The sequence below is a fragment of the Ursus americanus genome, chromosome 30 (assembly GCF_024610735.1).
Source record: "Ursus americanus isolate L20-20 chromosome 30, mUrsAme1.1.p, whole genome shotgun sequence".
In the NCBI taxonomy this organism is placed as follows: domain Eukaryota; kingdom Metazoa; phylum Chordata; class Mammalia; order Carnivora; family Ursidae; genus Ursus; species Ursus americanus.
The window spans coordinates 24,478,002-24,617,705 of record NC_142156.1 but is presented as its reverse complement, the minus strand read 5'-3'; the positions used below and the strand labels follow the sequence as shown (position 1 = coordinate 24,617,705).

Here is a 139,704-nt window from a genome sequence, read left to right as displayed (position 1 = left end):
TGGTTGCGCTGTAGCAGAGCCAGTAGCAGCTGTCTCAGCGGGGCCGACGTCTCCCTGGGGATGCTGGGTGGGGCCAGGAGACAACATGACACGCCGCCCACCCAGGGTCTGCGGGGGGCTGGGGGCAGGCAGGACCCAGGCACTTACGTGGGTACCAGCGTCTTGTTCCTCTCGTAGAAGAGGCGAAGGTCCTGGGGGCTGCTGGCCTGGTAGGGGACGGCAGCATGAGTGCCCCTTACAGCCTCCGAGCCCCGTGCAAGGTCCCCTAGCCACACCAGCAGGCCAGAGCTCATGGCCCTGGACCAAGCACCGCAGGCCCTCCATGCTCCCAGAGATGGCCTCCTTCGCCCCCCATACCCCCACCGCCTGGTCCAGGCTGTAGGCCAAGCAGACCACACAAGAGCAGCCAGCAGGCCAGAAGCCAGGCAGCCAGGCCTCCCTCCCACCCAGGGTAGACTGTCAGGGTGTCTGCTGTGAGTGGATGTTTGCTTCTTGAAATGCAACAGTCCATGCACCCCACCCCAACAGAGGACATCCCAGCATAAGCTTTCCCCTCCCAGCGGGCACCATACTCCCTGGGGAGGACCTGGAGGGCACGTGTGTGGTCAGCCATCTGTGGTCACTGGACACTGCCAGGCACCGTTCCCGGAGCCAGTGAGCGCCCTACCTTCCCGGGGTTGACAGTGAGGGACAGCCCTCCACACGCTCATGCAGGGAGGAAACAGGAGACGGGGAGGGGTGCAGGGAACTAGGGGGCCTCCTGAGGTCACCGGGCAGCCAAAGAAGGCTGCGGGGCCAGCCGGCAACAGCTGAGAGCTGCGTGATCAAGCCAGGAAGTCACGACGGGATGCGCAGCCCAGCACAGGAGGCTCAGAGCCCCCAGCCCTCTGGAATCCCACTGCTGAGCATGCCACTGCTTTTCACCTGTGGTGCCCCCGGGTGCCTGACACCAACTCAATGCCTCCCGCCGGCAGGGCATGGACAGGAGGGTGGGCACGAGGCCAGGATCAGACATACACATGGGCATACGCACAGGCAGTCTGGAGCTTGCGGACTCCGGCTTGACCCGGAGCAGGACCGGGCCCCACGTGACTACGTGGTGGAGAGCCAGGAGACCACCTGACTCGTGAGCGAAGGCTGCGGGACCCGGAGCCAAGCGTCAGGTGCAGGGTGCCAAGCGGCGGCCAGCCCACGCCTGACCCGGGGCTCGCTCACCTGGAAGGGCGCCTTCCCCGTCAGGCACTGGTACACGATGGTGCCGATGCTCCACAGGTCTGCCTTCCCGTCGTAATGCTGGGACATGATGACCTCGGGCGCCTGCGGGGCAGTAAGCATGCAAGTCGGCGCCGAGGCTGGAACGGACGCGGGGCACGGTGACCCAAGGCTGGCGCCAGCACCAGCCAATGACAACAGACATGAGCCAGCTGTGACCCAACTGCCGTAGGTGTGGTCGGATACACGGCCCAGCCACGCAGGCTGCCAGCCGGCGCGCAGCTGGGCGTGAGGAGGAGGGGAGCCCGCGACCCACACCCCACCCACGGGCCGCCGGGCTGGGCCCACCTACCATGTACATGGGGGAGCCGCAGAGCGTGGCCGCCATCATGTTGCTCTGCAGGTACCGAGCGAAACCGAAGTCGGCTGCAGGCGGGGAGAGGCACGTGAGGAGGGCAGCCCCGCGTCCGGGCCGCCCCACGCATCCTCCCGCCGCCAGCCCCGGCCTCACCGATCTTGACGCGGATGTTGTTGGGGTTGGCGCGGCGCCCGCCGGGGTTGGACAGCAGGATGTTCTGGGGCTTCAGGTCGCGGTGGATGATGCCCTTGCTGTGCAGCAGGCGCATGGCGCCCGCGATCTGCTGCAGGAAGAGCCGGATGGTGTCCTCGCTCAGCGTCCGCATGGCTGCAGGGAGAGTGGACGTGGCTCACCGGCACGCAGGTCGAGGCCGCGAGCCCTGCTGGGGCTCCACGCAGCACCGCTCCCAGACTGAGCCCTCCGCGCTCCCGTCCCCGCTGCCCACACCACAGGCCCGTCTGCTGCGGCTGCCCAGCTCCTCGGTCCCCGTGCCCCTGTCCTCCTGCCGCCACACGCAGCCGCCATCCTGACACACCCTCTCTCGCTGCCCATTACTTCTCCGACCCCCTCCGCCCACCAGTCCAGGTGATCCCCAGAGCCCGCCTCTGAGCGAGGGGATGAACGCACGATGCTGGGGCTGCGACCGGGCGGGGTCCTGGGGAGGTCCGCCCCTCCGAGGTTAGCCTGGCCTTGCTGGGAGCCCAGAGTGCTCAGGACAGCCCAGCACCCTGCAGAGCAGCCAACCAGGAGGTCTGGGAGCCCTGTAGGGCCAGGCGGCCGTCAGAAGGCACCGCACACCCACAAACCACTTAGGGCCCTGCTCACAAGGGGCCTTCCAGACCCATCCATCCTGCGAGGCTGTCCCTGATGGCGCCACTGCCCTTTCCACCTTCCGCAGCAAGGGAAAGGGGGGACGGGAGAATGCTCCGCCTCCGTCAGGCTGCCTTGCAGACTGGGTCAGGGTGAGACTAGGCATGCAGCCCCCTGGCCAAGGGGTGTTCACTCACTGTGCAGGTAGTCAGCCAGGTCCCCGCCGTTACAGTACTGCAACAGACCATTGGCACAACCTGGTCAGCGGCCATTCCTGGATCGCCCCGCCACCCTACTCCTGCTCCCTTGCTCCCCGCCTCCTTCCTGGGGCAGGTGTCCCTTGCAATCCACACTTGAAGAGGTCAGTGGGGGATCTGATCACCCCTCAGGCACCTGCCATGGCCACTGGGGCTCCTGATGGGGTGGCCCTATGCCCACAGACATGCAACCAACTTCTAACCCCCAGATACCAAGGAACCAGGAGCCAGGAGAGTCCGGCCTCCCTGTCCGCCCTGCCGGGGCCGCAGGAACTCACCTCCATGACCAGATAAACAGAATTGGCCATCTCCTGCAGGACACAGAAGCAGCAATGAGAAGCAGAGAGGACCACTCCCTGACCTACCCCCAGCAGTGCTCCAGGAAACTCCTCTCAGCCTCAGTGTGACCCACACACTCGGCACCCACGCCCTCAACACACCCCCTGGGCTGTGAGCAAGCGAGGCCAGGGAGCGTGGACACCGGCTGGCTGGGTGGGCCCGGGGCCTGCTGTACCAGCGCTTAGCCCGCTGGGTAGTGGCCAGAAGACGAGGACCTCACGGCCAAGACAAGGACCTGGGCTGTGGTGGTTTGTTTTTGAGGTCATCTGCATGGGGGCCTGACTGACAAGAGCAGCAGCCAATCAGAGCACTCTTATCTGCCAAGTCTGGGGAAGAGGCTGAGGTTCCCGGAGCGGTCTCTGGGGTGGATGTGGACCCTGCCTCCAAGGGGCAACCTGCAACTGCCCGGGTGCTGTGAAGATCACGGTCAGCCCAGCCCTGAAGTTTCAACAGGGCTCAGCTTCACACTCCACCCGCCCAGTGGGGAACCCAAGTCCCCAGGAAGGACACAGCCAAAGTATGAGAACCTTGACCCACAAAACTGAGAAACCACTCCTGACCCCAGAATCAAAGCTGCTGACAGAACTACAGAAGGCACCACCAGCCCACTGCAGACCAGCAGTGCCAGCCGCACCAGCTTCCGGCGCAGCTCCCAGACACCCATGGCCTCAGGGTGCAGGGGGCATCCCTGGCTGGGCCCACCACCATGAGACTGAGGAGCTCGAGGCCCAGGCCAGTGCACAGACAGCCCCCAACTGCCAGCATCCACATGGGCCTGCAATCCGCAGGCTTCATCTGCTGGCGGGAGTACCACTGAGACCCCCAAGAGCTACACAAGCCGTCTGAGGCCCCAGAAGCCAAGTCAGCCAGGCAGGGGGTTCTGTGAACCCCCCTGTTGTCCTCAGTCACCCCAGCTCCTGCCCACGCAGTGGCTCTGCCGGCCACAAAGCCCCCAGACCTTCAGTACCAACACAGCACCAGCCCCTGGGAGCCCTAGCACGAGCCCTTTCTCTGCTCCACACAAAACCCCAACTTCTCACTCCCCACTGTGCAAGGAGGCAAGTCTGTGAACCGGCCCCAAAGCTCTGGAAGCATGGTGGGGGCAGACCTGAGGGAATCCTAGAGAGGGAGCAGGGAAGTGACCCCAAGAGGGACATCTCTCAACGGCCTTTGGGGGAAGTCTCCTGAGGCTGATCCACAAAGGCCCGACCTTCAGCAGCAGACTCAGGTCCCAGGGATGCCCAACCCTCACCTGGCAGGACAAAGGTCCCCTGGCTCAGCCCCCCTGTTACCAGATCGGGGCCTGGGCACAGACTCACATTCAATGCGAGTTGAGCAGGGACACCAGCCGCTGCGTGGGGGGGCACCCCATGTTTAAATGTCAGCACCCTCCTGATGAGAAGCTTCCCCCCCAGAGCTCCACCAACAGAGGGCCGTGTGTCCCCAGGCCTTGTCCCCAGGACAAGGACAACCTGGGCAGCAGGTGTTGTGGGGCGTGCTCTCAGGGTGTGAGGCTGGACTCTGAAGCCCCCGAGAGCTCCCTGGTCCGGGGCAGGCAGGCCTGCTCCAGCACACCCCCACCCTGCGTTCCCAGGCCCGTCACTGGTCCTTCCCAGCCAGCTGCAGAGGAGAGATAACACAGGGGCAACTCCAGGAGAGTCCCCAGTCACACGCCAGGCCAGAGGAGTGGGGCGCACGGAGAGCACTGCAGGAGGGAGGCAGGCAGGGGCCGACAGCCAGGAGGGGGGCAGGAGGCTGGCAGGCGGAGGCCCCGCGCAGAGAGCAGAGAGAGGGGAGGGAGATAAGCACCGATGAGTAACCCAGGAGAGGCAGCGCCTGGGCATCCCCCCCCCCCCCAGTTACTCCTCACCAGCGAGCTCCGGGGAGCACTACGAGTATTCTGGTCTCAAGTGGCCCAGAGAAGCTAAGCCCCTGCCCTGAGCCACACAGCAGAGGAGCACAGCTGGGACTCAGGCCCAGGCACCTCCAGGAGGGCTCCAAACTCACCCCACCAAGCCAGGACAGGCAGGGACAAAGTGACAGACAATACAGAGACAGAGCATCCCCAGGGAGGGACCCACCAGGACTGGCAGGCATGCAAGGGCTGTATGGGAGCAGTGAGTGCAGACCCCTCACCTGCCTCCCTCTCCCCCAAATCTGGGAGTGCCCCAGACTCCACAACAACCTCCCCTGGAAAGAAGGCCCCTACAGCAGACGTGACAACAGAGTCCCCTTTGTACTCGAGTTCGTCGAGTCCGAGGACCCTCAAACGGGGCCTGGGCCCAGTCCCACCCCGTCCCCACACTTGAGCCACAGCAGGCTTCCAAACGTGACGGCAGACGCCCTCCCTCCAAAGACCCCGCCCCACGGGCCCTTAGGGGCCCTGGCCCCTGCCCATCCCCCATCCCCACTGGCCCACTGTTCCTAGCACTCCCCAGGGCCTCGCTCCTCCCCACAGGAGGTCACAGTTTATCACCTCCCCAAAGACCTCCTGTCCTGAGACCACCCTGACGCCTCCCAAGGCTTGCAGATCCTCAGTGGACAGTCCGTGAGCAGCAGGCCACAGGACCATGGGGCTATGGGGACGTAGACTCCTCCCCCCCACTCTGATCTCTGTGCTCCGCTGTGGCCTAGGATCAGCCTCACTCCCAGCAGGCCCTTCCAGGCGTGGAACACAGAGGGCCAGTAGGGACAGAGCACGGCAGGGCTGGGGCCAAGGGTCGGGAGCGGAAGCAACCTCACCATGGATCATTCACGCTTAGGGTGACCCAGGAAAGCCAGACAAGGGTCTCCCACGACCCCGGGCCACAGGACAGCTTCAGACCAGCCTCTTCCTGCTGGCCTCTGTCTCCCCGCCTTGACACCCTAACTCCGTTGGCTGGCACAAGCTGGGCCACCTCCAAGGTGAGGTCAGGAAGCATGCCCAGGCCTGGGAAGCAGAAGCCAGCTCCAGTGTGTCCTCAGCCTACCCCTGTGCCAACAGCAAGCCAGGTCCCAGGAGAGCCAGCCCGGCGGCACTGTTGCCAGCCCTGACAGGGACCAGAAGAAGGTGCGGGCAGCACGTCTCCCCGCCCCTGGGTGGGGCACTTTTCCAGACAGGCTCCGGGCCCACACCCCTCCCCAGGGCCTGGCTGCCCCAACCACCCGATGCCAGCCATCTGTCCCTCACTGCTGGGTGTCCCCCACCCCTCCCACGGAAGCCAGCTCTTTGGGCCCCCCAGAGGGGAAGGACTGGTCAGCACTACCTCCGTGGCCACAGCTGACCTGCCCCTGCCCAGCTTACTGCCCACCCACAACCCAAATGGGCCTCAGGTTCCACTTCTGCTAGCCTGGGAGTGAGCGGAGACCACAGAGGCTCCAGGCACCAAGCCCCCTCCTTGGGGTCAGTCTACACACTTGAAATGACCAGACCACTTCTCTCCTGGGGGAGGCAGGTGGGAACTGGTGGCCTATTCTCATCCTCAGGTGGCAGGTTCTCAGCTCATCGTAACTTTAAGACAGAAACGTAAACGTGGCCAAGGCATGGGCCCGCCAGACCCCACGACCTATGGGGAACGCACCAGGGCCGCCCTCACAGCCCCGCTGCCCTGCTGGCCTAGGGCATGGCGAGTCCCATCCAGGTCACAGCCCCCAAGGGGAGGAAAGAGGACACAGTATACAGCTGGCAAGGGAGCAGCAGAGCTGGGTGGGGAACCCTCAGTCCCAACACCCCACCAGGCAGCCCCCAAGAAACAGGGTGACAAAGCCTGACCTGAGCACCTGACGTGGGCAACAAGGCAAAGCCTTTACAGAGAGATGACACGGAGCCCTCTCCATCCCCTGGCGGGGTGCCCACAGGCCCTGGGGACAGGGCTGGCCCGAGCGTCACAGCCAGGTGTGCTGGGCAGCCTGGTACGGGCATCCAGGCACGTAGGAGGCCGCCCCGCCATGGGGCGCTAAGGTGCTTTGCTTAATAGGATCCCACTCCCTGGCTGGGCTGGGCCTGGTAGGTGGGCAGGCACTGACCTAGTTAACTCCTCGGACGCCGGCCCTCTTGGCTCAGGAAGGTGGCGAAAGCTCTAGTGGGAGCCCGAACACAGCCGCCCACAGGAGCAGGGCCGCTTCCGCCCCAGGCTGGGCTCTTCCAGCCAGCTCCCAGGAGGGAAGGGTGCCCGGCCCCACCCTCCTTCCTCGGGGAGCCTTGTGCAGCTGCCGGCAGGCTGGCCTGCCCTCCGCGGTGCCCTCCTTCCCGCACACGGGGCCTGCCTGACTCGGGAAACGCAGAGGAGGCTCTCAGGGCAGGGGAGGCATGAGCTGGTACGACCCCTCAGAACACAGAGATCGCATGCTCCTCCCAGAGATCCGCCAAGCCCCGGTCGCCACACACCACGGCGACATCGCAGACGTGACCCGCACAGATGCCCACAGCAGCTCCGTTCTAGAGCACTGACCAAGACGGCCGACCGCAGGACAGCACAGCCAGAGCCCTGCAGCCCCAGGGGACTGCTGAGAGCACACGGACAGGCCACCAAGCTGGGGGGTCCAGGGCTCAGAGGCAAAGCGGCAGAGACATCTTCACAGAAGGCAGCGCGACAGGCCCCACCTGCACAGAGAAACTTGGGGGCTGAGCTCCTGGGGCCAGCCGCGTTCTAGTTCTTTCCTCAGCTAAGTGCTTAACAAAGCATTTCATGATTCCCACTGCCCCGTATATATTATGCTTCAAAATTCAATCTTTAAAAGAATTTTTAAGTTAAGAAAAACAGATAGAACAATAATAATGCAACTTTGCAGGCGTTTCCAGAACCATCGAGACCCTCAGGCCTACTTACCGGCCCCCAGCTTGGAACCTGGTACCAAGGGGCTGCCACCCCGCCCCCATCCTGCCCCCACCCAAAGCCCGAGGCCCCTCTCCCGAGGAAAGGCAAGGCGAAGGACCAGCACTGCCCCGAAAGGCCCTAGACTAAGTCAGCAGGAGGTGGGCTGGCTCTGTCTGCGGCCGGCCTGGCCATGAGTGAGTCATGTCCAGCTGTGGGAACCAGCCAGCCTTGGGAGGGGGAGGGGTCACTGTCAGCAAGGCCTGTGAGCATCAGCCCTCCTCCCGGGGCCATGCCAGGCACAGTCCTAATCCCGATTCCTGCAACGGCCACCGTCCCTGGGCAAGAGCACGTCCAGGTACCATCTACCACCCGGGTGTAGCCTCAACAGAAGGCCACAGGCTCTAGCTGCCTCTCCATGGGTCGGGGGGCCTCGGAACAGAGTACGATCCCCCCTCCCAAGGACCCACATCACCTGACAAATGTCCCGATTCCAAGGGCCACAAACTACAACAGTAAAGAAATCATCTCAGAGGAAGTATTCGCAACCTATCACAAAAAGGCTTTCCTCAATATATAAAAAGCTCCTACAAGCCAACACCATTGACATGGCACCTGTTACGCAGCACGCACAGAGCTTGACGTAAAGTGACTCAAGTTCTCGGCACAACCGCCCTATCACACAGGTGTCCTGTTCTACTGTCTCCCACTTCACAGGTGACAGCGAGGAGCCTGCACACAAGTGAGTGAATGCAGGAGAAAGACAGCACGGTTCAAGGCCCATGCCACCAACCACGGTGCCATCCAGCCCCAGTAAAAAGAGACCAACAGGAATCATGCCAAGGGTAGGTGGCATTCCTAATACCCACACATTGAGATGCCGGGCCTCACTCACATTAAGTGGAAAACACTGAGATGTCATTTTCTACCAAGATCAAAGTCTGATAAGCGACCTCCTGGAAAGGATGTGGGGAGACCGGCCCTTCCGTACGCAGTCCTGCTGCATGTCCAGTCCAGCCTCTGGGGAGCACAATTTGGCAAGTGTCCCAAACCAGAAGCACGCATCCCTCTTATCCGGGGATTTCTGTCTAGGAGACTACGCTGCAGATACACACCAGGCCAAGACTGACTGCACAGACAGTCGCTACCAGACTGCTGCCGTATCAAAACCCCGGAAAAACCCACATCCCATCAGTGGGGGACCGGCGAGGTCAGCTATGGAATGCGGGGCGATGGAACCCAATACAACCGCAAGTAACACCCACAGCCAAATTAACAACAGCTAATAAGCACACAGGGCTCACCACGGCCAGGTGGAAGTCAACAACGGCCGGGTCTCTGCCACAGGAGGAGATGGCGGCACAGACACGTTAAGATACTTGTCCAACAACACACAGCTGGTTTAAGTTTAGGGCTAGTTTAGAGCCAGGACTGGAACTAGGTCACCCAGCTTCGGAGTCTGGGCTCTGAAGCACTGTGCTCAGGGGTGGTAGCCTTCCCAGGAGAAAGGTATGATGTCTCGCATATAGACAGAGACAGCTGTGTGAAGTGACAGAGATCCTTCCCCAGATACAGGCTCAAGTGGAAAACGCACTGACGTGCACAAGCGGATGGCGTGGTGGCAAAGCCACCTGCAAGAACATGTTCCTGGCCCTGGAGAGTTCCAGAAACCGCCAATGTCGGTGTGGGGGCCTCTGGGGTAAGACGGGGACCAAGAGGGGGAGAGAGCGGTTACCTTTTCCCAGGTCCCCTTTCAAAATCAATTTTTTGGGGCCAAATTATTTATTATCTAGTTTTAAAAGCCATTTTTTCTGGGTACCTTGCATCTCAGAGGAGCGTAAGGACTCAGGGACGGCCCCACGCCTCGTTGGGTGAGGGCACAGAGCTCCGGCAGAAGCCTCAGAGGGGAGAGGCCACACTGGCCTCTATGCACTTCCTCCAAGCGGGGGAAGCCGAGTGACAGCCAGCACGAGAGGAAGTAGCGCTGCCCACAACCAGGTGTGTGGCCCAGCCAGGATGGCGCGGGAGGGAGAGCTAGGGTTCCAAGAGGGGGAAGACAGGGAAGGGGGGGCCCATTCTCCTGGCCCCGGGACACCGTGTCTCGGTAGCCCAGTGCCCGGCTTCCAGGTACTCACTGTCACACTGGGCCCGTGTCCTCCCATGTCACCTCACGTCATGCCACAGCCCCCAAGGCCACAGCCCGGCTCTCAAGGGGGAGGGAGGAGGCCACCAAAATACATACAGCCGGGCTGGGAACTTCCCCTCAGCCAGGGGCTGGTCCCGTGGCCTCAGTAAACAGGTTTCAAAACCATTAGTCAGCACTTTGGCCTGCAGATCTGCCACCTCAGGTTCCCAGTCCCCAAACTGGCTCTCCGGGGTCCTGGACCCTCACCGAATCCAGGCCCCACCCGGGGCCCCAGGGGCGGTGAGGGGACCCAGCGAGGGCCTCCCGAGCCGGCTGGGCCTGAGGTGGACCGCCTCCCTGCTGCCGGCTGCCTCGGCCTGGGCTGTCTGGCCCTGACTGCCAGCCAGAAGGAATCTGCCAGCCAGAAGGAATCTCCGTGGGCCCCTCCCCTCCCCCCGCCTGACGCAGGGAGGGACTGGCCAATGCCAGGCCGCTGGAGCAATGTCAACAAACAACCCGCTGGCCAGACAGGTGGGCCAGGCCGGCAGCACCACCCCGCCCTGCCCCGGGCCTGCGCTGGGGACAGGACCCATGGCCAGGGCCACACCACAGCTAGCTAGACCTCAGCTAGCCAGACCTCCGTCAGTCCAAGGAACGTGACCCGTGGTGCCTGTTGGTGCCTGCGGCAGTCAGGCTGTCAGCCAGCTAGGGCCGGCGGGACTCTCCCCACATGCCCAGAGAACGCGGGCCCCGAACTGGGCAGAGAAAGAAGTCTCCAGGGTTCTGCTCAGGCTTCCCAGTTGGGCAGGCCAGACAGCAATTTATACCCAGAGGTGCCCAGCTCCTTCTCCCAACAGGAGACCCTGCCTAGAACCTTCCACTACTGACCAGAGTCCTCAGCACCTGGCAAGCCCAGGACCCAAGCTCGTGGGGCCTGAGGCTGTGCACAGGCCAGCCTGGGAGGGTAACGCACCCCCAGCCCACCGCCAATGCTGCCCCGAGCCTTACCTGGAAGTCATACAAAGCCACGATGTTTTCATGTTTCAATTCCTAGGATAGAAACCCAAGTTTCTCAGGATCAAGGCTGGCTCACCCACCACCCTCACCCCCCACGACTTCCAATATCCGCTCACCTTGAGGATCTTGATTTCCTTCCCCAGCAGCGTCTGGGACTTGGCGAGGTTCTTCTTGTTAATGCACTTGACCGCGACCTCCAGGTCGTGCTTCTGAAAACCAAGCATGGATATTCCTCAGGGGCCCGAAACCAGGAATCCATAGAGGGTCACCCCCAGGCCAGTTAAGCACCTGGTGGGGGGGATTCCGGTGCCAGTGGCAAGGCTCCAGGTGTGGGGTGGGAATGACGGGTGTCTGGGGATGTAAGGGTGAGGGAGCCCGGGATCTGGAGATGGGGATGAAGGGTCCATGGGGTGGAGTGGGCTTGAAAACCCCCGAGGTGTGTGGTAGGGATGGGGGGACCCGCGTGCGGGGAAGGGATGGGGGTGGCCAGTGTGGGGCCGGGATGGGGGGCCCGGGGTTCCCCGGGTGTGGGGCGGGAATGGGAGGATGGGGGTCCCGGGTGTGAGGCAGGGATACGGGGGTCCCCAGGTGTGGGTCGGGAATGGGGGTCCCGGGTGTGAGCCGGGGATGGGGGGATGGGGGCGCCCCGGGCGTGCGGCGGGGAGGAGGGGCACCCCCTCGCCGGGGCCTGGTCTGGGCCCGCCGCCGCCCCTCACCTCCCGGTGGCGCCCCTTGAAGACCACGGCGAAGGCGCCGTGCCCAATCAGGTCCTTGCGCGAGAACTCGAACTTGCCCACGGCCTCCAGGCCGCCGCGGCCGGGCTCCATGGCGCGGGCTGGCGGCTCAGGCGGCGGCTCGGGCCGGGGGTGGCGGGCGGGGGGCGCGCCCCATCGGGCAGGCCGGGCCCGCCTCCAGCCCCGCGGGCCACTCGGGGCGCGCTGGCAGCCCGGGGTGCTGATCCGGATTCCTCCCCGGCTGCGACTCCGACTGAGATTCGGGCTCCGGCTCGGACTCCGACAGGGAAACAAAAGAGCCGCGGCCGCCGGGCCCCAGGGCCTGAGACGCCGGCGCAGGCGCAGTGCGCGCCGAGGGGGGGGCGGGGCTGGGGGCGGGACCTGGAGCGGCGGCCGCTCTCAGTGGGCGGCCGAGCAGGCGGCGGGGCGGGGCCGTTCGGGGGCGGGGCCATGCCGGGGTGGGGCGGGGCCAGCGCTCGACTCGCCCCCCTGGAGTGGGGCGGGGGGAGGGGAGGCCCACGCTGCGACTGTGCCTCACGTCCCTTGGCTGCCGCCTCGTCTGCACACAGCCGCGTTAATACCTGGACGTGGCCTGTGTACCCCAGGGCTAGGGACCGCAGAGAATAAACCGGGCTGCTTCAGGGCTGTTGCATTTTATTTTTATTATTTCTTTTTTAGTAGGCTCCACACACCAGGGCCTGGCCGACTACGGTGCTTGAGCTCACGACCCTGAGATCAAGACCCGAACGGAAATCAAGAGTCGGAGGCTTAACCCACTGAGCCACGCAGGCACCCGAGGTGATGAGGTTTAAATTGTGTTCAACGGTAACAAATTGTCTGCCGCCTTGAACCAAAACATAGGAAATCAGAGGGAAGGTTCCGTAAATCCTTTCGCTGGGATGATACATAGCAGATTCCTAGACACAGACGTGTGCTCAGGTGTAAAGTGCTCCAAAGTTTAGAATCAAGAGGCAATACAGTGAACTGGGTCACTAGTTGTCGTTTTAGGAAGTCACTGGAGGGGGCGTGTTACAGCCGGACACACGTAGGTACACGTGTGTAACATGCAGCGCTGGGCTATGTGTGTATACACGTACATAACATACGGTAGAGCTGCTACCCCGTGGCTTACCGTATGCCGTCTGTCCATACAGTAACTCAGTTAGTCCTCCCAGTGACTCCATGAGGTACTTGCTATTCTATCACCGTTGGACAGATGAGAAAACGGAGGCCCAGAGGAATGTACCCTAAGTCACACGGCAAGCAAGGCAAAGAGCCAGATTCTCACGCAAGAACCTGTTAACAACGGCTGCTTCGGGAAGTCGGTGCTTCTCACTGTCTATCTTGAGTACTGATGTGTACTATTCTTACCACGTTCGAGCGATGATTCTGTAAATGCTGAGTATGAACAATTCTCTGCTCTGCCCCCAGCCTGCAGTAATCGCCCCGGGTCGTTGCACCTGCCTGCCCATTGCACCAGCCTGCCCGCGGGTCCAATGGGCAGGCTCTGGGGTCGGGCCCTCCCTGCTGCCTTCACAGAGCCGCCTGGCGGCTAATCTTCCCGCTGCTCTGGGAGGCACCCCACTCAGTATCTCCTCGAAGCCCCTTCACCTGCACCCAGGCCCTTCTCCAGGCCCCAGGACGTGCAGGCTCCTGACCCTGGACTGAGGCTAGAGGCCATCAGAGCTGGGAGGGACAAGCACCTTGCTTTTCAGGGGAGAGGTCCCCCAGTTTGAGGTCAGCCACAGCACCCCTAAGGTCACTTTCCATTCCCTTGGTTGTCCAACACCGCCTCCGTTCGCCCAGATCCCTGGAGCTGCCGCAGCACAGAGGAGTACCTGCCTTCAGGAGTGGTTGGGGGTGGGGAGACAAGAGGGGCAGTAATTGCACAAAAGGTCATGAAGTTGCAACTGAGGGAATTGTAAAGAGCCAGTGGGAAGGGGGGGGCAGGGAGGTTGCTAGAGGGAGCTAGTGCCTGGGGGCAGGAGCCCAGCCCACCCTGGGAAGGAAATCTTCAACCTCAACTCAAGGAAGGAAGGAAGGTGAAGTGAGGAGTGGGTGGGCCAAGGTGGGATTTGCATTTGGAAGAGATCACGGAGCCCCCAGGGGAGCAGAGCCTCCGCTAGGGAGACTGGGTGCCCTGTGGGCTCTGTGGGTCACCGCCAGGCTCCTGCCGTCCTCCGTCTCATGGTCAATGCTTGTATCCACATTATTCACATCTGCACACCTGTGTACTCACTAACTTGTAACCTCCCGGTCCCTAGGTGCATATTCCCAGCAGAGGGCAGGTGGGCAGGCGGGCGGGCAGCCCTCTGTTACAGCTTACTACCCCGACCTTCTGGGCCATTTAGTGCCACACGGTTTACATTTTTGTGCTTTTTGGTGGTGATTTCGCTGTTGAAAACAGTCCCCTAAGGGTCGTGGTGAAGTGCTGTCCCGCGTTCCTGAGCGCAAGGAGGCTGCCATGCACCTTTTGGACAACGCGCGTCGGAGGAGCTCCGTCGGCTTGAAGTTGGATGTTACTGAATCAACAACATGTATTAAATAAGGTGTCTTTAAACAGAAACACACATAAAACAGATTATGTATTGAACAGGTGACGAAGACGTTGCGAGCCCTGCCTCTCCCCCGGAGTGCGGTGTCCCGCTAACTCCCTGTTCCTCATTGGCAGGCTGAACAGGGTACAAACACGGCGACCGAGAACGGGCTGTGTGGGCTGTGTGTCTTTACAGTGGCCACTCTCGGATTTAAGCCGGGCAGCCGGTTCCCCTGGACCCACGTGCTCCTCGTCCTCCGGGTCCCCCAAGGCGACGACTGAGTGCTGTTGTCTCTGACCACCAGTGTTCAGCCCGAGGCCCCGCAAGCAGTAAGGAAACTTTGAAAGGAGGTTGAATGAACTTTAAGACCCACCCCAAGAAAGACCCACCTCACTCAACGTGCAAACCCCATACTGTGGACATGCTGCCCACCAGCCAGGGCTCCAAGGCCACTGTCACCTTCCACAACAGCAATGGCAAATTGGTGTCGTTTCAAAGGGCCTGGTGCTGGCCCCCCAGAGCCTTAAGGCGGGAGCCAGGAGGGGTCTGTGATCACTTAGTATTGTCTGTCACAGACGCTGGGGTGTGGGGTGGTTTGCGTGCCTCCAAACAGATGCAAGTACACATTTCTTTAAATTTGTTCATTTTTTTAATAAAGATTTTTATTTATTCCTTTGAGAGAGAGAGCGTGAGCACAAGCTTGGGGAGGGGCAGAGGGAGAGGGAGAGGCAGACTCCCCACTGAGCAGGCAGCCCGACACGGGGCTCGATCCCAGGACCCCGGGACCATGACCTGAGCCGAAGGCAGCTGCTTCACGGACTGAGCCACCCAGGCGCCCGGAAGGCCACATTCTTGTGTCACCGTGACTTCAAAGGTCTCAAACTTCCAAAAAGTTAAAAACCTTCTTACAAATATGGAAAAAGCAGGGGCTGGACATTTATTTACTTCATTAATAAGGAACCAGTAGGATCGTGGAGATGGTTGCGGGGCGGGGGCACACACACACACACACACACACACACACACCCCGCTCAGTCGGTGGTGCGCATGACTCTCGATTTCAAGGTTGTGAGTTCGAGCTCCACGTTGGGTGCAAAGTCTAGTTAAAATAAAAACAAAAAACTATACAAACAAGAAAGATGATTGCTGGGCGGAATTTGAGGAATTGGTTATTTACAGAGATCTGAAGACTGTTGGAGTAGATTGGTTGGTCCCGGGCAAACATTTAACCTGCGATTATCTTTCCCACGGCGGGGTTGTCCTTTGTCCGCTTGACAGAACCCTACAAGTTTACATGGAGATAATATCACAGACCCAGAGCCTTCAATCAACGGTCAACAGAAACGCAGACACACACCAGAACCCCTCCGTCCAGGATTGGCCAACTTACATCTAAGAGGCCAAAGCCAGCCCTCCTCTTCAGTTTTTTTTCCTTTTTTTTTTTTGAGGTAAAATAAACAAAACTTGAAAATTGGCATCCTAACCATTTTTAAGTGGACAGTTCAGGGGCATTAAGCTCCTTCACACCGTCATCAGCCGCCACCAACGTCCACTTCCAGAACTTTCTCATCTTCTCAAACTGACGTTGTGTCCCCACTAAACACGGGCCCCGCCCCAGCCCCTGGCGCCCACCGCCTGTTCCGTCTCCAGGACCCCGCCGGCTCTGGGCCCTCGGGTGAGTGGGACCACGCCGTGTCTGACCGTGACTGGCTCATTTCCCTCAGCCTCGGGTCCTCTAGGTTCGTCCACGTTGTGGCAGGCGTCAGGCTGAGCGATAGTCTGTTATAGGAATGCCCCACATTTTTTTTTTAAGATTTTATTTATTTATTTGACAGAGATAGAGACAGCCAGCGAGAGAGGGAACACAGGCAGGGGGAGTGGGAGAGAAAGAAGCAGACTCATAGCAGAGGAGCCCGATGTGGGGCTCGATCCCGGAACGCCGGGATCACGCCCTGAGCCGAAGGCAGACGCTCAACCGCTGTGCCACCCAGGCACCCCAAGGATGCCCCACATTTTGATTGTTCGTTCATGCATTGACGGCCGCTGGGGCTGCTCCCGCATTTTAGCTTCCGTGAGCAGCGCTGCTACAAACACAGGTGTGCGAACATCTCCTCAGGGTCCCGCTGTCAGCTCTTCGGGCACACACAGATGTGGAATTGTTGCATCATATGGTTGCTCTGTTTTTAATCGTTTGAGGAACCTCCGTACCGTGTTCCAGAGCGGCTGCCCCAGTGTGCACTCCCACCAACCGCGCAAGAGGGTTCCAGGCTCTCCACGTCCTCGCCAGCACTTATGATTTTCTGATCTTTTAAAAATAGACGTCCGAGTGGGCGTGAAGTGGTTTCTCTCCGTGGTGTCGATTTGCATCTCCCTGGTGACTGGTGATGTGGAACACCTTCTCGTGTGCGCCGGGCGTCTGTTCATCTTCTCCGGAGACATGTCTGCTCAAGCCTTGGACCAGTTTTTAACTGGGCTGCTGGAGTGGAGTTCTTTACACATTCTAGACAAAACCCAGCCACGTCCACGTGCCTATTTCTTACGGTGGCTGCTTTGGAGTTTTACCTGCAGGGCCGAGGAGCTGCGTGGCCTGTGTGGCCCACAAAGCCGTATTTCCACCTGGCTTTACGGAACCCATTTGCCCACCTCGCCTTGAATCCCTAAGCAATCCTCGGACGGGCCCATCAAGGACCCCGCGGTATATGACCATGGAAGGGCACACCACCGTCCTTCCTTACCAGCGTGGGCCATTTTCCCCATCAGCGTTAGGGGGCCCAAGCAGAGCCCCAGGAGCTCCACTCAATACCTGCCCCTGTCACCGTGGCCACAACCCCTGGGGTGGATCTGCTCCTCAGATGCGGCTGAAGCCTGTGGGCGGGGAAGTGGGCCTGAGGACACCGTCCCCTCCTCCGGCCCTGACCCCTCCCCCCCCCCACCATGCCTGGCACCTCAGTTACGTCCCTGGAAAACGGGAGAGGTCCCAAGAAGAATTAAGTAGAACGACGGAGATGAGCCGACTTCTTCTGGAGGGTCCTCCAAAGGGACAGGGTGCCTCCCGGCCCCTGGCGCCCAGGCCAACTCTAGCCCTTGAGCCGGCCCCACAATCCTTCTGGAAAGGTCCTTGTCTTCCTCCAGGGGAATTCAGGGAAAGCTTCTGAGAGCACAGGCAGGCTCTCAGGCCTTCAGACTTCGCCTGAGCAAAGGAAGCCCTCGCCCCACTCTGCCCTGGAGCCAGTATTGGCTCCAAGCGCTGGGAGGGGGTGGGATGGGGAGTTTGCCTCTCGGCTCCCTGAAGGTGGGGAGGGTGACAGCTTGAGGGCCCCCAAGGAGGCTCTGGGCGGTTTCAATCCAAGCCCAGAGGGAAGGGCTACACCCGTGTCCCTCTAAGCAGAGAAAATCGGTGGTTTTGTAACCCAAAATATAAACTCCCCCTGCAAAGTAGCAATCGCACCCCTGAGGTGCTCACACAAAGTCCGGAACGGGAAATGTTCGTGACAGCTGACAGCCCAGAGCTGGAAACAAATGTCTATTAACCGGCAACGAAGAAACAAATTGTAGGAATACTTCTCAGCAAGAGAAGGACTGGACAGAGGTCTGGTCCAGCCAACACTCCACGCAGAGGCGAGCAGCCAGGCACAAAGGCCCCCGCGGAGGTCAGCGTCGGCCGGCTGGCGAGGCTCAGTCGTCCCTGGTGCGGGCGTCAGAAGCCGGACTGCTGCTTGGGGGCGGGAGGATCTGTGGGAAAGGAGGGGGTGGTGGGCGTATCCTGGGCTGACCGGGTGGTGCTGGACACTTGGCTTCATACAGTTGTCAAAATGCACGGAACTGGGGCGCCGGGGATGGCTCAGTCAGTGAAGCGTCTGACTTCAGCTCCGGTCAGGATCCCAGAGTCCTAGGATCGAGTCCCGCATGAGGTCCCAGCTCTGCGGGGAGTCTGCTTCTCCCTCTGCCGCTGCTACTCCCCCTACTTGTGCACTTGCTCTCTCTCTGCCAAATAAATGAAAATAAAATCTAAAAAAACCAAAAAAACGCAGTGAACTGTGTGCGTTTCATCATGAATGAATTACAGCCCGTGCAGCTCACTTTGAAGGGGAGTACTGACACACAGTGCGTGTGGATGGACGTGGAAGGCATTCTGGGAAGTAGGAGAAGCCGGATCCCAAGGGCCACACCTTGGAGGATTCCATTTACGGGCAGTGTCCCAACCCCAGGCAAATCCAGAGACAGAAAGCAGGGTGGTGGGTGGCCAGGGCTGGAGCAGGGAATGGCGAGGGGCTGCTTGCAGTGGGGTCCCCCCCCCCAGTGCGTGGGCACTGCCGTGCTGGGGGCTGGTGGGTGGGACCCTCAGGGGCACGTCTGGTGCCCACGTCCGGGCACCACTGGGGCCTGGAGGGGAGAGGAGTGAGCTGCTGCTGGGTCCAGGGACCCCAAGCTTTATCTGGCATCTTCCAGCCACAGACGGTTCGCGTCTGTGTCCTTCAGCAGCTCCGGAAGGAGGCCCAGACTGGCTCCTGTACAAGGCCTTAACAGAGCTCCTCGGGGCGTTTGCACCCTGCCCGTGGGTGACTCAGCCTGACTCGGACAATAGCCACCCCGCTGATGGAGGATAGAGAGTCACGAGTGTTACAGGACATCCTCAAGGCACGCAGAAACCCTGGTGGCCTGAGTCACCGCCTGGCTTGGACAGGGACAGGCCAGGGGCCGGGGCTTCCTCAGAGCTCGCTCCGCCCAAGCCCTGGGCTCCAGCTCCAGAATTCTCCCTCTGGTCCTCCTGCCTCGAGAGCCAGCCAGGTGTGTCTCTGGGATGACGACATCGCTCCCTCCTGCCTCCCCCCAGCCAGATGCTGGTGCACAGGGCCCTCTGTCCCGGACAGGGGACAGGTGGACAGGTGGACGGGGGACGGGGACAGTGAGGAGGAGGGGCGCATAGAGCAGCTGGGAGATACTGTCAACACTGTGGCTCTTGAATGGGTTGCTGAATTCACAGATTCTCAAAGTATCAATGACATGGGTCCAGGCTGATGATGACAACGTACCTAAAACCACGATGCATCCAGCCAGTTACACGTTGGGTTAGAATTTTCTACAGAGGACAACTTCTGCACCCGTGCGCAGACGCGTGTTTACTCTCTCCTGCGCGGGCAGCCTCCAGTGCCAGGGAGTCAACGGTCGCCCGCTGCAAGGTCCATTTCTGCAGCGTATCCCGGAGAGGTAAACGGCAGAGACGGGCAGGCTGCTGGTTGCCAGGGCCCGGAGGACGAGGAGGCGGCCAGTGCGGAGCCACCGCTAATGGGCCCACGGCTTTATTTTGGGGTGATGAGCGTGTCCTGGAACCAGACAGAGGTGGCAGGTTCAGTGAGTGGGTGGTCTTGTGCCCTGTGAACCACCCCTCCAAAAACCCTGGGGAAGTCCTGAGCGAGGGTCTGGCCCCCGGGGGGGGAAGGGGCTCCAAGGGGCTAGGGGAGGGGGCTCTGCAGGCTCTGCTCTGAGTGGGGGTCCTGCGACCCTCCCCATTTGCCAGGTGAGAAAGCCAAGGCTGGACTGGCCCAGGGTCTCCTACGAGTGCGTGCGGAGCTTGCATGTGAGCCCCGCGTGGGCCCCGGGGCCTGGTGCCTCCCCTCACCTCCGTCGGGGGCCCCCAGACGCCTCTGACCCACCCTGTCCAGAGGCAGGCAGGTGAAGCCGTGCTCCATTTTCTTTCAATTAAAAAAAATTACATGGTAACTCATATACCATCAAATTCACAATTAAAGCACCCATTTCAGTGGTTTTTGGTGTATTCAGAGAGCCATCACCACTGCTCATTCCAGAACGTTCTCGTCGCAATAGGAGAACCCCCTCCCCATGGAGGGCACCCCACAAAGCTTCCTTCTGTCTGCGGAGTTGCCCGTTCCGCGGCGCTACTCGGCCTTTCGCAGCTGGCTTATCTCAGGCAGCGGGACGTTCACGGGGTTTGTCTACACGGGCCTCACCCCTCGTTACTGCTGAATAGTGTTCCACTTTGTGGATAGAACCCTTGCTTTTAACCGTCAGCTGATGGGTATTTGGGTGTTTTCTACCTTGGGCCATATGGAAATTGCTAGTGACCGGATATTTTTTTTCCTTCAGTGCCTGTGGTTCTTGGTGGCTTTGCTTCGAAGAATGAGTGGTGGGCAGCAAAGCCAGGTTTGGGAGCCGTAGGGAAGCGATAGTACGAGACGCCGGGGAGGGAGGGGGCCGGAGAGGGTTGCCATCGGTGTTTCTAAATCTAGGGGTTTTTATGGGCTTGTTGGCGGGCTGCTTTAATCTGATCAGCCCTCCCTCCCTGTCATCCAATCAGGTTCTTATCATCTCTCTATCACGTGGGAAAGGGTGGAGGGCTCCTTCCAGGGTGGTGTAAAATCCTTTCAACAGTAGTTTCCTCTTGGGTGGGGCTGGGGGCCTTGTCCCTGCCGGCCTTTCTTCCAACTGTCCTTCATCACTACTTTGGGCCATCACTCTGGTTTTCGGGGTGACGAAAGGGGAGGCAGAGCCCAAGTGTGGGTGTGCATGGGAGCTGGTGGCAAACTGACCCAGGCAGGGGGGCCGGCCAGTGCAAGGGCTGGGGGCTCCTGTTTGAGGAGGAGGAGAAGGCCCAGGAGGCATCTGAGGGGAGCCCCAGTTTCTCCCTGGCCCTTGTGCTCCCCACCAGCTCCAGGCCTGGCCCTCTTTGGTTAGGTTGGGTCCTGGCCTGTTGGGAGATGGTTCCGCCCACTGAGGGGCCTCTGGTGGGGCGGCCCTGTCTGGGGCGTCTTGGGGTTCCCCGCTGGTCACTCAGGGCCAGCAGTCTAGACTGGGTCCCAGTTCCCGGAATTCCCCACCTCTGGGGTGCCACCCGTATCCCTTGTGCTGCCCAGCTGGAAGAAGCAGGCATCCTTGAGCCCTCCTTGCTAGCAGCCCTGGAGACCCTGTCGGCTCTGTCTTCCAAACAGTCCAGAATCCGGCCATCCTCGCCGCCACGTGAGTTTCCCGGGGCCGCCCTAGCAAGTTACCGCAAACTGGGAGGCTTCGGACATACGTAGTCTCTCACGGCTCTGGAAGCCAGAAGTCCGAAATCAAGGTGTGGCAGGGCCGTGCTCCCTCTGGAGGCTTGAGGGCAGGGTCCTTCCTGCCTCTTCCAGCTTCCGGGGGTCCCTTTCCCGTGACTGCATCCCCCCATCCGTGCCTCTGTCTTCACGTAGGCCCGTGTCTCTCCTCTTGTGACAAGACCAGCAGCCCCTGGACTTAGAACCACCCTGAGTGAGCACGACTCTTCTCAACTAGCTTATCTGCAACACCTTTCTTCTAAACACGACCACATTCTGAGGTTCCAGATTGACACGAATTTGGGGGGACCCTATTCAGCACAGCACAATACCTAACACAGGTGGGAGACAGGCATACGGTTCTTTAAACAAACCCAACAACTCTCATGTCACTCCAAGCAGGAGACGGGTCCCTGTGGTCCCATGAACACCATGTGATTCCTTCCTCTGGCCTCAGTGCTCTTCCCGATTGCATGGAGCATTTCTCCTGCCCCAGGACCTTTGCACTAGCTGTTTACTCTGCCAGGAGGGACCTGTCCTCCCCCAGATCTTCCCTGGGGCCCCCCTCCCCCAGGGCATTTTACCCCATCTAACAGAGCTTATGCTTTACTTCTTACGGTGTTTATGGTCTGTCTCTGTCACTGGAATGAGAACTCTAAGACATAAGGGTCTCTCCAGAACCTGAGTTGGTACCTGGCCCTCAGGAAGCCCTCAGAGGATGCTTGTGTGAATGGTCATATGCATTGTATAAGCTCCCGGACCCGATGAAGTAGCCATTACTAGTCCCTGCATCAGTCAGCTTCCTGGTGCAAAGGGCTTCCTGGGACATTAAGGAAGAGACCACATGCAGGGACCTGGGGCCTTGTAAGGTCTACAGGGTGGGGCTGGAGCTGGGGGGGCGGGGGGAGGGCCCGGCCAGGAGCTCTGGGTGTAGAACTCAGTGCTGGGAGCCAGCAGAAGTGGGGACAGGGTCTCCCCCAGCCCGGGTCTCTGCTTGGCCAAACCCAGGAGAAGGTACCAGCCTCCAGGAACCTGAGCTTGGCCTGTCATTACAGGTCTGGGTGTCGGGGCACAGAGCTAGCACAGGACATCTGTCTCAGGGGACAAAACGGAGTCTGGGGTGGGAGTGAAAGGACCCCCCAGGCCCGGGGCAGAGCTGGGGCTCAGAGAGAGGCCTTGAAGCCCTGTTCCAGGCCCCACATCACCAGTGGCATGGCTCCCCCAGGGACTCGGGAACCTCCAGGCTGGGGACCAAGTGTCCAGAGGCAGATTCCAGCCTTCTGACACAGAAGGGCAAAGCTCTTGTGCCAGTGTCCTGGGTGGGAGCTGGGGCCCTGGACGGCCACACCCACCACACCCACCCTCCTCCTCAGGCCTGGGACCAACCCTCCCTGCTTCCCAAGAACCAGGTGTGACACTTTGGGCAACCTGCTTTTATCCTCTTTAAATTGGTTTCTCCTGTGTAAAATGGGGCCATAATCTACTAGAGAGCTTCTAACTCCCCAGCTCCTGGGTCCCGGTGGTCATGGGCCTCCGGCCTTCTGGGGCAAGAGCCCCATAATCAGTCCGGGCTGCCCAGTTGTCAGTGGGAGCAGTGTTTTTGCCTCTGGGACGGACCTCTGAGGGCTCCTCCCGAGCCCTTCACTCTGCACGGCGGCATCTGAGACAGCCAAACACTCACCAGGGACCTGGATGCTGGGGAGCCCCCCCCCCCGAACCCCACAGGGAGCGCGTAGTGGGAGCGAGCAAGAAGTAAACCTGCCCGGATTGGAGTGGCTGAGGTCTGGGAGCTGTTTGTTACTGTGGGTGACCTGGCCCGTCCTGACAGACAGGCAGGGCGTCAGAGGCTGTCTGCGGATCCAGGAGCTGAGCCTACAGCGCCCAGCACACGCACATACCCGACAGATGATTCATGGAGTCAGGCGGCCGTCCAGCCCCAACGTCCGCGCCTGATGCGTTCACTCAGCTCCCTGGTGACCCAGGCCCTGCGCCCGCCCCGCCTTCACCTGCTGCCCGACAGCTCCAGGCCCCGCCCGCGCGGCCCCGGCTCCTCCTGCTGGCTCGCTCTGCCGGGCAGCTCGCCTGGCTGCCTCCTCCCTCCCGAGCCACTAGGTCTCTGCCCCCTGACGGCGGCCTCCTCCACCTGCAGGACCCCGCTCAGGAGGGTGGGTCCCAGCGGGTCATCCTGGTCATCATCGTAACGGTGGGAAAAACACGGGCCCTCATCGATTAAAAGACAAACACATCCCGTGGTCCTGGACAGGGTCCTTGGTTGAACAAATCCACCGTAAAGACGTTTGGAGGCACAAAGGGGGGCAGATCTGACTGGACGGGAATGCAATGACGTTAGGGCACTAGGGTTAAGCTCATGAAATGTGACGGTCAGGTTGTCGTCTGGCAGGAAAATGTCCTTACTCTTCACGAGATATTCAAAGTACCGAGAAGTAACATGTCGTGATGACTGTGTTTTACTCTAAAACTGCTTTGGCAAAGACAGAAATAAGTGAAGCAATGTGGCAAAACGGTGCCAGTCGTTGAACCTTCGCGCTGTGCACGGGGCTGCGGGTGACACGTCTCCAGAGCCTGTAGATTTTCACGACTAAGGGAAAAACACCGCATGAGAGGAATTGAAAAACACCTGTTATTGTACGCTCCTGTGTGTTTACTCTAAAGATGTTTTCATTATGGTTCCATACGTATGGAACAATGAATGCAGCACATATAAAAGGCGTAACGGGGTAACACACAGCCTTGAAGCCGCGGCGGGGGCGGGGGGCGCATCCCGCAGTCTCAGCCCCTGAGTCGGACGCGGCCGGGGCCCTCACCGGGCAGGCGTCACGGACATGCGGGGTAGCACACTCATCTAAGGGTAATTTTTACAAATGTGTCGGGCTGGGTAACCACTGTCCGTGCAAGATGCGGGGTTTTCCAGCCCCGGAGGCGCCCGGCGCCCCCGCACTCCCCGGCCGGAGAAGCGGTATCCTGGCCCGCGTCTCTGCAGAGCAGTGCTCCGGGACTGGACCCTGGCACAGGCGGGTCGTACGGAGCTCCGTGTGTCCGCCCTCTCAGAACGCATCCTCTCCGCCCGAGGCACCCACGGTATCGCCCGTCCCCTGGCTTTCGCAGAGCGATGCCGGCACACGGGGGACGCGTACCTCTGTGTATTTGCCCAGCTGCGTGTCTGGATGTGCTTTCCAGTCTTGCTCGCTTTCGAGCTTTATAAAACCGGCGTCACCGTGCAGAAAAAGACCGAAGTGTGAACCCGTCGGTGGGGGTGAATCTATGGACAAACAGGTAATGCTTATCACTGCAACGGCGGGGGCGGGGGGCCGCTTCGAGTTCCCGCACAAACGCTCTCCACAGACGTATTAAGAATAACTATGACTAATAAATATGTAAAATATACACAGTAGGAAGAGATACCAACTGTGAGCAAAATACCATAAAACGTGTGTGGGGGACGGGAGCTCAAGCTCGTGTGTAGCTGAATGTAAGTTTTCGGCTCAAAATAGACTTTTGAAACCGTAGGGTGTTGTACGTCGGTCTGAAGGGATCCACAAAAAATACCTATAGAAAGAGGAACGAAGCATGTCCGTATTGAAACAACCGGCACAGGCAGGGAAGACAGCAAGGAGGAAGGCCGACCGGAGAGGAGCGCCGGCGTCCCACGGCAGATCGCCGGCACCTGCAGCCGCTGTGCGAGATTGGGTTATGATCCCGTAAATGTAAATGTACATCCATCAGTGTAGACGGGCTGAACGCCTCTCGGCTCGCAGAGAGGTTGGCAGACGAAATACCCAGACCCTGCTAACTGCGTGCCACCCTCCAGAACCCTCCTGAGATTCGGGGCCCACGGCGGACGGCCCAGGAGAGAAGCGCTCCGGGGACTTGGCGGGCCGCCCTGGGGCCTCCAGGGGCCACGGGTGCGCCAGGCCCCCCTCCCCCGCCCCTGTGCCGCCCAGCTGTCTTACAAAACTCTGCTGAGTTGCCCGTAACGGACAGACGTGCAAATTCGTTCTTGTAGGCCGGGCTCCCGTGATCTCCCCTCCATCCCACGGAAAAGCCCAGAATTTCCTCCATTCACTTGTTCATCTCAGAATTTCTCATCCATAAGGGTGTCTTTCATTTTTTTCTCAACTTCCTAACATCTGCCCAGTTCCCTCCTTGAACAAAATCTTTGACACCTCTTCATTTTTATAGCGCTGTGAGTCATGATTTTCCCCGTTTGACCGTCTTTTAACAATAGCACGGGGCGTGTGTCGTGCACGCTTTCCTCATTCACAGTGGTGTGGACGAGCTCCTTTCCGGGCCGCGCACACGGGGCGGCCGCTCCCACCTGCTGCCCGGGCTGACCCCCGCCAGCTCTGTCCCGGACCCCACCGTCTGTTCTGACCACGGCCCCCCGCTGGTTCCGGACCTCAGCTGTTCGTGTCTCACTCCCGTTTCCTCACATGAGTCTCTCTGGGACGCGTCTGGGGCTGGGACTGCAGGGTACTTGGCATGACAGAGTATGCCAGTCTAGGTTCCGAGGGGGTGCAGAGAGTGGGGCACCCCCAGAGCGCCCCTTGACCAGCCCCTCCCCCGGCACTGGCCTGGGACAGCTCCTGACGCATTCCCAAGAGCCCCAGATGGCTGCCAGGCCCCCGTGGAGGAGGAGCCGCCCACGGGGATCGCCTGGAACGGCACCTGGAATGGAGTGGGTGCTCCGCAAACACCTGTATGGGGATGAAGCTGTGGAGGTGTGTGGGCCCACGGCATGCAGCCAACTCTGTGTGAGGACGCAGGACCTTTGCTCTGCGCTGGGCGGGTAGGACAGGAAAGCTGAGGGGACCCTGGGCCACCACACGTCTCCAGTGTGGGGTGGGGGATGCAAGGTTGGACGTCTGTCCTACCCTCTCCTCGTCCTTGTGTTGTGCCCAGAGGGAGAGACCACTCACCACTCACCACGGCCCCGTGGTGCGGCTTTGGATGGGGAGGCTGGAAATCTGATCTCCTGCCTGGGGGTGTCGGCGGCGGCTGCCGTGCTGAGGGGCCCGCGGGGTCCCTGAGGGGTCCCACCTCCTCGCTGGGGCTGCTCCACAGCCTGGGCGGCTTCCTCAGAGGCCCTCATGTTATTCTGACTGTGGCATCCGGGGAAGAGGGTTCCACCTGCCCGGTGCTGTGGGGCATGAGGCCCATCGAGCGTCTGTGCCCGAGAGCTGCCCGTGGAGGTGGCCTGCTTTCCAGGCTCCGCACCCCCTAAGTGCCCTTTCCGTCCCGTGCTGACAAGCTAGCTTTGGCACGTGCTCCGAATCAGTGTGCAGGGACGTGGCTTCCACAGCGTGGCCACCAAGCCCCCCCCCCCCCGCAGGCAGCTCTCACACCCCCAGACCCCAGGCCCAGCTGGGCCTCACCGCCAAGTCCACACCTGGGCAACCGTCGCGGGTATTCACCCTCCAGGACCCGCCTGCTGGGCCTTCGTGGGAGCCTCTGCCCACCCCCCACCAGACCCCAGACCAAGACAGGCCGGCAGGCCTGGGGTCTCCAACCCACGGCCTCAGGAGCTTGGCAGCGGCCTCTGCAGGACCAGGGAGAGCGTGGGGCGCTGCCGAAGCAGAGTGGATGGGCCTCGGCTGAGGAAGTGGCAGGTGGCATGGGGTCCGTGTCCAGGACGGGCGGGTCTGGGGAAACTTGGGGCCCTGGCGTTCCCCTTGTGCAGTTGGAGCTGTGGGGCCAGTCAGATCTTCCAAGCCGGGAACCACAAGACCTCGAGTCTTGTGTGGTTTCCGTGGAATGTGGACTGACACACGGATACCTGGAGAGATGAGGTCTGTCCCCTCCTGTGGCTCAGGCCGGCCGGAGACCTCAGCAGGAGCGAGCCCACCTGACCTTGGAGACAAGGTCACAGCAATGGTGTGACTGCCACGTGAGGACACGTGAGACCCCTCAGTGGCCAGCACCACCATCCCCTGGGCTCGGCCACCACCTGGCTGCAGGTCCGGACGGCTGCCAGGGGAGAACCACTTGGCTGAGCCCAGGGAGTCCAGACGCAGGACAGGAGTCGACGGGCATCGCCGCTGGAAGCCACAAGCTTTTGGCGAGCTGCTGCGCTGTCCGGCAGCTGCCCGGGGAGAGCGGGCAGTGGGCACCAGGGTCTGTGAGCTGTGGGCTCCTTCTATCCCTCTAGATGCACTGGGGTCCTGTCACCCTTTCCGGGCTCAGGGAGCGACGGCAGAGCTGGCAAGGGCCTGATCCCCAGCTGCAGGCACAGGGCGGGCTGGGGGTGCTGGCTCTGTCCCCGGGGCTGGGGGGTGCCTGGGCAGCATAACATGGCCGCCCCCCACATTCACAGCCACCCGGACGCTGAGAGCCACACGGGTTAGCACACCTTCAGAGCGTGGCCACCTGGGTTCCACGGCTGGGCCTCTCGCCCACGGAGCCCAGCCCTGGCAGCTCACTGCCCCTCTCCGAGCCTCAGTTTCCTCATCTGGAAAACGGACGCAACCACATTCCCTCCCTTCACGACACGAGGAAGACCCAAATGAGTTTGTATTTGTAAAGTGCAGAACAGGACCCAAACCAGACCGTCGTGATTATTCTCTGGGGTGATGTCACCCAGAGCCCCCCAAGCCCCCCAACCTGCTTCCAGGGAAGGTGTCGGGAGAGGGTGAGGTGTGGCTGAGGTCTGAGTCTGGCCTTGTGGCACCACGATGCAGCCTTGGTGCCGTGGCCCACGCTCCCATGTGTGTCCACCAATGTTTGTGTGTCGTCCCCGCCCCCCCGCCCCGCCCAGAGTCTGCAAGTCGGAGCCCCGCCCCCAGTGGGATGCCATGTGGAGGCCAGGGTCCCTGGGTGGTTAGATTTGATGAGGTCACAGGGGTGGGGCCCCTGTGGACCTGTGACCCCGTGCAGAGCTCAGGACTCGCTCTTTCCCACGTGAACACAGTGGGAACACGCCGTCTATGAGCCAGGACGTGGCTCTCAGCGGGATGGAAGCCACCGCACCTGTGGGCCGACTTCCAGCCTCCAGAGCTCTGCCTGCTGTTGGGGTCCCTTCTGTGGCGCTAGCCACACAGCCTGAGCTAAGCCCACGCATCCGTTTCCCTGCAAGGGGGGGCTACAGCCGATGTGTCCTGGCCCCAAAGTCACCTGTGCAGGTGTGTTTTGTAAACTTGCCACCCACGCCCGCGGAGATGTGTGTCCGCTCACAAGGTAAGCACGTGCAGGCCAGCCAGCTCCCGGGCCTGGCGCGTGCCGTCAGCGGGGTCCTCGTCCTCACCGCTGCAGTCCTCTGGCCTTTCTCAGAGGGGTCTCTGGGCCTGTCATGTGGCTGCTGGTCCCCTGGGGGGCACAGCTTCCCTGAGCAGAGCCCGTGCAGCTGGTGGTAAAAACGGAGACTGGCCACAAATCCAGAATTCTACACCAAACGTCCGGGTGTCTAAACGGTGACTCAGCCAAAATTGAAAGACTGTGTGGGTAGCGTCATTCTGGGACGTTCCTGCTGTTTACTTCTCCACGTGGCACGGAAGGGGCAGGACAGTTTTAAGGAAGAACATTTGGCTTTAACCCGGCACTAAGACCACCGCCCACATTGAGAGCCCTGGTCCTGCCAGCTGTGCACCCTGGGGACTTGGGGACCCTCTCTGGAACGTTTCCCCATCTGCACAAGGGCCTAGGGCGGGCTCCCCCAAAGCTGCAGAACAAAGTAGGACCATGCTGGGGGCATCCTCAATGGGCAGGAGGCAGTCTGTTCTGCCCAGAAGGACCTCCTGCCTGTCTTGTCTGGTCTGACAGGCGGAGACCCCTCCCGGCTCCACGGGCCACATGGCAGGCAGACGGGCGGGCGATGTGGCCTGGCATGGCCCAGTGAGCAGGGCCTGGCACTGGAGCCGGCCCCCGGCAGGGGCGGCCACGCATCTGCATCCAGGGTGGGCTCTGGACCTGCTGCTGCTGGCTGGGTGTTGGGTAGGGGTGGGGTGTGGGGCTGTAGGCGCCTGTGCTCTCCTCTAAGAAATGCGAACGTTTCTGTCCCTCCCTGGAGCTGGTGGTGGAGAAGGGGGGGTAGGCGGGAACTGGATGGCTCCCCGTTTTGCAGGGAGGGAACCCCCATGGGCTGTCCCCACCCTCCTGGGTCCCCCTCCCTCCCTCCATATATGCACCCGCTGCTTTCCCCCCGGGCCTGCCTCCTCCATCTGACTGTACAACCGACTCCTCCCATTGCTTCTGCCCGTCCTGCTCAGGGCAGCCTTTCTGGACCTCCAGGAGAGCAGTGTGTCATAGGCACGGACGGGGGGTGGGGGCGTGGGGGTTAGCACACACGACCAGCCCCACCCAGCGTGCTCTGATGGCGGGGGCAGGGCCGAGAGCCTGCATTCTGCCAGGTCCGGGTTATGCCGGTGCCGCTTGGGGACGCTTGCTCCAACATGGCCAGGCAGGCCCTCTGTGCGCCCACCTGGGGCCTATGAGCCTCGCTGGAATGGGAGGGATCACCACGCCCTCCCTGCGGACGGGGCGGGGCCTAACACCCAGAGCAGAGGTGGGGGGTGGGCCTCGGTTAGGAAGGAGGAGCCGCTGGGGGGTAGGCCACCCACACCCGGACTTCCAGCACAGGCCGTCTCTCCTGACTCAGGGGCGCAGCTCCGTCTGCGTCCCTGGGCGGGAGGGCGGTGCCTAGACTGCCCACCCAGCTGCCTCCCTGCACTTCCTGCTGGGTGGCTCCCTGGTTTTGGCAGCTGGCATCCTAGGTGCTTCACCCAGAACGGGCACAGGCGCGTTCTCCAGGTTGGCTCGGAGCAGCGAGCGTGTGCACGCAGGGAGGGGCTCCATCAGCGAGCGCTGGGCGAACGTGCCAGGGCCTGGGTTCCGAGACCTGATCCCTGCAGGAAGCGGGCTCATGTCCTGGGACTGGCCCTCGGCTCCCTGGCCTAGGAAACGGGTGTATGGACGGGGTACAGGGTGGGTCAGGAGGTGCTGGAGAGGAAGGGGTTGGTGAACACCAGGGGAGGAAGTGAGCACCGCACAGGCCTCTTCCTGGAAGCCCCCGCCCCTCCCAAGCGCAGAAAGTTCTGGGGCCAGGTCTGCACCGGCCCTCCAGGCCCCCGAGGACATTCACCCTGTGGCCCCCGCCTGCAGGGCACCAGGGAGCCAGGCCAAGCCAGCAGGAAGCAGGGAGAAGTCGTGTTTGTCTGAAATGTGTCAAGAGGGGGACCGGCCTCGGCCCCAGCTTGGGGGACTCATCTGTGGGCTGGAGGCTGCCCTGTGCAAGGCAACTGCAGACCCACAGGGGTGGGGGACAGAAGCCCCCCGGGTGGGCGGAAGCACCAGGGGCAGCAGTATAGGCGTGAGACGGGGTTGGTGGTGCCGACGGACGGGCTGCTGGCTGGCTCAGACCGGCTGCTCTTCCCGGGGCCAGCAAGGCTGGGGCAGTGTAGCCCCCCAACGCCCAACCCTGCCTCCCCGGGCTCATCACTTGAGTCCTGGTGATCCAGCTGTGCGCTGGCCGGAAGGACGGCTCCTGTCCCCAGCCCGGCCCCAAGGAGTCTCCCCACCCAATAGCTGGCAGTCAGGCCTCCCGTGCCGAAGAGGAAGGGCAGGTGTTTTCGAGGGGCAGCGCCCTCTGCTGGCCTCTTCGCCACCTGTGGGGGTGCGACCAGGTGGCCTTTGCTCAGAGTTGGCCATGCGTCCTTCTCAGCAAGGCTGGGGCCCCAGGGCCACGTGTGGCGCTGCAGGAACTCTTGGTCCGGGCACTGGAGGGGTGGGGGCACTCGTCCTTGTCCTGGGAGGCCCCAGCTGGGACCCATCTGCCCTCTCGCAGGCCGGCGGCTGTCAGAGCGCCAGGACTCGGGCCGCTGTCCACAATGCACCCAGGGGCAGCAGCAGGGAGGCCGCCAGCAGTGCGCCCGAGGCCCCCGGGGGAGGGGAGGCGGGCGAAGTGCAAGAGCAGACCTCGAAGCCATCCTCTGCGCGGCTCCGGCCGTGCTGTCCTGGCCGGGCGTGGGCCCCAGCCTCTCCGCCCGCACCCTCCGGGTCCGCCTGCGGGTCTCTGCAGACCAGCCAGTCCCGCGCTGTGGACTGGGGGTACCCGGGCGCTGCCTCCAGCTCACTGTCCAGCACCTTCCAGTACTCCTTGCCGTGGAAGAAGTAAGCAGCACCTGGGGGAGAAGAGGGAGTGAGCTGTGACTGCGGCAGGCAGGGGTGAGGCTAGACAGCAGGAGGATAAGGGAGCGGGGTGTGGGCCCACAGCGAAGGGGAAGCGCAGTGTCTGCCACGGTCAGTCTGTCTCAGCCCCGGTGGTCATCTGGGGGCACCCAGGGCCTCCCAGGCCTGGAAAAGCTTGGAGAAGCTGCCAGGAGGCAGGGGGATGGATGAGAGAACCTCTTGGTTTCTCTCTTATGGGATATTTATTGAGGGCCTACTGTGTGCCAGGCCATTCTAGGTGTTGGGAACACGGCTTTGAAAACAGAAAGGAAACATCTGGCCCCGTCAGCTGCCCCGTAGGGAGGGAGATGTATTCTCCCCTCTGCCAGTGGGGCTGCACCATGTGGGCCTGAGGCATGAGGGAGGGGCCATGCTGATGTCTGGGCAGCATCTGTGGGATGTGGGGCAGGTGCAAAGGCCCTGGGGCACATGAGGCAGCAGGAGGCTGCACGTAGCGGTGACCCCGGGTGGTTGGTGGGGGCACAGGCCCACTGTGATCCCCATTCCACAGGTGGGGAGGCTGAGGCCTTGTGGGGCTCACCGTCGGACCAGCGCATGGCGTCGTCGAGCGTGCTGGGGATGCCCCTCCACGGGGGGCTCCGGGCGGGGTGGCCGGGGTCCATGCGCCTTGTGTGCTCATCGAAGCGCCAGTACAGCTGGTCCTTAAAGAAATAAGTCTTGTCATTGTGGGCCCAGGAGAAGGCAGCGTCGATGCCGCCCGGCGGGAGGCCGAAGTCTGAGACGGGCCGCGGGTATCCTTCCTCTACGTTATTGTCCTTAAATACCCAGTATCTGTCTCCTGGGGGTGAGAGAGAGCGCCGTGGGCCAGAGCTCGGCCCACCCCGTGGGGCGGAGGCTCCAGTCCTTCCGCTCCCCGTCAGCCACCCCATGCCATTGCCCCGGCCCCACTGCACCCCGGGGCCTCACGCGTATTTACTGAGCACCTACTCTGTGCCCGGCACGGGGTTGGCCCACCTGCCGGTGGCCTGAGACCCCGGGTTCTGACAGGGCACCCACTCCACGCACTGGAGTGGACGGCCTGGCCCGGGAGGCCGCTGCGCTCTGTCCCGCCTCACCCCCTGTTGTGACGAGGCCGCGTCTCCACGGGCACAGACTCGTCGGGGCCTGGAGCGACGCAAGGGCACCCTTGTCAGTGTTTACACAGAAGCAAAACGTTTAGAGATCACCAAGAGCTTCAAATCCGTATGTAAAATTAAGAAGAAATGGCTTCAGACGGTCTCTGGGTGTGTCCTCGACAGCGCTCTGGACTCGCCAGGGCACTGTGCTGCCCGCTAAGTTCTCCCGTCCGGCGTGGCGACGAGCAGCCTGTTACGTACGGCGGCGGGGGGGCGGTAAGAGGAGGAAAACACTTGACAATCCTTTGCCAAAGCATTGGAACAGACATTTCTCCAAGGAAGATATTGAAAAGGCCAACAGGCAACATGAAGAGACGCTCAAGGTCGCTAATTAGGGAAACGCAAATCAAAACCACCACGGGAGACCCTCTCACACCCATGAGAACAGCCTCGACCAAAAAACCTGAAAAGAGGGGCACCTGGGTGGCTCAGTCATTAAGCGTCTGCCTTCGGCTCAGGGCGTGATCCCAGCGCTCTGGGATCGAGCCCCACATCAGGCTCCTCCGCTGGGAGCCTGCTTCTTCCTCTCCCACTCCCCCTGCTTGTGTTCCCTCTCTCGCTGGCTGTCTCTCGGTCAAATAAATAAATAAAATCTTAAAAAAAAACCTGAAAAAACCAAGTGTTGGTGAGGACATGGACAAACTATGTCCTGCTGGCGGGAATGTGACCCGGGTGGCCCTGGGAAAACAGCGTGGATGGTCCTCCAAACGTGAGACACGGAGGCTCCGGAAATCCCACTGCCAGGCAGACACACAGTCGAAAGCAGGGTCTCACTCTCTGCACGCCCGTGGTCACAGCAGCATCATTCACAGCAGCCAGGAGGGGGCAGCACCCGGGCGTCCGCGGGTGGGCCATCCACACACAATCGATGACCCAGCCTTACACCGGACAGACGCGGGGACACCTGCCACAGCACGGATGAGCCTTGAGGACACGATGCCGCGGGGAGTGAGTCGTCACGAAAGGACACGTGCGGTATGGCTCCACGTCTGCGAGTCGTCCCGTCCAATCCACTGACGGAAAGTGGACGGTGGGCGCCAGGGGCTGGGGGCTCGGTGTTTCACGGGAAGATGGAAGCGTCCTGGAGGTGACAGTGGTGGCTGGACACCATGGCAAGGTGCCTCATGCCCTGAACTGTGCACGTAGACGTGGTTAAGATGGCAAAGTTGTGTGTGTGTGTGTGTGTGTGTGTGTGTGTGTTTTACCACAATTGAAAGTAAACATAATTTTTAAAAATCCTTAGCCGGAGACAGCAGACGACTGGAGTGTCTGATGGGGGGGTGCACGAAGGAAACCCACACACCTGCAGAACGGGCCCCCTACAGCCGAGAGGGCAGGTGTGTCCACCGCACAAAGGGCAGGAGACGCGGGGGTGCTACCCCCGGCGGGCTCAGCGGACATCAGACAGCTCCCGCCGTGGGCAGGGCGGCGCGGGGCACATCCGTCTCCGACGCTCCTGCTAAAGGAGCAGAAGCAGAGACTGCCAGGTGACCTGCCCGAGGGGCGCCGGCGGGACGCTGCGGACGCGCCCAGGGGAGGGCAGACGCTGCGTAAAGGGTCCTGGTGTGGCCGCTCCCTCGTCGTCGGGTCAGGAGAACACAAGCGTAGAACCGTCCATGGGAAGAAAAGGAAGCAAATCAAGCAAAACATGAACAAGGCGTGATGCTGGACGCCGGGCACGCGGGCGTTCACGTACTGTTTCTGCCACGTTCCCCGAGGTCGGAAATTATCTCCCAGAACAGAGGTTTGAGGAACGAGGAGGCTCCTTCTGCAGTGACGTGAAGCCACCTCCAAGCTCTCTCGAGGCCCAGAGACAGGGGACGGCCAGCGTGCGTGGCAGGCGGCTGTTTGCGCGGAACAAGGACAGAGCAGGTGCATGCAGCCCCTCGCACGCACGCGCTCTCTTGGAAAAGCGGTGGTCGGTCCAGGGAGGCGAACGTCAAGTACAAACGATATAAGAGTCGTAAGCAGTCTTCCAACTTTGCTTTTTGGAAGGTTGAGAGAACGGTGCCATCTACGGGGAGCCCCCCTGGCCCGGCTCCTGGCTCGCCCCAGGGACGGCGGCCAGACCCACTGTCTGGGGCCAGTACTGACTGGTTACCCCGACAGCTCACCGCTGACAGGTGCCCGGCCCCGACCACGCGCTGGCCGGTGACGGGAAGGAGCATGAGAAACGCGGAATATTCGTTACCTCCTCAAAGAAACAGGGTCCCCCGTTTGGGTTCAAAGAGCTGCTGCGCTGGGTTGAAAACGCTCCCCCAAATTCACATGCACTTGGACCTCAGCACCAGACTCACGTAGAAACGGGGTGTTTGCAGGTGAAATTAGTTAAGAGTGAAGTCGTGCTGGAGTCGAGTGGGCCTGACATCCGCGGAGTGGCACCCTTGTCAGAGACGACACACGCACAGTGAGACACACGGGACGAAGCCCGGCGGGGACACAGGTGGGGCGGGGGGTGGGGGGCCAGTCTCCCTTGCAGCCTCAGAAGGAACCAGCCCTGCCGGCCCCTGACCTGGGGCCTCAGGCCTCCGCTACTCCTTTCCCCACCGATGGGATGTGGACCCAGTAAGGGCTGCCAGGCTTCCCCGGAGCTGGAGCGGGGGGCACGAGGCGGGTGGCCAACCTGACCCAGCCGCCCCGCTCTCCTGCACTCAGCACAGGTGTCAGGTGGCCACCCCAATGCTAGGGCCATGGGGGTCTCCCGATGCTCAACTGTTGAGAAATAACCCCAACCTAGAAGACTGTGCCCTGCAGGTCCCACTGCCATGCCCATGGCCTTGGGCAGTGATTCGGCCAGCAGGGTGGGGGGACACAGCGTGTGGCTCCAGGGGTCCCCGGGTGTGGAGGTGTCAGGCTCTGGAGCGCGCACAAGGCGGGGCTGGTAAGCCTGGGCCAGGGCAGGAGGGTGTGACGGGAAGGCTCCCCACCCCTGAGGTGCCCAGAGACCTGAGGAGCTCCTGCCACAGGCCCAGCATCCTGGCCGTGCCCCAAGAGCAGCGCCTGCCCCAGCCCAGCCCAGGGAGTGGGGTGTAGTGTGGAATGACACCGGCTGCCAGCAGACCTGTCATCCCCAACAACATGGGAGACGAGGGAGACGAGGGAGACGAGGGAGACGTGGGAGCTGGGCGGGGCTCCCACCATGCTGGGAAAAAAACCTAGCTCCCTCCCCGCAGGTGCAGACCTGCACTTCCAGGCTCCTGCACCCCATGCCGGCCTCACACCCTCCTTGGGCCTCCTGCACCCCACGCCGGCCTCACACCCTCCTTGGGCCTCCTGCACCCCACACTGGCCTCACACCCTCCTTGGGGCGCTGGGCGCTCGGCAGGATGGTCCTTGCCCTGGCGCCTTTGCACTGGCCATTCCCTCTGCCCAGAATGCTGTTCCCTCAGGTCTATCTGAAACTAAGTCCCTCACCACCTGCAGGTGCTAATCGCGTGCCTCCTGCCGGATCGAGGGTCTCTGCCTGTGTTGCCCACCGTGTGCCCGCAATGGCTGCCACGGCACGAGGACACAGTAGGTGCTCAATAAATACACACAGGCGGCGTGCACAAGTGAGTGAGCTGCCCCCACCCTGGGCTTGGAGCAGACCGCGGGGGCTCGCCCAGGTCCCAGCAGCCATACAGGCAGCGCCAGGTGGGGCCCACCCACCTTTGAAGAAGACAATCTTGTGGTCACTGGCGCGCTCGTACACGGCGTCCACGCTGTCCAGGTGCAGCGGCAGACCCCGCCAGAAACGGTGCATCTGCGCCGGCTGCAGCGACACCAGGTGCCCGTCCCGCGTCAGCCGCCAGAAGTACTTGCCTGGGGGGACAGAGAGGGGTGCGGCTGCAGGGGGCCGGTCTGCGGCCCGAAGGGGCTGCCCTGCCATCCATCAGCTGGACCGGGTGGGGGTTACCTTTGAAGAAAAAGGCCTCGCCACGGATCTGGGCCACGGCGTCAAAGTCAGTGCTGCAGCGGTGAGGCACATCCCTCCTGGCCCTGGGGGAGAGAGAGCCAGCGGGCTGGGGGAGGGGGAAGGGGGCAGGGGGAGGGGGGAGAGAGAGCCAGGGGGGCATGGGGGGGGAGGGGGGACGGAGGGGTTGGGTGGGAGGGCCTGGGGAAGGGAAGAGGGAGAGTTCGGGGGGGACAGATGGTGGGGGGGAGAGAGTGCAGGGGGAGGGGAGGGGTTGGGGGAGAGAGAGCCAGGGGGCTGGGGGAGAGGGCTGGAGGAGGGGGAGAGGGCAGGGGCCGGGGGAGGGGGAGGGAGGGGTTGAGGGGAGAGGGAGGGTGGTGGGGAGAGTGTGCAGGGAGAGGGGAGGGGTTGGGGGAGAGAGAGCGGGGGGGGGGCAGGGGAGGGGGGCTGGGGGCACAGACCCGGGCAGGCTGGGAGGAGCCCCCATTCCTGAGCCACTAGGAGGAGCTGGGCTTCACACCCCACGTCATTGCCCGCAGGCTCCGAGACGCAGGACAACGGAGCGCGTCAGAGAGAAGGGAATTAAAAGGAGGCCCTTTTTGTACGTCGACTATACTTCAATTAATAAACAAGAACGCAAAGCCCGCGTCCCTGTTCCGCGGTCCAGGGGGGCTGAGACAGAGCGCGGAGCGAGCGGAGCATCAGGGAACATCATGGGCTCACGTCTGCGACAAAGGGTAAGGGGGTTCCAGCACCCCTGCAGCCCAGGTCGGGGTGGGCAGGTGCCCCTCCACCGTCTGGGGGGTTTGAGGACAGGGAGCCGCGCTCAGGACGTGGCCCCGGAGCTGTGATTTTCTCAGAAGAGCCTGGGGGCTCCGAGCCACTGTTGGGGGTGGTACCAGCCACAGAATGCAGACCAGGGGCCCATGGCTTACGGGGTGCTGGACCGATTGTCGGGGGGCTCTGGCAGGAGCGGGGGCTCCTTGGGCTCCGGGGTGTCTGGCTGTGCCGTGGGGGACACGGACTCCCGCACGCCTGTGGAGACAAGAAGCTGCATTGAAGGGCCGCCTCTCTGCAAATCCCACCGCCTTCTGAGGACCCCCCAATACGGAACTGTGGCCAGGGGGTGGCGGGCCCTGCGCATGCCCGGGGCCCAGAACATCGCAGCATGAGTAGGAGACACAGGGGTCCCCACGACCCCTCCTTAACCCCCAGGGGTTGAATGAGGTTGCCCCCCAGGCCTCCTTGCAGGTGCACACCCCAAAAACCCAAAAACAGGGGTTCCAACCAAAACTGGTCTGTGAATGTGCACAGCAGCCAAAACGTGGGAATGCCGCAAGCGTCCACCAGCGCGAGTGGACGGATGGACTCACTGGGCAACAGAGGAGGGAAGCAGCGACGGGACGTGGGCGGGACGTGAGCGGGACGAGGGCTTGGGAAAGCGCGCCCCGTGAGAGAAGCCAGACATGAAAGGCCACTCGGGTGCAATTTCATTGCGTGAGAAGTCCACATGGGGCAGACGAACAGAAAGGAGGTCAGTGGCTGCTGGGTGGTGAGGAATGTTCTGGAACTAGGCAGAAGTGGCAGATGGCAACACTGTGAACGGGGTCAATGCCACTGACCTGCGTGTTCCGAGTGGTTAACGTGGTGCGTTTTACTCTGGTAGGAAAAGCCCAGTGGCGCGGCGGGCGCTGGGGGGAGCTTGCAGGGGTGGGGGCAGGGCTGCTGTGCAGGAAGGGGAGGCAGGGTCTGGCCTCCGAGGGGGGCAGATGGGGGTTGGGGCAGGGAGACAGAAGCCGCACACGGCCTCTGGCCCAGGCCCACGCCCGCTACGGGATGGGGCCTCCCTCCGTGCCAGTTCCTGACGTATCCCCAGCAGGGCAGGTGTCCGAGCAGGGCTCTGGGCTCAGGGCCAGCTCTGTCGGCCGCCACGGGCCATCCTGCCCCAGCCGGTCCTCCCTCGTAGGTGTAAAGAGGGGCCACCAGGCACACATGAGGTTTGCACAGGGCCAGGGGCGCCTCAACCGTGCCCGAGTCACCACGTGAAGCTATCTGGGGCCAGCCTGGGATCTCGCCCGGGGCACGGGGGCTCTGGGGCGAGCTCTGCCACTGGGCTGCAGGCCCCGCATCCCAGGACCCTGGCAACAGACCGCCGTTCGCTCATCCCACACGCATGAGGGAGCCGCGAAGGCGTGCCATGCAGGGACCAGAAGCTGAGCACACGAAGACGGGTGAACAAGACGGGAAGAGCCCTCCTCCTGGGGGTGCTGTGCTCGGGGGGTGCCCTGCCTTTCTGTCCCCAGCCCGGGGAGATGGTGCCTGACTTTGGGGGGCTCACCGTACAGCTGCCAGACCCGCACCCTGTCCTCGTAGGGGAGCCGGTAGTGCAGGGGATCACCCACGGGGCCCTGGTAGTAGGGCTGCATGATGGAGCTTGTGGCTGCCACGTGGCTCAGCCCGATGGCATGGCCAAACTCATGGACAGCCACCGCGAACAGGTCCATATCGTGGGCATCTGGGAACACAGAGAGCAGTGGGTCAGGGGAGGGACTGCCAGCCGGGCCGGGCCACGAGGATGGGACAAGTTTGTGCACAGGGGCCGGGGGGCACCCATCCGGAGGGGTGTGATGTGAGGGGTCCGCTGTCCCGGTTCCTGCCGAGGCCCTTCTGGGGTCTACAAGGGCTTCTCGGGCCTCAGCTCCCACCATGGCAAAGGGTCCAAAGGCTCTGTGGGGTCACTGCTGGTTCCTCAGGTGGGGACGGGCTCCCCCCCCCCGGGCTGGAGTGTGGACTCACCCCAGTGGCCCCCATCTCCTGGCCCACATCCATGCCCTGTGCCACGTGGCTCCGCCCATCCGGCCACCTTGAGCCTGGGGGCCTGCACCTTCCCGGGCCAGTGGGGCTTGGCGAGCGAGGGGGTGAGGGTGTGACGGCCTGTAGAGGCCTCTTGGAGGCTGGGACCAGGGTGAGGACAAGCCCAGCTCAGCCCGTCGGGGGGGACACACCTCAAGCAGCGTCAGCCCGCGTCCCAGGCCTGCGAGCCCACGATCAGCAGGGCAGGTGCCCCTGCCCGAGAGAGTGGGGTGAGGCTGGCCTTGATGTACGGGACAGACGCACACCGCTCCGGGCCACGGGCGCTCTTCATCCCGCAGGCCTGGAGCGGCCCCTGTAACCCAGCGGGTCCCTGGGACTCAGCGTCAGCTGGACGCACCTGATGAGCGGAAGGCCCAGGACTCGTCGTCATCGAAGTGCGCGTCCCCCGCGGTGTGGTGGTCGCCGGGGAAGAAGGCGTGGGCCACCGTGCCGCCGGGGCCGTCGAAGGGGTAGGCGTCGTTGTGGTCAGCCGTGGAGAAGTCGATCTGGATGTCCGCGGTGCTGCCCGCCACCTCGTGGAAGTTGAGGGGCGCGATGTCGCTCCAGACTTTCAGGGCATAGTGCATGAGCGCACGCACCGTGTCGCGGCCCAGGGGCGAGTCCCGTGGGAACGTGCGGACCCTGGGGGGGGCGGGGTCAGAGCCCGGGGTCTGCCCACCAGGCCCAGGCCGCGCCCCCACCCCCGGCGGACGGGGTCTCCCGGACACATTCCTCCCCAGGGTCGCCCATCCAGGCCCTGCTGGGAAACAGGGTTTTCCGTTCTTCCTAGTGAAGAGCTGAGGTGAGGCCTCCTGGATGGGGTGACGTGTCCTCGGAGGACACAGCAGGGGACACGGGGGCCTGGGAGAAGGCCGCGTGAGGGCGGACGCAGGGGCTGCAGCTGTGGGTCGGTGGCGGCCAGGAGCACCTCGAGCAGAGAGGCCGGGGCTGGATGCCCCCCGCCCACCCGCCCAGGGAGCCTCAGAGGGAGCCAGCCCTACGACCCCAGGACCTACGGCCTCCGGAACTGAGGATGCGCTCCCCGACCCCCGAAGCCTGGCTCACGGGTGCTTGTTTCGGCAGTCCCCGGGCACCGGGACGTGGAGAGTCAGGCAGGGGCAGCCCACCCACCTCCAGGACAAGCTCCTCCTGTTCCACGTGGTTGGAGCTGGAGCCTGGCGCCTCCTTCGCGCTGGGGCCGCAGCCGGGAGGTCAGGGAGGGAACACCGAGGCGTCTTCATCAGCGCCAGGGTGGCCTCGTCTGCAGGGGTGGCTGGGGGTCAGTCCCCGAGAGCTGACCCCAGGCCCTATCCTCAGTCCCTGCCCCGGGGCTCTAGACTTGCCAGACTTCACAGCCGGGGCGGGGGCGTTGGGGGGTGAGGTGTTAACATCTACGACCAGGACAGGGGTCGTGCAAAGCATTACTAACACCAGTGGGAGGGGACGCCGCGGGGCCCTGGCCGGCGGGGGGCAGCACGGCCCGGACCTGCATGCGGCCTCCCATGCTCCCGGCCGTTCCCAGCACACACGCCTGACCAGCTCCGCTGCGACACGTACGTGTAGACCTCTTCCGAGGCCTGGCCACAGGTGCGCCCCAGCAGCCCACAGGAGGGCTCTACAAGCCTCGATCGGTCGCCAATATGTAAAAACTGGGGTGCTCACATGAACCCCCCAGGTCTCTGGCTTCCCGTGGAAAGCTGCAAGTGTTGGCCACACAGATCCGCCACTTCCACGGTACAAGAATCAACTGGGATCCCACCCGACAGCTGGCCCCCTCAGCCCCCACGGGCACCAGCGCATGAGACCCTGCTGGACGGGGGGCCGACGGGTCTGGGCGCAGTTGGCGCACACTCCCCTGCACCGTGCCCACACCTGGGGGTGGTGAGCGTGCCGACGGGAGTCCGTGTCCCCAGGGACAGTGGGCTCGGCCTAACCCCACCTCACGGGCAGGCTGGAGAGGGCAAAGGGCCCCAAAGTGCAGCCGGGGCAGGGAGGGGGGAGTTAGGGGAAACCCCATCTCCTGCCACCCCTGGACTGACCCAGGATGCCGGTGGCCTCCAGACCTCCGAACCGCTGCATGGCCGTGATGGCCTTGGTCAGCTCCTCCTGCGTTTGCAGCTGCCCTGCTGTGGGCTCCGAGGGGGGCAGGTAGCCGAACCTGCTCAGCCACTCCTGAGAACAGAGAGCAGAGTGAGGTGGGCTCAGCCCCACAAGAAGAGCTGCCTGCTCTTCGGGTGAGGGGCAGGCCTCTGCCAGCCCTGTTCACCACTGGCCCCAGCCCCCTATTAGCCCACAGGGTGCCTTGTGCCCCTTCTCTAAGTTACTTTATAGACAGATGCTGGAGAGCCGTCTGAATAAACTTGATGCCCCTTCGGAAGGGTGAGCTTTAGCAGTGCACCACCTGAACAACCGCCCACGGCAGCCTGTCCCACCTCACTTCCCCTGAGCCAGGAGATGCCCAGGGCACACTTGACAAAGTGACATTTTAAAAAGGTTATTACATGTGGCAAGTGCCAGATTCAGGCCCAGAGCTGCCTCGGGAGGCAGCCGTCTAGGATCGAAGGTCTGAAACCCACACTGAGAAGGGCCGTAGCTCAGACTCTGGTCTTAGAAATCCGGTCATGAGCTGCCCAGACTCTGAAGCCAGGCTGCCTGGGGCCAAGTGCCACTGGGCCACCTCCTCGCCGTGCACCTCGGACAAGTCCCTCAACCCCTCTGGGCGGTCTCCTTGCCTGTGGGCGCGAGGATATCGTGAGTTAGGACATGGAAAATGCTCTCAGCGGCACCTGACACGGGCGCTCTATAAAGCATACACAGCGTTGTCGGGACAATCTGCCGAAAAGGGCCCTGGCACCGGGGTCCCCGGAGCCAAACAGGAAGCAGGAATGGCAGGTGACCCTTCCTCACGGACACAAATAGAGCCCCCTTCCCAAGTCCCACCACCTTCACCCCGTGGGGGGCTGAGGAGATAGGGCGGTGCTGGCGCCATTCTTGGGGGGGCCTCGGCTTCAACCACCAAGTGGTGTCACGCCCACTTCCTGGCCTGTGTGACCCGAAAGCCTCAGGCCACGTGGACAGCGGGTGGGCTCGCCAGTGGGGGAGGACCCCCAGGTGGGGGGGCCGGTCACAGGAATTCCCCGAGCCCCTCGCTGCCCAGGCCTGGCTCCAAGGGAGGCAGCAACCTGCCGGTCTGTTTTTTGGTGGACACTGAAGAACTCTGAATTCATTTATGCTACCGACAGGGTCCCCGGAAGCTTTTCAGTTTGTAGCCCCTGCCAGTAGGACCCCTGCCCAGAGGCTCTGCCCCCAGGGGGGGCCCAGCAGGTGCTCGGTGGGAGGGAGTGCACCCTCCTGGAATTCTCAGGAGGGTCAATGGACCAGGAGGAGCCACCTCCGTGATTTGCATACAATTTGCATACAGCTGCAGAGAACCGGCTAGATTCCTCTCTTTCCAGGAAACACGGAGTCTTTCCTGGGGTTTCTCTGTTCCTTTAACCCCCACCCCTCAAACCCTTATTGGCCCAGAACCACCGGTCCTGACAGAAGACCCCCAACACAGTGCATGGACCTGGGGTCCTCAGAGGTTGTGGGACAGGACTGGCTGGCAGCGGGAGTGACTTGACCCTCGATGGACAGGAATCAGGAGACCCTTCCAAGTGGACACTTCTGATCAGAGGGGCCTGAGGAGTGGTGCCCCACGCTCAGACGAGGTGGGCATCGGCTGGGACAGGCCTACCTCCTCACCCCGGACTGTGCCCTCCTCGGGGTTAAGATCCTTGTAGTCCCTGAACACCCCTCTTCCTTTGGGAGGACCCCCTTCACATCACTTGGAACACATTAGAGTGTATCTATCTCAAGGACCGTGTCCCATGACTAGTACCCGGCTAGGCACTGCAGATAAGCACAAAACATGTACGTTTGAGGTTACACATGTTTTTGGGGAAAGTTTTACAAATATTTGAAAGTTTTGATGTTGCAGTTTTCTTTCTGAATGTCAACACACACACACACATTTCAAAGCCCTGCCATTCAGCACCATAAGGCTGCCTCCTCCAGGAAGCCCTCAGGAGTTTCCTGATGCACAGGATACCAGATGAGGGTGTGGGCCCCACCCTGCTCACCAGGGAAGGGTCCGCCCAAGCGGGTGGCTTCCCCCACCCAGGCCAGCTGCTTCCAGCAGGCTGGGGCTGAGACATGAGAAAGAAGGACCCCCCCCCCCCATAGGCCGAGCTAACAGCTCGGTCTCTGCACTGAGCAGCCCCATGCCCCACCCCTCACGGGGCTCTGTGGGGTTCACGGAGGAGCCCTGGTCCCCCACCCCCGGGGCCCCAGGGAAGCCTGGCCAGGAGACCCTCGCGCTTCCCGGCTTTGGCTTTGGAGAAGCCAAGAGCACTTCAGGCTGCTTTGAAATGTTTGCCAAAGCTGAAAAGCAGGGTCTGAGAGGCCGGCCGGCCCCGTGCTGCTGAACAAGGGTTAGCTGAGTGCAGGCACGGCCCTGGGACAGGCACTGCTGCCCCCAGGGTCAGTGGCCACTCCCATCTGCCAGGACCCTGGGAATACTGTGCCTTGCAGCCCCCGCAGGGCAAACCCTGAGAACAGGGCCCAATCTGAAGGGCTGGCCAGGGAGCCCCCACCCGCAGGCAAGGGCTGGGGGAGGGGGTATCTGTGTTCTCTATTGCACTTCCCACCTACCCCCAGTGCGGACCCCTCCCATGACATTAGCATCACAAAGCAGTCCCCTCTCAAGTACCCAGGGGTCTCAGTCTCCTTCCTGGGGCCCCTGAGGCCCCTGCAGTCCTGGGAGGGCTTCTGGGTCCATTCGTGGACAGTCCAGAGTGGGAGGGTGGGAGCACCCCACCAGCTGACCAGGGGAAATCCTATGGAGGTGTCTGACGCCAGAATAAGCCCCTGGCGGGTGTGTGGGGACAACGGCAGCCACTGGCCCTCGGGTGGCCACGGGGACGGCACTGGGCGTGCAAGCCCGTGGGACCCCCGCCCAGGCCTGTCTTCGTTGGAGGCACAAGTGCCTGGAACCCGAAGGCCCCGCGGGCGGCCCCCCACAGAGGGAGGAGGCGCCCTGGGGGAGGCGCAGCTAAGAAGACAGCGCTCTCTCCACTTGCCAGCTCCTGTCCTTCACCGGAGGAGACGGGCGAACTCCCAAATGGCCGGCCTTCCTCCCCCCGGGGCGGCACATTTTGAAGCTGCCGAGGAGACTAATGGGTGCGGGCGGCGGGGGCGTGAACCCGGGGATGCGGGCAGGGAGCGCAGCACCCGAACTCCCGGCGGGGCTGCAGCAGGGGCCAGACGCTGCCCCGCCTCCTCCTCCAGGGCGCCCGCCGCAGGAAGCCCGCCCCCCCGGGGGTCCTCGCCCCCCACCCCAGTCGCTACAGAGCCCGTGGGGCGCCAGCCCAGGCCGGCCCCTCCCCGCGCGCCCACCCCGCCCTCCCTGCACCGTCGCCACGGCGACCGCGTCTCCAGGGCAACCAGGCTGCTGCAGCGGAGGTGAACCTTCCAGAAGGCCGTGGGGAGGGGAGAAAAGGGGTGGGGAGGAGAGAAGCTGGGGCGCCCCAAGCCCGCAACCGCCACCCCGCCGCGGAGGATCCCCAGCAGCCGCGGGGATGAGCTCTGCCTCCTCCCAGGGACCCCTGAGCTGGGCCATTACCGCAGACGGGGAAACCAAGGCTGGGACATGGTGCCGGGAGCCGGGCACTGGCAGAACGCGGTGCAGCGCTTCCGGCTGGCCTTTCCCGGCTCGCCCACGCGGCCCCAGGCCTCTCGGCTTTTATCTTCCCTGTGCCCTCCAGTTACACCGCCAACAGGGCTAGCCCCCCTCCCCACTCTTCAGAGTCACAGGGAGGCAGCTCTGGCCCCAGCAGGTGAGCGGCCCCAGCAGGTGGGCACCGGGGACCCGCAGCCCCAGCCCCATAGTGTCGGCACTGGGCTGCGCCGTTCTGTGCTTCACCAAGCTGGCGAACAAGAATTGCTTACTGGGTGCAGGGTCTCATGTGGTCCTCTCCACTGCCGCCCTGCATGGCCCCTGTCGTCCCCACTTATAGGTGGCAGATGGGGGCCTAAAGCCTGTGGTGACCAGGAGACACATGATCCCCTGGAGCCTGGTGGGGCCACCACGCGCCTGGGACTGTCCCCGGCCTGGGGGCCTGCTGCTCTGGCAGGGACCGTGGTCGTGGATGGCAGACCCGTGGGCCCTTCCCCTGCAGGGCCCATGTCCGGCTGGACTCCTCCTGCCTCGTGAGGGGGCACAGAGAGCAGGTGTCCGTAGCATTAGCCCCTGTGCACAGATGAGGGAACCCAGGCGCAGAGGCTGCCGTGGGGCCGTGCTGCGGGCAGACGGTCACCCCCCAGCCACGGTGACGTGGCTCAGGAGACATGGGGCTGGCAGGCAGTGGCTTCAGGGCACCCCTCAGGACCCAAACACTCACCGTAATACAGCAAGCCCGGCCGGTACGCACACGGTGCCAGCTCGCGGTTCGCCCTGCGTACCTTCACTCGGGACCCCTTGCAGGGCAGTGTGACCACCGGCTCCACTCACAGCTCAGGAGACTGAGGCCCGCAGTCACACATCCAGCCGTGGCAGAGCCGTGGTCTGGCGGCCGTCCCTGCCCACTAAAGACCCTGAAGGGAAATGAGCTGGGGGGGTCCTCAGAGCAGGACCCCCTGTGCTCGTCTTCTTCTGGGAGCTGGTGGTGGGCAGCTCCCGGGGACCCCAAGCCCCAGTGTCCATCCCAGTGTCGTCCCCGGGGGGACGCTCCTAGGTCCCCCTTGGACAGCCCGCCGTTCCCTGTCCATCCACCTGACACAGCCAGATTGAGCGCTCACTGTGCCGGGCACCCTGGGGACAGCGATGGCCTGGGAGAGCCCACCCTGCAGACAGGGCTCCGGGTGCGGACAGCATCCTGGGGAAGGTAAGCGAGTGAGCACAGCAAGTGACCCCAGGCCGTGATTGTGTCATGCGTGACCGTTATCAGAAGTGATCCCAACACCAACAACTACTCCTCCCTTCGCCAACCCGCTTAACGCCCACGACACCCTCAGGGCACAGCTGTGGGAGGCCGAGGGCACCGTCTGCGGCGTTCACGCCATGCCTGGTGCACAGCAGCCGCAAAGTCAGTAGCTGCTAAACGAATCTTATGAGGCAGACACCATTATCACCATTTTACAGATGGGGACACGGAGGCCCAGAGAGGTTGGGACGTGTACCCACAGTCACATAGCCAGCATGGGGCAGGGCTGGGACTGGAGCCCGGGGTGTCTGGCTTCAGAGCTTATTTCCGTGACCTCTGTGCTATGAGGGGACATGAGTGACAGGGTGCAGGGACTAATTAAATGGTGGTCAGGGAAGATGTCCCGAGGGGGTGGTGACAGTAGGCTACGCCCTGAAAGATGAGGAGCTGGTCAGGTGACAAGCCCTACAAGAGTTCACAGAGCTGGGCACGGCAGATGCAAAGGCCCTGGGGCAGGAAGCAGCCTGGGAAGTTCCGTAGAGAACAGAGTTCCATGGAGTATAGGCTGGAGATATTCAGAAGCCGGCAGCCGGTAAGGAGTGGGACCTGATTCTGTGCGAGTGGGGAAGCTGGGCTGTGCTTCCTGCCAGACCACTCTGTCCTGAGCTCCTGAGAGCTGGACGGTGCTCGGGAGACCCGACAGGCTCTCAACTTACATGGGGCAGATGCTCGCCCTCCAGGACCCAAGCACAGACCCTACTCCCACAGTATCTCCCTAAAAACTCAGATCAGCACCAACAGACAAAAATCACACACCCTCGGAAGGCACTGCGTCACACCCCTGCCAAACCCCAAATCCTGTCCAGCCTTCTCTGCATTCCTCCCTCCCCCTGGGAACATGCGGTGAGAGCACTTCGGAGGCAAACGTCCCAACAGCCCTGTTTTACAGACAGGGTCCTGCCCCCCCCAGGCTGGGTCCAGACCCCCAGCTCTGTCTAGGGCCCATGTGAGAGGAAAAGCATCCTAAGCCCCCAGGCCAGCCGGTCCACACTCCCTGGGTTCAGCCCTGCCCACACCACGCTGGCTCGCAGGACAAAAGCCCCACAAAGACTTCTTTCAGACTGGCCAGCAGCCCCAAAGGCAGTGAGCGCTCCAGGACAAGGACTCAGTGCTCACAGCACGCTCAGGCTGGGCGCGGGGGAGGGCTGGGTGCGTCTTAGGACCTTCACATTTAAATTCAACCTCCCACCTTGGTGCTGGGAGGGGACCCCGGGAGTCTTCCATCTCCAGGCTCAGGACAAAAGCACGCACGCCCGGGTTCGCCATTCCCGCTGTGTGTCCTGGCGAGGGTGTGCGGTCTGGCCCTGGGCGGCGTGTCTGCAGCTGTGTGGTGCGCGGGATGGCCCTGGCCCCAGGCCAGGTCTATGATGTCAGTCCCGAAGGCATGCAGGGCCCACAGGCTCCCTTGGGTGCGAGCATCGAGGAGCAGGGACCCAGAGGCCCCTGGCTGAGGCCCGGGCCAGGAAGGTGACTATCACCCCTGCCACGATCTGCCCCTGGCCCAGGAGGGGGACACTGGCCTCATCCTGCCCATCCCCGCGGGGCCTCCTTGCTTGTTCCCGGCCACCCTCAGCCACACACCAGTCACCTGTCTGGGTGTCAAAGATCACAAGATCCACAAAGATGCTGCGTGGTTCGGGGCCACGAGAACTTTGTTGCCGGAAGCAGAAACCTGAGCAGAAACTCGAGGGGCCAGGCTGGCAGGTCTGCCAACACGCACCGTGTCCCGCTCACACCCGCCAGCAGGGCTCCCCCCCGCCGCCCCCAGGCCTGGGTCCCACACGTGGCCGCGCTGCAGGTACCAGGGGCTCCTGGCACTGCTGCTGCCTTAGCAGAATATTAGCAGCAGTGCACACGTCCGTGCCCGGGGCCGGCTGGAGGATGTGACGTCTGTGCAAAGACGCGAGCGGGCGTGGGCACCGAGCGCCAGCCAGACCCGGACGTTCCAGTACGGAACGTTCTCCCAGACAGACTTCCAAGGGAAGACAGCAGGCACGGAGGAGCGGCAGCGGGCCGCCATCCACGACGTAAGGGGCCCAGGTCCCCTCGTCCTTCTGAGGGCCCAGGCGACCTCCAGAGGCTTCTCAGGAAGGGAGGGGAGGGCAGGGAGGACGGGCGTTCTCCCACAGGCCCCTCCATACGGCCTGAGCATCTTGCTACGGGTATTACCCACCCAGAAATAAAATAACGAGAAGCCCGGGCCAGAAGGACTGGCCGCGCGGCCCCAGGAGGGCACAGCGCACTCTTTTGTCCCTCTCCACACGGCCTGAAAGCCCACCACTCGCTGGGCGCAGCAGGACTCAATCCAGGCCTTTGTCCTCACACTAAAGCCGGAGTGGGCTGGGCCAGGCCAGCCTCTCCCGGGGACCAGCCAGTGCTCCGGACCCGCTGGGCTCGACGCTGGCAGAAGCTGGGTCACACTGACAAAGGGGCCCTTCTCCTCACTGGCAGCCCCCGATGTGAATATGCACAGTCAGTGGGCCCCGGGGCGGTCGGCAGAGGGGGCGGGCAGGAGCCCCCCTCCGCCCCTAAATCCTGTCTCCAAGACTTCCTGCACCTCTGGGTCGGGGCGCTGAGGTGTCATTCCCCAGACGGCCACCAGAGACCGCCCTCCGCCCACAAACGTGGGCAGGAGGAGGCAGGCTTGGCAGCACTAGGAGGGACGGTCCTGGCCTTGCCCCGGGTGGGGGCCTCTAGGGTCAGGGGCAGCATCTTCCGCTACTTCCCCCCTGGGCCAGATGCCAGGGCCCTGCTGTCTCTGGGGCTCGAGGCTGAGGAGGTGACCCCCCAGCCCCAGGACATCCCACAGAGTTTGGCCCGGGACTGCCCCCCATGCCCCAGGAGGCTCAGGGGAACCGAGGGAGGGAGAAGAGGAGGTGCCCAGGCCCTAGCTGGGAGGACTGTGCCCAGCCCGCTGTCTCTGGGCAGGCAGAGAAAAACTTGAGAACTGCGCGGGGTCGACAAAGGAGCTTGTCTGGGCCGGGACTAGCATCCCTGACTGTGTGGCGGGACCCTCCTTAGCCTCCGGAGCAGGGCCTCTCTGAGCAGGAGAGTGGACCCCGAGACACACGCTGCCCCCCAGATCATGCACCCCAGGAGCGGGTCCAGGAAACCCCCATTTACAAAGGAGCCCGGAGGGGGTGAACTGAGGCACCCCGATTTCAGGGGCAGTTTGGCTGGAAGCCCTCTGTGGGGGCCCTCAGGCGTCTGGATGCCGTCAGCAGGGACCGTGGCTGCACCCTCCCAGATGGCTTCCAGGGCTGGGCCAGCTGGGCGGGGGTGGCCCCCGCCTGTTTCGAAGCCAGAACCTGTAGCCGAGTCCTGCCAACTCCACGGAGCTGCGGATGCCTCCAACTGCCCCCAGCCAAATGCCTCCCCTGCCTGATCTCCACCTGCAGCTTGCAAGTCCAATGGCGTGGGGAGAGGGGTTCTGCCAGCACCCCTCACGGCACCGCTGGCGTCCGTGGGCCGGGTGCGGGGGGGGGGGGCGGCCGCGGCCCCCGGCCCGGATCCCCGCGTTTCAGCCGAGTGAGGGCAGCGGCAGGGGCGGAAGCCCCAGAAGAAATCGTTCCAATCCGACGGCCCCTCGCGCCCTCGCCTGGCCTCTCGAACCTGGGGGCGGCGACCCATAAAGTCTGATCTCAATCCTCCAGGTCCAGAGGAGTCTGAATGGGGGAGGGGTGCGGGTAGAGGCCATTGCCGCCGCCCCCAGGACGGTTCCCAAGGCAGGGGGACAGCTGGTGTTACGGGAAGGGGCGCTGGGGACGTCGGTGGGGCTGCATCAGAGCCTGGGAATGAAAGGGGGACCCCATCAAGCTCAAACAGGGCCAAGGCGGCGGCGGAAGGGGACAGGGAATAGGGCCAAGATTCATGCCCAGCGGGGGGCAGGGGGCCGGTTCTCTTGCCGCCCAACACCCTACACGGAGCAAACTCGAGAGCCACCGGCTTTCCGGGGCGCCCGCACTCCGCAGCCCCGACCTTTCCTGGGGGTGGTGCGCGCCCCTCCCCCTCGCCACTCCCACTGGGAACGCACGCGGGGCGCACTGCCCTGGGCGGCTACGACGGCTGTCCCACTTGCCTGGAGTCCCCCTTCGGGCCGCTCCAAGCCGCGGACAAGGGCTCCGGCCAGGCAACCCCAGCCTCCGCTGCCTCCCGCGGCTGCGGCGCGCTGCGAGCTCAAGGAGCAGGGAAGGCGCACGGCGCCTCTTTCCCAGCCCCGGGTGCGCGCGCGTCAGCCGCTCAGCCTGCGCCCTGGCCTCAGCTTTCCGCCTAGGAAATGGGTCCAGAGTTCCCCGAGCTCCCGCAGTCGCCGAGGGGCACCGACGGGGTCTTCCCCGCCCGCGGGACCCCGTGTGCCAGCCGCACACTCACCACTCCCAAGCTGAGGTCCTCCGCGCGGGGCGCGGGCGCGCCCCAGCTCCCGCGGGCCGCCAGCACGAGCAGCAGCAACGGCAGCGGCGGGAGCCGGGGCCGGGGGGGCGGCGGGCCGGGCCCAGGGGCCGCGCGGCGCCCCATCCCGCTCGTGGGGCCGTCGGCGCGGCAGTGCAGGTCCCCGCGCTCCGGCACCCCGCTACGCCCGGCTCCCCACGCCTCTGCGTCCGGCTCCTCGCGCCGCTGCGCCCCGTTCCGCCGCTCTGCGCCCCTGCACTCCGCGCCCGTGCGCCCCGCTCTGCTGCGCGCCGCTCCCGGCCCGACCTAGCCCCGCGCACCGCCTCCCAGCGGCGGGGCGGGGCATGCTAATATATGCTAATGACCGCTGGCAGCGTTCGCCCCGCCCACCGTCTTAAAGGCCCCGAGTCCCGCGCGGGTGCTTGGACCCCACCCGCGCCCCACGCCTCGCGTGTGCACCGGGGACTGGGGCTGCGGCGGCCGGAAGGCAGGCGATTTCCGAGTGTCCCCAGACGGTCTCGGGGAGGCGGGGGGTGCGCAGACGGGGCTGCCCCCAGGGAGCTGACGCGGCCCCCCGCCCACCCGCGCGCTCCGCGGACCCCTCTCTGGAGCCCGGATTCGCGGTCACGGTTGGGCACCCCAAGCGGCAGTCGCAGCGCGCCAGGCGGACGCCTGGTGGAGCCCTTGAGCCGCGAAAGAAAGGGGTGGCTGCTGGGATGGGGTGAGCGTGGGGCGGGGCGGGGCGCTGTCGGAGCGCGAGTCTCCTGGGGTCGGGGCTGGGGAGGAGGATGTGAATGCTGACGTCTGTCGGAGGTCGATGTGCGCGGGGCACAGGTCCAGCCTGCCCCCTTTCTCATCTCACTGGCTTCTCACAGCATCTCGTGAGATGGGAACGATCATTCCCATTTTTCAAACAAGGAAACTGAGGTCCAAAGAAATTAAATAACTTGCAGGGTGGGGGTGGGACTGCGAGGTTCAGATGCAGACGCCCCCACACCTGAGTGAGATTTCTCATCCTGCTTGTCCACAACTACTTCCCAGCCATCGCCCCTTCACCCTCTGCTCCCGGCTGGTGCTGTCAGAGTTGAGGCCCCCCGTCAGGGAAACGGAGCCCACGACTTCCTCTGGATCCCCGTCACCCGGTCTGGGGGGGGGGAGCGGCGAGGGCTGGTTTCCAGGCAGAGCGTCCCGTTCACCATCCTTCCCTGTTACTGATAGAGCCTTGGTGGCCCCTTTAGAGCAGGGAGATTCTGGACCTGCTGCAGAACAGCTGTGTATCGACTGGTTGAGATCCCGCGTAGCCAGGTGCCCTGGCACACGGCTCAAACTGATTCTAGTCAAGGAAAGGAAATTTAGGGGCTTGTTAGGCTGGGACACCCCAGAGCACGCTGACCACGCTGATGTCAGCCAAGGCTGGATCGAGTTGCACAAGGACTAGATGGGAACTCAGTTCCTCCTTCCATTTCTGCGTTGGCTTCATCCTTGGGCAAGATTCCTCCAAATGGCAGCAGCCACGGCGCAGGACAGCTTCGCCCAACATCCTCGCTGAGTAGCAAGCCCAGCCACACACACACCCGTGAGCCACAGACCCGGCTGGCTTTCATTGGGTGACGTGGATTATGTGTTTGTCGCTGAGCCAACCATGTGGCCAGGGGATGGAAATGAGCTGACCTGCCTGCATAGACCATGGGAAGGAGGGGGTTTTCTAAAGGAAACTGGAGGTGCCGAAGTCAGAGTAAGGGAGATGGATGGCAGGCAGGGCTGGATCAAGGAGCTCAGAAGCGAGACCAGAGCAGTGCACCCCTGTGTAAGAGCTCGGCCTGCCTTTGAGGCTTTGGAGCAGGGTGCGGTGGGGGGACTCATTCCAGATGGTGGTGAAGAGAGAGGTATCTGTGACTGTGGCCTCGGGTGGGTCCAGATGGTGGCTGAAGACCATGGCGAGCACCAAGGATGCTGGGGGGGCGAGGCGTGTCACTTCCTGCCAGAGGCCACCGCACCCCAGCTGCTGCTTTCTGTTCGAGCCTGCCACTGAATTCTGGCATTTGAACGTGGACAGAATCCAAGCACCGATGAGAGGCCACTTTTCACCATCAGATGGGCGATGTCGGAAAAGTGATATACCATCATTCGCCCCGGGTGTGGGAAGTGGGGACTTTGTTGCCACGGGGTGGGGGGGTGCCAGCGGGTACAGACTTACTGGAAGGCCATCAGGGAACAGCTATTAAAATTTAAAAAGTACATTTTTTATGGCTAGCGTTCTTGGTGTCTGCCCTAGAGAAACACTCCCGTCTTTGCCGAAGAAGGCGAAGGCAGGACGGACTGATTTACCGTCGGAAGCTGCCTACGTGTCCGTGCAGGGCTGACCCCACTAAAGCAGGGCCGCGCGTCCGATCGGTTGTGCCGGCTGTGGGCCGGGACACAGGTGAGGGCGCTCCCTCCAATCTGTGATTTCTGGAGGAGGGAGGGGCGCTAGAGAAACAGGTGCCTCTTCTAAGACCCAGGAGGTGACCTGGATGGACATACCCAGAAGGCGGAACACTACAGGGAAGTTAGAAAGAAAGGACTAGATCCAGGTGTGCCAGGGGGGCTGTTCACACACTGTGTTGAGTGAAAAAAACAAATTGTGGGGAAAGAAATCAGAAAGCCCCTACAAAACAAATATGTATAACTATATCATCCTTCTGAGCCCTTGATCCAGCCTTGCCTGCCACCCATCTCCCTTTCTCTGGTGTCAGCACCTCCCTCTAATTTCCTTTAGAAAATCCCCCTTTAGCCCTGTCAGCCCACGGGTTCATGATGCAGATCCCCACTGCCTGAAGCATAGAAGCCAGGTTGGGCCCATCCCTCCTTACCATCTCCCAGCCACGGACTGGCTCAGGGCGGGCCCCACGCACCACATCCTGCAAGCAGGGACAGCCTTGGGACAGTGGCTTGGGCTTGCTGAGCTTTAAGGGCGGGGGCTGCAGCTTTCCTGGGCTCTGTGTGCATGTGTGCAAGTGCAGAGGGAAAGTTCTGGAGGGAACCCACTACAGGGCACGGTGAGGACTCGAGGCTGGAGCGCAGGCAGCAGCCCCAGGCCAGAGCTCCACCACGTCCTGCTGCCTGCCCCTGCTGCTCTTTTTCTCTGGGGCCTCAGGCTGCGGGACGCTTGTCCCTGCACAGCCCAGGCTCATGCCTGATGCAGGGGAGCTGCTCCGGGCCCTGGCATGTGATCTGCACCCTCCAGGGACACCGGCTTTGGCACCTCTCGCCCTTCCCGTCACTAACTCCCCGGGCAGGTTCTCTGTCCCTGGGATCCTCGGCTTGGGGTCTGCTCGAGGGACCGGGAGAGGACAGCAGGCACCGCGCTGTGTGTGTGTTGGGGGCGGGGGGACAAGGCCTTCAGCTGCTCAGCCTGCCTGACGCCCCTACCAGGAACAGCCATTTCTGGTCTGCTTGTGTAACTGAGGATCAATAAAAATGAGAAGTGTCACCTCTGTGTACTGGATGCAAAGGGATGACTTGCTCAGGTAGGGTCCCTTCTCGAAGTGCAGGGTTTCGAGGGGAGGTGGCCCCCTTACGCCAGCCCCATGCCTTCACTCCAGTGGGGTGGTGGGGCTCGGGCCTGAACCCCTGTCCCTGTGGGGGGAGACGAATCACGCGGGCCCAGAGATGCCCCGTCCTAACCCCCGGCATCCGAAAGCGTGGTCCCTTATGTGGCAAAGGGGCTCGGCAGCTGTGATGAAGTCAGAGCTCTTGGGACGAATCGTCCCGGACAGTCTGGTGGGCCCAGTGTCATCACCACGGGCTTTACAGGAGGGAGCGGGGAGGCTCAGCGCTGGGGAGCAGGTCATGTGACAAGGGAAGCAGCGGCCCCAGTGCCGCAGCCAGGAGCCCCTAACCCCTGGAAGGGGTGAGCAGCGTGTCCTGCCTCGGAGCCCCGGGAGGGACCAGCCCTGCCTGCACCTGCTTTCACCCCAGCAAAGCCCGCTTCCGGCCCCCGGAGCAGTGAGAGAGTGAATGTGTTTCCTTTCCTGCCAGTGAGTGTGTGCTCACTGTCCCGCCAGCCACGGGGAACCTCACTTGTCAGGCACAGTGGCGGTGGGGACCAGCAGGATGGCAACAGCACACGGATGGTCAGCTTAGCAAAGGCAGGAAGGCCGTGCCAAGTCCCTGGGGCAGCCCGTGTGTTGGAGGAGCAAAGGGGGAGGAGGCCGTGGGGTGGAATGGGAGTGGGCGGTGGCTTTAAAACACGTCCTTAAGGGGCACCTGAGGGGCTCAGTCGGGTAAGGGTGGACTCTTGATTTCACCTCTCCCTCTGGACCCCCCCAACCCCTCCCCCCTCTGGCACAAGCCTGCACTTGGCATGCGCGTTCTCTCTCTCAAATAAATAGATTTTTTTTTTAAGATTTCGTTTATTTATTTGAAAGAGATAGCACACAAGACAGAGAGGGAGAGAAAGGGAGGGAGAGAGGGAACGAGCGGGGTGGGGGGCAGAGGGAGAGGGAGAAGCAGGCTCCACACAGGGAGCCCAATGCAGGATGGACGACGGACGCAGGGCTCGATCCCAGGACCCTGGGATCATAACCTGAGCCAAAGGCAGATGCCCAACCCACTGAGCCACCCAGTCAACCCAATAAATAGATCTTAAAAAAAAAAAAAAAAGTAAAACATGTCCTTAAATTGTGACACCCCTCCCAGGGAGGTAACCCCCGCCCCTGGAGACGGAGCATGGCTTCGTGACCGACCGCCTTCACGAACAGATGTGGCCCGAGGACTCGCGATGGCTTCCGAGCTGGCTTTGCGGCAACCCTCTGCTCGCTCTTGCAAGATATTTCCTTGCGGGGGGGGGGGGGGGGCGGGGAGAAGGAGGGGGTAGAAGGGAGAGGGAAAGGAGAGGACAGGAAGGGAGGGGAGGGGGCGGGGGCGGGGACAGAGATTCGCCAGGACCAGGGCAGTCCCAGCCCCCCGTCTTTGCTCCCGCAGCTGGGTACAGGCCTGGGGGCACAGAGCCGCCCGCGCCCAGGGGCAGTCAGGGCGGGTGAGAGGGGCTCTGGGTCGCCACAGCGGGGACTCTTCGCGGCGTCTACAGTACACGCGCACTGTTTGTTGTGACTGCATGACGAGCGCCCGCCCGTGCGCCCCTCACTGTCCGGAGGCGGGTCCCGGTCCCGGTCCTGGTGCAGTGTGGGGGCCAGGCGCGGCACACACCCTGGTCCCGGGCAGCGGGCTGGCCCCTCCACAGCACCCCCCAACCCCTCCTGGGGCTGCAGGCGCCGTCTTCCGGCCGCGTCCTCAGGGATGGTGCCCCGTGCGCGTCTGCGTCCTGCTCTGCTGTCCGCGGGGACTCAGTCCTGTGGGACAGGCTCGCTGGGGGGACCACTTCAACCGTCATCCTGCACACGCAGTCACATCCCGTGGAACCGGGGGTCCGGGCTCCCCGCTGTGGGTTTAGGGGGACAGTTCAGCCCTGAGGGAGTGTATGAGATCGCGGAGCAGGGCCCAGCATGGAGGGCTCCAGGGAGCGAAGGGGCGTGGGGAGCCGGGGTCCCCGGGTGGTGTCCCCGTTGCACTTGGAGATCCCAGCTCCTCACGCCCGCGCCGCACCTCGGTTCCAGGGCTGGGCCCCGTGCCCAGGCCGCATCCCCCCAGAGCTCCGTGCCCCTCCCCGCCCCTGGCCGGTCTCTCCTCCCCTGGCCTCGGACCCCACCCCCTCCCCCGTGGGTGCAGGGGCACCGAGACTTCCCCCAATTTACGAAGACCCGAAGCGGAGCACCTACGTCGTACAGAGCCTGGCACGTGAGTGTCCCCGCAGCGTCGGTCGCTCGCAGCAGAGTGTCCACCAGCCCTGGATGGACGCCCAGGAGGGGGCGCTCCCACCGTGGTGCCCGTGTGACACTGGCCACGGGCTAGAGAGACAGGCCCTGCGGCAGGAGTCCGCCAGCGGAGTGGGAATGGCCCACAGCAGGCACATCCAGGGATGGCGCTCGCAGACTGGTCACCAGGGGCTGGGGGAGGGGTGGGGAACGACTGTTCATGTGGGGGAGCTAGAATGTTCTGGAATAGGATGGCAGCGATGGCAGCATCCATCTATGAAGACGCTGGGACCACATGGGGTGCGCTCACCCCCAGGGAAGGAGTCAGGGCAGCTCCAGGCCCCAGAGCTGGTGGGGGCGCCCCGCATGTCTGCCCCTGCCCTCGGACCCCACTGTGTGACCCACACCTTGAGGAGCTGAAAAAAGCCGAGTTTCCGTGTGCTGTCAAGTCTGAGCAGCGCGGGGACGTCGTACGGCTTCCAGAAGGAACAGTGTGGCCAGCAAACCAGGACGTGCGGCGTATCGTGGACACTTTGTTTCCAATTTAGGGGAAGGGAGACACGGATCAGCTCTATCCCACTGAGCACAGGGGATAGAAGAGTGTCAGGTGAACACGTGTTGGGGGGGAGCCCGGCTCTGCTCCGGGGGTGTCATCCTGGGGCCGGGGCAGACGGGGTCGGGGGCGTCGTCCCGGGGAGACGGGTCAGGGGTCATCCTGGCGCCAGGGAGACAAGGCCCCTGCGACACGCTCTTTCCTAGCCGGTGCCTGGAGGAGCCCAGCCGGGCCGGGAAGGCTGCACCCCACTCACCCCAGCGCTGCTGGGAGCTACGGCGGCTACTCTGTGGTCTTGAGGTTTCCTTCCAGGGCCCCTGAAATGCGGCGAATGGTGTCCCCCAGATTCAGATTCACTCCAGCCCAGCCAGAGAATGTGAGCTCATCTGAAGAAGGGCTGCTGCAGACGGAACCCCAGGTTAGGGTCTCGGGATGAGACCGTGCCGGCTTACCTGGGCGGCCGAATCCGGGACTGTGTCCTGAGAAGGGAGCAGAGGGAGCAGTCGCAGGACCAGGAGCTCTGCAGACGGACGGCGGCACCAGCCGCCAGAGCAGCGTCTCCCTCTGAGTGCCCGGCAGGAGCCCCGCACGGGCCGCTCGCGGGCCTCAAACCTCAGAACTGAGGGGATGGGCGTCTCCCAGGGCACTGCTAAGCCTCCTACGTGCCCCTGCACACACCCTGCCTTGCTACAGGCTGTTCCTTCAATGGGAGTCAGGGCCGCCTGCCTCAGCCGTCAGGGGCCCCCATTGCACTTGGGAGACAGGTCACCGCTGCTCGCGGGGCCCGCGGGGCCTGCCCAGGCTCCTCATTCCCACCCTCTCGCCTAAACTGGCTGGAGCCCCCGACCTCCCTCCTCTCCCTCTCTCACTCAGACACATTCCTACCTCAGGACCTTTGCACCAGCTGTCCAGAGCCCCTCAGCACCCTCCCCTGCCGCCTTCCTTCTACCGGGTCGCTGTCCCTGTGTCACCTCCTTGGAGATGCCCCCTTGCTCCACCCTCTCCACAGAGCTCGCTCTATGCCGGCCCCACACCTGTTTATGATGGAAAGATGGTGTCAGCCGTCCAGCCGGCAAGTCCTGTGAAGGCTGAGAAGCCCGTGGGGGTCTGGTTTCTTGGACAACAGGGTGAACCGTTGGTTCCTGGAGACCTGCATCCTTTGCATGGTCTTTGGGCAGCAGCACCCGATGTCCTGTGGGCTGGCCTGTCCCCACCGGCTTCGTCCACTCCTGCCTGGGGGCCACGCTGCGCCGTGCCCACCAAAAGCCTGGGCTGGAATTTGAATCCTGGAAAGCCTGAGAGGGGCTGCAGCTCACGGGCTCTGGTGGCTCGCATGCCCGTCCCCCCAGCCTGGGCCTCCAGCGCCCGTCCGCCCCGGGGAGCTGCCACAGCTGCAGGGGCTGGGCTGGCCGGGGCTGTGTCTGGCGCTCCAGGCCCCTGGCGGAGGACCTGCTCCACCGGCTTTACCCCGAAGACTGAGGATGCCGGCGGGGGAGGGAGGGCAGAAAGGAAGGAGATCTGAAGACAGTATGGACTTCGGTTCCTCATACACATCAGCTCTGGCCCTCCGGCTGCGACGCGCGGACCAGGCTGGGGTCGGGGCCTAACGGCGGAGCGGTCCTCATTTTTACGCAGGTCTACAGTTGTTCTATGTCGTTTATTAAGGCAATAAAGGGGATGTTCACGTACAGACACGAAATAGCCCCAAGGCACACGGTAAGCACCAACCAGACAGGAAGCGGGCGGGTGATGCCCCACCTCGTGCGTGAGGACAGTGGGGAGGGGGGCCGCCGTCCTTCCCGCCGCCCGCCCATAGCTCCGGTCTCCTGGGAATCTGGCGGAGCATCGGGCCAGCGAGTGTGACGGCCGGACACAGGGCACGGGGGAGGGGAACGCGGGACCCGAAGCACGACAGCCGTACTGCAAACAGGCGGGAAGAGGTTTGGGAGAACAATTTTATTAGTGCACTTTAAGATTCCTAAAAATAATCCAGTAAAAATACCGCAAGAGAGAATCTTTTCAAGGGGGAAAAACTCTTGCCCCAATGCTGATGGCCGCGTCTTCTGCGGCGGATGGCACGGAAGCCATCCGGCGTGTCGTCGGGGGCCCAGACCGGGAGGGCAGGGCTGGTGTGGTTACCCGACGCCTCCCCTGTCGCCACAGAGCACGACACCTGGGGCTGGCACGCGGGGTCAGCGGTGGTGGCGCGGAACAACGGAGGCGCACGCCCTGCGCCAAGTCCCGCGTCCCGGTATCTCCACCGCGGCAAGCGCGGGTGAGCAGAGCTCAGCCAGGGGACCTGGAAGGTGCCCCGCGTGCGTCCTCCGTCTGTGCAGCCAGACGAGCTGCAGCGGCCTGGCCCAGACACAGAATCCCACGGGCCAGGAAGCCCCCTTGTGGGGTCTTCCGCACGTCCCCTCGTGTGGCACGCCCCCAAGCACAAAACCCACGGCCTGCTCCTGTCTGGGTGGGCGCCCCCGCTAGTGTCCGTGCAGAGCTGTGGCGCGAGGTGGCCCGGCCACGTGCCGATGCCACGTCCAGCCACAGGCACTGCTGGGGACACATGCCCGGTGCTGAGCGGCCCCCGCGACGCCCTCCCCTCCCACACTCTCTTCTGGCTCCTTCAAGCAGAAATGACACAGCCCAACGCGGCCTGTGTAAACAGCGCCCGCGAAAAAGTAACGAGGGACAAAGAGGATTTGCTGGCGGCTTGCACGGGCCTGCCCAAGGCCGTGAGAAAAACGAATGGCTACCTATAAAAGCAATGTCTGTATGTAAAAACCCGCGACCGAAGACAAGGGACAAATTGGAAGAAAATTATTTAAAAATAAATCGTGCATAAAGGGCTCACCAGAACATTTGGAGCGCCGGGACGCGGTAAGACGCTTGAGAGTAACGGGTGGCCAAGGCAGAAAAAAATACAAATGGATGTTTCCATCTGAGAGCAGCTGCTCCATCTCCCCCCTAATTCAGAAATGACGCAGCAGAGACAGCAGCGTCTGAGGTCACAGCGCCGGGGGAGGGCACGCCAGGACACGCGGACACGTTAGGGAAGAGCCTTCTGGACGGCAGGCATTCCCAGCAAACTCCAAGCCGCGCCCGTCCTTGCACAGCCGGGGACACGCTCTGCAGGTGAAGCCGCCGTCAGGCCGCATCCCGGCATGTTCCAGTGAAGGACACCAGTGTGACTGGGGAGAGGAGACGGCACCGGGCCGCGGCCGTGGCGGGTTGTGCGATGAGTGGAGCAGAGCGCTCTCGCTGCAGGGCGGCAACAGTGCTTGAACCCCAGACCACGGCCAGGCCGGCAAGTCCTTATGTTCGGTGTTTGGACTAAAACCCAGGCCAGGAACAGTGTCTCCCGTGCAAGCCTGTCAGCCGGTGCCCATGGTGGCCTGACTCCCCGGGCGAGGCAGCGAGTCTGCCTGTTCTGGCCCGAGGGGGACGCCCGTCTAGCGCCGGGAACCAGGGGGCCGAGCTGGGCAGTGCTGTTCAGCCCTGTCTGTCTAGGGGACGCAGGGGACGAGGGGGACGCTCAGGACAGACTGTGGGTGTCTGCTCCTGCTGCTGCCTGGGCCGGGGGTGCTGTTGGCACATGGCCGCCCGGCCGCCGCCTCTGTAAGGATGCGACGGGAGTCCCATGACAGATGGCAAACGGTAAAAACACACTCACAGGCCAAACAAGGAAGAAACCGCCCCACAGTCGCTAGCTAGAAAAGGTGTTTTCCTCCCATTTTATTTGATAATACATTTTCACAGAAACATGATATTATTTACAAATATACAAGTAAGAGACTGCTGGTCAAAAATCTTAAACTGAAAATGTCATCAAAAATAAATTTACAAAAACCACCAACTGCCCAGGGGAGTCCCTGGGGGAGAACGTGGACGGCGTTGGATGGGTCTGCGCACGCGGAAGCTGCAGGCTCTCCGGCCCCCACAGCCCGGGTGCTGGGCCGGCGCGACGCCGCGTCTCAGGAGGCACTGGTCTGCATGTTCTTGGAAGCGGCGAGCATCGCCCTCACTTTGGCCATGAGATCCTGCACGGAGAGACGCACGGGGTCCCTGTGGCTTCCCACTCAGACCCGCACGCAGACCGCAGGTCCCGGAGTGCCCCCGACTGTGTCGGCGGGAAGGCCCGCCACGGGGATCCCGCAGCCCTCCAGGGTCAGGGCCCGCTGGTGGGGGCGAGATGGGGGTGCCGAGGGAAAACCGGCCCCTTGAAGGAGGGGGCGCTGCCGCTTTACCTGAGTTATTTTGCTCTGCACAGAGGACACAATTGCCGAGGAGATCTGGCCGTCTTTTTCCTGAGAAACTCCCCTAATGTGAGCAAAGAGAGGTCACATGCTTAACGAATACCTAGACGGGCCGTCGTAGTGTTACTACCGCCTTTAAAAAAGAGGCCAACGCTGTAGGGACGTATTCTGCTTTCACATTTCACATCACAGACCGCTGAAGTATTTTATAAAATCCAGCCTAACTCGGAAAACATTTCCCCGGGGGGCCCCATGAGCCCCACGTAGTGAAGACGAGGACAGAAGCAGCAGCAGCCGGAGCCGCAGGGGGCCGTGACCCCGCGGAGGGTGGGCGCTCCAGGTGGCGTGCGGGACTCTGGCCCCCGAGGCCGCCACGCGCACGCGTCCACCCTCACCTTCACACATGCCGTGTCCTAGGTTCTGGCCCATCTCCAGTGAGCTGTGCGCCTGCTACTTCCTGAGCCCGCGACCCACACTGACGAAGGCAGCGGGTCTGTAACCGACACGTGAGCCTGGTTCCCGAACCACCCACTCCACAGCCCCTGCCGGGTGTGGGTGGGCAGGCAGCCGGGGGATCTGGCACGTGCTTCCTGACAGCCACGGGCGACGGGGACACGTACATCTATGTTGCCGGCCCTGCGGCTCGCGTGACAGCCAGCTGTGACCCTGATGTCACCTGGCCTGCTCCGTCAGGCGGTGCCGGTTCAACCGCGGACTTCTGTGGCCTGGGGTGCATGGTGTGACTGGGGGGATCAGGCGGACCCCCGTCCCTGCCTTGCCGGTGATCATGCCGGGCTGTGCGGCCGGGGCCGTGCCCTCCCCAGACAGCCCTTGTTGAGGACAAAGGCGCCACCGTCTGTGGTTTCAGAACGGCCGCCGTCACACTAAGGCACCATCTCCCAGCGGATCAGACAGCGGGGAGACCTCCAGTCAGCAGCGGGGGAGGCGGCCAGCCCACCCCAGGGCCAGCCACGGAGAGGCCGGCTGCTCGGGGACTCCCTCTGCCTAGAGCCGGGGCCGCGGGGGCAGCATCCAGACCGGCACTCCCGAGGCGGGCAGGCCCAGGCCGGGCTCAGGGTGGGCTTACCTGGAGCGCTCCTGGCTGGACCCCCGACTCTCCACAGGAGAGATGCTGGCCGAGTGGGCCGTGTGCCGGCGTGTGGCCTGCTTGCTCGGGGACGCCGACTGGGACCCAGCCTTGGACTCGGTCCGTGACCGTGAGCGCCTCTTCTTCTTCTTCTCGTGGGGGCTTCTGCAAGGAAAGTGGTTTCAGACAAAGATACAGCGGGCTCTGGAGGACGGGTCTGAGTGTTTCCCAAGGGACAGCTGGTGGGTTCGGCTGTCCGCGGTGCTAACTTCTTTCAGAAGCTACGCACGTTTTATTTAGCTCACAACTAACAGATGCAGCAGAAGTCACACACAAGTGAAGGCAGGCCACCCCCCAGAGGAGGTCTGTCCCCCGTTTCAAGAGGCCTATGGGGTTTGAAACACGGTTAGTACTTTATCTGCATTTAAAAACCCTAAGGAGAACCACCAAACGCCGCTCACACCGCGTCTCCGCGTCCGCTGACGTGCGAGGACTTGTAGCGAGAGATGGGGAGGGTCCCAGCCGAGGGCCGCGTGCACGGCAGCTCCTGCTCCCCAACCTGTGCTTCCTGGGACTGCGGAGCCCGTTCCTGCTCGCCCAGCAGCGGACTGCCCACATCCCTCGTCCACTTCCAGACCCCAGCCCGCGAAGCTCCAGCACAAACCCTGCCCTGTGACCCTCCTGTGACTCCCCAAAGAACATTTAAGAGAATATATGCAGGAGGTCAGAGTGTGGTCCAGACAGGCGCTGGGCCTCCGTGCTCGTGGCCCCTCTGCTTCCTCTGTGTGGAAACTGTGCCCCATCACGCACGACGGACGGGAGACCCATGGGCGACCGAGTACTTGCTAGAGGGTCTGCGGCGGCGAGTGCCATCATGAGACCGTCACATGTACCCATGTGGGTCCCGTGGGTGACGGGACCTCACACCGGCGGGAGTCTGCGTGTCTTCACGGAGCTCGACGTCCACGGCCAGCCCTGCACAGCCCACTCTGCTTGGTGCCTCTGAGATGCAGAGCGGCTCATAGATCCTTCCCGATCCGCGGACACCCAGGGCCTGTCCACACGCCCGCTCGCCCTGCCCCCCCCCCCCCCGTGCTCTCGCGCAAAGGCACACGTGCGCACTGATGGAGCCATCGGATACTCCGGAGCGGCTCGGGCGCCCCGCCTCCGCCGTGGTAACAAGGAGCCGGCCCGCGGGGTGCAGCCCGGCAGCTCCCGCTCGGCCAGCAGGGAGAAGGGGTCCAGGGATGGAGACGCTGCGCCCTGTACTGGACACACAGACGTGGAAGCCGCACCACACACGTGCTTTCTGAGCTGCAAAGCGTGTGTGCGGTTTTGTCTGTAAACATTTCAGAGAAAGCAGCAAAGTCACAGAAATGTTCCGTAGCGCGTGACAACAGTCCAAGCCCGGCAGAGTCCCTGGCTGCCCACGTGAACGGGGGAACGGCAGGTGAGCCATCCCGGCTCAGTCTGAACACAGCGCGTCACACGACAAACTGCCTCAGCATTCGCTTCAGGAATTCAGTGATTGATTCCTCTAGAAACAACTGAGCTGCACCTCATAGAAACACGACAATCGTAAGTGCTGTCAGATGCTGATGGCGAGCGCCGACACCGTGACACCCACACTCCTCCCACGATCAGGCACCACCCATCTTTCTAGAAAGTTCTGTCCCTGCGGCCTCCGGTCATGTGGACCCCCTTCCCACCATCACAGGTAACCGTTGCTCTGATTTCTGTCCCATCGATGAAAACGTCACGGACGCAGAATCACACAGTGCCACACTCCTGTGTCTGGCTCCTGTCGCTCGTCCACAAGCCACGTCCCGGTCTACTTCTTTCTGCTGCCGAAGCATCAGCGCGTGCGACCCGCCAGCACACGTGTGCTCTCTCCCAGGAACAGACGTGTGCGCTGTTGCCCACTGCGGCAATGACAACTCAGGTGCTTCTGTGGTCAAATGTTCCCGGTGGGTGAACAGCGCGACGGACCACGGGGTGGCGGAGCCAGTGCTCGGCGTCTCGGAAGCCACCCCGCGGCCCCCGTCGCCAGCCGTGCTGAACCTGACAGAGGCTAGCGCGCTCGGCTGCACTTCAGAGGCTGTGTCCGTGTCCTACGTCCGTGGACTGTTTCATGAACTGTCTTTGGAGTCACCTGCCTGCTCCTCAGTCAGGCTGTTTCTGTCTGGAAGCGACATGGGGCCCTTGTCGGAGACACACCGTGAGTGTTCCTGGCGTGTGGCCCGTCTACTCACGCTCTTCGCTGTGACTCAGTGAAGGTCAGCGCACTCACGCTCCCCACTCTCCTACCTTCTGGTGGGGTTTTCCGCACCCGCGGGGCCTTCAGCGGGGACTCTGTGACCCTCCCGGAGGTCAGCCATGTGCCTGCAGAACACGCGTCTTTTCTTCCGTTCGGACAGCCGGCTGCTGGCGCGAGTTTCGCGGCAAAACTTTCCTCCCCGACTGCTCGGCATCCTCGCCATTTCAGGGCGTCCGCTCACGGTCTTACCTGGTGGCTCCCCGTGAGTCTGGAACTGGCAGTAAGCGTCCTCCAACCCCGTTCTTCCGCGAGACCGTTGTGGCTACTCCAGGTCCTCCGTGTTTCTGCACAGACCAGAGTTTCCGTTTGCCCGTTTCTACAAAACGCCATGGAGTCCCGGGGCGGTGCGGTGTGGCCAGGTCACTTCGGGGAGAAGAAACCTGAGGGACACTGACCTCCTATCCACGCACGTGGGCTGTGTCCTTAAGGTTCTTAGAATTCTTCTTGGAAATGTTTGTGGCTTTCGGTGTAGAGAAGTCATCTACCCGTAAGTAGCTTATTACTCGGATACGGTTACGCGTCACCTTCCCAACTGTTCCAGGCTGGAACGTGGCAGGAAGCACTTCTTTTCCAGTCTTTATGCCTTTCCCCCGTTCTCGCCCTAGTGTCTGGGCCACCCAGTTGCTGGCCTGGGGGGCGGCAAGTGTGCACCATCACCGCCAGATGCTTCCTTCCACTCCCTTTGCTCAGGGCTCTGTGTCTCCTGGTTTCCTTTTTAGTGAACAGGCGAAAAGCGTGTCAAACAGCTCTCCTGCACCTGCTGGGATGTCCTGGGATTGTCCTCATTTACTCTGTGAATACGGTGAATTACAAGGGCTGCTCGTGGACGTTAATGAACTTCAGTCCTGAGACAGATCCACTTGGTCGGGACGCGTCTCCTTGTCCGACGCTGCTGGGCGCAGATCACAGGACCCTCTGTAGGGTCTCTGCACTTGTGTTCTTGAGCGTTTCAGTTTGCGAACACATGCGCCCCTCTGCACGCACACCCCTCCGCAGTGCGCACACCCCTCCTGACACGCCCACACCCGCCAACCTGCATCTTCAGGAGCCACGGCCGCGGAGCCTCACGGCACGAGCTGCTAAGTGTTCCGAGTCCTTTCCAGACGGTCTATGAACTGTTCTCTCGTCTCCCCTGAACATTTGTTACAGTTTCACGATGACAGCCATCTGGGGCCTGGACTTCTGTGGTTTTAAATGATACATAAATGCTTTGGCAGAAAAGCTACTTGGATTTTCTATTTCTTCTGCTGTCAGTGTGCTCACTTCTATCTTTCAAGGAATTTGTCCATTTCACCCAAGTTGTCAAATTAACTAGAAAAAAATTCCCTTACTTCCCTTTTACTGTCTACAGGCTCTTCCATTCTTGATCAACCTAAATGAAGACACTGATTTTTGATTATTTTTCAAGAACCATCTTTTAGTTCTACTGTTAGTTTTCTATTTTCTTCCCCCCCCTTTAAAAAAAAAAAGCCAAGTACAGATGACACACAGTAGTTCCCGGCTACCACAGTGACTGCACGAGTGTGTGACGCTGTGCTCACAAGTGCACCTGCCATCTGTCACCGACACCTCTGACTGGACTCCCTATGCTAGGCCTTTCGTTCCCAGGATTCCTTCATTCCTGTGTCCCCGCAGCAACCACCAGTCTGTTCTCTGTATCTGTGGGTCTGTTTTGTTTCTATAACTCCACATATGAGGGAAATCATATGATAACTGTCTTTCTCTATTTCACTAGCGTAATACCCTGTAGTTCCATCCATGTCGCTGCAAAATTGCAAGATTTCATTCCTTTCTGATGTCTGAGTAATAGTCCATTGTATATATGAACCACATCATCTTTATCCATTCATCTGTCAGTGGACATCTGGGCTCTTTCCACATTTTGGCTGTTGTGGACACGGCTGCTATGAACATTGGGGTGCAGGTGCCCCTTCAGATCACTACATCTTTATCTTTGGGGTAAATACCTAGTAGTGCAATTGCTGGGTCGTAGGGTAGTTGTATTTTTAACTGTTTGAGGAAGCTCCACACTGTTTTCCAGAATAGCTGCACCAGCTTGCATTCCCACCAGCAGTGTAGGAAGGTTCCCCTTCCTCCTCACCCTCGCCAACCTCGGTCGTTTCCTGACTTGTTAATTTTAGCCGTTCTGACTGGTGTGAGGTGGGATCTCAGAGGGGTTTTGATCTGTATTTCTCTGATGCCGAGTGACGTGGAGCATTTTTTCACGTGTCTGTTGGCCATTTGTATGTCTGCTCTGGAGAAATGTCTGTTCATGTCTTCTGCCCATTTCTTGACTGGATTATTTGTTCTTGGGGTGTTGAGGTTGATACGTTCTTTATAGATTATGGATGCTAGCCCTTTACCTGGTAAGACATTTGCAAATATCTCCTCCCATTCTGTCTGCTGTCTTTTGGTTTTGTCGACTGTTTCCTTCACTGTGCAAAAGCTTTTTATCTTGATGAAGTCCCAGTAGTTCATCTTTGCCTTTGTTTCCCTTGCCTTTGGAGACGTGTCTAGCAAGAAGTTGCTGTGGCCGAGGTCACAGAGGTTGCTGCCTGTGTTCTCCTCTGGGGTTCTGATGGATTCCTGTCTCACATGAGGTCTTTTCATCCATTTTGAGTTTGTTTGCGTATGGTGTAAGAAAGTGGTCCAGTTTCATTCTTCTACGTGTGGCTCTCCCATTTTCCCAGCACACTTCCATTTATGGAAGAGACTGTCATTTTCCCACTGGATAGTCTTTTCTGCTCTGTCGAAGATTAGTTGACCGTGGAGTTGAGGGTCCATTTCTGGGTGCTCTCTTGTGTTCCACGGATTCATGTGTCTGTTTTTGAGCCAGTACCATGCTGTCTAGATGACTGCAGCCCTGTAATGTAGTCGAAGTCCAGCACTGTGATGCCACCAGGGTTTTTTTCCTGATTGCTTTGGCTAATTGGGATCGTTTGTTCCACACAAATTTTAAGATTATTTGCTTTTGTATTTTCCTGATTTCTGATCTGACCTTCATTATTTCCTTGCTTCTACCTACATTGGGTTTGATTTGTTCTTTTTCTAGCTTAAGATAGAAGATTAAATCATTACTTTTAGAGCTTTCTTCTTCCCTGATACAAACATTTAAAGCTACTAACTTCCTCCTAGGCAAACCAGCACGCCACTGATGTGGCTATGTGACATTTTCACTGTCATTCACTTAAAAATATTTCCTCTTTCCCTTGCGATTTTGTCTTTGACCTATGGGTAATTTAAAAATGTGTTAACTTCCCGATATTTGGGGATTTTCCAGATATCCTTTTATAGGTTTTTAGACTCGCTGCCACATGGTAGGGAACATACTCTCCACCATCGGAATCTTCTGGGGCTTCTGCGCCAGTGCAGTGGGCGAGCGAGCCAGTGGCTGTGTACGGTTTCCGTGTCCACGCGGTCTGGTTGTCTGCCTGTCCCCAGTTCTCAGTGTTGCTTCAAGTATTTTATTTATTTATTCTTACTGTTTTTTGTTTAAACTTTATTTATTCATGAGAGAGAGGAAGCGCACGCACGCACACAAGCAGGGGGAGCAGCAGGCAGAGGGAGAGGCAGACTCCCCGCTGAGCAGGGATCTCGGGGATCCCAGGACCCCGAGACCATGACCTGAGCAGAAGGCAGACGGCTGAACTGACTGAGCCACCCAGGCGCCCCTTCTTCTTACTTTTTTTGAGAGAGAGACAGAGCAGGTGCACACGACGAGGGGAGGGGCAGAGGGAGAGAGAGAATCGCAAGCCGACTCTGCGCCCGGCCTGGAGCCCGATGTGGGGCTCCATCTCATGACCCTGGGAGATCAGGACCTGAGCCGAAATCAACAGACGCTCAATGGACTGCGCCCTCCAGGCGTGCCTGCTGCAAGGCCCTCAAAGTGCTTTCCCTGGGGCCTGCCCGAGACGCCGCGTCCACGCGAGGCTGGCCCTTCTCTGCAGCACCTCCTGATGGCACAGACACCCCGCCTCTCTGCTCTGAACACTGCATGCTCCTCTTTCCCCATCTTTTAACTTTTAACCTACTTGTGCTCTGAAAACCTCTCTATAAGCAACTCAGCATTGGTTTTCTTTTAACGCGGTCTGAACGCCCTGCCCCACCGTTAGTTCTTTATCTGCTCACATTCAACATGTGAGGGTTACACTGAGTCTACAGTCCTCTTGATTTCTGTTGTGCATTCACTCTTTCCTCCCCTTCCCCCACTTCTCTGCTTTCTTTTCTTTCAAGATTTTATTTATTCATTTGAGAGAGAGGGAGAAAGAGTGCAAGCATGAGCGGGGGGCAGGGTGGGGCAGAGGCAGAGGAAGAAGCAGACGCCCCGCTGAGCAGGGAGCCCGACGCGGGGCTGGATCCCAGGACCCTGAGATCATGACCTGAACTGAAGGCAGACGCTTCACTGACTGAGCCCCCTAAGCGCCCCTCTGCTTTCTTTTCAGTTAATAAAGCATTTTTAAGGTTCTGCCTATGTCCTCTCTTGGCTTTTAGCTCCTTTTTCTTTCTAGTGGCTGCCCGAGGGAATGAAGACACACGTGTGTGACGGACAGTCTACCGTGGCTGGGTAACACTCAGTACAAGTCTGTAATGGTGGCACGTTCCCATCCGTTCACTTGACATTCACGCTGCGCCTGGCACAGCGCTAAGCAAAAGGTGTTCAATGGCAAACTACTGCAACCAATCCCGTACTATTTACTGTAACGGAACAACAGGGCATCCTGCTGAGCTGTGCTCTGGTAGGACGTGGCCAAACACTTGCATGGATTCTACTCTTTAAAAAATGCTCAATACCATCATATTGTGATCTCCAGAAACTCAGTGACAGGAACCAAGGTTCCCTGGACAAACAGCTGACCCCAGTGCTGGGGCAGGGAAAACACCAGCAAAGCCTGGAATATTTCGGGCCAAAAAGCAACAATGTGCTTCAAGAACAACAAGGCCAAATGTGGAACGGATGTCGCCATCAGAGTTAACACTGCCGATGGATTGTGCACCACGGACGGAGAAACAAAACCCCAAAACCCAAAGTCCAGGGTGACGCCAAAACAAAGGGCGTGTGTCTTCTTTAGAGAAGGAGAGACAGAACCTGAAAGTCACCATTCTGCCATCACCAATGTGAGAAGCAATTCAGCTTCAGCAGATGGTAAGGCCAACGGGGCGTCCGTGCTGAGCCATGGAGCCACCGCCCCATGGCCTGTGCATCACTGACAGCAGGACAGACAGACACCTGGTGTGACACCAAGGGCAGTGACATATCACCTTTGTTGTGCTCCTGCCAAAATGTTTCACACGAACCCGGCCGCGGGCACTTAGTAAGACAAGTCCAACCAAGGCACAGACACAGGGGCGAGGGCAGCAGAGAGGGATGGAGGGCAGAGAGGGACGGCCAGATGGAAACATGCTGCCCCTGCTGGATTGAGCTGGCACTTACAGGCATATGCACGTTCCCTGTACTATTTTCAAGAAGTAAGCGTAAAACCGTCTAGTAAACTAAAAAAATTTTAAAACGAGAAGTCAGTGAAAGGGGCGCACTCAAGGATCAGCTTGTAGAAACGATCCTTCGGCTCTGGTGGGTGAATTGGCCGCCGCGTGAAAGCAGCAGCCCCGTGCTGCTCTGCGTAGAAGGCTGCAGGGCACGGGGTCTGATTGCTGGGTTCACACGCCTGGACCAGCGACTGCACACATGTCCTCTCCTGGCCCCATCGGACCCAGCACAGCTACCCACTGCCCAGGGTCGGGCGCACGGGGTGATCCCACCCGCTCGGCCAGGTCGTGAGGCTCTGCGGTCGGCTGAGCCTTCGCTTGCTTTGTTCAACTCATTAAAGCTCCAGCGATCACACAAGTTCTCAAGATTCCTAATATAACCACCACCTTCCCCCAAGACGGCTCCTTCAATGCAAAGGTTAATCTGAGGGCAAAGCAAGAAAGCTTCTGTAGGGAGAGATCTTTTGTTCCAAGAATTAATTTTAGACCATGCCCTTTACATACAGCGAAGGTGACGATGAATTTCAAATGTTAAATAATGACTTGCTCAAGCACTACAGTGTAAGTGGACTTGGGTCTCCATCACGCTGTCCTGGCCCAGCGGCGGGAGCCTCACGTGGACGACTAGGGCCCAGGCCGTGAGCACGCACAGTCAGCCTGCACGGCGAGCACACCTGTTGGCTCGGCCAGCCTTACAGCTCCTTTGCGGACCCTGCTGCTTTGAGAGAAAGATCACATTTTACCAGTGAACAGAGCTATCACAGATCTCGCTGGATTGCAGGCATATTTTCCCTGTTAGGAACGTCTTTCCAGAGCTGCTGTTGCTACGAACCCTGCTGGGAAGGGTACCCGCAGGCTGCTCGGCCCACGTCCTTCAGACAGGCAGGACCCGGTGACGGCTGGGCTCCTGACGCCTGTCACTCAGGTGTGTTGTCTGGGAGGCTCGGGAACCCCAAGGGTCCCGACTTGCACATACTTGGCAGCAGTTACAAAACTCAAGCAAAGACACACACAACCCAGCTGCCTCCCCTGGGCACCTCCGTCACGGGGAGAACGATGCTCTTTGCCCACCTACCAGAGGCAGGGCTTGGGCTAACTCCTGTGCAGGGGCCAAGTGAGAGCCCCTCCCTTCTGGGGAGAACAGAAACAAAGAGGCTAAGGGATGTGAAGCCATTGGGTGGCACCACCCATGCAGGATGATTCTCAGTGCCCTGTGGCCAAGACGGAAACACTCACCAGCAGCCCTGTCCACCACCACGCTCCCTGGGTTGGAGGGGAGGGCAGCAGGCCCCAGAGAGGCCCAGATGGCCCAGACGTGTCCTGTCTTGTGGGCAGGGTGCCAGGACTTTTAGTGTGGTGCCTTGGTGTTCTCTCCCTGGAGGGGCTGAGGACGCTGGCTGGCCGGGAAGCAGAGGCCTGGGGCCCAGGCGTCATGGATGAGAGGGCTACCAAAATGGACATGGGAGCTGGTCTCTCTAGCTCTCCACAACCAAGACAGGTGTCAAGGGGTCAGAGGTTGGAGCTCTCTCTGCTCTTAGGCCCTGCAAAGACTGTGGCCCTGCCCACAGCACCTGCTACCTGGGCAGTGGCAGGGATTCACTCGGGACTCGAGCTTCTCATTTCCTTCCACCTGTGTGTGGGGGTCCAGCGGGGTAGCTGGACTCGGGGGCTGGTGCTGGGTACTGCTCCACGCTGCCCTGACCCCAGGGACACGGAGCTCCCAGGGCTGTCAGTTCCAGGAGTAATGAAAGAGCTACTATGGGCTGAGTGTCTGCCAAGGGCCGGCTCCCCTGCTTGTCCCCAGCCGTCCGTATAAATGTTCGCAGCCAGCACAGACTGTCTACGAACTCAGAGGCCTACCTGGACCGGGTCCGCTTCCTGCTGACGCCTGGGCTGTTACTCATCCGGTAGGCAGTGGGGACGCTCCTTTCTTCCCTCCGTCTCTCGGGGGAGTGTGCTCTCCTCCGAGGGGACCGGGATCGTGACCTGCGCAGAGGAAGACGAGGCATTTTAGTCTGTGTGGCTGGCAGGCGATCCCTTCTATGCTGAGGCAGTGACTGGCCTCGTCTGGGTCTGCGGGTGTCCTTCCGGAGCCCCCCCGGCCTTCCTGCTCTACTGACAGAACTGAATCCAGACACAGACGCAGAGACAGAGAGTCCGCTCCCAGACCAGAACACCCGTCACGCCGCCGCCGCTCAACCCGAGCAGTGTGCACGCGTCAGGCCGGCCCCGGTGCTCCGCGGCACCAAGTCTCCCCGCTCCGGGTCCGACAGGTGACGGACGGCTAACTCAGCCCGCGATCTCCCGTCCTGCCGTTTGCCTCTGCACTTTACCGCCTTCGACCATTTTCGGCTCACGGACGTCTCCATCAAAATCACATAAGCAAAAGCAGTGACATTCAAGTGAGTTGTTCCTATTTGTTCTGAATACTGGCGACAGGAAGAGAGCATCAGAGCCACGGCCTCGAAGCCTCTCTCGTTCACACCCATCGTGCGGCCGCTCGGTGTGAGCAACGAACAGGCCCAGCAGCTCGCTTCGGAGCACGCCGCCTCTCATGATAATGCATGTTTAGGGGATTCTCTGGATTAAACCCTTGCGTTAAAATATTTCATTCTTCCTTCTCATGTTCCTGGAGACACTCGCTCCATCTACGAGGTGACCTGGTCCACTCATGACGGCAGCACTCGCAGCGCCACCAACTCCAGACCGTCACCCACCGGGGGGTCAAGGCCCTCCAAGGAGGGTTCTGTAATGATGGGTTTAGGATTCTTCTTTCTGTTCATTCAGTGAAATTACTGTTTCAGGAAGATGTAGAGTAAGCAGAAATCTGGACAAAAAAACAATTTCTTTTTGTTCTGTTTCTATGACAACCCATTCAAAAATAATATAAGGAGCAGTTTGATTTTGCCATAAAACATTCTACACTGAATCATTTTAATTACAATACCCCCCCCCATAACACACAACTGTTGTTCCAAACACCAGCTTATCACCACATTCCACGCTCCTGCGTCACAGAGAAAACCCTGAGTCACTCCTGAAAAAGACCGGCCGCAGCAAGAACGTGCTCCAGGTAGACTGTCAGCGGCTCAGTCTTCTCCAGCACCGCTGTGTCCCGGCACAAAATGGTGGGGACAGTTTTTTCCCAGACCCTTCCCAAGATTTAGGTAACAAATTACAAGGGCGAGGGCAGTCAGACACGTTGACATTTTACCAGGTTTCCCCTCCAGAGAGCTCTGGGAGTCAACTCTGTCGGCGGGAAAAGCTGCCGACCGCTGCCAAGGTCTGTGCTCCTGCCCTGGCGAGTGGCCCTGCTGCGTTCTGGGCTCGGGAGTCCCTGGGGAGGCTGGGGCCTGCGACACGGAGGCACACACTTCGCACTGAGAACTCGGAGTGCCGGTCGGGGTGGCACCAAAGCCCCGGAGAAAGCTGTGTGTAACCAGACCTCTACCCCCGTGGAATGTTTACTCGGGGAACAAACACACGGGAATCAGGAAACGTGCATTAGTTTTTAGTGCCTACAAATTCGAACTCCGATACAGTACCACTCTGCAGTAACTGTTGGAGGTCTCTGTCCCCCGTAGATCTGAAGTCGTCTGGGAAAGCAGCCCACTCAGTCCTGGGAGAAGTCAGCTTCCCCAGACAATACTGAGGTTTTATTTTAATTAAGAAGAACTGATGTTTTATTCCGTTAATGAGGTGGTTAATACTGCCACCACGACACAGGCGAGGAACAGGAGTTCCATTCTAGAAGTACGTCATCTGCATGATGCGACTCCGGTACTTTTTCTTGAATACTCATAACAGTCTGCTTTCAAGTAACGGCAGAATGAGCCTTTTTATCGGAATGGCGGTGCTGTCTGCAAAGAGCTGCTTTCCTCCGTTTAACCACTGGCTTGCCCCTCTGTCCCTGCCCCGCAGGGCTCCGGAGCAGCACCTGGCGGGCTGGGGCAGCAGGTCTGGCGCTCACCGGCCTGAGGAGCCGAGCACTCCTGCTGGGCTCCCAAGGGGCTGGCTGTCCCTGCAGTGTCTCTTCCCGACAGCCTGAGGGCGTCTGCTGGGTCGGGGTCGGCTCCACAGAGCGAGAGCAGCTGGCCCTCACCCGCACGCTACGCGCTGGGCGTCACCTCTTAGGGATCCTATGCAGGATGAGGAGGTTACAGGAATGACTGTCATTACCCCAGTTTTGCCGGCTTAAGCGGTTTTTGAATGTTACCTGTGACTTAGACAACGTCATTCTAATCCCCAGCTCCTCCCCAAGCAGAAGTCTCCAGGGAGCGAGCGGGGGACTGTGCAGACCCTGCCCCAATACTGCAAGACAGGGGACAGAGTCCTACTCAGGGGGGCTCCAGGTAGAACTTAAACACGGACAAGCCAATGAAACAAACACCAAAGGTGATCTTCTCCAACGTTCTTAAAGAAAACTTAATTTCAAGCTTTAAGAGTCTTCCAAGACTTTAAAAAGACCTAAACTATTGAAGCTGAGTTTTTAGGCAATACACGAATGGCCTGAGAACTGCGTTCCATTTACAGCAGAGAACCTAGTGAGACAAAAATGGAAAACAGAGGGGGCGCCTGGCGGCTCGGTCGGTTGAGCCTCCGACTCCTGATTTCGGCTCAGGTCCTGACCGCAGGGTCGGGGGATCGAGCCCCGCACTGGGGGTCTGTGCTCAGTGGGGAGTCTGCCTGAGTTTCTCTCCCTCTCCCTTTGCCCCTCCCCGCCTTTGTGTGCACTCTCTCGAGTAAATAAATAAATCCTCAAAAACACCCTAAGAAAATAAAAAGCAGAGAAAAAAAGTCTTACACTTTAATTAATGTTGATTTAAAACACACCAAGCACTATGCACTTTCTAAGAAGCAACATACTGATTTCCGAAACCAAAGATATGACTGGGTCGCCTCTGGAGACCCAGAGTCACCTACACTTCGGACAAACTGGGTACTCAGACCTCAGACATGCGAACATCACTATCTTCACACGGAGATCACTTCTGCAGAAAAGGGTGTTCTAACCCTAACTTTCTATGTCTTACAAAGCACTTCAGTAATTTAATAGGAAAAAGAAACTACGTTTCAACCACAGAACCCTGAGAGAACAAATATTGACAAATGTGCATTTTACTTGGAGTTGCCAGGAGTCTTTTAAAAACAATCGATTAAATCGTGTGTCAGAAACAAGTCTGATAGGTCCTATGTAGACATTACTGTAATGGGTAATGTTATCTGAAAAGACAGTTAAAGAAAAATGACAATATCTTTAGCAACTTCAAGATTTGGCTACAACTGAAGTATTTTTCACACATCCAAATTCATTTACTGAGAACACCAACCTCTCTTGATTTAAACCCGCTGCAGTGTAAACCCACTGGGACCCCCGGAGTTATCAGCGCTGGCAGAGCCCGGACTGAGAAAGCCCGGGAAAACACGCGGCATTCTCAAACAAAGCAGGCACACCGTTCTTAGCCGCAAGCTGAGGCAGGACTCCCACGGCGACCGGCAGGAGCCACCAGCTGCTCTGAGCGGTCCCCGGGCTGTGGGACAGCTGGTCCTTCCTCTCAGCCCCAGGCCCCGAGTGTGGGGGGTCTGGCTTCAAAAAGCATTGTTGTCACATACAATTTTTCAAGGCAAAACATCCTGGAATACCAAACACTTCGAAGGTTTTGTGTCATGATATAACTTTTAATATTTTATAATGAAGCTCCACTTTGCCTTGATATCCTACAAGAATTGCAAAATCAGGTACCGGAGGATCTGCCTGCTTCCGTGAACTGCGAAGTGAGCCCACATACCTACAGTCAGCAAAAGGATCACGGAGATACTCAGCCACTGGGGCCGAAACAGCTCAAGAGGCATGAAAAACTCAGCTCCGGTGACAGGTAATTTTAACTGTGGGTCAAATTAAGCTGAAGCTGGCAGTCTGCCATCGCAGAACTAAAACACAGAAAATTTTTCACTTAATTTTTTCTTGTAACTCAAGGTTACACACTAAGGATCAGGATTTTGCTTCTTGCACTTGTCACACTGAGCATACAGAACCATATGAAATGTACCCGTATATAAAGTATGTAACTGTAAACCTTCTCTGAAACAATTATTTAGGAGCGCTTGGGTGGCTGAGTCAGCTCAGGTCATGGTCTGGGGGTTGTGAGATGGAGCTCTGCGCTGGGTGTGGAGCCTGCCTGGGAATCTCTTTCCCTCTCCCTCTGCCTCTCCCCCCTGCTTGTGTTCTCTCTCTCTCTCATATAAATAAAACCTTAAAAAAATTATTAAAATAACATATAAAATGACTTACTTTATTATAGTCAATAAAAAGCACATAAAACCTAGAATCTTAAAATTCTAAGCGTCAGACGAGCATTCCAGCTGTGGACAGAACAAGCTGGGGAGACGCGCGTGGTGGGCGCATCAGCCGTCTCACAGCAGGGCCAGGCTACACTTCACACTGTACCTGCCGAACACCCGATGTCAGGGCAGAACTCACAGCTCACACTAGACGTGAGGAGCTTTCACTCTGCCAGTCCCCCAGACTAAGGATTAGGAGTGAATTACGCTCTCTCTTGTCCACGCCCTGTGATGAAGGATGACAGGCCACAATTTACTGGGCACGTTATCGCTCAGAGGGCTGGTGTGGGCCTACGGGACTTATGTCCACTATATAGTATCATAAAAAACTCTCTCAAAAAAGAAACTTTAAAACATTTTGACATTTACATACAAATTCCTGGGAGCTTCCAAAAATTGAAATTCTATCAGCGAAGTTGTTCATTTAATTAAAAAACAGCAAGATGTGTGGGTGTGTGTCTGGTATCTGCGAGTGTGCACCTGTGTGTCTGTGTGGGGTGTGTGTGTGTCATGATGGCACTTTTAAACGATTAAAATTGCAGACAGCCAAGGATCTTATGTATTTACATGGAGGAAATCCAATTTCACTGTTGACAAGGAAGTGTAAATACTTGTCAAGCCTTTGAGGTCCAGTCTGGGTAAAAATAGGGACATAATCAGAGGCGAATGTGTTTTCAACAGAGAAAGTACAAGGCATCTACACTTTCCCAGGGAAAGGAGAACCAGCATCAATTACAGAGGAAAAATGAGATCCCAGGAGCCCAAGTGTTGTGCCAAAGAGAAAGCAAGCAGAGTCCACTCAACACTGAGTAACAGGTCACAAGGCATGATGAAGGCTTAACCAGACGTCTGCTTTTCAAAGTCCCTGCAAGCCAGTTACTTAAAACAAAATTAAACTGCTTCACTGAGCAGTGAATTCCGTGACCCTTTAAGGGCCATGTTTGTGGCCTGAAATCTTCATCCACTTTCTCGAACCTGGCGGTTGAGAGAGCCTCTTACAGAGGGAAGAGACGGGCCCGTTCGCATGGACGCCGTGCAGGAGGAGCTGCGCCGAGCCCCCATCACAACACACACACGGGGGCAATTAGCACGGGAAAGGCCACACAAACAAGACACCCACCCCTGTGAGTTTTACACACTGAACAAACCTGTTGTCATTTATATAAATCTACTTTTTAAAAAGCTGACCATAGCTGATGAGCTTCAGAAATTAAACTCAAAGAAAACCTGAGAAGATGTCATTTGGGTCTGCAAGCTGTATCCGTAGGTGAGCTCTCACGAGGCCTGAGCTCACCCCTGCCGGCCCTGCCGCTCTGGGGGAGGAGGGCCCCGCGCCACGGGCGCCCTGTGAACCCACCTGGAGCGCCGTGCCGTCCGATAGGCACTGGGGAGACAGTGCTTTGCTTTCGAGTGGGACCTGGGCCTGGATTTGGAGGACGAGTGATACTTGGGGGAGCGCGACCTTGTGCGAGACCGCTTTTTGTGCTTTTTCTTCTTCCTCTCCTTCTCTTCTTCCCTCGGTGGGTCTTTACTTTTGCTGGAAGGCCCTTCTGTGGGTTTAGCATCTGAAGCGGGCAGAGGTCTGCCTCCAGCCAGTAGAGGACAGGGCACGGTACTGGCTTCCTGGGGACAGACGCAGACATCGGGATGTTAAGAGGGAAAGTAGGATTGAAATGCACACGTAACACTGTCAACTTTGGGGTCTTCACACCACTTAGTGCACCAACACCTCTTACAAAGGACCACGTCTCTTTCTATGGCTCTAAGATATCGCCCTGGTGTCTCCAGGGAAGTTGCGGCTCCGCAGATGCCAGGAGTATATGCGACAATTTCCCCAGACGCTGCTCGTTCACCGGCCCCAGCGGCAGCGCTCCATCTCATCAAGGGAACACGGTAGCAAGGACCCCGTGTTAGGAAAAAAGCCGTGCTTGCTCCTTCATAAATAATTGTGATTTTCCACTGACAGATTCTCAAACCTCCAGCGTTAGGCTTTTATGAATCTCTACACCCATCTGAAAATGATTTTTAAAAAAGACCTGAACTAAAAAAGAGTCCCCTTTGACTTTAAGAACTCTGCCAGAAGAAAAACCCCCCTTCCTTCCGGTGTCTGTGCGAGTTGATGGATGTTAACTAACCCACCGTGGCCATCACTTCGCAACACACGTCCGCGATCACGCCGCGGACCTCACACGCACGGTGCGCCAGTCACGTCTCAGCAACACCATGGAAAACACAGTTCGCACGGCAATCCTTACCCAGGGAACCCCACGGCACAGGCCAGTCTGCACGTGCTGACTCACACAGTCCTGCACTCAACACACTGCTCAACATAAACCCTTCATCCACGGGAAACAGAGGGAGAGGGGACGCGCTCCCTGAATCCCCACGAGGGAACGCCAACATGCAGACCAAGAGGCGGCCGGGGGCGCGGGGGGGGGGGCAGCAGGCCCATCAGATGTGACATCATCCAGGGCAATGCCAGTTTCAGCAATTTCTTCTGAAGAGCATTCAGCCGAGCGTGCACGCTGCACGCCCCAGGCCCCACGCTATACCACTCTGGAGCAACCATGACCTGCAAACCACCCAATGACCCTCGGGGCGCTGGTTCCCACGTGGCGCTCCCGGACAGTCAAACAGCGCTCAGCCTTTAAAAATGAGGCGGTAATCCGACGTCCACTCACACTGACATTGTCCCCGTCACAGTGTAAAAAAAATTAGTTCACAAAAACAAAACAAAACAAGCCCAAACCCACCCAAACCCGAACCCTGCACACCAGCCCACGTGCTGCCTCCCCCCGGGACCCTGAGAAAGGTCATTCCTCAATTTGCTCTAACTGAACACCACACGGACCACGAGACACACCGTGACTCTGCATTTTAGCCTCGTGTGCCTCCGAGGACGCAGCTGGGACACTGGGAACAACTTGGGGCAGGTGCTGAGCCTGGGGGGGCCATGCCTGTGGGGCAGGGCCCCCAAATCCTGCAACTGCTCCCGTCCTCTCCTTGGGTCCCTGTGGTTCACGTGGACAAGGCCCACTGGACGAGAGGCCAGCGCTTCCTGCTAAAGCCACGCTCACCCCTCAGCCTTGTCCCCTCCCCCGCCGGTGACGTTCGAGGCACTCCCTTCCATCTGCCCCCGTGAGCGGAGGCCCAAAGGGGGCACACTGTGCAAGGCAGCAGGGCTGAGAAGCTCAAGAACACCACGCCCTGTCCCCAGAGCGCCCTGTCCGAAGCGGTTTCTTCCCCCCGCGGTAACTCAGTACGGGAGCCGGCGGGAGGAGGGCAGAGACCTCGTGTGGCGCCCTCTGGTCCTCACTCCTCAGCCTCCGCGGCGGCAGTGCTGCGAGCTCGTCTCTAAGGCTCGGCCTCAACTGGCTCAGGGCGCCCATCTCAACCCCAGACAAGAACCCGCCCTCGTCGTCTGGGAACAGCCACTGGAGCTCTGGCACTGGTCAAGACCCGTCCGTGAGCACACACGTTACACGACACTCTGAGCACAGGAGCTCTGGGGCGCTGGAGGCTGGAGAAGGGGAGGCCGGCCGGCCCGTGTCATGCTGCGGGCATAGCCCCAGTGTGCCGACTGAGGGACAACTCCGCGGCTGCGTGGCAGGAACATCAGCGCGGGGCAGCTTTTAAAACTCCTAAGAAATTAGGGGCACACTGCAAGAAAGATGAGACCGAAGCTGGGGACGAAACCGGCACCTGGCACCCGTGATGGGGCGCGGGGCCCATGTGAAAGCCGAGTGGGTGCCGGCACCATAGGCGGAGGGAGGGCAGCCAGAGCCACCGGGGGTCCTTCCTGAGACCAGGCCCAAGACCTCCAGGGAGACCCAGATGGACTCTCCACCCTGACCTGCTCTGGGGTGAGTGCAGACGCCCAGGGCTGCCGTCTCTCTCTGACTCTCCCTCTGTCCCTCCACACGGGACAGACCCACGGCACTCACCAGTGATGCCCCAAGGTGCTCGGGTCATCGGGCACCCGGGAAAGAGCTGCAGGCCAGCCTGAGACACGGAGGGCGCACGGCGGTTCATGGGCTGAGTTTTTCCTTTTTTTTTTTAAAGATTTTTATTTATTTATTCAACAGAAAGAGAGACAGTCAGCGAGAGAGGGAACACAAGCAGGGGGAGTGGGAGAGGAAGAAGCAGGCTCATAGCAGAGGAGCCTGATGTGGGGCTCGATCCCACAACGCCGGGATCACGCCCTGAGCGGAAGGCAGACGCTCAACCGCTGTGCCCCCCAGGCGCCCCCACGGGCTGAGTTTCTATGCACACTTTTACTGCCAACCTGGGAACTCCCATCTCCAAACTTCGTATTGTTTCTCTGCCTTTATCCCAACTACTGCCTGTCGTTAGTGATACCTCGCCGTGCCTCCACTCGAGGACATGGGTATTCAAAACAACATTTTCAAAACAGAACTTGTAATAGAGTCATAGGGTCTACTTATTCTAATAAAATGATTATCGTTCACAAAGTGAAAATCAGCAACTGCGGGGACCTTTCCCCGACTGAATTAAGATGATTCACTGTGATGACCTCAGCTTACACGTACCAAGAGGATATTTAAAAATCAGGCAATTGGACTTGAGAACAAAAAAATAAAGGGTAACAGATACCACCTGCCCAGTCATTGCGGCCCAACAGCTAGTCCCAGGGCGCGTGCCCCCCCCCCCTCGGCTGTCACTTCTGAAGCGGAGCCGCTCCGCTCACTCGGGAAGGCAGACACATCTGGACCCTCCCACAGCCCAGTCGCCACGCCAGGGCAGGCGATGAGCCATGTTCTGCAGGGGAAGGGCAGGCTCGGTCATGACCCTTATGCAGGCTGTGCCTCCCCATGAGCAAGTGCTGGCACCGAGCTCAAAGACGCACCGCCCGGAGAGATTTCCGGGTCATGCCCGTTCTGCATGGACAGGACAGCGGTAGGAAGATGTGCTTCGCAAGCTCCAGGTGCAACCCTGGGGCTCTGGCCACACAAACACAGGGGCAGGGTGCCCCAAGGCCTCGCAGGGGTGCTCCCATCACTTGCGCAGGGACAGCTATGCATACCGGCCTGTCCAACGACCCTGAAGGGATTCCTGCTACACAGAGAGACAGGACGAGGGAATTCAAGGAGCACCGAGGGAAGTGTTTCTTGTGGACGCATAATAATGACTTGGGCCATAAAACTGCTTCAGGAAAATGTAAGCAAGATGTTTGGACAGGTGCAGTGGACACTTGCTGCCCCACTTGTACAAATACTGGCTGTGTGGGCAACGGCCTTTCTGTCCCTCAATCCATGAATTCCAGAAGCTCACTATACCTGAGCAGGAGACAGACCACAACACTGCACCTCCCTGGTCGTCGTGCCACCTTGAGGGAGACGCACATGAGCCTAGTCGAGCTGTCCAGGATTTAGGTCTGAGTGGGCGATGAGGGCAGTCAGGGGCTGAGGATGCAGCCAGCCAGGGGATGCTGTGCCGGAGACGAACCCTTGAGACATCTTGAGCCCTGAATAGGCTGCACCACCCTCACAACTCAGAACGTGAGCCCCACTCCCTACTGGTTCTGTTTAAACCGCGTGGGGGCAGTGGGGCCGGTTTCTCACCCGCGCAATCAAAGCCTGGCTGGTACAGCAAGCCGGACGTTCAAACTACTAGAATATAAGCTCAGCATCCAACTAGCTATTTACTCTGTAATGGCGGCAACGATGGAAGTCTTCCGTGCCTCCTGTCTGTCCACGGCACTTAGTTATTGGCCATGTGTGCCTCCTGGGCACCTGAAATGTGGCCAGTATGACTAAGGACCCGGATTTTGAATTTCATTTAATTTTTTTAAAGGTTTTATCCATTTATTTGAGAGAGACAGAGACAGAGTGCGAGCGGGGGGAGGGGCAGGGCAGAGGGAGAAGCAGACTTCCTCCCCCTGAGCAGGGAGCCCAATACAGGGCTGAGATCATGACCTGAGCTGAAGGCAGACGCTCGACCAACTGAGCCCCCCAGACGCCCTCTATTTAATCTTTATCAAGTTAAATTTAAATGACCATGGGTGGCTGGTGGCTACCATATCGGACAGTGCATACCTTGAAAACACCTCTGTGCATAAACACTATTTCTGGCTTAACTGGCGTCTCACTAACTTGAACGGCACATGCAAGTAACCCGGAAGACAGAGCCTGCCCGCGGCTCCACAGCTCCCCACTGTGGTTCTGAAGGTGCCTGGCCGAGCCCTCTGTGCCCGCGGTCAACAAGAGGCTAATGGAACGGCCTGCAGGAGGCATGGCCACAGGTGCGCGTGCCGACCACCACCCAACGAGCAGAGTTGCCTTTCTGGGATGGAATATTAATATTCCAGCAAAAATGATCAAAGCACACACTACCACGGGGAAGGAGAAGGCACGGGTTGGTCTGAGTGGCACTGGGGAGAATTCAAGGAGGAACTTTGGGAAAATTATGAGAGTATTTAAAAACTTACTGCCCCCAGTTTAGGGACACTGTGAAATGACACTAGTCAGTCCTTTGATCACAACAAAGTATTTGCCAACAAATTAGCACAGAACTCACAACTACTAGTCTTGCTATGGGAAAATGAATAGCTCAGAAGCAGATAAACTTATGTACTTTAAAACATAATCTCATTTGTGAAATAACACTACGTCAACTATAAAAATGGGATAATCATGCATAAATCTCAAGATTTTACTATGAATTTGGCATTTCAGACTTTGAAACACATCCTCTAAAACTACACGTTCAGGGGACCCCTGGGGGGCTCAGTCGGTTGAGCGTCTGCCTTCGGCTCGGGTCACGATCTCAGGGTCCTGGGATCAAGTCCCCTATTGGGCTCCCTGCTCAGCGGGGAGCCTGCTCCTTCCTCTGCCTGCCGCTCCCCCTAATTGTACTCACTCTCCCTGTGTCAAATAAATAAATAAATAAATAAATAAATAAAATCTTTAAAAAAAACAACACTGCATATTCAGATCTCTGTGTACTGCCCGTCAGTCCCCTGTCCCCCATGGCGTGTCTCCTGAAGCGATCCACCAGCGAGCGGCCGAGCGCCCATGCCGTTCTCTGGACGTTCCGCCGCATGGGCGCTCGGCCTCACCTGGTCATCTACGTGCATGCAGCGTGCTCTCGCCGGCCCTCCCACCCGACACAGCGGCCACCGCACGGTCTTCCCATGGAAATGCTCTTCCTCGTCAGTGTCCCACTCTGATCCCGCTGCTGCACCGCCACCCCAACCGTGCCTTCTCCTGCAGACGCTAGGGGCTGCGCTAATCGCTGTTGCCCACCTCCACCACGTGGGGGTCTTTGGCCCTGGAGGGCCCTCCCTACGTGGTCACCCCTCAGCATGACCGAGGTTCCTCAAGCCCTGCCTAGATGCCTCTGCCTCCTGGAGGCCCAGGCATCACCCACACGCTCACGTGCTCAGCTGCTCTGTGCACTGCAAGACAGTCCTGGCGGACAAGTACGACTGGGTAGTCACCGGGTAAGAAACGGGCTCCTTATTCATCTTTCAAAGTGTCCCGGTGCCTTGAATACAACAGAGGCTCAACACAGGTTGAGTTTTGTTTTCATCTCCTTGCAAACTCTTGCTGAGCCCGTACACTTGGCAGAACCATTAACTTGAACAAACAGCTGGCATCTAAAGGGTGTCCTGAAATGTGCTGTTACTGTGCAAACAATCATGTAATAACTCAAAGGGGCTCAAATTTAAAACTGCTGGTTTCTCTTCATCCTGAATCAAGAACACACCCAAAACGAGACGTGCATGTGGATTTCCGTGTACACTAATGTACGTGCTTTTCCGTATCTTACACGCTGCTCAGCAACGTACTGACTGTAGGTGTCCATGTCGATACACACGCTCCACGACGTGACGTGAGGCTGTACCTGATTACGGAAGGGCCCCTCTCCTGACACGCAGGTGGGCGGGGGCACAGAGGGTGGCAAGGTGCACGTGGAACGGGGTGTGTACTGCAGCGGCCTTTGAAATGAGCGGAGAGGTGAGGGATTTGGTGACCTGTGTCGCGTTCAGCTACCAAGTGGGGCGGGCTGCGGTGGGCAAAGAGGAAAACCATCGGTGACACTGGTCACAAAAGGCCATCACAAGAGTCAGGTCGGCAGCCAGGAGGACATGAGGGGAGGCTACAGAGGCAGCCCTCGGGGGGCAGAGGCCAGGACGCCACGCGGCCCATAAAAAATCACTCCGTATCAGGACAGTTAAAATATGTAAGCGGACCAAACAGACGCATGTTTCCGCCTGTCAGACTGACAAGAGTCAGAGGCTGCTGACAGCCAGTACCGGCAGGGTACTTTCAGACCCCTGGAGAGAGACAAAAATTGCCACAATCGCGTTAGGGGCTCACTTAGCAGTGCCTGAAATTTAAAAAGCATTTCCACGGTCAGGCATTCACCCTACGGCTCCGCTCACTGAGTGAGTGCCCCAGACACGGGAGCACGGTTGCAGCGGGAAGACCCGGGGGCGGTCTGCACTTCCACCGCAGACTGGGTCAACTTAAGGGCTGGCAGCAGTCACTCATCCCATAAATACTAACCAAGCACAAGCCCAACGGTGGCACAGGAAAGAGCTCTGCGGGAGGCAAAAAGCCCGACAAACCACAGTGACGCACAGGGTGTGGCCCTAGGATTGTGATACTTGAATATACACATAGAAATAGATTGTTTTCCCTTAAGAATACATGAGAAATGCAGTATTCACATACAATGGAGCATGATTCAGCTTAAAAAAACGACATTGTGACAGGTGACACAAGCTGGTCCCAGAAGAACTAATACTCCACCTCCACGAGGCCCTGAGAGCAGCCAGGCTGACGGAGACGGACGGCGTGGGTGCCAGGGGCCCCCCACCCAGTGGTTCCTGGGGCAGTCTCACGCTGGAGGTGGAGGGTGGTGACGTGGCACGTGACGGGAGTGCACTCAGTGCCACTGAACAGTGTGCTTAGAAAGGGTTAAAATGACAAGTTGTGCGTGTGTTTATTTTATGCAATTCCATAGGAATTGTGAAACCAGAACACAGGAGAAGGGAAGCCTGCTTCCTCATCTGCGCCTCTCCCTTGCACGTGAACGGTCTGCATCACGTGCACGCCCCGCCGTAATCAAAGTCAAAGCAGGTGAGCTACTGCAAGATCCTGCCAGGTTTTGAGCCAGGCCTTCTGAGGGGTGTCCCTACCCTGCCCCGCACACAGCTGCTCACGCAGCTCTCCAGGCCCCTGCGAGTGAAGTGAGCACAAAACCGCCCATGAAGGCAGGGTAAGCTGTCTCCAGAAGCTGCTTGACGCTAAAATACTTCCAAGTTGAATCTCATTTATGACAACTGCCAATGTAATTACAGTATTTTTGTTTCAAAGCAACTAAAGACATTATGACCACCTGCTCCTACCATTACGTTTTTGCTGAAATAGTTTAGAAGTTACGATCTCTCCCACTAGATACACAGAAGACTGACCCAGTGATTTGAACAAGAAGCATCAACACTCGTGTCTATGTATTATGGATTCCAAACGCAAGCCTGAAAACAAGAAAGGTGGGGAGACGCCATCCATGCCTAAACAGGAAAAGAGCCCGAGCTGAAGCCTAGCTTGTGTTTACAGGGAGATAATTCTGGTAGCCGTGAGGAGGCAACACAGCAGACTGGGGAAAACTGCGTATGAAGGATGAATAATTCTGGCTGTGACCGAGTTTTCACTCAGACGGTGTTGTCGGGAAATTCAGATGCGACCGTGTAACGTAATGGGCTAAAACAGCTCCTTATGCAGATGTCCGTGAGCTACCCCTTCCACCCGCGCACACGGCATCACGACAACGCGGGACACGCACGCGGCCCCCTCCAAGCCCCCCACGAGCCACAGCTGTCCCCGTGGAGGCATGTCAGCCTCTGCCTCTCCCTGACTGAGCCCCAGACTGACTCCTGACGGGAGACAGCGCGCTTGGCCGGCAGCAGGAAGTGGGAGCCCGGAACTCCGAGCGAGGTCTTCCTCAGAAAAGAAATACACCCGGCGGCTACGCGCAGTCCAAATGCGTTTTGAGTCACGGCCCTAGACTCTCAGAGACATGCACGCGATCCAAGCGAAAGAGCACAGGGCGTCTTCTACCTCACCGGGAAGGGCCGCTCCAAGACAGCGTGGGGTCCCGACCGGGGGAGGGGAGGAGACACGTGGAGGGCTGGTCACGGCCGTGACCATGTCTGACTTTTCCGTGAATTCAAGTACCGATGTTGACATGGACCCGAGCTGTCAGTGCTCCGGCCGAGTGTGTCCCCAGGCGGATGCACGTCCCTCCCAGGGAAGCCCCCCAGTGGCCTCGTGCGCTCGCGGGCGCAGAGGTTCCCGGCCCGGGGTGAGAGGTCCGAGTGTGGGAGACCGCACCCGGCACCTGCCGCCGCTGCTCTGATGGGAGTTTGGAGCACACGCTCCCGGGCCCCCTCGGGGCTGGAGACCTGCACTCACCTGCTTGTACCTGCACTGCTGATGTGGGCCTTAACTTACCTCCACACCGAAAGCATTTTCCTCAACTTTCCCGACTTCCGCTTCTGGCAGAGGATTTTTTAAGGTTTGTAAAAATAAAGCTGCTTTCCTTTTACGTTCTGCTTGGAGCTGCTTCTCCTTCGACTCCTTGGATGCCTGGGCCAGCTTCTCTCGGGCAGCAGCTGCGAGCCGGTCCTCCAGCTTTTGCTTTGCTTAAGGAGTAAACAGAAGAAAGCGGGGTTTAGAACACGCGGTATTTCATAAATACCCTGCTATCTTAATTTTCACAGGCAACAGAAGGGTCAGGAAATACAATGCAGTTTTCTAAAAGATGACCGTGACCCAAATTTCAGGATAAACAAATCAGGCAAACTGAATTTTGGGAGAATCAGTTCACAAAATGCTTATTATTAGTATTCTACTATTTCGCCTTCAGAATCAAAGTCAGAAGGTTGATAGGATTCCACAGCAGAGAGAGCTGGAACCACGGTGACCCCCAGAATGGCGCCCAGCACCACATGCCCCAAGCGCTCAACCCCGACAAGGGAGTGTACTCGGAACGGTCGGGCACGCCGCTCAGTTTACGGCAGTCGGTGCGGGTTCAGACGCACGTGCCCAGAGCCGAGCCTGCCGGGGGCGGGCAACTGCGCCCGAGCCAGGTCTGAGTAAGGCATCCCTCCGTCAATGCCGCTCCAGCGTGTGCGCACAGAGAAAGCAGCGCACAGACCCGGGGGGAACAGACAGAAGCTGCGGACGCCACGGTTAATAACTACGTCAGCACAGAACACGATGTGCTCTGGGGGGCGGGGGGGGGGGAGGGTGGCTGGGGGGGCGCCCGCACAAACACTGCTGGTGGTGCCGGGGCAGCCAGGGGCCGGGCCGGGACCCAGCCTGGGCCTGCGTCACCTTGAAGGGTCTGATGGCTCTGTGGGCACAGCGCCCCACAAAAGGGCATCTCCTTGTTTGGTACAGACCCGGCCCGGGAGCACAGGCTGAGCGCTCGCCCCCAGGCTGTGGTCCGAGCGCCAGGGCCCCGCCCTCCCACGAAAGCACTCCGGGCAGACTCTAGAAACAAGCTGCCAGCGGCACTGCGTCTCGTGCTTAGGCAAGAGCAGCGCTTGCTGCTCTAACCGAGAACTTTCCGCAAGCGCAGCACCCCCACCGAGCCCCCTCGGTTCTGGTGTCCACAGGCGGGGGTCCCAGCCGGCAGTCCCTGTGCTGCGGGCATAGCAGGTTAATCTTGTGTTTGCACACTTTTCTCTTCCGAGAACTTGAAAACGTATTGACAAACCTTGCTTCGCTTCTAGCTCCTCCTGGGTAAGCTGAGGCCGCTTCTCCTCAACGACTACGCAGGGTGGGGTCGCTGCCGGGTTAGTGTTTGCAGCACTGCTAGAACTTTCTTGGCCTTCTTTGCCTTCCTCATCATCATCACTGTCATCATCTAGCTTAACACGGTTTTTTTCCAGGGGAAGTAGATCATTTTCTTTGGCCTTGATTGCAAAGCTTATTGGAGCAAATGAAGCTATTGAGAAAAGTGAAAATGGGGATACATTTTTAGGTACCTGAAGCACAGAGCAGAAACCCTCACGGGCCCCACCATCCTCATGAGCACCGGCTGGCGGGGTGACGTCCCGAGTGGAGCCGCATCTTACGCAGAGGGAGCTTCTGGGGGCAGCACGCAGCACTGTGTTGTCAGAGGGGGCTGCTGAAACGCACATTGCATGCGGGGAGGCTGGGCTGGCTCGCCAGGGGACCCCATGCACGCCTCGCCAGGGACGCAGGCGCGGAGGGCGAGTCAGGGTTGCTGTATTTATAAAGGGTCAATTCTCCTTGGGGTTTTCCTTCCTTTTCCGGGCTCAGCACATGGCTGAATTTGCAGAGGTTAAACAGGCATATGATGCGACTCCACCATAAAGAAGCGTTTAAAAATCCCAACTCTATAAAGTACCCTCTTCCTACAATGCAGAAGTTACTGGACCCAGCCCCTCACTCAGCACACGTTTTATCAGGCACCTACTCATGTGAGGAGTCTGTCAGACCACGCTACTGCTGTCACCAAATCCTGGCTGGTTCCACATTCTCCCCGAGACTATTTGGAAATTTTAATTTAAGAGAAATACAAAGGCCCAAAAAGAAATAATCTTCTTCCCCGTACCCCCCATCCACTCAACAACGCACTCGTTGAGTCCCTCGCTCCTTCAGACACCATGGTAAGGGCGGTTCCTAACGACACCTAATGGATTGTATTAAGGTACTTCGCTTATAGAAACCATGAATTATTATTTAATGAAGGATATTCAAGTAAACCACAGCGAAGGAAAATTTTAAAGTGCAGCACACAGCAGCTAACTCCAAGAACGCCGGAAGGGGGTCTGGGCAGGTATGCTCATTGCGGCACGCTATTTGTGGACATGCTTGACGTTTTCCCTAAGAAAACCGGCAGGTTCTAGAAGGGCTGTGTCTGTTGGTGACCGCACACGGGGAGGGGAGGCCCAGCTGGTCCCGAGGGTCCCACCGTCAGCATTTTTTTTTTTTAAAGATTTTATTTATTTATTCGACAGAGATAGAGACAGCCAGCGAGAGAGGGAACACAAGCAGGGGGAGTGGGAGAGGAAGAAGCAGGCTCACAGCAGAGGAGCCTGATGTGGGGCTCGATCCCATAACGCCGGGATCACGCCCTGAGCCGAAGGCAGACGCTCAACCGCTGTGCCACCCAAGCGCCCCACACCATCAGCATTTTGTGGCTCCATAAGCCATGCCGGCCTTGAAGTGCGCGACTGCCCCAGGTGTCTGAAACATGACCGTCTTCTGTCCCCAACCACCTCCAGCTAGAGCGCGCCCGATGCTAAGTGCTGGGAAAGGCATCGCTGGCAAGTCACACGGAAAATCAGCTCCGTACCGCCTGCGCCCCGGCAACGGCAGACCTGCCAGAGGCCACACGGGGGTCACGGACGCGGTCTGTCGGGAGGGGCCGCGTCACCCACCGTCTGGCACTTGTTCACAAACAGTCCCACCTTTTGCAGATGCGCTAAATCATCTACGGATGAAAGGCTACGATTTGATCAAGGACTACGGGGTGGGCGGCGGGGCGAGTGGGGTGGCGTGCTCACCACGGCACGCTGCATTTGAACACCCTGAAATTTGCTGTGAGAAAAAAAGTTTAATGTTAACCCTTTATTGCCTATAGTAATGTGATCTCTTTAACAAACATACGGTCAACTGAACTTAAAAAGCAAAAAACATTCACTTAAATGTTAATCAAAATTGCTCATGGACTTGGGGCTACAGGATTCCATCTCGAAAGAACTGGTGATTCTCAAACCATCTCTTCCTCCAAATTGGAAAAGCCAGCCATCAACAAATGTCATATTTTAAACTGAAAGCTTCTGGAACGCTCTCTATGCTAACACAACACTTGTATGGACACTGGCATTTATGCCCGTGAAACGCAAGGCCAGAGAGCACGTTAATTGACACAGACACTGAAGCGATTTAGTAACGGAATGGAGTACCACGACAGCCCGTGGGCCTCACCTCACCAACGGGCAGCCCTGCCACGGATGCTGCTGGGCTCCCTCCTTACAGACGGGGAACCGAGGCTACAAAGGCCAGCTTCCTCAGCTAGCTGAGCCAGAGAGCCGGGGACGGGAAACCCTTCCTTCGTGTAAGGGAACCTACCCCCGGTTCCCTTGCAGCAAGGATGTGCCCGGGCTCCGGCCCCGCCTCCGTGCGCAGAGCCTCCGTGCGCAGAGCCTCCGTGTGTGATGCCCACTGCTGTCAGCCTCCCTTCCCCCCGCCTCCTTCCACCTGGCTGCTTCCTCCTCCACCAGCCTCAGCTCACGGACGCCTGCCTGGACTCTCTCCTCCACACGTCTGCGGGTTTCATGTCGTGTGTCCACAGCCTGCTCACCCTAGGCCGCAGGACGTGGGGCCAACGCGGCTGGGAGCCAGGAGCAAGCAGCAGGTGCTCAGTCCGTGTGTGTGGAGGCACCCACAGGCCCCAGGCCTCCGTCCTCCACAGCGGATACGCTTTCCTTAGTAAGGGAACAAACCTCGTTACTAACACCCGCCTTCAGAAGTCATCACGTTCTCTGTGGAAAACTCTGAGACCACAGGCTGACAATCAGATCAGCCGCAGAGCGGCCGTGGGGAGTCACCACACAGTTCTCGGGCACGCACGTCTGTGCGTGCACACACACGCCAACGGGGCCGCACTCGAGCGTTACAGCCTGCTTCCCTTGGCCAGCAGCACCTTGCTATGTTTCCTTGTCAGCAGAGATCATTTTGAAAAACCGGAGTATTACTTCTTGGTCTGGATGTCCCAATTTATTTCAGAGTTTCCCACGACTATCTCTGAGGGTTTACTTCTAAGCGCCCATGAGCCCTGCGGTGAGCCCCTAGGAGGAGGCCAGGCTGAGCTGCAGGTATTGGAGCGCGGGAATGTCCGCACGCAGAGGCCGGTCTTCTAGGGGCCGTGCCCGTGCACGCCTGCAGAGACGGCTCGAGTACCCACCGCCTGAGCCTCTCCCTCGCTGAGCAACGTGTTTAACTTCACTGATTCGAGAGGCAAAAAACAGCATTCTGTTAATGAAGATACACTTTAAAAATTTATTTACTGACCATCTATTTTTCTTCTTTTGTGAGTGATCTGCCCGCGTCCTCGGTCTACTACTCTCTGCGCACTGACGGTCCTTCCTCACCGGGCACCGAGCTCTTTCCACAGGGCACACACTCCCCCATCTCCTTCTGCCGTGGGAGCAGTCACCACCACTTCAACATCTGTCCCTTAGCTTCATTCAGGTCCTGCCCCATCAGACCTCCTAGTCTTTCCTTAGGATTTATGGCTTCAATTTTTAGGAAGTCTATTCCAACTCTTAGATTATAAAAAAGAAATTACCTTCCTTTTCTTCTATCTTCATGTTTTTTTTAAAAAAATACTTTATTTATTTTAGAGAGAATGTGTGTGCGCAGGAGCAGAGGGAGAAGCAGAGGGAGAGGGACAAGCAGACTGCGCCCTCAGCACACAGCCCGACACAGGGCTCCCTCCCAGGACCCTGAGCTCGCGACCTGAGCCGAAACCGAGTTAGCGACTGCGCCACCCAGGCGCCTCTTTATGATTTTTTTTTTTTACATTTAAATAAGTAATCTGTCTGGAACTATTGTTGTCAGATGTGAGGTAGACGTATTTATTTGTTCTGCGAATGGAGGGCCTGACTTCCCGACATCAGTTACTGTCTCACTGAAGGAGCTTCCCCGTCACACCGCAGGACACGTGGCGCGCTCGTCTGCTCCCAGCGGGGGTGGCGCCTGCACGTGCTGCCCAGCATCCCAAGGCGCTTCGGCGGCGCAGGCTCCTCCTCCTTCTTGCAGGAACAAACTCCGCCCGACGCAGTCCTGCCCCCTGCATTCTGGGACTTCACTGACCGGTGAACGTCCCCTAACTTCTTCCAGACCTGTACGTCCATCACGCTGCCTCTTCTTGACACAATATTTGCGATTTATAATTTCCCAACTTTTTCAGTTATTTTCAAATTCATTCAAATTTATGGTTATATGTGTTATTCCTGTGCACTTCGAAAATCTGATTTTCTTCACCCGCTGTGTGCTGCGTGTCTGCTTGCACAGCAATACGCTTCGCTGGTCTTCTCCTACGTCCTCACCGGTTCCCACTCTGACGCAGTGCTCCCCCTCTCCTGCACTCCTCGGATGCATTTTATGCTTTCTTTCTAGGTGCTTTTTTCTTAAAAGATTTTATTTATTTGTCAGAGAGAGAGAAAGAAAGCACGGGAGTGAGCACGGGCAGGGGGAGGGGCAGAGGGAGAAGCAGACTCCCCGCAGAGCAGGGAGCCAGATGCGGGACTCGATCCCAGGACCCTGCGATCACGACCTGCGCTGAAGGCAGAGGCTTCACTGACTGAGCCCCCCAGGCACCGATTCTAGATTCTTGAGCTGAACGCTTATCACAGGTTTTCTTTACCAATATGAACATACAAGGCTATGTAAATTTTTGTCCGATATATTTGCTGCATTTGATAATTTTTTTTTTTTTTAAGATTTTATTCATTTATTTGACAGAGATAGAGACAGCCAGCGAGAGAGGGAACACAAGCAGGGGGAGTGGGAGAGGAAGAAATAGGCTCACAGCAGAGGAGCCTGATGTGGGGCTCGATCCCGTAACGCCGGGATCACGCCCTGAGCTGAAGGCAGATGCTTTAACCGCTGTGCCACCCAGGCGCCCCTGCATTCGATAATTTTTTGACAAGGTATATTCTCATTGGGGGCGCCTGCCCGGCTCAGTCAGTGAAGCGTGCAACTCTTGATCTCAGGGTCATGAGTTCAAGCCCCACGTTGGGTGTAAAGACGACTTAAAAATAGTATCTAAAAAAAAAAGAAGAAGAAGAGCAAGAAAAAAAGATGAAGAAACATTCTCATCACGAGCACTTTCTCGGACTCATTATTTCGGGGTGCTGACGTGTCCGTAAGCGTCTTTGTGCTGAGGAGCACCCAGAATACTTTTTCATTCCGAATTCCAGATACCCCTTAATCATCTGGCATTTAATGCTGCAGATGTGGGGCTGATGTGCCAATCTACCCTCTCTCTGCCCATGTTTCTCTCTGGATGCTTCTCCACCACCTCCATCTCCTCCCCCAGAGATCTGAGAACAATCTTCAGTCCGTCTTTGCATCCGGTGTGATTTTCAGGCTTTCACTGTATTTTACCATCTGGAGGCTGTTCCTGGGCAACCTCTGCAGGGGTGAGGCCACCAGCCGCAGCCCCAGGTCCTGGTGCTCAGACACGCTGCCTCCCTGGCACCCATGCACTCTGCCGCTCCACACCAGACTGTCACAGGCAAGGGCTGCGCTGGGCTCTGAGCGCACCGGGAGGGAAGCGGGGCTGCCGTACTGGTGGTGTGGAGGCAGCTCTGGCTGAGGGCCAAGCCACCTGCTTGCCCTCCCCCCCAGCCGGTGCTCCCGGCTGCTCTGGCCTCCCACCTGCTCCCTCTCTGGTTAGCAGAGGCTGCTTCAGCCTGGGGGTCACTGCCACCGAGTCCCAAAGTGTCCTTCTCTTCTCTATTAACTCAATTCCAGGCGGGCTGGCTTGTCCTTCTGAAACACGGGGAGTAAATACCTCCCCCCACTTCTGTATGAACAACTGATTTTACTCTCTGCTTATTATGTTCCTTTGTTATTTCAGTGGGAGTCTGCAGGTGGCTGGGAAGCGTGAGAGACTCAACAGGTGTGCTTAGGTAACTCCTGGAATGAGAAGCTCAAAGACACGGAGTTTCCCCCGGTCAGGCATCCATTTGGGCTGGAATGGTTCCTCCAGATCACCATCCTACCCAACAAGGCAGCTCAATGCAAAGCACTGGCCGTCCTGCAGGTCCTGTGACCCTCTGCCCCAGCGGCTCCCCCCACCCTTCTCCTGCAGCTCTGTATCTGGCATCAGCCCCACCAACAGCTCCAGGTGATTCTCTGCTGGGTGTCCCCATAGTCACCCACCTGGACGCAGTCACTCCTCTGAGATGACCAGAGTCCCAGAGCCCCACGAGCTGGCCATGGCCGCTTTGCAGGCTGTTCCCCACAGGACCCGCCCACCTTCTGCGTGCACCTGCACAGCTCTGGCCGCACGGCCTCTGGCCGCAGCCCTGTCTCGGGGTGCCCGGTACTGCACAAAGTCTTTCTCATCCCCGCCAGGTGGGACTCACTGCAGCTTCCTATGTTTGACCCAAACTGACCTCTTTGCTAATACACCTGTGCAAGCTTCCCCCCCGCCCTTGTTAGCACAGAGGCTCTTTCTGTGTGCCCCTGTCCTAACAGACAAAATACTCCTTCTGAGAACACAGAAGGTGACAAAGTGGAGGAAGTAGAGCAGTGCCCAGCGGAGGGCCTCAGGACACACACGGACTACGAATCTCACTGCTGCCAGAGTCTGCATGTGAGTGCGGCTACAGGAGTCCGAGGAGGAACCAGACATCCCGGGAAATGTGCTGAACATTCCCATTAAACTTGCTACAACAGACCATGAGACAAAGTCATACCTCAGACCAACTCCTGTCCAAATGGCCCCAAACTCCAAATGAGGAAAGCACTACGAGGGAGGGGAACTTTATGACACCAAGTGGCAACCCCCAACCTGACCTCACAACCGCGAGGGCGGGGCTGGCAGCGGTGTACCTTTGACCAGCTTCCCGTCCGCGACAGTCTTACTGGACGACGCCTCCTTCTTCCCCGTGGGGCCGCCTCTTCCCGCGTCGGCCGAGTCCTCGCACACACCCTCCTCTCCGCTGTCACCCGGCTTTTCAGGAGCAGACTCTGCAGGGGCCTCTTCTGGGGCTGATGCAGCCTAGAGATTAAACGTGACTATCAATGGTGCTATAAGGAATGCCTGAGGTTTGTCACAGACAGACAGACACCATTATGAAACTCAGACTTGCCACTTTGCGATATAACCAAGAGAGAGAGGAGCGCAAGGTTTCCCCCCGGAAGCACAGAATGCCTCTCAAAGCTCTGATGCCGTCTTGGGGGCCGACGCGCCCTGCCTTTTCTTTGGAGACAGATGCCTGAGAATGCTTTCAGAATACCAGATCATGCCCATCGGCAGTACAAGAGTCATTTTTATTCCGTCTGAGCAATTACAGATACAAGTCTGAAGAAAGCCACTGATAAGAAGCAAGGCCTACATCATCAACCAAAATAGGTCTGAACAAAACATCAGGCGCCCACATAACTATGGGGGGGGGGTAGAAGAAAGCATTACAGGGACAAGAGGAACAGCATCCAGCAGGCGTGAAGGTCCCACGTGGGGACGCTGCCAAGCGGCGGGCCGCCCCCCAGGACAAAGGCTCCACCATGGACAGCACCGTGCTGCGTCAGCATTGGCCATGAGTGCACTGCTTACATGCGACATACTGACGGATATGTTAACGCAAAAGAAACATGGTACGTGGCCTACACCAAAGGCTACTAAAAATAATAGCCAACCAAAACATCAAATGCTTCAGAAGACAAGATTCTTTGTTTAAAACACGCTGATCATCAATGAACTATGCACGGGGTCAAAGTTTTCAAGAGAGCCCAAACACAGAGAGGGGGGAAGTTACAGACGGCGTATGCCGAGCACGACCCTCCAAGATAAAATAAAATCAGCAAGCCCTTTGCTACATCCTGAGAATAAGTACAAACTATTCCTGCATCTGTACATCAGCCAACACAGAGGCTCCCTGCCTCCCCGCCCCTGCAGACTGGTACCTGTGCGCTCTCGCCCCCTTCCTTCTGGAGGAAGAACTGCTTCTTGAACTCGTAGTAGGCATTATACTGGTGCCACGGCTGCAGGAACTCGAACCTAAGAGCAGAGACGAGGACTTGTCGTTTACGCGGACATGTGCGCCAAGGGCGGTGCACAGGGCTCCTACTGCCGGCTCGCTGCCAGCAGACCCCGTCCCACATGCTCTCCAATGACTAACTCAAACCAGTTACCGCACCAGCCGTGTGCAGGAGGATGGCTGGATCCTACCCACTTCTTGGACAAGGGAGACCGAGGCACAGGGAGGTTCAGTGGCCCATCTGCAGTCACCGGGGTCACATGTAAGTGCAACCTCATGCTGAACGGCTTACACCCGAGGCACGGAACATTATTTGATTAAATGGCAGGCTCTTGGGGCACCTGGGTGGCTTTAGTGAGTTAAGTGGCAGACTTCGGCTCAGGTCATGATTCCAGGGTCCTGGGATCGAGCCCCACGTTGGGCTCCCTGCTCAGCAGGGAGCCTGCTTCTCCCTCTCCCACTGCTGCTCCCCCCCCCCCCCCGGGGTTAGGTGTGTGCTCTCCTCTCTGTCTCTCTCAGATAAATAAAATCTTGAAATAAATAAATAAAGGGCAGATTCTTCTTTCCCTGGTCCTTTGTTTTGTGTTTCTTTATAAACACACTATCTTTTTTTAAACTTGTATTTTTCTACCTGGCATATGTATTTTTTCAGTTTTTACTTTCACTTCATTTGGTTAACATACAGTGTGACACTGGTTCAGGGGTACAGTATAGTGACTGAACCCTTCCATGTGGCACCCGGTGTTCACCACGACCGGGCCCTCTTTCAGTCCCATCACCTACTCCACCCGTCCCCACCCCCTCAATAGCAGATTCTTGAAAAGCATGAACTCCAGCCTTGTTTTACATAGCTTCAACACTCTTACGTAAAAAACAAAACAAATAAAAACTCCACACACAACTGTAAGTAATTCGGCAAGGTAACTATAAGACTTATTTACGTAAACACACAAGGATTAAAGATGTTCAAGAAAGGAATTACGGACCGAGACTAAAAACAAGCTAAGTGAAATGCCACACACCCACATCCACCCCACGTTCCGTTCCTCACCTTTGGTCGTTCTTGGCACGAACGCTGGTCTCAAACTTGAGGCCGTTGCGAGCCACGTATTCTGCCAGCTTGTCGATCACGGGCTGAATGTCGGGGGGAGGGGGGATGATGGCCGCCACGGGAGCAAGTGCACTGCAGAGAAGAGCTCTGTCAACTCATGGTGCAGGGACCTGAGACCACCAGCTGGTGGACCAGCGCGGTGTGGGGGTCTCTCAGCGTCCTGGCCACACGCCCAAGCAGTGACACACACACATGAGGCTCTGAACACAGCTTCAACTACAACTAAGCAACGTCAGTTCCTCGAAAATGGACCCAAATATTACTGCCAATGATAAAAATGGGGTTTTATGGAACCATGAAAACAGGTTCATTTTCCCCTAACATTTCCCTCCAGTGATGAATTCTCAGAAGCAACAAAAAGTCACGTGTTGGTTCTTTCCCACATTAAAACAGAGGACGTGCACTTCAACATCCTCACTTGGTGCCCCCGTTCTCAGCACGGTCAGAAGGGAGTCATTTTGCACAAACACCCAAGTGTCCTGTCGAATTTCAACCACAGGCACCTGGGGCCCCTGACAAAGCGCCCAGAGCGTGCTCGCCCATTCTGCAGACCCTGGATGCTGGCGCAAGACAGGTGCTGGGGCCCTGTCCCTGTCCTACTGTCGCTTTTGTTCAGTGCTCCGCTGGTCCGGCAGCCAGCCCCCATCTGCCTATGGCTTGTGGGAGTCACTTCCAACAACTTTATAAAATCCTGCATTTCTTGCATGTAATCGCAGCTTCACATCCCCCTGACTTTACGAAGTCCGGCCCAACTGAGATGTCAACCCGTCAGGAAGCCCAGATGTGGGGGGTCAGGGCGGTCGGGGTGCACAAGACATGGGGGTAATGGGGGGTTGTAGGGTGCTAAGGACATGCGGGTCATGGGGGTAGTGGGGTGCAGAGGAGGCAGGGGTCATGGGGGTAGTGGGGTGCAGAGGAGGCAGGGGTCATGGGGGTAGTGGGGTGCAGAGGAGGCAGGGGTCATGGGGGTAGTGGGGTGCAGAGGAGGCAGGGGTCATGGGGGTAGTGGGGTACAGAGGAGGCAGGGGTCATGGGGGTAGTGGGGTGCAGAGGAGGCAGGGGTCATGGGGGTAGTGGGGTACAGAGGAGGCAGGGGTCATGGGGGTAGTGGGGTACAGAGGAGGCAGGGGTCATGGGGGTAGTGGGGTGCAGAGGAGGCAGGGGTCATGGGGGTAGTGGGGTGCAGAGGAGGCAGGGGTCATGGGGGTAGTGGGGTGCAGAGGAGGCAGGGGTCATGGGGGTAGTGGGGTGCAGAGGCAGGGGTCATGGGGGTAGTGGGGTGCAGAGGCAGGGGTCATGGGGGTAGTGGGGTGCAGAGGAGGCAGGGGTCATGGGGGTAGTGGGGTGCAGAGGAGGCAGGGGTCATGGGGGTAGTGGCGTGCAGAGGAGGCAGGGGTCATGGGGGTAGTGGGGTGCAGAGGAGGCAGGGGTCATGGGGGTAGTGGGGTGCAGAGGAGGCAGGGGTCATGGGGGTTGTGGGGTGCAGAGGAGGCAGGGGTCATGGGGGTAGTGGGGTGCAGAGGAGGCAGGGGTCATGGGGGTTGTGGGGTACAGAGGAGGCAGGGGTCATGGGGGTTGTGGGGTACAGAGGAGGCAGGGGTCATGGGGGTAGTGGGGTGCAGAGGAGGCAGGGGTCATGGGGGTTGTGGGGTGCAGAGGAGGCAGGGGTCATGGGGGTAGTGGGGTGCAGAGGAGGCAGGGGTCATGGGGGTAGTGGGGTGCAGAGGAGGCAGGGGTCATGGGGGTAGTGGGGTGCAGAGGAGGCAGGGGTCATGGGGGTAGTGGGGTACAGAGGAGGCAGGGGTCATGGGGGTAGTGGGGTGCAGAGGAGGCAGGGGTCATGGGGGTAGTGGGGTGCAGAGGCAGGGGTCATGGGGGTAGTGGGGTGCAGAGGCAGGGGTCATGGGGGTAGTGGGGTGCAGAGGAGGCAGGGGTCATGGGGGTAGTGGGGTGCAGAGGAGGCAGGGGTCATGGGGGTAGTGGGGTGCAGAGGAGGCAGGGGTCATGGGGGTAGTGGGGTGCAGAGGAGGCAGGGGTCATGGGGGTAGTGGGGTGCAGAGGAGGCAGGGGTCATGGGGGTAGTGGGGTGCAGAGGAGGCAGGGGTCATGGGGGTTGTGGGGTGCAGAGGAGGCAGGGGTCATGGGGGTAGTGGGGTGCAGAGGAGGCAGGGGTCATGGGGGTTGTGGGGTACAGAGGAGGCAGGGGTCATAGGGGTTGTGGGGTACAGAGGAGGCAGGGGTCATGGGGGTAGTGGGGTGCAGAGGAGGCAGGGGTCATGGGGGTTGTGGGGTGCAGAGGAGGCAGGGGTCATGGGGGTTGTGGGGTACAGAGGAGGCAGGGGTCATGGGGGTAGTGGGGTGCAGAGGAGGCAGGGGTCATGGGGGTAGTGGGGTGCAGAGGAGGCAGGGGTCATGGGGTAGTGGGGTGCAGAGGAGGCAGGGGTCATGGGGGTAGTGGGGTGCAGAGGAGGCAGGGGTCATGGGGGTTGTGGGGTACAGAGGAGGCAGGGGTCATGGGGGTTGTGGGGTACAGAGGAGGCAGGGGTCATGGGGGTAGTGGCGTGCAGAGGAGGCAGGGGTCATGGGGGTTGTGGGGTACAGAGGAGGCAGGGGTCATGGGGGTAGTGGGGTGCAGAGGAGGCAGGGGTCATGGGGGTTGTGGGGTACAGAGGAGGCAGGGGTCATGGGGGTTGTGGGGTACAGAGGAGGCAGGGGTCATGGGGGTAGTGGCGTGCAGAGGAGGCAGGGGTCATGGGGGTTGTGGGGTACAGAGGAGGCAGGGGTCATGGGGGTAGTGGGGTGCAGAGGAGGCAGGGGTCATGGGGGTAGTGGCGTGCAGAGGAGGCAGGGGTCATGGGGGTAGTGGGGTGCAGAGGAGGCAGGGGTCATGGGGGTAGTGGGGTGCAGAGGAGGCAGGGGTCATGGGGGTAGTGGGGTGCAGAGGAGGCAGGGGTCATGGGGGTTGTGGGGTGCAGAGGAGGCAGGGGTCATGGGGGTAGTGGGGTGCAGAGGCAGGGGTCATGGGGGTAGTGGGGTGCAGAGGCGGCAGGGGTCATGGGGGTAGTGGGGTGCAGAGGAGGCAGGGGTATTACGGGGTCGTGGGGTGCTGACTGGGAATCAATTTTCTAAGTGCTTACGTCATGACGATTTCCACTGCACTATGAACTCCATAACTTGGGTATCTGGACACTTAAACCCTCAGGCGACAGAGACTCTACAGGAGACCCAGACTGAAGACCCCAAACCAAGAGCACAGACGTGCCAGGCAACGGACAGGCGTACCTTGTGGTGATGGTGGAGGTCGCCCCGCTACTCGTCTCTGCTGTGGTTGGGGGGGGTGGGGGCGTGGTGCCGGGGGGCGGCGGGGCGGTAGTTGTCACCCCGGAGGAGCTGGGCACGGCCACGCCGGCAGGCAGGGTGCTGTAGTAAGTGGCCACGTCGACCCCCGGCGGGGGGGGTGCCAGGCAGTAGGTGCCGTCGGGCAGCATGTAGTAGCTGTAGTACATGGCGGCCACGGTCGCTGTGGAAAGACACGTGCAACGTCACCGCGTCCGTCTGCAACCACACCGTTTAATAGATGTTGCTGATACAAGGAAGGCTGCCCACGGGACTCGTGCTTGGAGGAAGAGGGCAATGTCCGGACGGACACCCGGGGACAACAGACAGTGAAGGGGTAGTGAATGTGCCGATGAGAAGTCCCCTCTCTAGCAGCAGCTGGCGACCGTGCTGGTGAGCGCACGCGGCTACGTGCTGGGCTCCTTTCCTGGTTATTGTCGGGGCACCGCACGTCCCTCGTGTGACATGCGTCTGTAAAGCTGTTTGTGCTCTGTAACCATGCACGACCCCCCCGACACGGCTCGTTGGGCAGCTCTGCTCAGAGACAGCAACGCACAACAGCCTCCTGTGTAGTGTGGACACATATGCAGGTATCTGCAGGGCAGCAGCCCACGATTTCAATAATGAGAAGTCCTATAAGCTCATTCATCTTTCTTTTTTTTTTTTGGAAAAATATTCAAAACCAGCTACATCATAGAAGATTCAATGAGCCAATTAAGAATTTTATTTCTAATCCTGTTGTGGATATGCAAATGGTTCCGACTACACCAATATTTAATTTCCTTATCGTTGGAGAAGGGTGAAAAGATTTTTCCAACTAAAGAATTTTATTTTGAGGGGCGCCTGGGTGGCTCAGTCTGTGAAGGGTCTGCTTTCGGCCCAGGTCGTGATCTGGGGTCCTAGGATCGAGCCCCACATCGGCTCCCTGCTCAGCAAGGAGCCTGCTTCTCCCTCTGCCTGCCGCTGCCCATACTTCTGTTTTCTCATGCTTTCTCTAACAATTTTTTTTTAAATCTTAAAAAAAAAAATTTTATTTTGATTTTCAATGAATTCACTTGTAATGAGCATTTACAAAGAGCAGACGCTTCACACTGACCCTGGTTCCCCCGTGACGGGTGCTACGTAGGGACAAGACTGAGACAGCAAGTCAAACAGCTAGGCCCCAGCCTTCCACCTGAGGCTGGAATGAGGCACAGAAGACGTGGGCTGCAGGCCCACCCATAGCTGCTAGCGACTCGCTCTTTGTTAACCGCACGTGTGAGCTCTCAGCCTGGTGTTCTCTATGTCACACACCAACCATGGTTACACATTCACAGTGATACCCTGAGCTTTCACAGTCGGACACGTGGCCCCAGATCCTGTTGGTATGATCCTTGCACAGAGTTCTCAATCACATCTCTGCGGGAAGGTGGGACACATCCAAGACCACTGGCTGGAGGCAGGGGCAAAAGGGACGGCAGGAAAGGCACGTTCACTCTGTAACCCAGCACGCAGCACATGGTGTTATTCAGATAGACAGACGGATGTGGTGGTTCCAATGGAAGCTTTTCCTAAGCAAGTCAGGCATGTGCACACAAGCCTACGTCTCTGTCAGACACAACACCGTCCTTGCAAGAATGGAATTATGGTTCCCACCCACTTGCCTTCAGGCAGTCAGGTTATGGGGGTCCTTCTTCTCAGCCCCCAAGCAGAGCTGTGCCATCAGGCGAGAACAGAGCGTAACCCTGACCTGCCTCGGAGAATACCCATGTGCAGCCCAGGGTCTCTGGGAGAGGGGATGGGACCCCTGTCACTGCCTAGTATACAGTGTCACATCTCAGTGGAAGGACAGACACTCCGTTCCTGTCCTGGACAGTCAGCTTCCTGCCTGGAAACAAGCCAAAGTACATTTTAAATCACAGCCACAACCACTGAGCCATGTAAACCCATAAAAATAAAACACTTTACAAGTTTCGACTAACACTGTAGGTCAGGCAATCGCAACGTTGGTGTAACAGAAGTCAATAAATGGTTTTCAAAACTGAGGGTCATCCCTTTGAAAGTACTTATATGCAGATTAGCCGTCAGTCCATAGGACGTTCCTGAACCATCCATCATGTTAAATTAAAGCAGTGTTAAAAACGGGGCTCCTGGCAAGCTGGCAGATTAACTCAGAAATCCACCCTCAGAACACGTGAGGACGTTGGCTAAGAGTCAGCAGAAACTCTAAGAGCACAGCTGAGCTCACAAAAAGAGGCGGCTCTGTCTGCAGGTGGGAAAGTAAGACAGCACGCCACAACCTGAACGCGCCATGGGCCTGGGCTGCCCTGGGACCACAGGAGGGGGGCGCGCACTGGGGGAGAGGCATGGAGCCGGCGTCCCCAGCAGATGCGCGGGCAGTCCACTCTATCCTCCCCACATACACACGGTGAGCCTTCCAGCAAAGTATTCATCACACTTTGCAAAGGTGAACAGGAATCTGACAATCTCCATTCATCTAAAAATAACGCTGACAGCCACCCAGCATCGCTGTCTAGTGAGAAGTGGGGTGGCTCACTGGCCGGCAGGCTTCCCGCTGCGGGATGCAGGCTCCACGGTGGGTTTAAGAAGTCCCCTTTCAGCTGAATCCTCACTCTGAGGACCGCCAGGGATGAAAAGCCTTCAGGGAGAGGGTCCTTTCTGCCCTTTTTCCCCAACTCTGGGGCCCGGGGTATAACGGTGACGGTGAACCACAGCCCGATACCCACACCTCGCCTGTCACAGAACCTCTGGATCCTACTCCTGAGAACAGCGCCTCTTGCTTCCTCACTTCTGATGCTGGCACATCCCGCAGTGTCCTCCCTGTGACACACACCGCCCCCCCCCCCCGCACGGGCACTGCTCTGCAACAGCAGTGCTAGGGCACCGCTAAGTCCGAGCGCTCCACGTCTGAAGAGCAGTGGCAGGCAGCCCGCACAGCCCCAGGGAGGGCAGGCACTTGCCCAGCATTTAATGAGTGAGACCAGCTGACAGCAAGGCCCGGAGCCTTCCCAGACACCCTGTGCTAAGACATGCGGGTCCCTGACTCACCCTATTACATAGAGGCTCTGTGAAGACGTGAGCTTGACACTACAGACCCTTTGAAATGGCTATCAGAGTGCGTGCGTTTTTTTGTATACGACCCTCCCCCCTCCCCCCAACTCAGAGGTTCTCACGAACAGCAAGTCTTGAGAATCGCTGGACCGGACCACAGACAGGACAGACAGAGGTCTGGTGCTACAAGACCGTGTGCTCTTAAGCTCACCATTACATCATCATGACGGGGTGCGGAGTCCCAAAGGGCTCCCACGGCTCTACCACTGGGCTTCCATGACATAACACACCTCACTAGGCTTGCTGTTCTCCGCATCTGAGGCTGAATTTCTGAGAGGCGAGTGGGTTTTACAGAAAGTTGAAAGCTGATGGCATTATTAACATCATGAGGACCACAAATGCCGACTCCAAGTGAATCCAAGAAAGAAGCTCAACGGGCACCTACATCTCCTAAGGGGAAACTGGTGGCTGGTACGAGAAAGCTCCGGCTGCTTCAGAGTGTCAGGCACATCGGGAGCCCCTCCTGCCCAGACTGCAGCTGTTCGAGGTGGACAGAGCTGCGCAACAGGGGGTCAGATCAACACGCCTGGTTTCCTTCCAGCACCCTTCGATTTAACTGGCTTCCTGCAAAACTCAGAGCAAATTTACTGATATTTTGTGACCTTAATCTCATACAAATTTAACTCCCGGATGAGGATCCTGGCGTTGAAAGGGTTGTTGGAGATGAGGGGGCTGGTGAGCAATCCCTTCTGTGTAAGAGCCGGTTCGGGGAAGACAAACAACATGTGTCTGTATTGGGAAGGAAAATGGCTTTACTGAGTGCTGTGGAACCAATCTCCTTTATTCACACAGGACGTCGGGACGATGGGGTGTGACCAGCGGAGGGTCTGCGAGCGGTGGCCATGACACAGCCCCCGGGCCTTCACTTCACTGCCCCCCCACCCCCCCACCCCCGTCCAAGTCCAGGTGAGCAGCTTTGCTGCCGGGCCGCTCCCACTGGACCTGCGGACGGTCCTCCCCATGCACCCCAAGGACCTTCCTAGTCAGTTTAATGGCTTTAAATCCTCCTTGCGCTTGATGATTCCAGAATTCCTACCTTCAGCTCTGAGCTGAACTTGCACATTAACTGCCCACTCCACACCCCCGCTGGGACATCTCATAAACAATTCACTTGGGTTGAGTCCAGATCTGGATCCCTGTCTCCTCCCCACACACCTGCTCCCTCAGGGAGTGGCCGTGCCATGCCTCCTGCTGGTCGGTCAGCTGCACTGCACGCTTCCTCCCAGACCCCTGCTCTAAAGCTCCCTGCCTGGACCAGACACAGCCAGCCCCTCCCCGGCCCCGAACCCTCCCATCTCTCCCCACCCAGGGCCCAGGCCACATTCCCTGCCTCCTGTCCCACCGCTCCCCGTTCCACTCTCCACAGGCCCCAGGCTTGGAGGGCCTCCCCGATGACGACCACTGGCGTGATGACCTCCCCTCAGGCTCTCAGTCTCCACGATTTTCCACGATGGAAGGAACCTGTTCACTGCTATTCCCAGCATGGTGTGAGCACAACGCCTATGTGCTCAGTGACTACGAGTTACACGCACAAGGACGAGACATGGAATGGCAGGAGCTTCTCTGCAGCAGCGAGGGCCACGGTGGAATGCTGGCCCAAACCTTCCACAGCCTGACAGACAGTATTCGACGCACAATTCTAGGCCCGTCCAAACTACCTAGCATATGCGAGAGCAGAATGAGGGCATCCTCAGACATTCGAGAACCGAAGTATTTGTTCCTGTGTACCCTACCGGAGCACGTGCTCACAGCACAGGAGCAAACACCACGCTCACCAGAGCAAGCAGTAACAGTAACCCAGGCAGTAACCCAGGCATCCGTGAGAAGCCAGAGAGCGCTGGGCTGCAGGCTGAGAGCACAGCCACTTCGCACGAAAGCAGGGGCGAGGAGGCTCAGCAAACACAGCTGTGAACATCGCCAGAATGTGGACCGCGAGCACGACCCCCGACAGACCGGAGCGCGCGCTGCACATACAGGGCCAGAAGTGGGCCCCCAAGGCGTCCGAAATGAAGAAGTGCTGGGAAAGGCGGCCACCATCCAGCGGCCCTGCGGATGCCAGGCTGAGAAGTCACAGCAGCTCTGTCTGGCTGACTGCCTACAGCACCCAACAGCTGGGGCTCCTCTGACGTAGGGCGCAGGTCGTCAGGACAGGCCTCAAACTTACAGAGGAGTCAGGAGAGGAGACTGAGGAATCGTCCTCTTTTGAATTTTGATTATAAAGTAGAGATTTAAGTGTATCAGTTAGAGTTACAAAGTAACGAAAACAGAGGTAAAACACTTAAGGTAGTAAAATTTGGGGTGTGAGAGGAGCACAAGTGAACTCAATTATCATCCATCACAGCAGGAAGACAACAGACAAAATCTAACCTAGGGTGGGTAAATCCCGAAACACTGGCACAGACCCGTGACTTAGAGACACAGGGCAACCACCAAGAACTCAGACACATGGTTAAAAGTAAATACCGGGAAACAAGTGTGTATGGGGGGGGAACGACAAATACTTCCCATAAAAAGCATTTATTACATGACCGAAAAGTCTATTACTTTGACTCAAGTAATTTTTAAAATGTCCTAATTACAATCAAAGAGATGATGAGTGTCTGACTCTCCACTGCCCCCTGAACGCCAGGCGAAGAGGCTGGAGAAACACGATTATTCCTGCTCCTCTTCAATGTATTACTGCACACGTCCATCCAGCCAATATTAATATGTGCCTGTAGGAGAGAGGCCTCCAGTGGCTGGGGGCCCCGCAGTATCCATGACACACCAATCCTGCCCATCTGCCGCTTCTGTGCAGCAACTGAGGGCACGAAGTAAACCAGAGGGGAAACAAAGTAACCTCAGACAGTGAAAATGGCCAAGAGACTGTGACACCCTGCGAGAAGCACGTGTACTGGGGAAGACCGTCAGCATAGCTGGGAAGGTCTGACCTGAGAGGGACAGTGTTTCAGGCCAAAGAGGAGCCAGGGCAAAGGCCCTGTGGCCAGATCTCACTTAGCACATTTCAGGAACAGGAAGAGCAGACTGGGGGCAGTGGAGGCGAATTTCTGGAATCTAAATGGGCTGGGAAACCACAAGGAGGTTCTGAGTAGAAAAGTAATGACACGAGGCTCAACTCTGAGATCAAGCTGGCTGCATGGCTGCGGGAAGGCGGCACCAGGACCGGGGGCCACCGCGGATGAGCAGGCCGACGGCGGCGGAGACCATGAGCGAACCTGGCGAGCAGTGCCCGGCTGGGACAGATCCTGAACGAGGCTCCCATGGACGCAGAGCGTGATTACACATGGGTGTGAGGGACGGGAAGACTGGCATGGGGCCCGCTGCTCTGGCCTGAACTGGAGGTGTGAGGGGAAGCTGGGGGTCCTGCTTCAGAGGCTGTGGATTCAAGACCTTCGTTGCCCGGCCTGAGGGCGAGGGCAGAAAGGCGGGAGGTCAGCGCTACAGACACAGATCTGTTACCAACAGGATATGGGAACATTTCCTAAGAACACAAACAACAACACACTTAAGAGCAGGATTTTACCAAAACTGGTCTCTGCTACAACTTTAAAGTCTATAGGGCTTTCATATAAAAAGAAGTCAATAAAATGAAGACATTTATATTCAAGGAAGGTCTCTCACCAATTCTGGGATAGAGCAGAGGTTGGCACGTGTTCCCCACAAAGAGCCAGACAGTAAATGTGTCACTCCTCGCAGAGCAAGAGGCAAAACTGGGGGCATGATATACTCGGAGAAAAAGAAAAAAACAAATTCCCACACATTCTTTAATTGATGAAATTCCAAATATCATAAAAATACCTGAGTGGTTTTTCTGGGGTGAGTACAGGCGTACAAATGGGAAGAATGATGTGTCACTTCGCTGGGGCTCAGAGAGGACTGTAAAGACCTGTGGCGCACGGCCAGGCAGCGTCCGACCCAGCCTGCAGGCGGTGACGCCACCTTAGCTGCAGCGTCTCCCTCCCCGCCACGCACTGGAATGTGTGTTTCTGTTTCCCAAAGTCACACTTTTCTGAAGAGCTGTCTGGAAACACTCTTAGAACCTCAGTGGTTAATAACTTGAAGAGTATTTTCAAACACATGGAAAAGTCACAGGAGGAACATCTGTCCTCACTCCCACCATTATCTGGGTTCTCCCATATTCCCTTGCATTCTGTGGCCACACGTTCCAGGGGTTCTGAGACACGGGCAGATTCTGTGGAGAGGACAGTGCATATTCCCAAACACTCAGGGGTCTGATCTCCGACTCAGGGTCACAGTCAACCAGTAAATGCACAGAACGTGCAACACTGCAGACAATTTCCCAAATCACAAGTGACCTTCCTTTATCCCTATTTCGCATCCAAGCTAAAGCTAGACTCCGGGGGGGGGGGGGCACCAGGCAACAGAAGTTACTGCACACACCCCGGGGCACACACAGCAGGACTGCAGCCCGAGCCCCCAGCCGCCCCTCCCGTGTAGTTAACAGCTGACAGACCAGTGTCAGAGTAAGTAATTTTCATGGTGATTTCATGATGTAACATAAAACTCCATGCCACGACCGCTTCTGTTGAAAATAAACCTTAATAAAGGTTTTATCAGCACCTAAAGATTCAGATCCTGAACTCAGTATTAATCTCATCAGCACTCTATTCGACTGGAGAATTTTCCTCTGCCCACAGTTTAAAAAGTTATGCTCTCTCCACACTGAAGACCTTTCCCCCAGGAGAGGTGAAATTATGGGAGTCCAAACACCAGGCACCAACAAAACAATCCAACAGCGATCTCTCGTGCTTCCCAGTTCTGCATGTCTCTCCTCCACTGGACAGTCTGCTTACCCCGTCCCCAAAACTTCCAGCTTCACCTGGTGGACTCAGACCGTCTCCACGAGTTCCTGAAGGGTCCCTGCGACCCCTGCTTGTTTCAGGCAGGGTTCTCATCTGCTAGCTCTCTATAATACAGAGTCTCGTGTCTCAGGGAAACCAGAGTCAAGCCAACCAACAATCCCTACAATACTAAATCCACACTTGTGTTTTTAAAGCAACTTTTTTTCTTTTTCAGCATAGCTGACACACAAAGTACGTTAACTTCAGGTGTACAACACAGTGTCAACATAAGTGGACAGTTTTTAAGTAAAAGGTGTCACTGCCCTGCCTGACGCCCTAGACACTTGAAAGCATTCATCATTTGCACCATCTATGTCTGAATGTGTTCAAACTTACCACTTGTTACCATAAAGCCCATCCTTTTATGGGCTTTATGTAAATAAAGTAAATAAAAGTTACCTTTTATTTACTCCCTTAGGGCCTCCAGACAACCCAGTGTTACAAAAAATTCCCCAAACGAGGGGCGCCTGGGTGGCTCAGTCGGTTTAAACATCTGCCTTTGGCTCAGGTCATGATCGGGGTCCTGGGGTCCTGGGGTCCTGGGATCGAGTCCCACGTCGGGCTCCCTGCTCAGTGGGGAGTCTGCTTCTGCCTCTGCTCCACTTGTGCACACGCTCTCTCTCAAATACATAAAATCCTTAAAAAAACCAAAATTCCCCAAACAACAGGAGACTTGTCTTGGGGTACCAAAGCCTTAGACTAGGAAAACCTCAACAGCTTCTGCAATGCTGAAGAACGGCGTCTGTACAGCTGGAAAACCACCTAACCGTACCAGCTTTAGCCGTTGAATACAGGACTCAGGCACTTCAGCCCAGTGTTTAAAAGCAATCGCTCTCCTTCGGGCAAATAAAACCTTCTAGAAAGGCCTGTCTCTACCCATTAAAGTCTTCATCAGTGACCCTCACGTAAAAAGTTTTGTTTTCAATACTGTATTAGGTTTGGAGGCCTGTTACATAAAAAACAAGTTCCAGAGAGTTCTGGGTGAAGAAAGGGAGCAGCTCAAGTGTGCAACCTGAACCAAAGGGTGGAGACGCCTGCAGATGTGTGGGGAGGGCCTGCCCACTGGAGGCTTTGCCCACTCAGGACACCTGCTCAGGGGCTTTTTCAGGATCTCACAGAAGAGCACAGAATGGGCTTTCCAGAGAAGGCTGCACTTCAAAAGACAAAGGATCTCAGAGGCGGTGGGAAGAGTGTCAAGGAGGAAGTGCCTACAGCATCAGACAGAAGGTCTAAGATGACCAGGAAAGGGCAGCACAGAGCTGTGTAGGCTCCCGCATCCGGACAGTGAGGCAGCAACGACCGCAGTCTGGATGAAAACAGAACGCAAGCGAGCTTTCAGTTTTCAGAGCCACAGCTGAATCTGGTGAGAATTCCACGGAGCACAAAGAAAAGGAAAGCAAGCCACCCCTGAGCGGGACAGGGGCTGAGCTAAGCTGGGTCATAACCGGGCTCACTGCCTGCTTTTGTGCAGCCCGGGAGAGCTCACAACAGTTTTTACATGTTTCAGCAGTCGGAATTTCTATGAAATTCAAGTCCGTGGAGCCCGTGCTGCTGGGCCCGGCCACACCCCCTCGCGGCCTCCTGTCTGTGCTCGAGGACCGCGGACCGGCTGCAACAGCAGACGTGCACGCACCCGCGGCGCAGGACCTGAAAAGTGACGTTGGGACCTTCGGAGCAAGTCTGCAGAGCCCACTGTCGCACTGAGAGAACACAGGACCAAAACCACACCTTTACAGAACCAACATGTTTTAGACTGCAATGGACAGAACAGGTGTGACTGAAAAACCAGTCACTGATGCAGAAGGAGACGGACAGATGGACAGACCCACATGCTGAATGCTGAAGAGAGACAGAGTAAAACAAAAAAGAGAAAGTGATACACACAGAAGAAAAAGATCCAAAAGAAGGTAACTGACATCTTTTAAGCAGAGAAACCAACGACCGGAACAGAAAAGGTAATGAGAGACACACAACGGAAAACAGCCTCCCGGACCAAGAACCAAATCTGTGAGAGGGGGCAGGACCGGCTCCAGGACAACTGCGGAATGCGCTCCAGGTCACCAGGCGTCCAGCCAGAGAGAGACAGCCCCCGAGCAGCGAGGTGGGGGAGCTGAAGCCGGCCCCTTCCTCTTCACAGCAACATCCAAGTCCAGAGCCCACTCGGCAGCGCTCCTGGGTTCCAGGCAGCGCTCCTGGTACGGTGCTCTCCGCCAAGGTGCTCGCCGACGTGACCGAGCTCCGAGAACGGCGTCCAGGAGCAATGAGTGAAAACCAAGCAGCTAATAACTGCACACGACTGGTCGGAGGCAGCAGCCAGCTGAGCCAGGCCTCTCCAGGACAGACCAGGCTGGACGCTAGCTTTACAAAGATCTAGCGCGAGGAAGATGCTCCCCAAGACCCTGACGCCCAGACGAGCTCTCCTGTCCGCACAAGGGTGGGAGGGAGGCGCTCCTCCAACAGAACCCTCACAGCACAGGTCCACGAGACTCAAGGCACAGAGACGCCCCATCCGATTACTCACACTCTCGCAACAGAAACACACGCTTCTGAAAAGTCAGGAGTCAGGGCAGGGGGAAGGGAAGGGATTTCAGGAGTATTTTAATTTCCTCCAGCTTCACAGTTAATGACATCTAAGATAAAAACAGAGCTTTACAAAAAAGCTGCAATCCCAATCTCTCTAACGGTCTCCCAGTCTCCACAACTGAATCCCCGACGCCTGCAAGAGACTTTCATCTGAAGACCCGCAATTACTTCACTTGGATTTTTGATTACAGGCTCTTCTGCTAAATTCGAGTAAAGTTAAAAAAAGCTTCCTTCCACTTTAACACAAATATTTCTATCTGGGGGCGCCTGGGTGGCACAGCGGTTAGGCGTCTGCCTTCGGCTCAGGGTGTGATCCCAGCGTTCCCGGATCGAGTCCCACATCGGGCTCCTCCGCTGGGAGCCTGGATCGAGTCCCACATCGGGCTCCTCCGCTATGAGCCTGCTTCTCCCTCTCCCACTCCCCCTGCCTGTATTCCCTCTCTTGCTGGCTGTCTCTATCTCTGTCAAATAAATAAATAAAATTTTTTAAAAAAAATTTCTATCTGTACATCCAACTTTCTAATCCCTGTTCTGCATAAAGCCCATCTTTGGATTCCCAGCCAGGAGCTCCCCGCGCTCCTCCCCCGTCACCACACTGCGTCAGTGTTTCCGCTGTGTCCGGGATTATGGTAGGAATGTCTACTTCTGGGTGGTGGGATCCTGGGTAATATTTTTACTTTCTTGTTTCTATTTCCCTTCACTTACAATAAAAGCATTTTTAAAAAAAGAGTTTAGAAGGTAAGTAAAGCACTTCAAGGTTATGATTTTGCCAAAAAAAAAAAAAAAAAAGAAAGAAATGCCATGAACAAGAACAGTAAAATCATATTTTAAAAAACCAGAACAGAAGCAAGAAAACATCCAGTCTAGCCACACGATACGGTTTAATTTCACTTCAGCTATTTATGAAATGAAACATTCAAAAAAACTGGGTTGGCGTTTTAGTTTTTAGAAACCGCGTGCTGTACCAGTGCGCAGTGCTTCAGTATTACTGTTTCCCGCATAGTAACTGTATCTGTGCCCCTCTTGGGCAAGATTTACAGGTAAATAGCAGGAGACAACCAAGTAACAGAAAATCACTGTCAAGCTAATAAAAGGAAAAAACTGTCAGTTTTACACATCTATATTTAAGGATCTTTTAAAGAAAATTCTTCCAAAATAAAAACAGATGCTTTTCTTCCAAGGCTGCCTCTATCCAGGAAAATCTCTATCAGCAAGAAACCAATCACAGGGAATGGCCATGGACCTCCTGAAGTGATTTCTTAACTATGCGCTAACAGAAAGAACTGGAAAAGCTTGGTGACCCTGGCTCTGAGGGGCTCCGGCGGGGAAGAGCTGGGACGGGAGAGCTGACAGGCGGTCTTGAACCTGTGTGTTAACATCACAGGCCCGCAAGAGCTCCCTCGGGATACTGGCCTAGTTTCACAGAGCATCCCATCTATCTTGTGCTTTTTCTGGGAAGGGACAATCACCTACACGGTCCAAGAGGCGCAGACACGCAGGTGACAGAGCAGGTCCCCCGTGGAACCCCACTCCTGCAGGTCTCTCACCTGACCCACTGGAGACGCTTCCCTCCACATCTGAATCCAACCCAAGGGCCTCCTCCTACACCCGCCCCTCTGCACCTGCCCTGCCAACGCATGCGGACAGCTGTCCCCATCGTCCTCTCCTGAGGGCACACCGGGCCTCTCGGTCTCCCACCAGCACCGGAAATCTGGCTCGTGACGAATATTCTTGTAGCTCCTTCCTTACGTGTGTGTGGATGACAGGCACGTGCACCCCAAGTTCTGACACGCGCTGCCAGCCTGCCTGCACACGCTCCCTCCGGCAGGAACACCACGCCCTCTCCCGCTTCTGCCTGCGGCACAGCTGGAAATCACGTGGCACAGGAGGTGCCACTGGCGCTGATTTCCTTTAATCGCCATCATTATGAAGGAATTCAAACTTGTTAACATGAAACAACATCTTTGACAGCCCAAAAACCTTGACTGTATCCCAAGATTTACAAGTCTCATGTTCTCACGTGCCAGCCAGGGTAAGCCTCTCGACCGTAACAGCCTTGTATCCTGTACGCGTGTGCTGCAGTCTGGCTCGCACTCTCCGGGGGTCGGGCTCTTAAGCCAGCAGATACAATGCCATTCGGGAGAGCTTCGAGGGGAAACGTTTAAAAAAACTGCATGGCCATTTTTACCTTTCTGAATTATTCACACTGCAGCCTGTGTTTCCGCTGCACTTTTTCCCCCCCTATCTGACCATAAAAGCTATTGGTGTTAGACACTTCTGCTTCCTCGGTAATTTTATTTTTTCTATTAGTGGACTCTAATGTCTGTTGGCTTAAAGGAGGGAATTCTTCACCGGTTAAAGTCTCCTCACTTTGCTGAGAGGTGCCCACGCGGCACCTCGGCCTAGAAGCCGCCAGGCTGCTCGGTAAAAGGCGGGGCTCTTCCCCGGAGACTCCCTGCTTGCAGGCTGCCCGTGTTTCCTTGCCCACCCACTTCCGAACGCGGGTCTGCCTCAGGACCCTTCTTCGCGCCCCCTCTGAAGGCGCCCCTGGTTTGCGCGCTGGGCAAGCTGGCAACGTGACGTGCTGCACGCTAGGGCCGCGAGGCTCCTCTCCAGTAGGCTGGGCCTGTTTGCTGTTTCGGCAGAGCTCTCCTCTGAAACGATTTTTTCCAGTGAAACTACTGTAACTACATATTTAATTAAAATTTATGCAAATGGCTGGAAGGCTAACTGCTTACAGGACTGTATGGAAGCAGGGAGGAGAACTGGGCGTGAGAGCCCTCAAGTCAGACTGCCACCCAAACTTTGCTCTGGGGCGCCAGCACCTCCCGCACCGCACACGCCCAGCGTGGCGACCGGCCCACAGCACACCTTGTACCCGCGGCAGGAGACATTTCAGGTCCGTAGGTACCACTTCCAGATCCACTAAGATCCGCTCTTAGCACAGACTTCGTAGAAACCACCACCTCGTCAGGCCCCGAGGTCTCTTCCCTTGTAACGTTTCACTTACTACCTGATCGCACTCATTTCCCTTCACTGTGCCTCCTTTTCAAATTTTTCATATTCTTGATTTTTTTTAATAGAACCATATAATCTACTCGCAGATGAAAACATCTTTGAAAACCTGAATACAGGTGCTCACACATATTTGTGCTGGGCAGTTTCAAGCACAGGACTCTTCCTAGAAACTGGATCAGTGTGTCTAACCGTCCAGGCCTCCTGCATCACCCCACAACCCCTAGATGCTGGACAGTGGCTGCTGCGGTGACCCTAAGGCTGGTGCTCTCGGGGGGCTCTCACGGGGACACTCACTCCCCACGGGGCACAGCCCCTCTCCCTTTGCGCAGCCCAGCTTCAGAGAGTCCGTGCTCAGGCGTCCATTTCCACACCCTGTCTGCTTCCCGCCCCACTGCAGTCCAGTTTCTGACCTCCCCATGTCAAGGAAATGGCTCTCGCTTCTGGTAACGAGGTATCTACGTGAGATCTGGACATCTCACAGCCCGCCTCCCTAGTCTCTAGGCAGCACTGCCCACTGCTGAGCCCGGTCTCCAGAGGAGCTCTGGGACACCCACCTCTCGGCCCTGCTGCCCTCACACCCATGACCCCTCCCACAGGCACAGCAGAGGCAGGATGCCGGGGGGGTAGGGGGTGGGGGTGCCTGCAAGCAGCACCTACTTGGATGTGTGTTTTCTCGGACTGCCTTGCGTTTTTTACAAAATATGAACTCATTGCTGACATTTGTAAATTGAGATATTTCACCTAAACGTTTTAGATTTCTTGCTTCTCTGCAAAATCTGGAAGCCGATCCCTGCCCCGGCACAGCTGCAATCCACGTGCAAGCAGCCACAGGTCCTGTCAGCCCTGACTCTTTCGTCTCTGCTGGGTTAGACAGTTGAGCTGTGAGACTGAGACACCAGGCACCAGACCCAAACGCCCGTCTCACACTTGCCTGTCAGGCTTGCACTGTGTGAGAGGTGGGCACTATTTGGCGCCCCCCTGCTGGAGCACTGCCTGGGGGAGGTCGGCACGGGTCCAGGCAGGGAGTGCCCCTGGTGCACCTGATGTTTGTCTAAGGAGGGGCTGGTGTCAATGGGGCTCTGAGAGCCTGCAGGGAGCCTGAGTCACAAAGCAGCCACTAGGCCTGCCACATGGCAGGCGCCATCCCCCCACCCAGTGCTGTGGGGGCTGCAGACACGCTGCCTGCGACTGCCCTCAGTGCCTAACGGTACGTGCTCCGTGATAAACAGAGCGAATGATCGGATGATGGTCACCCTGACCCCAAACTTGCTCTCCTCTTCCGTGCAAGACAGTTCAATAGCTTCACCGACCTAGTGGATGCACACGGACAGGGCGTTTCACTTGCAGAAATCCAACGATAGGTTGGAAAAAGGAAAACAAGGAAGCCAAGGGATGTTCCACTCAGCCAACTTCTACCGGTCACTCCCGACTCCCGTTCACCTGTGTGGCCCTGCTGTCCACACAGCACTCCCCGTCATGAGCACTGCAAACCCCAAGCCCTTTAAGAGGCTTTTCCAGGATATGCGCATGAAGTTCCCTCAAGTCCCTGACCCACGAAGTCTGCAAATGTCACGGTGGCACATCAGAGTCACCGCCAGGAGAGGGTGTAAGGGCCTGGCTTCTGCTTCTGACGCTCCAATAATACGCAGCCTACGTCTTAAAGGAGAATTAATCTCTGGCTGATTCCCCTCCCTCTGACGGTGATGAGCTTTATGGCCGGATGACTGATCGGATCTGCAGGGGAGGGACCCCAAATCCTTGCAGCCGTCCTAAAGCCTCTGCTCTCGTTCTGTTAACTTCTGAGTAATTTTAACCAGATCAGATAACGAGACCCAGGTCAAATGCTTTCAAATGATTACTTGAATAGAACCTCAGGATCTGCCTTCCATTAATAATCTTCCGGTAATTAAGAAGACAAAAGGCCCGCAAGCAGCCCGAACAGGTAGGAACTAGCTGGGATTCTAAGGCGTACATTGCACGCCAGCTTGAGCCGTCTCTTTTGCAGGAAAGCAACTGTGCACACAACAGCACTGCCAGCCTGCCAACATCCACGCTCCCTGTGCTTCGTAACAAGAGCTTCCACTTTGGTTAGGGCCGTGACATACTGGATTCCAGCCCTCACTGTGGGCCGGGAGACCATGCGACACAGTCCTGTCTGTGAGGGTCAAAGGGAGGCACCAGGCACGGCTGCTTGGGTGAGGGAGGGGGTCTTCAAAGAAGGGCAAAGCCCCCGAGCACCTCCTTTCTGCCCTTGCCCTTCTCCATCCTTCCTGCAATGCACAGCTGATGCTGGACACAGAGCAGCCATTTGTCAACGTTAGGGGACACACAAAAGGATGAGGCCAATGCCGAGGACTGCTAACCGTGAAGACCCCAAGGGACTGAGTCCTCCCAGCCCCTCTACCGGATGCGCACTGCATGCATCCCTGTGGTGCCGTCCTGCTGGGTACGCTCTGCAGGCTGGGAGGCGCACAGCGAGGTACTCACAGTCAGCGGTGTATTCCACCTGGGAGGGCTGCGTGGTGCCGCCTGCTGTGGGGGGGGTGGGAGCGGGACTGTCGGCCTGGGCTTTACGGACCAGCACGGCAAGGGGGTGATCCGGGTCCACCACCTTCAAAGGCTGCAGACAGAGAGGACGCATGATCACACCATTTCCCGTACCCTAAGTCATGGAGAACTCTTTTGTGGCCAAGAAGGCTCAACTCAACCACAGCACACGGTGTATCAGAGCACGTGGACGTGCTTCAGGAAACCCTCGTCATGCGCACACAGAGGGCCTGAACGACCGTGGCTGTGCTCTACGTGGCTGCTCGTGAGTCCCAGAGGAAGTGAGTGAACAGATGGCTTCCATCGTCTAGTAACCACTCGGGAAAGAAAGGAGGGGTGGGCAGGACTCTACTGCCACCAATAAAAGTGTGAGCCACCAAGCAGACGTGAAAATGCAGAACAGACCTTGATGACGATAAAATAAGATACCAAATAAATGGCTGCTTAATGATTTCCTAAAACTAGACTAGCAGAAGTTCTGTTACGGCATAAAAAATACAGAAGATCAGAACCTTCATCAGCTCCTCCAGGCGGTTACACTTCTTGGAAGCAAAGAGAGACGGGTGCAGGTAACTCCCATCTCCTTCATCATCGTCATCATCAGAGCTGACTCCCGACTCTGGAAAGCAAAAGTGTGTTTCAAGATTCTGGTGTGTGGGGAGAGACACGGCACAGATAACGGGTGTAAACACTTAGCAGCAGACATAGGCAGGGCTGCTGGTAACCGTGTGGCGGTTATCCACCCAGGAAGCACCTCTGGGAAACAGCCCCTGGGGCGCTGCCGCCCAAACGTGCTCAGCGGAAAGCGGGGGGCAGACAGGCATGCGCCGTCCGCCAGCATACCCATCCAGCGCCACTAGCCTGGAGCAACTGTGTTTTAATTTAGAAAAAAGGCAAAAATCCTGATGAAAGATAGAACAATGGCAACAGATACTTTAAAAAACTAACAAATGTGGAGAAAATGAGATCTGTAAGCAAGATTTGTACAAATGATTCTGAAGATCACGTTTCAGCTCAAGAGAAAAAAATTCAACAGCAGACATGTACAGACAGACTGCTGTCCCTGCATGTTATTCAAACAGTTAACTGGCCTTTGTGGTTAAGAATTCCCAATTTAGATATTTAATAAAAACAACAGCTTAAGGTGGAGATGAATAAATAGAGAGCAAAACTAACCATTCCATTTTTGTGCACACATAACTTAAGCTTAGGCCCTAAATCCGCGGGCACGTGTATGGCTGGAACCATCCCACGAAGCAGATTTACTCTTTTCTCCAGGAAATGTGAAACAGCCAAAATGAGAGGAAAAATTTCCTACCCAGATAATTATGTTCTGATAGCATCAATATTTAATTATATGTCACTATCTGTGGAAATATTAATTGGGAATCTAGTGTACTTTCAAGACTTACTCAAGAAGAGCTTCACCCCGCCCTCGGGGTGCACCAGCAGGTTTAATTAGCACACCTTAGTGGTGGGGCTGCAGGAACATTCTGGAAGTCCTGCAGTGCAGGCTTATCCCCTCCCAGAGGCCACCCAGCACAGGGCCCGCATCCACACAGGACACAGTCTCACATACTCTTTTTCTCTTCGTTTCTGTTTTCCGCCAACACCGTATAGCGTCCTTCTTTCATGGCTTTCTGGATGAATTTGTAGTAGGGGTTGAGGTAGTGATCAAAGCGTAGAAAGTCGAACTGAGAATTCCGGGCCTGCTTGGCTTTCAGCATTATTTCAAACTGTGCTCCCTGTTTGCACACGAAATTGGCTGTGCGCTCAATGATTGCATGCATTTTGGCTGTTGGTGGCTATGAAAAAACATACATATTCACGTGATCAATTTTTCCTCTTTTTCACTGGCTACATGACTTAAAACACAGGAAAAAAACCTGGTTTTACTGTCAATTATATGAAATAAGAGACGGGGTGCCTGGATAGCCTGGTTAAGCAGCCGACTCTTGATTTTGGCTCAGGTTATGCTCTCAGGGTCATGAGATCGAGCCCCATATTGGGCTCTGCGCTGAGAGCAGTCTGCTTCTCCCTCTCCCTCTGCCCCTCCCCCGACTTGCACTTTCTCTCTCTCTCTCTCTCAAATAAATAAAATCTTTAACAAAAAAAGAGAGAGACATTTCAATCGGAAGAGCCCAGTTTGAACAGCCCCTGTTCAAACTTTGGACTATTTCTGGATTCTGTAGTATTTCATGGGGAGAAAACTCACAGACTGAGGTGCCCACTCCAGCTTTGAGCAGAACTGACTTGAGACAATCTTTTTTACACCAAGTCACTGTACCTCCACATTAACCAGGTTCTGTGATGGAACTGGAGGTCGTGAACCCTCAGAAGCTGTATGCAAATTATATACATACGCATATTTCTAGGGAGGGGCGCACGTTCACCAAGTTTCTCAAGGGCCTACACGTCACTCCTCTTTCCTTCTTAGCTGGGACTAGACGTCATAGCTCGGAAAGCGCCATGCTCTCACTGCTCCTGCACCTAACTCGCCTCCACAGCACGTGGGTGAGGTCTGGCCAGAATGGGGAGGGCTTCCCCACAGCAACAGGCTGCACATCTTGCTGCCTCCCAGTGAGGTTACTACCAGGAACCAGACCCTGCCAACCGGGTTCCTGCCCGTGCTAACTTACTTCCTCCACATGACACGCTGGGCACTTCCCACCCACAAATGGAGCTTGTCAGACCAGACACTGAAAGCCATACTCCAAAAATACTTTTAATAATAACGAAGAGATTAACACTTAGAAATTACATGCAAATAAAGTGGGAAATTATTCATTAAAAATGGGCAGTTAAGTATTCAAGATGCTTTCTGTAATTCCAGAACCACATCCTTCATAAAATATAAATGCCTTAATTCTCAAACTTAATTCCTGAACTAATAAAGTCCTTCACACTTAAACAGGATAAGTACCTACAATTAAAGTTATTTACTGATCCCAAAATAAACTAGATTCCATGTCAAAGGCCCACTGCGCCTGGAGCATGGATCCTGAGGCAGATTTTCAATGGCTTGGACTAACAGCAAGATTAATCTCTGAAACTGTGTTCCACACACACCTCCATCATTAACAGTGAATTCAGAATAGTGACCTTGAGAGGAAACGACAGTCGGCTCCACAGGGAGGCCTTCTCTGCTGACCAAACTGACCTGCTGGTTTAAAGTCTCCTAAAAGGAGACCTATTTATGATAGAATGTCATGGTAAAAAGACAGTGGCCACAAAGCACTGGTGACTACAGAGGAACAGAGCACACGGTGAGCACACTTCCGGGCCTGCTCCCAGAGCAAGGGGCTAACACACCAGCACCTGGTGTGGGAACAGTCTCTGCTCTCTCTAGCGCCCTACGTTTACAGAGATGTTTTCTATTTAACACCACGAGTACCCCCACTGTAAAATGGGTTTTCAAGGACATATACACATATACGATGTGTTACAAAGACTGATGATAAAGGGAGAAATGCTTGCCTTACACGGGAAACCTCTGGTTTAAGTAAGTGACTTAGTGCACCGAAGCAGGCTCCTGCGTCCTCACTCCTCGCAAACTGCACTGACACGGCTCTAAACACTGCGGGGTAGACACCGGGAGTGGGAGAGCAGTGTACAAGGTGAGAAAGCCCACACCAATGTCAGGTCTCCTAAGAGCTCTGGAAAATGCTGGAGCTCAGAGCCCTGAAGCAGGGGGACCAGGACGGGGTGGTATGGGGATGGAAGGGGAGTGAAAAGTGAGGAGCCCCCGGAGCAGCTGGGCTGGCCCTCTCCTCCACTATGATCGGGGGAGGAAAATTAAATGCCCACTTCACTCACAGCCCAAAATAAATATTACATCAAGTCACAGTTCAATTGTAAAAAAAAAAAAAAAGACAAAAACAAAAACAAACTATAAATGCAAAAGTAGGAAACAGGAAATATTTTTTAAATCTTAGGCATGGGAAGGGACTTCCAAAACAAAATTCGAAATCCTGGTGCTACAATGGGATCTAGTGACATGTGTGACTCGAGAGACACATCTACATCCTGTGAGGAAAGAGCTGTTGGAAGACAAGGTGCCTGCAAAACGTGCTCAGCGCACGGGGTGGGGGCAGGCTCATCACACGTGAACAGTCTTCACGAATCCCATGGCAAGAACTCCACAGGATGCTTCCCACCCCCATCCCGTGGCGACAGAACCCCTGAATTACGATGACAATAACACTCTAAGCTGAACACCAATCAGCTGGGCCTAAGTCCATGGCTCAGAGCTCTGGAGCTGGGCCCAGGCTGGAGCTGCAGGCCTGACCCGCGCGTGCCTCCCTTGGGGCAGCTGCTCTGACCTCTCTAGACCTCAGCGTCTCTCCCCTGCACACGGGCTGACAAGCGCATCTACTCCCCAGGCACCGGTGCTGCAAGGACTGGGAACAGGAGCAAAACACGGTGCACGGTGCCTGGTACACAGCACGTGGTCAGCAAACGTCACCCCGCGGTGTTCTTAATCCAAGAGACAGAAATGTTGCTCACGACAGCCATTACACACGAATCCCTCCCTGCTTTTCCTCTGGTTCATAAAGTGTGTTCAAATGAGCATGTTTCCCTTAGAAGTAACTTCTAATGGGGTCTGTGGGGCAACAGCACTTCCAGAACCCGTGGCTGACCGGAGTGACTCTCCCTCCACCTTCCCAGCGGTGCTCCCGGTGTGCGCCAGCTGTGGGGGCACCAACACAACCCAACACAAGCAGGCACAGAGCAGAGTACAGCCAGAATCGGGACCGGGTGTGTGCAGAGCTCAGGAGGTGACCAAGACAGGCTTCCAGGTCCCCAGGAAGGGGACAGATGGCTGAAAACACAACGTTGGGACAAATGACACCAAGCTACATATCCAGGGAGAAACCCAAGAAAACACACACAGAACCACTATGAAATCTAAAACAAAGCCGTGAGGTCACTTTAGGGGCCTGGTGGAATGTGGAGCGGGAGGGCTGCCGGGGTTTTGTGGAGGACAGCACCAGCTGCGGCCTGTCTCAAGTACCTGCCAACATCCGCCTTCCCGAGTGCTACGATTTCTAACTACTCCTACTGTTCACACAAACCCCACAGATCCTGTAGTCATTAGGCTCTAATCCAAAAGCCTGGTTTAAGCATCAAGAACCCCCTAGAATGCCTGCTTTCTTTCCCGTGTGAAGGCAGCCCCCGTGCATGGAGGCAGCAACCCGCCCCTACCTACAGGCCGACAAGCTCAGCATTTCATCACCGACACGAAGTCCCCTACAAGTGCCCCATGCTCCACCCACCCCCCCGCCCCGACATCGCAGTGTGAGTCGCAGACCATGAACTGCTGCCCCCAAGCCCTGATGCCAGCATGGAGGGAAAAAACCCTGTCCAGCAGCACCCCGACAGGCACGCAGACATGGTTTCCACAGAATCAAACAATTTCCTACTTAAGAGGCCGGTCTGTAATAATATCACCAGAAACTCTTCAACATCAAGAAAGCAAATTACTATTCTGCTCTCCAATGGCTAGCGACTATTTTTAGTTCCAGCAGACCATTAAACAGCTTAGTGATGCTTACTCTGGCTGAAAATACACAGCCATTAAATATTTTAATAGGAAATAAACAATGCAATAAAAATCTATTATACTTACATGTTTATGTTTGCATAAAAGTTTAAAAATAATCTTTCACATAAAAATAAATATAATTCCATATAGTCAACCTTAAATAAAAGCTTTTAGCATTAAGTATAGGTAAGGGAGCAACCCGTTTTTAATGGGTCTCTCACGTGGAATAAAGAGCACATTCCAGAACAAGTAGGAATATAACCCAGAACAATGCACAGAAAGTATATCAACACAAATCTTAGAATATCAAACGTTCAAATGACACTTTCAGCTTTAACTGAATGCTGGAGATGGAGAAGCAAATATACGTAGTAATTTCACTCAGCAAAATCCAGACATTTTTACTCTTACTTGCACGAAGACTGAGAAAGCGAAGGAAGGAGAGGCTGTGAGTGCGTAAACGCAGGAAAGGAAGAGTGGAGGCTCTGCCGCCTGCCTTCGACACATGAAAATGGGGGGAACCATCATCAGAGGCTCCTTCCACGAACAGTTCCCGGCCCCCATGCACCCAGAGGCTCAGAACCCGGGGCACGAGAACCTAGGACACCTGCGTCCATGGTGCTAGAAATGCAGTCAGGAAAACCCACACCAAGCACCAACATTCCCCCCACCCCTGCCCCCCGAGCGTGCACGTGCAACACTCTGCCTGCCACCCGCACGGCATGCTCTTCTCCTCCTGTGGCCGGGCACAGCAGCTAGGGTACGGGGCTGTCAGCATTACAGGACACAGGAGATACAAAGCAGTCAGGGCTGCTGCGGGAGACCCCAAGGTCGCCCCCTCTAACTCAGCATGAACCCAACAGGCTGCAGCTGGAATAGCAGCATGAAGGGAGTGTGAACCACTGCTCTGCCAGGCTCTAGTCGCAGAACACTCAGGCCAAGGTGAGTCCCCCCCTCGGGGGGGGGGGCTTGAGTGTCAAGGGGCCTGGAGATGCCACCAGGCCATCATCACAAGGGACAGGAAGACCAAGTGCAAGAGCAGAAAGGAAGGTAAAGGCATTTCCCTAAGTGCCTGGCAAAGCCAATTCCCAGCAAGCCACGCTGTGTGATCGAGATGGTTCTTATGCCTAAACGTGGCTGACAGTGTGGCCAGCAGCTTCCTCACCGCTTACTTGGCCTCAGTTTCTCCATCCTTGTAAACATGGGGGCTCAACCGATGACTTCCGAGAGCCAGTTCCTCGAGTCCCTGATGCTCTGGTCTAGCGATTCTGCTGGAATTCCTCCCTTTTGCTTTGGAGGAGAATAGGGGGGTGTGGCTTTGTCTCCATGAACTCACATCATTTGAAAGCATCACGAACTTACAGAGCCATCACGGCTACCACCAGGCTCGTGCACACCCGGTGCTCCTAACCCACAGTGATAACAACGGGCAGTCCCGTGAACAGGAAGCACACCTACCAGCTCCACGTCAGGCGGCACGTTCAGCCCCAAAGGGGCAATGAAAGGCTCCTCGTTTTCCTCTATGTTTTCAGCCTCATTTTTTTCTGTATAAAAAGAAAATATAAAAATTCAGAACAATGACCAGGAAAAAAGGTGGCCACCAACAGGACACAACAATGGAGGGACCGCTGCAAGTGGCGCTACCCTGGTTCTTCACCTTCCCAGCATCACCTCTAGAAACACCTTCCTGTCTCCTCCTCTGCCCCAGCACACACCAGTCAGGTTATGGTACCAACCCTGCAGACGAGGCTGCTGAGGCACCGACCTCTCCCGGAGACCTGGCAGTGGACGTCCCCCCACAACCACGCCCTGCTTACTGGGTACTCAGACTGTGGTCAGTTCTCCCTGCTCCCAGCTCTGTGATCTGTGTGTGTGTTTAACTGGCACTGAGACCCCTCCAAGCTGTTTCTACGGGATCCCCAAGGAGGCAGGCACAGCTCAATCCCCAAGTGGCGGGCGGATTTCACCATCAAGTTGTAAAGCCCTTAAGTGTAACTGCCAAGACTTCCCCACCCGTGCAAATGATCCCCTACCACAAATAATTAGACGCCTCTTTCCCATTTCCATCTATGAACAGCTCTGTCCGCTGTGTCAGACGGGGCACTGCACGTCAGAACCTCCTGAATCGGAAGGTACCTGCATACCTCAAAATCACTCAGGCGATCACCTACTTAAAGGCCAGAGTGAAATGTACAAAAACGTAATAGAAAACTTATCAAAGCTAACGTTATAAAGGATTTCAATACCTACTTAGGTTTTTGTCAAAAAAATAACATTAAGAAAACATTACATCATCTTCAAAACAAATGTTTCCACCACATATGGTTTCTTGATGAGATGAACAATTTTGAAGGTTTCCTATCAAACCTAATTCTTCCAGGAAGCCAAGAAGAATTGTAAGTAGGTTTCATCATACCTAAAAACCTGGGTATTCTAGTCTGATGAGATATAGGTAGGTTATAAATTCCTAAGTAAGAATTATTTAACACTGTCCCGCCTTATTCTCCCCTAAGAACCGGAGACTCACTCAAGCCTGACAGCTTCCTGCCGTCAGCAGCCCTGCTCCCTGGTAGCAGTGACCAAACGGCCCAGTGGAGCTGGGCGACACTGGACACCCTGGTTTGCAATACATCAAGTAGCAACTTCAACTCTCATAGTCTCCTCGGGCGTGGGGCCAAAGGTGTGTGCATGGAAGTATGACCTTTACTCTACCTCCCTATCATGACGAAACGAGGGAAATTTTTCTCTTCAACACCCCTGCCGCTGCTCAGGAAGCAGAGGCGCCCCGATCAGGAGCCGTCTGGAGCACGGAGGCTACCCAGAGCTGCTCCGCCCTACACACGCCTTTGTTTACAGAAAAACGGCTGCAGTAGCACAGAACAAAACACAACCACTGCAACACTCAGATTCAAATAAGTTCAAATCCTTCTTTCATAAAAAAGATCTTTAATAATGATTAAAAAACACAAGAAAATTATGAGAATCTGCCACGCAAAAGGAAGAGGGGGTGACGCACAGATGCAAAGGGGCCAACGCTGCCAGCTTAAAATGTCCCCAAATGCCAGGACGGTAGAGTAATTTTGAAAATCAAGGAATATTTAGACCCACTGATGGCCCTGGAAAACAAACAAACAAAAAAACCTATTTTTTTTTTAATAATGCAACACTGAAGTAAAACTTCCCCGTCAGTGGTACTGGGCACCAAAGTGCATTCTATTAAGCGCGTGTGTACGGGTGGCATTTTACCTACACTGGCATAAGCAAAGCACAAAAAGCCAAGATGTAAGTTTCCCATGGGCCCGACTTTCATTAAAAAAATTAATCAGCAGGGCACCTGGGGGCTCAGCCGGTTGAGCGCCCGGCTCTTCATTTCAGTTCACGTCAGACCTCAGGTCCTGGGACCTGGCCCCACATCAGGCCCCACATCAGGCTCCACGCTCAGCGATGAGTCTGCTTCAGATTCTCCCTCTCCCTAGACCCCTCCCCCTGCTCAGGCACGCACGCGCGCACTCTCTCTATAAATAAATAAACCTTCAAAAAAAATTAATCACCATATAAAGCAAAGTCCTGAGAATGTGATTATAGAAAAAAATTATAAGATACTAAAGAGAAAATTATGTTAAAGAAAAAGCATATTAAAACTTTGGAGGGGCGCCTCGGTGGCACAGCGGTTGAGCGTCTGCCTTCGGCTCAGGGCGTGATCCCGGCGTTATGGGATCGAGCCCCACATCAGGCTCCTCCGCTAGGAGCCTGCTTCTTCCTCTCCCACTCCCCCTGCTTGTGTTCCCTCTCTCGCTGGCTGTCTCTCTCTCTGTCGAATAAATAAATAAAATCTTAAAACAAAACAAAACAAAACAAAAAAAACAAAACAACTTAGGAGAAAAACTAAGTCACATTGAAATTCTTAAAATTCAGTAATTATAAAGAAGTTTAATTACATGGAGACAATATCCGACATGTGTAACAGGGGTCGGGAACTTTCTGGACAGTGCCAGACAGAAAGCATTTCCCGCCACACATTTCTGGCCACACGTGGCCTGTGGGCCAACTACTCGACTTTGCTGTTGAGCCGCCAAGGCTGCACGGACGCCGTGTGCACAAGCCAGCATTGATGGTGCGCCCGCGAAACTTCACCCATAAAACCTGCCGGCTGGGCCAACAGCAGTGTGCCGATCCCTAACCGAGAATGTTAAGAAATTAGTATTATGGATTTTCCCAAAGATTGTCACTTGATCTTGCAAAAGACATTTGGCCTTTACAAATTTCCATTCTTCATGTACCAACTTATATAGTACTTATTCCTTCCTTCTGATCAAAAATACTATGTATTTAAAGCAGACATCATGTACACGGTTCGGGAACAAAACAACAGAATCTAAACTACCCAGAACCCTAACAGGGGTAAGTCACTGTGGGTCAAACACTGAGTGCTTACTTCTCGGACCTGCAAGAACATCTCCCTGCCTCCTAACTTCTGAAGGCGTGACATGCCTGAGCGAGGCTTTAACTGAACCCCGTTCCAACGACATCTGAAAAGTCTTTTCACAAGCTCCTGGGACACAGCTGCACAGCAGTGACTGCCGCCCACGACGCGAAGAGCAGGACGGGGAGCGGGGCAACAAGGAAGCACCTGCACAAGACTGCCCAACGTCCTGTGGAGGTGACACCCACGGTGAAGGGGGCAGGAGAACCCCACGCGGCCGCACCAGGCCGGGCAGACCACACTGGCACATCAGGCTGATGTAACTACTTCAGACTTGTTAGGAGCTTTGTAACTTAAGGAGAAACCAATTAAGTGCCAAATAACGGAGTGTTAGCTCTAAGATGAAATCCCCGTATAATGTGATTCTAAGTTTATTATTTTAAACATTCGAATGGTTTCTAAAGTTCTCCTTCCCTTCAAAATTTTTATTGACTTATTTTAAGTAAGCTCCACACCCGGTGTGGAGCTAGAACTCACAACCCCGAGATCAAGAGTCATGCGCTCTATCGACTGAGCCAGCCGGGTCCCCACACAGTTCTCCTTCCCCTTAAACAGAATGTCCTCAACACAGCGATCTAGCCTTGAAGTTTCCGGGTCGTGTTACCATTACGGATCGTTGACGTCTGGTTATTATGCAAGGCCGTGATAACGGCGCTCTCAGGGCTTACCAAAGTGACTAAGGACGTTTGTCCCTGCACTACACGAGTCCAGATATTTTGGGGGCACTATTTTTTTTATATTCAAAGTTCCTAGAGTTAAACCAGAAGAGTATGAACTTAAAATCTTCCATTTTATGTAAATATTACTGTATGACACCGCACGGGTGCCGTGTTGGCGGGTCCCACCAAGTCTACCTGGGACGTCTGGTGCTCTTCTCTTTTGAGCAGGAAGTGCCTCCACAGGTGTCCTTCTACTGAGCCTTGTCATTATTTTACTTGTGGGGGGTGTGAAGAAGCAGGTTCACACGAGGTCGTTAACGCCTCTCCTCTCCATGCCCTGAGAACTCACCGTGTGTATCAATGCATGTGTTATCAGTTAAGAAACAAAGAATCCAGAGTGAATAATTTCCAGTTACCCGAGTCAAAGAGAAATAAGTGAAAGGCAACTAGTCCAATGTAGACAAGAGCCTGCATTGTTTTCACCTCCAGAAACACTTTGTTTTCTAGTTTCTAACCTTGTTCTACCCTGAGACGGAGTTCCGCTAATGCTGCCTGTGTCACACTGATGTTACACTTAGCGTCCACACTTGTACTCTGAAGGCTCCACCGTGAGGCGTGCAGTGTGTCACCGCGGGCAGACCACTCCCCTCACCTCTCTGTTTAGAAGGCTCCTCCTCCTCGGTCGGCTCAGACGGGTCATAGTAGTCACTACCGTACGTGAATCCCACTGCGTTATAGCTCCCATCCTCTGCCAGCGCTTCGCTCAGTCGCTTGTATTCTTCCTCTTGAACAAAAATGAGAATTTTATTAACAAAAGTGGAAATTTACTGAGAAAAATTTTACATATTTCTAAAGTTGTAGCTATCAGTAAAGCATACAACACACTTTTTTCAACCTCTTTTTGAGGCAAAAATGTTTTTACAAATTCACACCTCACATCTATTAATATGTACTTTTGCTAGTACATGTTTACCACAGATAGCAGAATACACGTCTTTGTGGAAAATTTCTTCCTGCTGAGAAATTTGGGGATTAAGAACTGTATTAAAGATTGTTAAGGCAAAGACAAGAACATCAATTTTAGTTTATACGATACTGTTAAAGAAGAACAGTTAAAGAGTTTGGTTTTTGTTTTTTCAAATCCCAGTCTGCCCTCAAAAGCTGGGAAAATTCTTTGTGGCTCTATATATAAACTATCCTGAGGTCCTCTCAGAACGCAAAGACTCCTGTTTTTCCAATCCACTGGGTACTGTCAAGATAATATCAGAAAGAGTGAGTATAAAAAAATGAATGGGAGTAAATTTTAAATACTTAAAAAATTTTAAAAAGTTTGTTGCTTAAGTAAGTTTTTCTTGAGCAGTACCTTGCCTCGCCTCCTCCTCAAGCAAGTCCGTATGCAAGGCTAAATACCTCTCTTCATCACACAGGGCATCTATTCGTGCCTCCTCTTCAGAGAGCTGGTAATCTCGGTTCCATGTGGAATACTCAGCATCGTACTCAGAAAGGTCATGCAGGTGACCGCGCCCATCATATCTGTAATATGAACATGCTGGTCAACGGAAAGAAGTTAACGTCTAGGTTGGTTTGTGTGTGATGTTTTATATATATACTTACCGATTAAAACAAAGAAATAAAAATATTAAAACAAACATAAAAAATCTTCTCAGATTTATATTTAATTTGGCTAGTCATATCTCACCTACTTTTAAACTCAAGTTATCTTAACAAAGTCTAAATTCCTTTGTATAATATAAGGCTTATAATTAAAGGTAAACAATCCTTTAATAGCATAAATGGTGCCCACTTCACTGGCAGTGCTTACCGTTTATGGTTTGGTCAACCATTCAATGCCATTTGCAAAAAAATAAAAAATAAAAAAATGTTTTCTGAAAAGTCAAATATCATAGCTTACATTCACACAAACCGAATACATAAATACCTATCCGTAAGAACCCAACGGTCGAAATTTCCTCGCTTCTTTCTGCTAGTCCCGAACTCTCAGGAGAGATCTTCACCAAAGAAACTTGCGTCCATTGGAGGTAAAATCTTGGCTAGGCTCGCCCCCTAGCCACTTGGCTGAGGAAATAAGTGCTGGGTTATGTGATAGAGAGACACACATACACAGGAACAGTGACATATACGTGCAGTTTAAGGAGGTTCACTGGAAACAGAGCAAAACTATTAGCAGGTGCAGTACAAATATCTCCTAAACTTTATACCCCCAGGAAATAACACACGTTAAGACACATCCATGTCTACGTGCATGGACCAACAGGCACTTCAGCCAAATGAGGAATAAGAAGGGCACTTTTTGCTATGCTTTTAACATCAAGATTCGGTGAGGCTGCCGTCGATGTGCAATATTAAATAATAAACGAGTGAGTTAGAAACACTCAGATTTAGGCTTGCAAAACAAACGAGGGACGAACAAAAGTCTGCCTGATTTTTTAATGCTGACTTTTGTAATGAGGACCAAAAAGTACTTAAAAAAAAAAAAAGACATTTGCAAGAAAAAAGGCCAAAATTCCAGAGTAGCCAAGTTATTGCACTTTATTAAATTTCAAAATTATTTTACTTTGATGCAAACCTCCTTAACTTACAAATGTAGATCATTATTTGAAAATATTATACATGTACATGTGTAGCGTTTGCTCCCCATTAGTTTTGGAAGACCTCACTCCAATCATGTACAGAATGATATGGAAAACTGCATAAAGAGCTCAGACTTCATTGCTTACCAAACTTTAATAATAAATACCACAAGTAACACTTTGGAAAAGCAAGCTGCCTGACAGGCAGCACCGATCGATAGAAGCTACGGTTTAAAGACACAGCATGTTTGAGCAGAGCGTGGAGCGTCAGGTCCAGACCTGCTCCGGCAGCCCTCCCTTCCAGAGTCACTGTTGTCTAGATCTAACTCCAAACGGCAACGTCAGGGATGGAAAAAGGCCTATTTGGTCATGAATGTGTCCATTCTGGCCAGCTCACAGGTCATCCCTACAGTCATGTCCCAGGGCTTTGCAGGATCCAGCTTTAATCAAACGACGGGCTTCCTTCACTCGGAGACACTATTCCACAGTTAAATGGCTGGTCATCCTTAGCTTTTCAGTCCGGGCCCCAGAAGCAGAGTTGCCAAACCGGCCAAAAACCAAACCAACAAACAAAAACCCCAAGGAGGAAAAGGAAAGGGGGACTGAAAATATGGGGGGGGGGGAGGAGCAAACAACCTACACCATGTAATGCCATCCTTTTCAAACCAAACATCTTTAGAAATCCCCAGTCCCGGGACCCCTCTGCCCAAAGCGGCTCAACACCCTCCAGGGCGATTACCTAAAGCAGGTCTGATTTGAAAAGAAACACATCTGCATCCCAGTTCCACCCTTGGGTTTTAAGAGACCGTGAAACCAGCCCTAAGAACACTACCTCTAAGAGTAAAGCCAGTATCTGCCCGAAGTCAACTGGCTTCCAACTGACCGGCAACTTCACCCTGGGTCTGAATCAAGTCAGATCCGTCGGATTATCCCAGAATGGGGGAGGAGGGGACTGGCGGACTCAAATGTCATGCTGGGAAAATACGGGCGCTCCACAAGGAGGGCGCCGAGGGCACACAAGGTTCAAGGCCAACTCTCGGGATCCAAAAGGTTTTCTAACCGCGCGGCCTCCGCCTGCGGCGTTTCGGGGTGCCCTCCCACCACACGGAGCTGTGGGAGCGCCTCGGGTAGGGAGGCAGCGCACGACCCCACAGGAACGCCGGTCGGGAGAGGCCAGGGCACGGGCAGCTTCCACCGCGCGGAGTGGCCAACTGGAACCAGCGACAGGGGTGAGGGGTCGCGAGGGGCTGCAGGAGCAGAGAAGATCCCTCCGGCGACACACGCGGCACGCAACTCCAGCCAGCGTCTTAGGGCAGGTTTCACCGTCCCCCTCCCTCCAAAACCAGGGGGATGTAAGGACAGAGGAGGGGGTTCCCCCAGACCCCCGCTGGCTCCACAAAACCTCCTTTTAGTCCTGGCCATCAAGTCAACATCAGACGAAATCAAGCGGGCGAGGGAAGGGGAGGACCGGCGGGTGGGGGGAGGAACCGACCTGTCGATGAGGATCTTGTGGTCCCCCATCCAGGGGATGAGGTGCTGTCCCTGTTCCTGGGCCAGGGCCCGCTCGTCATCTCGGAACAGCTTGCAGGCATAGCCGAAGACCAGCAGCTCCACTCGGTTCCCCCCACCGCCGGCACCGCCGGGTCCGGCCTCCTCCTTCGCGCCGCTTTTCCTCTCGGTTTTGGCACGGCCTCCGCTCGCGCCGTACATGACAGCGTCGCCGGCGTCCAGACTGGTCCTCTTCTGCGCCGCGCCGATGTCCCCAATGCCTTCGCCTGGCCTACCCCCTCAGTCAAAAGCGCCGCATCCCGGCCCCAAACTCGACACCGCCGCCATAGCGGGCAACAAAATGGAGGAAGCGCAACTTCCGGCGAGGGGCAGCCCTACTTCCGGCGAGCAGATTCGGCAGATTCGCTACTCCTTGGAGCCGTTCGAAGCGCCAGAGAGTATTCTGGCTCCAGCCTTTTGCATTCGGAGGCGTCGCCACGGTAGGAGCTGATGTGATCAAAGGACAGAGTGTGTGTAGTGTTCGTTTTCTCAGACGGTTGTCCAGAGCACTGGCGAAAGCGCCGCGCCGAATTGCGCGCTACCTGCATCGGGCCTGCCGGGCGCTGGGCGGAAGGAGGGCGGGGGCTGCGCAGTCCGAGTGCGCAGCTCGCTGAGGCGGCCCCTCCCTGCGCGCGTGCGAGGTCTCCCCGTCTTCGCTGGCGGGGGGACAGGACTGGGGGTCGGGAGCCAGGGAGATCGGGGGCTCGGGCCTGCGGAACCAGGGGATTCTGGGGCTGGGGAGCTCTTGGGGCGGAGGGCTGAGAGCCCGAGGGGCGGGCCAGGGAGCTCTGAGGCTGGAGGTTGGGAAGCTCTGAGGCTGGGGGCTGGGGGGCCGGGGAGCTCTGAGGCTGGGGGCTGGGGGGCCGGGGAGCTCTGAGCCTGGGAGTTTGGAGGGCCAGGGGCGGGGAGCTTTGAAGTCGGGGGCCGGAGGGCTCTGAGGTTGGGGGTCGGGGGACTGGGGGGCTCTGAGGCTGGGGGCTGGAGGGCCAGGGGATTGGGGGCCAGGCTCTGCCTTGTCCAGGGCGGTCGCTTCAGGTTTCTGAGGCCCTGGTAACTTCTGGGTCCTGGGGATCACGACCCTCATCCCGCCTACCTCGGAAGGTTTCCGTAGCAGAAACCGAAGGGCTCAGTAAGCCGCGAAGCCCCTCGGGCTTCCGGGACCTGGGACTCGTGTGGGAGAAAAGTAGTCGAGGTCGGTGCATTGAACCCGGTTCTGGGAGACCAGTCACCTGGATGTGGGGCGACTGCTACTCAAGGAGGTTCGTCCTGGGCCTCGGTTTTCCCACCTGTGTTTTCCGTAGGAGAGTGGCACCTTCTAGTCCAGTCTAGAGTTTCAGGCCAGACTGTGCAGTGGCTGGAGGGCAGAAGCACTTCTTGGGGCCCAAGGCTCCTTCCCTGCTGGGCCCAAACTGGCAGTGAAGCCGGTGTTCTCCCCTCCCGCCCACATCCCTTGTCCATAAAATACCGACAGCTCTTTGTGCTAGTAAGGTTGAGATAAGGTCATGTATATGAATGGTAATAGCGTTTTAAAAATTAAGCCACAAGCAGTTTCCACCTCAGGGCCTTTGCTCTTGTGATTTCTTCGGCTGTGTCACTCTTCTGGCTTTTTCTGGGCCAGGCCCCCCATCCAGGTCTCGACTCTGTCCCCTTCTTAACGCTGGCTGCAGGTGTGCATACTAGGTAGAATTTCCTGCACTGGTCAGGCCTTTGGGGCCGGCCTGCCTTCAGAGCACTCAGCACCACCTTGCATTACATTCTGTATGTAGCACCCCACCCCCATATTTGCTTCAGGAGAACAGGGGTTTGGTGGGTTCACCTGAGCATCTCCAGCGCCTGGGCTCTCGCCTGGCACACAGTCGACCAAGCATGGCTTTCTGTCTGTAGAATGGATGTGACCGAGCCATCGTCCTACCATAGCTCTCTGAGTTGCTCAGTCAGTCCCACCTGATGCTCCGGGCACCTGCGGGTCTGTTGGGATGCCGGGTCTGCTTTGAGCTTTTTCCTGGGCTTCAGGGAGCTGGCTAAGGCCCAGTGCTCCCAGCCAAAGTCCTCTGCTCCTTTGACTTCAAGGGGGTTCTGGAAGAACTTTCAGATGCTGTGCAGATGGCTTTTTCAGCCTGGCCCGGGATTTTGAAGACCTGGGTTGCACTCCTAACCCTGATTTCAGTTGCAGTGGAACTTTGAGTTCGTTCTGTTCTTTCTGGGCCTCCCTTCTCTGTAAAGTGGGGACAGGATGGGATTCTGTCCTTCAGAAGGCTGGTGGAGATCTTGGAGCTGATACCCTAGGATGTCCATTCTGCCCCAAATGTGTTTTCAAACGAAAGCATTCAGCATGTGTATGTGTTGGGGGAGGGGGAGTCAGGTGTTGACCGGCTCAGTGGTGTTGGAAGTGTGGGCTGCAGTCCGCTGCTGCCTATGAAATCAGTTGAGAGGCTCATAAGCAGCATGGAAACAGGAAGAAAAAGTCTCTAAGTTGGTTCTCTGCATTTCCAAGTGACTCTTAGAATGAGCTCATCCAGTTCTTCCCAGAAGCCTTCACACGTTGGTGCTGGGATTGCCTGGGGAGAGTTGGCACCTCCTTCGTGTTTGCGCCTCTGATCTGTTAGGCATCCATCTATGAAAAAGTCTGTCAACGTTTACTAGTTTTCTCCATAACGATCTCAAGCATGTTAGGTATGTTCCCAGATACTTCACTTTTTGATGCCATTACGATCCCTTTTAAGCCCCACTTGCAAATTGTTTGCTGCTGGGAAGACGGTCTTGGAACACTGATTTCGTGTTCAGCTTCCTTGCTCAGCCTCATTATGTCTTGTTCTTTATCTGTAGATTGGTTTGAACTTCTGACCTGGGCAATCATACGGTCTGTGAATGATGACGCCTTGCTTCTTCCCAGTCCTACCCTCTCCTTCCTGTCCACACGTTCTTCCGTCCTCTCTCCCCTTGTTGCATAAGTGCCTCTGCTCTGAGGACACACGGGCGTCCTGCGCACCCTCGCCTGTTCCCGGTCTCAGCGTGAAGGTTTTCCCACCTCCACTGTTGAGAGTGGCTCAGGGTGGAGGTTCTTAGACGCTAACCTCCATCAGAAGAACGTTCCCTTGTACTCCTAGTTTGTTAGGTTTTGTGTGTGTGTGTGTGTTTTAACGAAAGGAAGTAGAATCTTATCAAATGCCCTTTTTGCGTTGAGATGATTATTTGACTTTTTCTTTTAATAAGTGAATTACATTGATTTTCTACTTAACAGTAACCTTGAATGTTTAAGATCATCTCAACTTGGTCATGATATTTTATTCTGTATAAACATCGCTGGGCTTGATTTGCTAACATTTTTTCAGGACTTTTTGTTGTTTGGAGTGGGAGAAGACACAGTTGACGGAAGTGCAGAATACTTAAGGAGCTCGTACGAATCAGTGAGAAAAGTTAATTAAAAAATGGGAGAGGGGCGCCTGGGTGGTTCAGTCTGTTAAGTGTTGGAGTCTTGGTTTTGACTCCTGTCGTGATCTCAGGGTCGCGGGATGCAGCCCTGTGGCACGCTCCGCGCTCAGTGGAGCGTCTGCTTGAGTCTCTCTCCTTCTGCCCCCCGCCACTGGTGTGTGCATTCTCTCTCTCTAAAAAAAAATAAAAAATAATGGGTGAAAGATTAACAGACTTTTTATAAAAAAGGAAATGTAAATGACCATGAACACATGGAAAGGAGTTTAATCTCTATCAGGGAAATGCAGCTGGGACACCGTTTGGACCCCAGAAATATAAGTCCCAACATAAGTAAGAGTGGTAAGGATGGGGGGCGATGTCCACCTTCATAAACTGCTACCCGGGTGTGAATTGGTAAAACCGCTGTTTGGTTGGTTTAATTGTTATTCTGTTTATTTGTTTCTTTAGTTTGTTTATTGCTACAACCACCCTGGAAAGCTGTTTGTCAGTATAGTACCCAGGGGGGTTCAGTATACCCCGTTAGCAGCAATTCCACTCGTCCGCGGACAGCCTGATGCGGGCCGGAGTGCGGCGGGGGACCTGGACACACATGTTCACGCCGTTGTTAGTTGAGCGGCCCCACGCTGGAAAGACCCCGCGTCCACCAGTAAGAGAATGGATGAGTAAACTGCCGTGTGTTGGTACACGTGATGGGATATAATGCAGTGAATGAGGCCGCAGCCACAGGCAAGAGCGTCGATGAATCTTGCAAACGAGCTCGAGCAAAGGAAGCAAGATAGAAAAGCGCAGTGTTTGAGTACGCTCGTGATTCCACTCGTGGAATGCAAACAGGTGAAATTCACCCATAATGTGTAGGGGTGCATACGTGGGGGGTAAGGTTAAAAGAAGCAAAGCAACGTTCATAGATGAGCGGAGGAAGGGGAGGCAGAGGGCCGCCCGAGGGTCGTCTAGGACACTGCACTTGCTTTGCAGAGCTGGGGGATGGTTACGTGGGCGATCAAAACTGTCAGGTGCATTTTTCTGTAATGGCTCTACAAAGTAAAAAGGACATCTCAGCTCTAAGTTGTTACTACTTTCTGATGTTTTAGTTTCAGCTGCACCCACACACGCAACCATATTTCTTACGGTGGGTCATGGTAAACATTTGAAAGCTGCTTGTGTTCCTGGAAGATGCCTTCCTATCCTGTGATTGGACGTAGTTGCTAGCCTACGTTACCTAAGTTCCCACAGAGGAGTGCCTGCTCCCGAACGCACCTGGGCACCTGGCGTCTTACAGGGAGGGTGGGTTTTAGGCCAAGGTGATGGGAGGAGCACGGCCCTTCATCGCTGTGGACATTGGCTCCACCCAGTCAGACGAGCTCTGTGATCTCCAGTTACTGACCATCCGTGGGACTAAGAATTTAGCGAGGTGGAGTCCCCGCCTGCCTGCGTGCTAACTAGTCACGGCCGGTTTGGGGGAGGCCACAGAGGAAATGCCTCTGACAGTGACAGGCAGAGGCCAGGAAGGAAATAGTCACAGGAAATGGGTCCATATGTCTAGGGTTCCAGGTCAGGCCATTTTTTTACAATTGTGTTCTTTTCAACTAAACGGGATCTGATCCTTTAACATTTGGGGGAGTTCCTCTGAATAATGCAGTAAGTCAGGGTGATGAAAAGTGAATCAGTCATCCCGTCTTCCCGAGCACCTACTGTGTGTCAGGCGCTGAGTGCATCTTGCAGGACTGAACCCCTGGGTGGTAGAAAACACAGATTTGTATCCCAATGGCAACAAAAATTAATGACGCCTTGTTGGTTGGGAATTTTGTTCAGTGGTGAATGACATGGCAGCCTCCAGGAGCCAGACAGAGTGGAGAGCAGCGTTTTTAGTGAGATGCATCGTCTGCTTGAATAAAAGGAAGATTCACTTACTAACAAAGAATGGGTATTGGGAGGCCCAACCAGCCACGGCAACTGCGTTCTCCATCATCCCCCCTCAATATGTAATCAAGTGGGAGGGGGAGCCACGTAAACATGTAATTACTGCAAAGGGGCATCAAATCCGTGAATCTGAAAATGCTTAGTTTAAAATAGTAGCTCCTATTATTGGGCACTTTGTCAATCGGGCTTCAATCAGGAAAACAGAGGTGGTTCCACAGACGGAAGTTAGTAACCTGAACAAAGTCCTAGGGAGAGCTGCAGACAGCTAGGCCGGGCAGCTCAAAGCCCCCCGCACCCTCTGCTCAGGAGGGACAGGTCATTGGTGGCGCCACGGGAGCCACGGCGAGGCCCCTGCTGGAGCTGGGGGCTGGGACCAGGAAGAAGCCGCATATGGTGCGGGAGGGGAGAAATACCACCAGGCCGGTCCCCTCCTCCCGCCCCCAACACCCACGGTGCCACCAAAGGCTGGAGCAAGGCGGGGCCGGGGCTGAGCCCTTTGTGACACTGAGCCCAAGGCAGCAGTGGATGTGGGGACAGGTAGCCCCTGAGCACACGTGTCACCTGCTTAGTCCTTACGAAGCCCTGTCACAAGAAGGCAGCGGCCTTGGGTGGAGTCACGCATGCTAAGCCTCCCATCACAAACCAAGACAATGACAGTTTCAGGTCTCCCAGAAATGGAATCTTCGGCCTGTCAGGACCCGCCTGGTCACCGGTCAGCATGAGCTGGGTCATCTGTCTGCCAGACCCCTGCCTTCCCCTGAAGGGAAGTAATGTGGCAATAGCCAACCCACTGTTATTTTTATTAGTTTTAAATTTTATTTTAGAGAGAGCGAGAGGGTGAGCGGGAAGGGCAGTCTCAGCACAGAGCTGGACGCGGGGCTCGATCCCATGACCCTGAGGCCGTGACTGGAGCCGAAACCAAGAGTCGGAGGCTTAACTGACTGAGCTTCCCAGGCACCCCAAGCATCCCACTTTTCTGTGTAGTATAATGGCCTTGTTCCTGCTCCTTCTGCCTAGGAAATTCCTTCGCACGGCTTCTTGGAGCTCCTGTCTGTCTGCTGGGGGGCGCTCCCTGAGTCAGGAGTCATTGAATAAAACCAGAAAGACCTTTAAAATCTGGTGAGTTGAATCTTGTTTTCTAACAGCCTCTACCCGAAGAAGGTGCTGTGAGCCTGTCCAAGGCCGCAGACAGCTGGGGGCCTCCCCGGAGCCCGTGCCCCTGCCCGCAGTGGCCGCAGCCATCCTGCCTGTGGCTGAGGCTGCCGTGCTCAGCGCAGGAAGTGAGGAGCTCGTGGTCCCTGCCTCTGCGCAGCTCGGAGCTGGGGGACATACATCGGAACTGTCTGCAGGTGGGACACCGCAGAGGGAGGGCTTTCTCATTCCGTCTCTGTCTGCTCACCTCTGCCATCATGTCCGACAGAAGCCATCTCGGTCACGGTGTGACCCACGCTGTCTCCTTCAAGCCAGTCCTGTAACCACGGAGTCTGAAGATGAAGCAGGGTTGGGCCAACGGCTGTAGCAGGTGCATCGGCTGGTCAGGTTTTGTTGTAAAGACAAAGGACCTCTCACACGCTCTCGCCAAATGACCGGCTCTCCGTCTTCCCACCGTGTCATTTCCAGGAGCTTTGAAAGCTCAGGACGAAAAGGCACTCTTTCAAAATGAGAACAGTAGCAACACACCGACCTCCAAACACACAGCTCCTCTTTCCCCCTTTTCTCTCCCCAGCAGTACTGTTGGCTAGGTTCCGGAACAGCCCCAAAGTAAAACCCCAAGCGAGCAGCAGTCCGTCGTTTCCCCCGTGCGGGCCCCCGTCAGCCCCAATCTGTCCCTTTGTCTCGGATTTCCGCTCTCGGAGTGAGAGTCCCCGGACCCTTGTGGGGAAGCAGTTCGGGAAGCGTGTTCTTTCCCGCTCGGGCTGGCGCTTGGCTCAGGTGTGACAGGCAGGCGGCTCTTGAGCCTCGTGGGCGCAGCCGTGTCACGCCCCAGGCTTTGGTCACCTTCATTCACCATCCGCACGGATCCGCCATGTAAAGATAGGAGACCCTATATTTTACTCCTCCCCAGGTTGTTTCCGGTCATCCTTTCCCTCACCAGTAGGTGCTGTATTCGGGTTGAACTCCGGGGCACCATCTTTGAACCAGCATTTCAGCTGAGCCGTCAGGATAAATTTGGGGTCAGACGTTACCTGGGCCTGGGGTGCCCTGTGGGACCTCAGAAGCAGGAGCGTGGTTCCCTTCGTGCGGCCCGTCGACACCCGATTGCGGCTGCCCCCTGTCTTCTGTTGTCTTGAACTCCGGCCGCATCTTTCCCGTTAGACGCGGAGCGCATCAGCACGCACACGTGCACCGCACACGTGCACCGCGCACGCGGCCCCAGACGGCTGAGGGGACTTTGCAGACGTCATGAAGTTGAGGGTCTAGAGATGGAGAGCCTGGATTATCGGGGTGGGGCTCAATGTGATCGCAAGGGTCTGTATAAGTGGGAGGCAGGAGTGGCCACGTCGGGAGCAGACCACGGGAATACGCAAGCAGGTTGGGGTGATGCGGTGACCTCCAGGAGGTGAGTGGAAAAAAGCATTCTCCGCCTGCCCTCCCACCGCCTTCCCAGACTCCCATGGAACCAGCCCTGTGCACACCCGGATTGCAGCCCCTTGAAG

General features: G+C 57.3%; 3 protein-coding genes across 10 annotated transcripts in view; all 3 read right to left on the bottom strand.

The window, feature by feature from the left end:
* Positions 1 to 11,972, bottom strand: part of ULK1 (unc-51 like autophagy activating kinase 1) — a 21,575-nt gene extending 9,603 nt beyond the window's left edge. For 2 of the 6 annotated variants that reach the window (XM_045814655.2, XM_045814656.2), the window contains exons 1-10: positions 11,628 to 11,972; positions 11,028 to 11,120; positions 10,903 to 10,944; positions 2,916 to 2,948; positions 2,578 to 2,614; positions 1,724 to 1,897; positions 1,565 to 1,638; positions 1,216 to 1,317; positions 148 to 206; positions 1 to 63 (exon numbers count right to left, since the gene is read on the bottom strand). The exon at positions 1 to 63 is cut by the window's left edge and continues 20 nt beyond it. In XM_045814655.2, coding sequence (XP_045670611.2) covers positions 1 to 63; positions 148 to 206; positions 1,216 to 1,317; positions 1,565 to 1,638; positions 1,724 to 1,897; positions 2,578 to 2,614; positions 2,916 to 2,948; positions 10,903 to 10,944; positions 11,028 to 11,120; positions 11,628 to 11,738 — 788 coding nt within the window. In that variant the 5' untranslated portion in view covers positions 11,739 to 11,972. The other 4 variants (XM_087857449.1, XM_045814657.2, XM_045814658.2 and 1 more) reach the window with 4 other exon arrangements.
* An 18,390-nt stretch (positions 11,973 to 30,362) lies between these two features.
* On the bottom strand, positions 30,363 to 41,431 carry MMP17 (matrix metallopeptidase 17). The gene is made up of 9 exons (XM_045814671.2): positions 41,319 to 41,431; positions 40,411 to 40,540; positions 39,638 to 39,921; positions 38,765 to 38,941; positions 37,362 to 37,461; positions 36,430 to 36,512; positions 36,183 to 36,335; positions 31,940 to 32,197; positions 30,363 to 31,352 (listed from the first exon to the last, which is right to left on the bottom strand). The coding sequence occupies exons 1-9, from the start codon at positions 41,356 to 41,358 to the stop codon at positions 31,027 to 31,029; spliced, it is 1,551 nt and encodes a 516-aa protein (XP_045670627.2). The 5' UTR covers positions 41,359 to 41,431; the 3' UTR covers positions 30,363 to 31,026.
* A 19,309-nt stretch (positions 41,432 to 60,740) lies between these two features.
* On the bottom strand, positions 60,741 to 131,999 carry SFSWAP (splicing factor SWAP). 3 transcript variants are annotated; one of them, XM_045814654.2, is made up of 18 exons: positions 131,643 to 131,999; positions 128,923 to 129,092; positions 128,212 to 128,343; positions 123,876 to 123,961; positions 118,452 to 118,677; positions 117,385 to 117,491; positions 116,813 to 116,945; positions 100,698 to 100,935; positions 97,356 to 97,487; positions 96,231 to 96,324; positions 95,157 to 95,325; positions 88,273 to 88,503; positions 87,003 to 87,193; positions 77,879 to 78,144; positions 72,040 to 72,165; positions 62,379 to 62,543; positions 61,283 to 61,355; positions 60,741 to 61,075 (listed from the first exon to the last, which is right to left on the bottom strand). In XM_045814654.2, exons 1-18 carry the CDS (start codon positions 131,858 to 131,860, stop codon positions 61,010 to 61,012), a joined length of 2,823 nt encoding a protein of 940 aa, XP_045670610.2. In that variant the 5' UTR covers positions 131,861 to 131,999; the 3' UTR covers positions 60,741 to 61,009. The 3 variants fall into 3 exon arrangements, with proteins under 3 accessions (XP_045670610.2, XP_087713571.1, XP_087713572.1); XM_087857445.1 differs by having other exon boundaries at positions 128,970 to 129,092; positions 131,643 to 131,783; XM_087857446.1 differs by having other exon boundaries at positions 128,970 to 131,781.
* Positions 132,000 to 139,704: the final 7,705 nt, after the last annotated feature.

What these genes read in the sequence shown, in the direction of transcription:
- MMP17 (XM_045814671.2), bottom strand. Translation starts at nt 41,358, where the DNA reads ATGCAGCGGTTCGGAGGTCTGGAGGCCACCGGCATCCTGG. An exon ending in CGAGGCCTTTTTCTTCAAAG is followed by an intron (nt 36,336 to 36,429) that starts GTAACCCCCACC and finishes CTGTCCCCCCAG; the next exon opens with GCAAGTACTTCTGGCGGCTG. An exon ending in CGCCATGCGCTGGTCCGACG is followed by an intron (nt 31,353 to 31,939) that starts GTGAGCCCCACA and finishes CTTCTCCCCCAG; the next exon opens with GTGCTGCTTACTTCTTCCAC.
- SFSWAP (XM_045814654.2), bottom strand. Translation starts at nt 131,860, where the DNA reads ATGTACGGCGCGAGCGGAGGCCGTGCCAAAACCGAGAGGAAAAGCGGC. An exon ending in GGAGCTAGAAGCGAAGCAAG is followed by an intron (nt 87,194 to 88,272) that starts GTTTGTCAATAC and finishes TTACTCCTTAAG; the next exon opens with CAAAGCAAAAGCTGGAGGAC. An exon ending in TGCAGAGCAAAATAACTCAG is followed by an intron (nt 61,076 to 61,282) that starts GTAAAGCGGCAG and finishes CTCTCCGTGCAG; the next exon opens with GATCTCATGGCCAAAGTGAG.